Source organism: Silene latifolia, chromosome 3 (assembly GCF_048544455.1).
Source record: "Silene latifolia isolate original U9 population chromosome 3, ASM4854445v1, whole genome shotgun sequence".
Lineage (NCBI taxonomy): Eukaryota > Viridiplantae > Streptophyta > Magnoliopsida > Caryophyllales > Caryophyllaceae > Silene > Silene latifolia.
Window position 1 is genome coordinate 136433842 of NC_133528.1, and position 144179 is coordinate 136578020.

At 38.0% G+C, this 144179-nt stretch overlaps 4 protein-coding genes, 1 long non-coding RNA gene, 2 other non-coding genes and 1 pseudogene across 19 annotated transcripts; all 8 read right to left on the reverse strand.

Annotated features, from left to right (window-relative positions):
- Positions 1-1098: 1098 nt before the first annotated feature.
- Positions 1099-38154, reverse strand: LOC141648116 (putative disease resistance protein RGA3). Of its 9 annotated transcripts, none has more exons than XM_074456589.1 (5): positions 37834-38154; positions 37261-37390; positions 6598-6662; positions 5535-5644; positions 1099-4856 (listed from the first exon to the last, which is right to left on the reverse strand). In XM_074456589.1, exon 5 carries the CDS (start codon positions 4783-4785, stop codon positions 1381-1383), a length of 3405 nt encoding a protein of 1134 aa, XP_074312690.1. In that variant the 5' UTR covers positions 4786-4856; positions 5535-5644; positions 6598-6662; positions 37261-37390; positions 37834-38154; the 3' UTR covers positions 1099-1380. The 9 variants fall into 9 exon arrangements, with proteins under 9 accessions (XP_074312690.1, XP_074312688.1, XP_074312687.1 ...); XM_074456587.1 differs by having other exon boundaries at positions 6546-6662; XM_074456586.1 differs by having other exon boundaries at positions 5535-5661; positions 6546-6662.
- Positions 12083-12739, reverse strand: LOC141649760 (uncharacterized). Its single transcript, XM_074458441.1, has one exon. It carries the CDS (start codon positions 12737-12739, stop codon positions 12083-12085), a length of 657 nt encoding a protein of 218 aa, XP_074314542.1.
- Positions 21420-28085, reverse strand: LOC141648117 (putative disease resistance protein RGA1). 4 transcript variants are annotated; one of them, XM_074456596.1, is made up of 3 exons: positions 27719-28085; positions 25693-25802; positions 21420-24885 (listed from the first exon to the last, which is right to left on the reverse strand). In XM_074456596.1, exon 3 carries the CDS (start codon positions 24851-24853, stop codon positions 21524-21526), a length of 3330 nt encoding a protein of 1109 aa, XP_074312697.1. In that variant the 5' UTR covers positions 24854-24885; positions 25693-25802; positions 27719-28085; the 3' UTR covers positions 21420-21523. The 4 variants fall into 4 exon arrangements, with proteins under 4 accessions (XP_074312697.1, XP_074312695.1, XP_074312696.1 ...); XM_074456594.1 differs by having other exon boundaries at positions 21420-24924; XM_074456595.1 differs by having other exon boundaries at positions 21420-24924; positions 25693-25819.
- On the reverse strand, positions 32970-104953 carry LOC141648118 (disease resistance protein RGA2-like). 2 transcript variants are annotated; one of them, XM_074456599.1, is made up of 3 exons: positions 104858-104953; positions 100737-103258; positions 32970-33815 (listed from the first exon to the last, which is right to left on the reverse strand). In XM_074456599.1, exons 2-3 carry the CDS (start codon positions 103186-103188, stop codon positions 33508-33510), a joined length of 2760 nt encoding a protein of 919 aa, XP_074312700.1. In that variant the 5' UTR covers positions 103189-103258; positions 104858-104953; the 3' UTR covers positions 32970-33507. The 2 variants fall into 2 exon arrangements, with proteins under 2 accessions (XP_074312700.1, XP_074312699.1); XM_074456598.1 differs by lacking the exon at positions 104858-104953 and having other exon boundaries at positions 100737-103817.
- LOC141648119 (putative disease resistance protein RGA3) lies at positions 33814-35610 on the reverse strand (annotated as a pseudogene).
- Positions 44783-44889, reverse strand: LOC141650215 (small nucleolar RNA R71). Its single transcript, XR_012546262.1, has one exon. It is a non-coding gene; the product is annotated as a small nucleolar RNA R71 (small nucleolar RNA).
- On the reverse strand, positions 69843-69949 carry LOC141650336 (small nucleolar RNA R71). The gene has a single exon (XR_012546376.1). It is a non-coding gene; the product is annotated as a small nucleolar RNA R71 (small nucleolar RNA).
- Positions 104954-115062: 10109 nt separating the features above from the next.
- Positions 115063-116120, reverse strand: LOC141646319 (uncharacterized). Its single transcript, XR_012545505.1, has 3 exons — positions 115918-116120; positions 115753-115825; positions 115063-115264 (listed from the first exon to the last, which is right to left on the reverse strand). It is a non-coding gene; the product is annotated as an uncharacterized LOC141646319 (long non-coding RNA).
- Positions 116121-144179: the final 28059 nt, after the last annotated feature.

Sequence of the window (144179 nt, forward strand, 5' to 3'; positions counted from 1 at the left end):
TAAAAAAAGTTTAATCTACTTTTAACATCGTTAATAAAGGAAATATAAATTATTACTCGATCGAGATGAGAACTAGTGTCTATAGTTGATTAATTTGACGGATTAATTGATTAATTTTGTGAGGAAGAGAATTAGAGTGTGTTTAGAGAGTTTTTTGTTTTTTGTTTTTTGGGGAAGGGTAAGGTATGGAAAACAAATGACAAAAAGTCCGTGAATGAGTAAAGTGTGTACATGAATGAGCAACTACGAAAAAAAACTAACATATTTTTTTTTACGATAATTGTTGAATTATTGTATATATATCCGGTGTCCAAGGCATTTGAGAAAATACCACCTCAGCCATCCTATATTCCTATTTAGTCCGATCTGAAAAGGTAGTGAGTTACTTAGGCTTCTCTCGTATATCTCTACTAGATCAATAAACACAAGCATGTAGGCATGTAGGCATGTAGGCATGTATCCATTGTTTTATAAAGTCAAATTTTATATTTTGGATACATTTAACAATTCTAGATTACAATACATATAAAGTTAGTTTCTACATTTTGAAACTTGATTTCGAGTCATAATATACAAACTGGTTGTACAATGCTATCATACAAATCTAACCAAGCTTATCTACTTATATATAAACTTCATAATATTTTTGAGCCTTTATTGTATATAATAAAATGAGAATTTGTGTGATAACTCGCACTTCATAATATTTTTGAGCCTTTATTGTATGAATTGTATTTTTGATACGGTGTCAGGCGATGATGCAGTACACCACATAACTCCTGAAGTTAACATTCAGTGAGTTTTCTGCATCAAAATCGTGAATCGATTTCAACATATATAAACTTCCACGAACTGAAAGAATGGGAACTGCTTTCAGCATTTACCTGCACCATCGAGTCAGCAGGAACATTATAATGGGAGAAGACGGATCAAATCTCAAAAGATCAAGCTCAAAGAGCTCATTTTTCATCAATTTTACTGTAAGCTATTCAAACTGTCAAAATTGTTCCGAGTACACAACAGTTAAGAGCAATAATACATCCATACCTCGAGAAATTGGAGTAAGCCAAATTCATTCACCCAAACTGGAGATGGAAATGAGCAACAAATGTCATGAATCGATAATACTAATGCAGTAACTAGACTATACAACCAGTTATTTTACAAGTGATTATATACAACTTGAGTAGTAGTAAATAGTAGTAATTTGTTTCATGATATATTACAAAACTATCATTTTCTGTAACAAAGCTAACGAGGCATGCATCTGCCATTATTTCCTTGACTAAGGCCTTGTTTAAATTACAAAATAGAAGAGAAAGGGAGGGGAGGGGGGAAGGAAAAGGAAGGGAAGAGGAGGTGGAATGGAGAGCGAGACTGTTATTTGCTATCCAAACAAAAGATTTTAAATCCCCTTCTCTCCCTCCCTTTCCTTTCCCTCCAACTCGTAACTTCTAAATGAGGGATGTGGCATACATTGGGCCAGTCTTCGCCATCTGGTTGTCTGCATCTTCTCTCAAGGTTATCACAGTCAGTTATGTAAAGAGCTTGGAGAGCGGGCATGCGAGCGATTGCTTCAGGCAATGATTTTAGTTTGCTGCAACTTTGGATCCGTAGTGTTTGCAGAGATGTGAGGCAGTTGATCCATTCTGGCAGAGATTCCAAATTTTCGCAGTTGTCTATAGACATAGATTTAAGGGCTGTCGAGTATTGAAACTCCCCTGGCAGATTTACCAACTTCGGAACATAAGATAAGTCAAGCCATTCCAGTGACGTCATTGTTGCTTCTTCATTGTTTCCTAACTTCGTGTTATCACAAAACCAAATCGACAGGCTCTGAAGGCTCGTAAAGTACTTTGCAACTCCTGACAAACTCATTAGATTTGGGCAAAAAATTATTCGCAGTGATTTAATAGAAGAAACGAGCTCTACACATTTTTCCGCCGAAATCGATAAACTCTCCCCTTCAAAAGATTCGATAATCAGATGACTTATACCTCCGAGAGACTCTCCAAAAAGGCAATCAAGCATTCCAATGTCGTCTATTGTCACTCTGTCCAAGTATAACAAGGGGATACTAGAAGACAAGCTGGACGAGTGGGCTGCTGTGGGATATCCAGGATCTGCTGGAACCACTCTTTTATTCTCAAAGAAGGTCAGTGTTTCGTGACAATTACCAACATATAGACTACGTAGTTTTGGACAAGAAGGACAAGTTGCCAAGCTTGGACAATTTTGCAACAATAAGTCCCGTAGAGAGGGAAATGATGGGACGGCCATGGAAGAGGAGCCCTCTTCCCCAGTTACCCTATTTATCTCTTCTCTCCACCATCCCTTCAACTTTTGAAATCCACGTAGTGTAAGCTCCTCCAAGGATGGAAAGAATAGTAACTCACCATCTGAAGTGCCCGCGATTATGCTACCTTCAATAAACTCCACATTGGGCATATACTCGAGTATAAGATATTTGAGATGGGGAAGTTGACTCAGTGAAGGGAGAATTTCCAATCTTTCAAAAGACCCAAGTTGGATTTTAACAAGGTTTGGAAGTGAAGTAGTCAATGAGTGCACCCAAGTTGGTAATCTCAACCCATTGTACCACTCAATCTCAATTCCCTTGAGTTTATTATGAGGTTGGAGGCTTGCCAATAATGTCTCTGGAATACTCGCAGTTCCTAGTTCCTCAAAATGTATGCGCAACATCTTTAGCTGCAACGCCCTTGTCAACTCTACGTCCTGATAGTTCGCCACATCAGAACTAGAATCACTCGGAAATTTGATTGTAAGATCACCTCTCAGGTTCACAAGAGCTTTGAAATCTCTTAGCTTATTACCTTGTTTGGAAGTTTCGTTTTCCACTACAAATGTAGATAATGTACGAAGACATGTCAACCTATCCATACCTTTTGGCATTCCGTGATCAGATAAGCGTGGAAAGAGCAGGTGCCTCAGATTAACAAGTTTTTTCATATTCCGAGGAAGCTTTCTTATTAGCGTATTACTTAAATTTAGCACTTGTAAGTTGTAAAGTTTGGTGATCGAGTTAGGGAGAACACTTAATTCCCAATTCTCTGATAGATCGAGATACCTTAAATGTAATAAGTTACCCACTTCATCAGGTAGAGTAGTTAAACCAGAGAAGGACAGGTCCAACACTCTCACTCTCTTTAAATGGAAACAGATTGGAGTCACATTTGACTTGATAAGATTCATCCGTTTATACCCATCACTTATGTGAAGAAATGTACGCAATTTATTCATCTCATTCCATTGACTACCACCCAAGAGTGTATATCCATCCCCCGTTAGTGAAAGATGACGATTTCTTCTATCAAACTCGCCTGCACGAGAATCCAACATAACTGTCTCCTTACCTGCAACTTCTTGTGCAAGATCATGTATCAAATCATGCATCTTACAACCATTGATTTCACCATACTCGTCAATTGTAACATCTTGTAAAAAACATCTGCTCAATAAAGTAGAAAAATACTCTTCACCTATGTCTTCTTCATTTCGACAATCATCTGATTGATCAAGACACCCATGTACCAACCACAACTTAATTAATATTTCTTTCTTTATCACATAGTCCTTCGGAAAAAGAGCACAATAACTAAAACAACTCTTTAAAGCAGAGCTAAGTTCATAATAACTAAACTTCAATATTGGTATTATGCCTTCCTCACCTTGTCCTAAGCTTGCTAAATTAGCAGTTCGTAATGATAACCATTTACTTTCGTCCTGGTCATATAACATACTACCTACTACCCTTAAGGCCAAAGGGACATTAGCGCATTTCTTCAAAATCTCCTTGCTAATGTCAAACAGATGATCATCATTATTTATAGGTTCTTGCTCTTTTCTAAAAGCAAATTTCTTAAACAAGTCCCAAGAATCATCTTCTGAGAGACCTTTTAACTCATACATGAGATGGTCTTCTAAGACTCTTGCCACCTTTCTTGAGCGACTAGTTATCAAAACTTTGCTTCCTTCTCTACCTACGTCCAAAAAAACTTTCAATTTATCCCATTCATCACGGTTTTCACTCCAGACATCGTCTAAAACAAGCAAGTATTTTTTCCCCTCAGTTGATTTTCGAAATTCTTTCTGTAACTCTTCTATTTGAAACTCATTCTTTCCAAGCATCTGACGAAATATGTTCTCCACGCTAAAATCCTCAGATACACAAACCCAAGACCTATATTCAAATGTCTCTTCAATTCTACAATCGTTATACACAAGTTGGGCAAGTGCGGTTTTCCCCAACCCTCCCATCCCAATAACAGACACAAAAGGAACATTACCACCAACACCATTCATAGAATCTGAATCTCCAAGTAACATAGCAACAACAGATTCTTTATCAGACTCTCTACCAATTATATAATTATCACTTGTATGAGAAAAGGTTGCATCTCTTCTCTTAAGAGGTACATGAACATCACTTAACCCAAATTGTTGATGATCTTTGGCAATTTTATCCAACTTATTCGTAAGTTTTTTAATCTCACACGACATATTAAATGCATAATTAGACGGAGAGAAGAACCGGCAAACCTTTTTTAATACGTTACCACCATTCTTCATTTTCTCCCTTTGTACCACCGTGTTAAACTCATCTAGCAAATCGTCGACATCATAGACAGCTTCCTTGAGCCTGTCAATATAATTCCGACCTTCATCGGAGAGCTCCTGATGCTTAGACTCCGCATTAAGAAGAACCGATTTGATAGTAGAGACGGTGACTGCAAGCTCATCAAGTTCAGACTCATAACCGAGCATCGACCATACTTCCTTGAGTTCCTTACTCTGGACAGCAGCGTACAGCTTCTCAACAACCTTGAGCAATATTCCTGTTACCATTTTTATTGTTTTAGTGTATGAATAATGTTCAAGATATAAAGTAATGATGTTTTGTCACATACATATATAGCTCTTCAATTATGACATTAGTGGCTGGAGTTAGATAGGCCCTCTGTATTTTATTAAAGGTATGCAAATTCTAGAAGGGTCCCTCATCCAAATAGTATGACTTTTCTCAAGAGGCTTGAGGACCTCAGGTCCCTCGTCCAAAATGGTAGAGAGGATGACTGGGTCAAGAATGTTGTGCTCCATCTTTGGTCATTGTCTCGTACTTCCTATTCTTTTTATACGTATCATAAATTCTAGAAGGGTTGTAAAATACAAATGCAGGGGATCTAAGCTTACAACTTAATGCCGAGGCATCTCAGTCTAGACATAATCATGACTCATGAGACTTGATGAATTGAGTTTTTTTTTTTCCTTCTTGTGTCGCTCTGCTTCCTCAGTGAGGAGCAATCATTATTTACAGCCTTGGTCCATATTTGTTTTAAATTTGAAGTTGGTAAATAAAAATATAATGAAGAGTTGGGAAAATCCATTGTTGATGTTAGGAGACGAGAAATCGAATCTCAAAAGATCGAGTTTAAAGAGCTCATCTTTACCAACTTTATTGAAAGCTATTCAAACAGTTGAAATTGTATACAGCAATTAAGAGCAAAAATACACACCTTGGGAAATTGGAGTAGGCCAAGTTCATTGAGATAGGAGATGGCTCAAGAGCACCCTCAACTCGGACGATTAACTAAACAAATGTCATCTTCGCCGACACCATTAGATCCTGCAATGGCATGTTGTCTACAAACTCCATCATCCACTCAGTACAATGAAAGACAAACTAGCTTCTTAATCATGACACGGATATATAGATTCTTGGCAAATGACTAAATGAGTATCTATGATCTATCTATTCAGAACGCTGAGATAAAGGCTCTTTCATGTTTGCCACTGGAAGAGTACGACATAAGATGGACCTTGTTGCGACTTCTCTTTCACGACTAGTTCACTAATGGTTCCTCCCATAACAGAAGTCAACTACAGTACATGATACTCAATCTTTGAACCCAAAACCATACATACAGCAATGTAGCAAATTATTACCTAAAACCCAGAAAATTAAACCAAAATCAACCACGAAAAAAACCCATTAAATAAAAAATAAAGAAGAAACCTTGAAGAGAAGCAGCCAGTGATGTTTTACTGATTTATATTCAGAAGTCAACATTTTAGTTGTTATAATAAATTCATTATGAACTATGAAGTAGTCTATATTGGCTACTTTATTCAAACTATGTACACTCTTACAGTTTTACAACAAACGGGAAGCAATTGAGGAGAGCTTAGGCTTTAAACTGTACAGAAACAATGTAGTCATACCGTAAATGACATTATCTGACAAGTTCAAGTCTCTTGCTTCTACAAGACTCACTCCGAAGTCCCAAGGTGCCATCATCACTAGTTAAATATCATCTACAATAGACATCTTTGAAGATAAACACAATCATTTTCTGACTTGAGCTGTAGCAAAACAGACTGTTGAGCTACGCGTCCATGTTTTATAAGTTCCTGAGTATAAATACCTTAAGCAACTACCAGCACATATGGCAACAGTTCCCTATTTCTTTTGAAATCACGAAAATCAAGCCATAGAAGAAAGAAGAATTAAAAGTTTGAAAGATAACCTGAGGTAAAGTAAAACTGTCGCAGGTCTTAAATTTGCAAACACATCAAGACCTGATCGCAGCTGAAGCAAACCGGTCTCTGGCTTTAGTTTCTTTTCAAGTTTATCCCATTTACACCTAGACTCCACCGAATCCACGTTAGAATGCTACAATTAAACACAAAAGATTGCAAAACTAAACAATTGTCCCCCGAAGCTAAAGTCGATGATTCAGAAACTATCTCATTTTTATCAACTAATTCATCTGTTCATAAGAAATACTTGAAGAACAAAAAATGTCGGCTTTTGTGTTAATTGTCAAGCTAATTCGCAATCTGAAGCTTAATGTATTTTCTAGTTCTTCGCCAAAAGATTGGCAAAAAAAAAAATGACAATCATTGCAAGTAAGTTTCTACAAAACCCACCAAAATTGTAATCTTTAACCCAATTCAACACTACCCAAAACCACAAACAAAATGTAGCAAATTATGATGAGCTAAACTCACAAAATTAAACCAAAATTAATCACAAAAAAAAAAACCCCCCATTTAATCAAATTAAAAGAAAAGACCTTCAAGAGAAGCAGCGAGATGAAGAACATCTATAGCAATAGAGATAATTTCAGGACCAATGCCATCTCCAGGAAGAAGAGTGATGTTGTAGCTTCTTTTTGAGGGAGTCGCAGCAGCTGAACACCTCACTGTTGTAAACTTGTAACAATTGTATTATTAATATTAGAATTACAAGTAGGGAATAAATTAGAGCAAGGTAGTAGATTAGTTTGAGATTTTAATGGGGTGATTAAGTTTAGTTGAGCCGCCATTTTTGTACCAGAGAATACAAGAGGTGAAGAGAATGCTATGGGAGTATGGTACTAAAGGGAGAGAAAACCTCAATCTATCTAAGTAAAAAACAAGGAAAATGTGCAACTTGTCGGATACCAATTCAAATATCAGTCGTACTCGTTAGAAGTTTGGGTGAACAATTGAAAATCTTTAAGGTCGTGGAGAGGATAAAGGTCTTAGAGCCGAATTGCTTATGCTTTGTTAGGATGTTTTTGTGTTTGATTTTCCAGTTTTGTCGCTCTCTTTTGGGACTCTACTCGCTAGAGGTCTCTGGGTTCATCCCGTTTTCTATAAAAAAAAAATCAATTAGTCTCCAATAAGATGAGAAAAATGTCACTATTGTTAAAGATTACGATTGAGAGTGAAATATTGAGAGTGAAAGTTGTGTTATTTCTCATTCATCGAGTACGGTATTTATACAACGTAATACGGTGTGTATACATTAAATGCACCAAAGACATTTGTCATATTTACTATAGTAAATGTAGACTTATAGGAGGACGGTGGGGTAAATCTCGGAGGTGAGATTTTCACCTTGACTTTGTGTTTACAACACTCCCCATTGGAAATTTCACCTTATAATTACTTGGATTGTACTATATGCTTTGAAGGGTACTACCTCATTAAAAACCTTGTCAGTAAAAACTCAATGGGATAAAACCTGACTAAGGGAAAAAGAGTGTAGTGCATATAGTACTCCCCCTGAATTTAACACATATCCTTGAGCCGTCTCATTCCGATCTTGCGAACTAGTTCTTGGAATTGCTTTGATGGTAGTGACTTTGTGAACAAGTCTGCAAGGTTCTCGTTTGACTTGACTTGTTGGATGTCAATTGTCCCTTGTTCTTGAAGATCATGTGTGAAGAAGAATTTTGGAGCTATATGCTTAGTTCTATCTCCTTTGATATAGCCTTCCTTTACTTGAGCGATACACGCAGTATTATCCTCGTATATTATTGTCGGATGATCACTTGTCTTGATATCGCATTCCTTTTCAATGTATTGTATCATGGATCTCAACCATACACATTCTCTCGAAGCTTCGTACAATGCAATTAATTCTGCATGATTTGATGATGTGGCAGTTAAAGTTTGCTTTGTTGACTTCCAGGATATGGGTGTACCGCCATATGTAAATACATATCCTGTTTGAGATTTTGCCTTTTGTGGGTCTGACAAGTATCCAAAGATTCGCATATCCAATCAACGTAGCATCTTTCTTTCTAGGATAAAATAATCCTAAATCTTGGGTTCCTTGAAGGTACCTTAACAAGTGTTTAACTTCATTCCAATGTCTTTTAGTTGGTGATGCACTAAACCTTGCTAGTAAGTTAACCGAAAATGCTATATCCACGGTCGAGTATTATTTGCGGATACATTAATGCACCTATTGCACTGAGATATGATACTTCTGGCCCTAGGATATCTTCGTTGTCTTCTCTTGACCGGAATTCATCATTTTCAACACTAAGAGAGCGAACAACCATTGGAGAACTAAGTGGATGTGATCTAGCCATTCCAAATCTTTGTATGACTCTTTGGGTGTAATTTTCTTGGTGAATAAGAACTCATTCTTAAGATGCTCGATTTGTAGTCCAAGGCAGAATTTTGTTCGTCCGAGATCTTTCATCTCGAATTCTTTCATTAGATATTTTGTCGTGACTTCAAGCTCGGCTGGAGTTCCAATGATGTTTAAATCATCGATATACACCGCAATGATTGTGAATCCATTACATGTTTTCCTAATAAAAACGCATGAACTAATGGGATCATTTTTGTAACCTTCTTTCAAAAGATATTCTTTCAGACGATTATACCACATTCGCCCTGACTGCTTTAATCCATATAAAGACTTTTGCAGTTTGATACAAAACATCTCCCGAGGTAGTTTAGAGTTGTAATCGTTGGGCATTTTCACTCCATCTGGGATTTTCATGTATATATCAGTGTCAAGTGACCCATATAAATATGCAGTCACGACATCCATAAGGCGCATGTATAATCCCTTTGATACTGCAAGACCAGTTAGGAATCTTAGAGTTGTTGCATCAACTACAGGAGAATATGTTTCATCATAATCAACTCCTGGCATTTGCGAGAAGCCTTGTGCAACAAGTCTTGCTTTATATCTTACAATTTCATTTTTCTCATTTCGTTTCCTGATGAAGACCCATTTATGCCCTACCGGTTTTACATTCTTTGGCGTTTGTATTATCGGGCCAAAAACTTCTCTTTTCTCAAAAGACTTCAATTCTGCTTTCATTGCTTCCTCCCATTTTGGCCAGTCGTGTCTTTGACGACACTCGTTAACAGATTTTGGCTCAATATCATTTTTGTCTGTCATGATTTCTGTTGCGATGAATCATACAAATATTTCGTCGATATTGACTTCTACTCGGTTATATTCAATTCCCGTATGAACATAATTCATTGAGATTTCATGGCTGTCATCGTTTACATTTTCCAAAGTTTCCTCTCTCGGTAACTCTAGTAATGTTTGTTCTTCACTATCTTTATCACATGATATTTCCTTTTGTTTCTTAGATTTTCTAGGTTTGAGATCCTTTGAGCCCGGTGGTCTCCCACGTTTCCTACGTGCCATAGATTGTTCTGCTATTGACTTGTCAGAGCTTTCTATAGGAATGTCAATTCTGGCAGGCGCATTTGCTGCTGGAATATGAGACTTTGTGACCCCCTTTGAGTTTGTAAATGCATCAGGTAATTGATTAGCAACACTTTGCAAATGAATTATATTTTGTACTTCTTGTTTACAAGAACCATTTCTTGGATCAGGGTATAATAATGAATCTGCATTCCATGTAATTTCTTTTGGTCGTTGGTCCACTTTCCTTTCTCCCCCTAAGACTGGGAATGTATGTTCGTCGAAATGACAATCGGCAAATCGTGCCGTGAATAAATATCCAGTCATAGGTTCAAGGTATTTAATAATACTTGGAGAAACGAATCCAACATATATACCCAGTCTTCGCTGTGGACCCATTTTAGTCCTTTGGGGTGGAGCAATTGGTACAAAAACAGAGCAACCAAATGTTCTTAAATGCGATATATTTGGTGGTTGTCCCGTTACTAGTTGTAAAGGGGAAAATTTATGATATGCAGTAGGCCTTAACCGGGTTACGGTTTCTACATGTAGAATAGCATATCCCCACGCTGATGTTGGTAATTTTGATTTCATTAGTAGCGGCCTAGCTGTTTGCTGCAATCTTTTTATCATTGCCTCGGCCAGTCCATTTTGTGTATGAACGTGTGCTACTGGGTGTTCAACATCAATGCCAATCGACATACAATACTCATTAAATGCTTGAGAAGTAAACTCCCCCGCATTATCCAGACGGATTTTCTTAATATTTTGATCTGGAAATTGCGTTCTTAGTCTGATTATTTGAGCAAGTAATTTCGCGAGAGCAAAATTCCTTGTGGAAAGAAGAGTTACATATGACCATCTCGTAGATGCGTCAATTAGTACCATAAAATATCGAAATGGTCCACATTGTGGATTAATTGGGCCACATATATCACCTTGAATCCTTTCAAGGAATCCGGGTGATTCATTCTTAATTTTGCTTGTCGATGGTCTTGTAATAAATTTTCCCAGTGAACATGCACTGCAAGGAAAATCACTAGATTTTATTACCCTGACATTCTTTAAAGGGTCTCCCAGTGAACTTTCAATTATTTTTGTCATCATGACAGGTCCTGGATGATCTAACCTATCATGCCACAAAGTGAATGTGGTCTTATCATTTATTTTTGTTGATGACATCATGCTAGTTATAATGGGATTTATATGTGTATAATATAAACCAGAAGAGTATGATGACATCTTCTCAGATATGCATTTCTTGCCCGATTTTATTATCGTTAGGCATAAGTATTCTTTAGAATTTTCTGTCATGGTTTCAATATGATAACCATTTTGTCGCATATCTTTGAAACTGATCAGGTTTCGTTGCGACTTGCTCGAATATAGCGCTTTATATATTGTTATGCTTGTTCCCATTGGGAGTACGATGATAGCCTTTCCACAACCTTCAATTATTTCAGCGTTGCCGCATATAGTATTCAAATATGCTTTAATTGGCATTAATTCAGTGAAATATTTCTGTTGTTTCGAGATAGTATGAGTTGTGCCGCTATCTATTAAGCATGCTTCTGCATCGTTTGTCATATCTAAAACATTAAAACAAAGACTATTAATATTGTTTAGTAATTATATTTAGAATGTAATGAAAATAAAAACTAGTATAATACATTTATTTGGGATAAAAAATAAAAGTAAAGTAAACATGCATGCATAGTAAGGTATAAAATAAGGGTAACATATTCTCTACATAGTAGATGTCATATTGAATCCACTACTCCCGACGCCATCATCCAGAAAGTAGTTTGCTGTTTCGATCATATCTGATTCAAGCATGTCAGTCTAAACCATGTTTGATTTAGGCATATTGGTTTTTAATGGTATGGCATCAGTAATAAAATGTGCCTCAGACCTTTTATTCTTTTGCCTGATGGATGCCTGGTAGAGGTCGACAAAGTGTTTTGGCGTGCGACACGCGCGAGCCCAGTGTCCTCCTAGACCACACTTATTACAAGTAGTTCTAGGTTTTTCAATATTTTCGGGATAAGCATTCCGCTTTCCGTAATGTGGTTTTTTAAACGTATTTTGACCTCTACTTAGGCCAGAACCACGTCATCTACCGCGTCCTTGCTTATTGATCCAGCGTCCACGCCCACTTCTAGCAACAAAATTTGCCTCAGGTATTGCAATAGATCCACTTGGCCTCAAATTGTCGTTTTTTAACAAAACATTGTCATTTTGTTCAGCGACTAAAAGTATTGCAATAAGGTCAGTGAATTTTTCAATTTTGGTTTGCCTTATTTGTCTTTGAAAATCAATATTGTGTTTGCCCATAGTTGAGAATGTTTTCTCGATTTTAGTAAAGTCGCTAACTTCATGACCACAATACTCCAATTGTGAGGCAATGCGAAATAGGGTCGAATTATATTCGTTTACCGAAGTAAAATCTTGGAAACGTAAGTTTTCCCATTCATGGCGAAGTTTAGGGAGTAGGACATATGGTTGATGTCCAAATCTTTCTTCAAGGCGAGCCCATAATTCAGAAGGGTCTCTTATTCGCAAATACTCATTTTTTAGCCCTTCATCCATATGATGCCGTATAAATATATGAGCCTGTTGTTTTTCTTGGTAGGTACCAAAATTACCTACCTCAACAGTATGTTCGAGGCCCTTGGCTCCCAAATGGGCTATGACATCGTCTTTCCATAGTAGGAATTTCTGCCCAGATAGATCAAGAATATCGAAGTCTCTTTTGGCAATGTGAGACATTTTTCTATGTAACGTAAAAAAAAGTGTTAGAAAACAAGAATAGTTATGTTCAAGTTTTCTACCTTAATTAATTCAACATTATTAACTTATTGCGGTTAGTGGTCTCGTTATTCATTTATTATAATTCAAATTGGTCATAGTTTAGGATTATTTAAAGGAAGATAATACAGCTTAATCAAAAGATTAAGCTAAATATGCATAAAACTTACTTATTATTCATAATATGAGCTAAAAACATAGCGAAAAAGGCAACTAATACAATTATTATTATCATTAACCAACTAAGCCGGGTTTCTAACTCACGAAGATTTTTCTTAATAGAGCGCATGAGCTCGTCTTCGGGTGTTTTATCCTTATTATTATCCATATTTTTTCGTGATTTTGGATAAGGAAAGAAGATTTGGGATAAGGGAAGAAGTAAGTAAAATAATAGAGTTTATGAAGATTTTATAGGGGTTAAAAATACTGTAGCGTCGGTGGTAATAGTGATAATATTAAAGGAAAAAAAATATTAAACTTAAAGAAAATGTTTACGATTATCAATGAGATATTCAAATATATATATGATAATAAATAAATCTTTCATAATAAAATGAAAAACAAGATGTAATACATATGGAAGGATATTAGGCTCTTAATGCATACTACATATGATATTAATACTATCTTAGACATGCAATTACAACTTCTATTTTCAAATTATTATACTTATATTATACTTATTATACCCAACAAACTTATTTATTATCCCACCTAACTATGACTTTTGCTACTATACTTCTACTGACAATTTTTTTTCTCTTCCTCATATCAAGCATTATTGCACCTACATTTTTCCAAGTCTCTCGTTGTTCTTTGAGAGACAAAAAAAAAAAATGCTTCATTCCAAATGCTTAATTAAATAAAAACCTTCATAAAAAAAAATAAAAAAAAATATTTTACTACTATGGCTAACGATTTTGAAAACTTTCAGACGATTGACATGGTGGTCGTTATCTGACGTTTCTCTGCCGATGTTGCGGGCCTAGGTGGCCCTAAGAGGCCGTCAGCTGGGGTAGATGGTTCAGTAATAATATTAGTATTGGGGCGTTTGTCGCGGATGGAGTCGGTTGATTCGGTTGACTCTGAGGACACTTGTCCGTCTCTTGGTCTCTTCAAGCGAGACGGTCCCGCTATATTTTCGGGAAAAAATTGGCGGGTTTTGTGACACTTTTTCGTTTGTCTCTCTACTTGACTATTGAGGTTGGTTCGGATCGGTTTTGATAAGTGTTGATTAAGTGGGGCAACAACCGATGGTTCACTCGGTTGTGGTTGTGGTTGTGGTTGTGGTTGCGGTTGCGGTTGCGGGCAAACAACAGGGATATTTATAGGTAAGTCATTAGTAGGTTCGGTGATGAAATATATGTTAGAATTTGATACATAACTTAAAATAGTGGTGATCCCATGACATTGGTGATCCATGTTAAAAATATTATTTAGTAATAAAAAAAATTTCTAAGAGCTAAATTATTACGAGTATTTTGAAAATGATACCTTGCGAATTCGGAGCAAGCTCGTGCTGATAACGTGTTAAAGATTACGATTGAGAGTGAAATATTGAGAGTGAAAGTTGTGTTATTTCTCATTCATCGAGTACGGTATTTATACAACGTAATACGGTGTATGCATTAAATGCACCAAAGACATTTGCCATATTTACTATAGTAAATGTAGACGTATAGGAGGACGGTGAAGTAAATCCCGGAGGTGAGATTTTCACCTTGACTTTGTGTTTACAACAACTATTTTATAGTAATAAAAAAATAACTATGTACATAATTAAAAAGTTATACTGTAACTAAAGGGGTGATTTCCGTACATAATGTTGTGAGGTAAAATAATTCTCAGTATATGGTTACTTGAAAAATAATTCCCACCATATAGTTAAGCTAGGTTTGGATAACCCGATGTAAAAGGATTGTAAAGAACATTATACTTGGATTTTCTAGAGGTATTGTCTTGTAAGAAAGTTATTCCCTACATATTGCTACTTTTATTTTTATTTTATTTTTAATTTTAAGAAGACATATTTAGGTATATATATTATAATTATTTGACATATAATATTATATAGTAATAAAATTTAAATTATAATTATGATAAAAGAATTTAAAATATTTTATTTTTTATTTGAGTATATTAATATTAGTTTAAAAATAACTTTTTAATAGATTTATTTTGTGTGCTCGTAATATATCTTTTCATCATTTTCTTTTTGCAATAGTTAGCTTTTTTTTTCTTTAATACAATAAGGCAATATTTTTGATTTTTTATACTTAACACTTGATGTATGACTTATTGCAAAAAAAAAAAAAAAAAAAAAAAAAAAAAAAGATGAATCATAACTCAGACTTGTACTAGCTTCGATATTAAATTTTAATCCGACCATTTTGAACACACATATAAATAAAGCTAAGAAAAAAGTGCGAGTATAATTTTAAGTAATATTAATACACATAAAAAAATACATTTTAATTTTTTTTTTTATCATAATTGTAATTAGAAATTAAAGTAACAATATGTAGGGAATAATTTTGTTTATAAGACAATACTTAAGGAAATTTCAATTTTATTGTTCTTTCCATTCCTTTGCTTTGGATTATCCAATCCTACCTCAGCTATATGGTGGAAATTATGTTTCAAGTAGCCATATGATGAGAATTAATTTGTCTCATAGCATTATGCAAGGAGATCACCCAAACTAAAGTGTCCTTCTAACAATAAACGAATGAGAACTTTTTATTAGAAAATGCTCACATTTCGTCTTAATTTTAGACAGATACCAGTCCACCGTTGAATTTGTGTTATCGTCATTGTACTAACTTGTACACCATAATCTTTTGAGCCTTTATAGTAATGGATTGTGTTTTTGAGACAGTGTCGGACAATGATGAAGTAGACCACATAACTCTTCAAGTTAAGATTCAGTGAGCCTTCTTCATCTAAATCGCGAATCGGTTTCAACGTATATAAACTTACACGAACTGAAGGAATTGGGAACTGTTGTTATTCAGCATTTAACTGCACCACCGAGTCAGGGAGCACGTTATTTTGGGAGAAGACGGATCAATTCTCAAACTGTCTAAATTGTTCGAGTACACAACAGTTAGGAGCAATAATACATGTTGTATTTTGAATACAAATTGTACAACCAACAAGGCACAAATCATAACGGAAATGAAACGATACAAAAGACAGCTTATAATGCCCAATCGAATCGTGCTAAACGCACTTTCCTTAGAGTATTTCGACCCTATAGCCTTTGGGTTGCACGAAATCTCTGTAGGATAAGACGATTCCTTTGTCTTAAGGCAAGAACAAAGAATAAATAAACCATAAGAGTTTTTGTTTTACTTTATTTTTGTCAAAACCAGAAAATGCAATTAATCATGTCCGTCCGTTTTTACACCTTCTGTATTTATATCAATCCATGAAGTATGTTCACACATGTTTGACAAAGTGGATAAACATGTTCCTTTTGGTATTGTAAACCAATGAGAACAAAGTACAACTGCCAATGTCTGACAATTATTTCCCACGCGAAACCATATAACCCCGATAGGGGTTAGCATCCCCGATCGGGGACGCAGCCAATTTACTTATTCTTATTTTTGGTTTCTCGAATTTCGCTAAGTATTTGATATTAATATCCCCGAGTATATAACCCCAATAGGGGATGCCATATACCTCGTATATACTTACCGAACATGATAAACTTATTTATCATTACCTTATCCATTACATACATGAACTCGATATACGATTATATGAGCATACACTCCGTATTCCCGACTCACATTATATCCATTACGAGCTCAAAACCGATTTTGACATAAGAAACCCGAATGCACTTAAATGCCTTGTGATCAATATCACCAACATTCCTCCCCCATTTAAGTGTATCCCTTGTTTCCAATTAAAACAACAAAGCAACAAATCTATGCATAAATGAAAGTGTCCCAAGGATTGAACTTCCACATTAGTACATTACACATTCCAAATATTCGAGAATTAAGGTGTCCCACGGATTGAACCTTTCAACTCATATTGAATACATGAAGATAATATACACATAGACTCAAACAAACTCTCAAAGTTACAAACTTGACACTATTGACCGCCTTGTGTCCATATCCTTTCATGAGAGTATAGGAGGCCAAGTCCAAGCCTCTTGAAGCGGCTACACTTCACGCTCACATAGGTGAATCTTTCATCGTGCACCCGCAAAATGCACTTTATCAAAGATTACATTAAGAAGTCTTATAACTTCAACCTCTTGTCATGCAGGTCATGCACATACCTTTCGGGATTATAATACATGTGCTTCAATCTTTCATAATAAGCCTTCCACATTGAACTTAGCCTCTAAAATTTGTTAGAGGGAAGTTGGGTATCTCATCACAAAGATCTAGATGGACTTTAAACCTATCCCGATATCCGACTTGTTAACCAAGTCCCTAGTAGATCCTTTACGCAAAATGATCCACTAGATATAAGATCTTATAAAACAACCAAGATCACTTTATTTATGATAGTAAATAAATCCGTGTTCTTATAATAATCCGGTGTCGCGATCACCGTAAACACATGACCAAAAACTTAGTCAAATCACCATCACTACCATAAACACAAGTGACATTGGCCACAAATTTAAAATAAACTCGTAGATCACTTTACCTAGCCACTTAGCCTCTTTATCAGGAAGCTATAGCTAATTGATACTACAAAATGCAACTCCAATGTCAATTAAAACACGTATAGCAAATTCGCTCCTTAGAAGCCCATAAACCAATGGTACCTCCCCAAGCAAGAATACATTACCGTCGAAAAAAAGAACCATCTACATTGGCAATTCAATTTGCATATACTACTCCTTCTAAACCAAAGGAAAATACCGACATAGGACAAACCATAATCCATGGCTTTCTTACATACTTTCACACTTTCACACTGCCAAAGATGAGTACTAATTTAACTAGTATACCACTCAACTTTAAACCGCATAAATAATCAAGCACTTGTGAAAATCCCCGAGTCATGACACCACTTTCACCATTAGATAAAAGCATCATACTCGACCCATAAGAGTATTAACCGGAGATTACTAATTATACTCTCACCCTTTATCCTAATACCAAGGATCATATTTCCGTCCCCATGTCCTTCATAGAAGAACATGATAACAAAACCACCTTTACAAGGCAAAATCATCTTTGGTTTACCAAAGATCAACTTGTCATTTACCATGCAACGAATAACAATTCCATAACCAGACTTGTCAATAGTTGTCACATTCAATGCTATTGATTTACCTCTTACATGGCTAAATCGCCATGACTCCATAATCTCACCATGGTTATCACAAACCATCATTTTCGAGATTATTATATGGTAAAATCAATTACATCAGCAACCTTGCTTTAAATGCTTTACCCAAGACATTAACATGTTGAACAATCATTACAAAACAGTTAGCACACTAACAATATTACTAAATAACTGATCAAATATCCATTGATCAAAACATCATTACCCATAAATATTCTATTACAAGTTCCTCTGAAATTAGTATACAATGTGAGACAACTTGAATATTCATGACACTACAAGAGTGAGTTTTTAACTTCTCTTAGAACAAACCAAGCTACCCGAGGAACCAAATACCGGCCCTCAATACCGCTCTAAAACAATCAATACACCAATAGTTGATTTGTATCAAGCTACATATGTGTACCCATATGTTACCGCTCAATATCCATAATTCAGTTTATTATATTCAAGAGACAAAATACAGTCATTCTCACTCAATAGCTCATTTTCACACATTATATAACACGATATAATAAAAACTTATGAAATCAATACTAGCATAATTACTAGAAAACAAGCAACAAGCATAGTGAAAACACTACAAAAAATCATATGAATAAATTATCAATCATCAAATATAAAATGTTACTCAGCTAAAACATAGCCAAAACACATGATAACTCATAATCAAATTTAACATGATTATTAAAATATTTGATGATCAAACAACATTAATAAACCATTAATTATTCTAATATTCATGTGAGCATAAAGTTATTGCAGATTAAAAACACAACAAGAACCATGATCAGATTTAAACCAATTGATCAAACAAACATATACAACATGACATACACTATTCATGTTCAAAAATCAACTTTTATCAAAGTTTGAAACTAATACCCATCTCATTGAACATTCCCTAAAATTACAAGGACCACAACAATGAGATGAAAATGGACATAATATATGTCCCTTTGCATGGGTGATTCTCCTACTTCTCCTTTTACCAACCTAGGGTGTCCCAAATAACCATGAACCGGAACTTGACACCATCCAAAATCAATGCACTTGCTAATGAACCACACAAACCGTATTATACCGCTTCATTTTGCATTACCGTGTATCTTACCAAGGAGAATTCATTAGAAACAATTCACACCCACCTTGTACATTCAATAGTACACCACTATTGTTATTGTACAATCATAATTCATAAAATTGATAATACTCAACTATTGTACCATCACTTGAATAACAAAAGAAACAAGAGATTACCTCTTAATCATGTCATATAATAATAGACATAAGAAGACAACCACTTAATATTACACCATATTAAGATTTAAATCACTTATTAAATATGTTCAATGTCGAAAATAAAATCTAATGACCCAAGATATAAATATTCATACAAGACCATACTAGCAATCTAGCATGTTAAAAGAGTATATAGTCATGTTATAAAATAACAATAACGACTATTATGATCATACCATAACAAGTATCATAATCATCCATTTATGACCAATGGACAATTAACAAGACTGCAAAACATAGAATATGGATCTTAAAACCAAAAATCCACAAACAAATAGTATAACCACTACTATTAACAATGTCATTATTATAAAATTAAAATATCTAAAATTATAAATATCATTTTACATGCAAGACACCATACCAACATGGTAAATTCGTGCATATTATTCACTAAAATAACCTTTTGTGTACCAAATACCATGGTTAATCAAAAGAAAACCACACTGACATAACTATGCATAGACATGGACAACATCTTTAGCATATACGAAACACAATCAGATCAATTAGTTTAATTGATCATCAAAACAATTGTCAATGAACAACAAACACAGTCAACATGATATATATATTACATTATATCAATCAAAACTTGACACTTATGTTCATCTGACAAAACTTGTCCAACAAACATCATGACAAAACTTTGTCCAACAAACACTTATGTTCATCTGACAAAGCATATATCATCGTTAATCAAAAATCACATAGTAATTTGAGAAGATAAATTCCATGGTGGACATGGCGCTGATCAAAACGGATAGTAAAACAACTGAATATCGCACCATATACAAGATTAACATGACATAAAGAAAACCGCCATCATGATGCATAATTAATTCTAATGGAGCAATTGAACATTTTCCAAGAAATATCATTTTCAGAAGATATTAATTACAACCACATCATTGTCACATACTTGACCGTAAGCAATATCAAATACGGAGTAAAATATAGATAAAAACAAGTTCTTTTACTTACCTGTCATGGTATCCACATTATTGATCTCGCAAATACATATATGTAAATTACGCAAAACTGTCAACCGTTTCGCTCCACAAACCCATGTGTATAATCAAAGAATATGCCGTCTTCAAAGCGTATCAAAATCCAGATTTGGACACCGTCTCAAGTACCGTTACGATCATTATCATGAAACGAGAATACTCTAAGAATGTTGTATTTTGAATACAAATTGTATAACCAACAAGGCACAAATCATAACGGAAATGAAACGATACAAAAGACAGCTTATAATGCCCAATCGAATCGTGCTAAACGCACTTTCCTTAGAGTATTTCGACCCTATAGCCTTTGGGTTGCACGAAATCTCTGTAGGATAAGACGATTCCTTTGTCTTAAGGCAAGAACAAAGAATAAATAAACCATAAGAGTTTTTGTTTTACTTTATTTTTGTCAAAACCAGAAAATGCAATTAATCATGTCCGTCCGTTTTTACACCTTCTGTATTTATATCAATCCATGAAGTATGTTCACACATGTTTGACAAAGTGGATAAACATGTTCCTTTTGGTATTGTAAACCAATGAGAACAAAGTACAACTGCCAATGTCTGACAATTATTTCCCACGCGAAACCATATAACCCCGATAGGGGTTAGCATCCCCGATCGGGGACGCAGCCAATTTACTTATTCTTATTTTTGGTTTCTCGAATTTCGCTAAGTATTTGATATTAATATCCCCGAGTATATAACCCCAATAGGGGATGCCATATACCTCGTATATACTTACCGAACATGATAAACTTATTTATCATTACCTTATCCATTACATACATGAACTCGATATACGATTATATGAGCATACACTCCGTATTCCCGACTCACATTATATCCATTACGAGCTCAAAACCGATTTTGACATAAGAAACCCGAATGCACTTAAATGCCTTGTGATCAATATCACCAACAATACAGAAGCACCTCGAAAAATTGGAGTAGGCCAAGTTCACCCAGATAGGAGGTGGAGATGAGCAAACTCCCAACTGAACAAATGTCATGTATCGATAATACTAGTGTAGACATAGAGCATCAAACAATGCTAACAATTTTAATAATACAAAGCTAATGAGGCATACATCTGCCATTATTTACTTACTAAAATATAAACGAGGGATGTGGCGTACATTGGGCCAGTCTTCGCCATCTGGTTGTCTGCATCTTCTCTTAAGGTTATCACAGTCACTTATGTAAAGAGCTTGCAGAGCGGGCATGCGGGAGATTGCTTCAGGCAATGATTTCAGTTTGTGGCACCTGTGGATCACTAGTGTTTGCAGAGACGTGAGGCAGTTGATCCATTCTGGCAGAGATTCCAAGTTTTCGCAGTAGTTTATCCACATACATTGAAGGGTAGTCAAATACTGAAACTCTACTGGCAGATTTACCAACTTGGGAAGAGAGCATAATAGAAGCGATTTCAATGTCGTCATTGTTGCTTCTTCATTGTTTTCCAACTCCAAGTTTTTACAACCCAAAATGTACAAGTTCTGAAGGCTAGTAAAGTGCTTTGCAACTCCTGACAAACTCATTAGATTTGGGCACTCGCTTATTTGCAGCGATTCAATAGAAGAAGTGGGCTCTACACATTTTTCCATAAAAGTCGATAAACTCTCCCCCTCAAAATATTGAATATGAATAACTCCCAGAGACTCACCAAATAAGCTATCAAGCATTCCAATGTCCTTCATTGTCACTCTTGCCAAGTATAACAAGGGGAAACTAGAAGACAAGCTGGATGAGTCGCCTGTTGTGGGATGACCTGAAAGTGCTTTGTTCTCAAAGGTGGTCAGTGTTCTGTGACATTTATACAAATCTAGATCAAATAGTTTTGGACAAGAAGGAAAAGTTGCCAAGCTTGGACAATCTATCAAAATCAACTCAAGCAAAGACGGAAATGATGGGACTGCCATGGAAGAGGAACCCACTTCCCCTGTCACCCTACTTATCTCTTCTTTCCACCATCCCTTCAACTTTGGAAATCCAATCAGTGTAAGCTTCTCCAAAGATGGAAAGAATATTAATTCATCATGTGAAGGACCCGCGATTACGCTACCCTCCATAAACTCCACATTGAGCATATACTCGAGTACAAGACATTTGAGATGGCGAAGTTGACTCATTGAAGGGAGAATTTCCAATCTATCAAAAGACATAAGTTGGATTTCAACAAGGTTTGGAAGTGAAGTCGTCAATGACTGCACCCAAGTGGGTAATCTCAGCTCATTGTACCTCGTAATTGTAATTCCCTTGAGTTTATTATGAGGTTGGAGGCTTCCCAATAATGTCTCTGGAATACTCGTACTTCCTTGCCCCTCAGAATGTATGCACAACTTCTTTAGCTGCAATGCCCTTATCAACTCTACGTCCCGGTAGTTTGCCACATCACAACTAGAATGACTCTGAAATATGATTGCAAGTTCACCTCTAAGGTTCACAAGGGCTTTGAGATCTCTTAGCTTGCATATATTAACTTGTTTAGAAGTTTCGTTTTCCACTGTAAATGTATTTAATGTACGAAGACATGTCAAACTATCCATACCTTTTGGCATCCCGAGACCATATGGAAGGAGGAGGTGCCTGAGATTAACAAGTTTTTTCATATTCCAAGGAAGCTTTCTTGCGCTCGTATTATTTAAATTTAGCACTTGTAAGTTGTATAGTTTGGTGATTGAGTTAGGCAGAATACTTAATTTGCTATTCACGGAAAGATCAAGATACCGTAAATGTGATAGGTTACCCACTTCATCTGGCAAAGTAATTAAATCAGAGTAGGACAAGTCCAACACCCTCAATCTCTTAAAATGGGAACAAATTGCAGTCACATCTGACTTGATAGGATTCAGAACACCCCAATCAGTGAAGTGAAGAAATGTACGCAATTTCTTCATCTCACTCCATCGGCAACCACCAAAGTGTGTAAATCCATCGCGCATCAGTGAAAGATGACGACATCTCCTATCTAATTTGGCTGCACGAGAATCCAACATAGCTGTCTCGTGACCGGCAACTTCTTGCGCAAGATCATGGATCAAATCATGCATCTTGCAACATATGATTTCACCATACTCGTCCATTATAACATCTTGTAAAAAACATCTGTTCACTAAAGTACAAAAATACTCTTCACCTATGTCTTCTTCATTTCGACAATCATCTGGTTGATCAAGACACCCATGTACCAACCACAACCTAATTAATTTTTCTTTCTCTATCACATGGTCCTTGGGAAAAAGAGCACAATAGCTAAAACAACTCTTTAAAGCAGAGCTAAGTTCATAATAACTAAACTTCAATATTGGTATTATGCCTTCTTCACCTTGTCCTATGTTTGCTAAATTAGCAGTTTCTAATGATAACCATTTACTTTCGTCCTGCTCATATAACATACTACCTACTACCCTTAAGGCTAGAGGGACATTAGCGCATTTCTTGAAAATTTCCTTGCTAATGTCAAAGAGATGATCGTCATTATTCATAGGTTCTTGCCCTTTTCTAAATGCAAATTTCTTAAACAAGTCCCAAGAATCATCCTCTGAGAGGCCCTTTAACTCATACATTAGATGGTCTTCTAAGACTCTCGCCACTTTTCTTGAGCGACTAGTTACCAAAATTCTGCTTCCTTTCCTACCTAGGTCCAAAAAAACTTTTAATTTATCCCATTCATCACGGTTTTCACTCCATACATCATCTAAAACAAGCAAGTATTTTTTCCCCTCAATTAATTTTCGAAAATCTCTTTGTAACTCTTCTATTTGAGACCCATTCTTTCCAAGCATCTGACGAAATATGTTCTCCAAGCTAAAATCCTCAGATACACAAACCCAAGACCTATATTCAAATGTCTCTTCAATTCTACAATCGTTATACACAAATTGAGCAAGTGCGGTTTTCCCCAACCCTCCAACCCCAATAATAGAGACAAAAGAAATATCACAACCAACATCATTCATAGAATCCGAATCTCCAAGTAACATAGTAACAATAGATTCTTTATCAGACTCTCTACCAATTATATAGTTATCACTTGTATAAGAAAAGGTTGCATTTCTTCTCTTAAGAGGTACATGAACATCACTTAATCCAAATTGTCCATGATCTTTGGCAATTTTATCCAACTTGTTCATAAGCTTTTTAATCTCACGCGACATATTAAATGCAACAAGGAAGTAATTAGACTGAGAGAAGAACTGACGAACCTTTTTGAATACCTTACCACCTTTCTTCATTTTCTCTCGTTGTACCACTGTGTTGAACTCATCGAGCAAATCGTCGACATCATAGACAGCTTCCTTGAGCCTGTCAATATAATTGCGACCTTCATTGGAGAGCTCTTGATGCTTAGACTCTGCATCAAGAAGAACCGATTTGATAGTAGAGACGGTGACAGCAAGCTCATCAAGTTTAGACTCATACCCAAGCATCGACCATACTTCCGTGAGTTCCTCACTGTGGACTGCAGCATACAACTTCTCAACAACCTTTAGTACTATTCCTGTTGCCATTTTTATTGTTTTTTAAGTGTACGAATAATATTCAAGATCTAAAGTAATGATGTTTTTTATAAGCAATTATGTTTTGTCACATACATATCTCGCTCTTCAATTATTGATAGGGAATATGACATTATCTTTCCTGTTAGATAGGCCCTCTGTAGTTTATTAGAGGTATGCAAATTCCCATGGGAAATAGTATGTCTTTTCTCAAGAGGCTTAGGACCTCAGGAGTCAGGTCCCTCGTCCAAAATAGTAGAGAGGATGACCGAGCCAAGAATGTTGTACTCCATCTTTGGTCGTTGTCTCGTACTTCCTATTAGGTACGCCCATTCTTTTTATACGTATCATAAATTCTAGAATGGCTGTACAATACAAATGCAGGGGATCTAAACTTACGACTTAATAATGCCGAAGCATCTCAGTCTAGACATTGTCATGAGACTTGGTCCATATTTGTTTTACAGCCTTGGTCCATATTTTCTTCTTCTTCTGTGGCACTCTACTTCCTCGGTGAGAGGGAGCAAGTATTTTTTACAGCCTTGGTCCATATTTGTTTTATATTTGAAGTTGGTAAATATAAATAAGATATAGTGAAGAGTTGGGAAAATTCATTGTTGATGATAGGTTAGATGGAACAGTATTTTAGGAGACGACAAATCGAACCTCAAAAGATCAAAGCTGAAAGAGATCATCTTTTATCAACTTCATTGAAAACTATTCAAACACTTTAAATTGAAAACAGCAATTATAAGAGCAACAATACGCACCTTGGGAAATAGAAGTAGGCCAAGTTCACTGAGATAGGAGATGGCTCAAGAGCACCCTCAACTCGGACGATTAATTGAACAAATGTCATCTTCGCTGACACCATTAGATCCTGCAATCGCATGTTGTCTACAAACTCCATCATCCACTCAGTACAAGGACAGAAAAACTAGCTTCTTAGTCTACAAACATGACACGGATATATAGATTCTTGGCGAATGAGTAAATGAGTATCTATCTATTCAGAACGCTGAAATAAACGCTCTTTCATGTTTGCCACTTGCCAGTGGAAGAGTGCGACATAAGATGGACCTTGTTGCGACTAATGGTTTCTCCCATAACAGAAGTTAACTACAGTACAAACAGCTAAATGTTGGTATTCTAGCCATCATCTCTAAATACAGAGAAATACCTTACACCAGTTGCATGGTAAAATACTCCCTCCGTCCTGGTCAATTGTTGTTCTTTGGTTTTGGCACAAAGACCAAGGAAAGAGGAATGGGCTAATTACTAAATGACAAATTACTAAATGACAAGTGAAACAAATTGAGTGTGAATGATCAAATTGTTCATCAAATTCATTCTTAAAAGTAAGGGATATTCTACATGGTACCCTTCAATTTTTCGACTTTCTACATGGTACCCCTACACTTTTTAAAACATACATGGTACTAGACCTGGCAAAACGGGTCACTCGGGTCGGGTACGGGTCGGGTCAATTTGGGTCGGGTCATTTCGGATCTGCCACATATTTCGGGTCGGGTTGGGTCGGATCGGGTCACTTTCGGGTTTTGGTCAATTTGGGTGACCTGTTGTCGGGTCATTTCGGGTCGGGTCATTTTCGGTTACAGGTCATTTTGGGTCGGGTTGCTTTTGAGTTAATGGCTAAGCACTTAAGTTAATACTATTTTGATTAAGAAATGCTATTTTGCAAATTTAACTATTTATTAGGGATTATTGTAACCAATGAAACTTTATTTTGATATATATAATATTAATATGAGTTAGTACTAGTCGTTTCGGGTCATTTTGGGTCACTTCAAGTCATTTAGGATCAGGTCAGTTATGAGTCGGGTCTTTTCGGATTGGGTCACCTCGGGTCGGGTCAACATTGGGTTAGACAATGTTCGGGTCGGGTCAATTCCGGTTTCGGGTCAAGCAAGTTCGGGTCATTTTCGGGTCTCGGGTCAGCCTTTTCGGGTCGGGTCATTCGGGTCTGACCCATTTTGCCAGGTCTACATGGTACCCCTAATTTTTGTCATTATCATTAAGTGTATCCCTAAACTTAATTTTCCGTCAATTAAACTTAGTTTTAGGCGTTAAGTGATTATTTAGACGCGTAACCAAGCTTGTCTTTTATCATTCCCATGACATAAGGACTCCATTAGGCTCAATATTCATCTTTAGACGTGATAATTTGGTAGGGAATCAATAAATTTTCTGTCAAATTTGTTTTAGCCCATATATATCAATAAATATTAGGATCGAGATAGATATTGAGCATAATAGAGTCCTTATATCATGGGATAATAAATGACATGCTTGATTACGCATCCAAGTCATCACTTAACGCCTAAAACTGAGTTTAATTGACGAAGAACAAAGAGTGATAATGACAACAATTAGGGTATCATGTATGTTTTAAAAAGTATAGGGGTACCATGTAGAAAGTCGAAAAATTAAGGGATACCATGTAGAATATCCCTAAAAGTAAAATAGACACCTCAATATGGAAAAGGACAACAAATGACCGGGACAGAGAGAGTACCAGTCAAAACCCGTTTCGCAAAATACACACACTTAAGAATACAAATAACAGAAGGGAATATTGTTACCCTACAGGCCACAGTTTAATCTTTAATTACACACACCTCGTGTAATGAACATGATACTCAAATATTTGAACCCAATTCCACAAAACCCAAAACAATACATACACAAATGTAGCAAATTATTAGCTAAAACCCCCAAAATTAAACCAAAATCAACCACGAAAAAAACCCATTAAATAAAAAATAAAGAAGAAACCTTGAAGAGAAGCAGCAAGATGAAGAACATCTTTAGCAATAGAGATGATTTCAGGACCAATGCCATCTCCAGAAAGAAGAGTGATGTTGTAGCTTCTTTTTGTAGGGGTTGCAGCAGCTGAACAGAACACCTCACTGTTGTGAATTTTGATCGATTTGTCACAATTGTATTACTAATATTAGCATTACAAGTAGGGAATAAATTAGAGCAAGGCAGTAGATTAGTTTGAGATTTTAATGGGGTGATTAAGTTTAGTTGAGCCGCCATTTTTGTACCAGAGAATACAAGAGGTGAAGAAAAAACCTCAATTTGATGCCAAACACTGTTTTCTTTTTTCTTCAATTTTTTTTACCGGGCAAAGCTTTTTTTTTTTTTTTTTTTTTTTTTTTTACCGGGCAAAGCTACTACAGTGAGTACTGACTACAGACTACTCTATCCGTCCCGTTAATAATTTATAGAGTAAATTATCAATCCCGTGCTTAGGCTATGTTTGCAAGTGTTTGGCAAGTAGCTTATTTGTCCAAAAAAGCTACCTAAAATAAAATGCTACCTAAAGTAGCATTTGGGATTTCAGGTACCTGATTCTAATTTATATTCCCTTTTTGCCCCTTCAATCTATAATATTAAATAGTTATTATATCCTTTTTCGTCATTTCATCCAAATAAGCTACCTTTTCAGTTAATTTGCCAAACACTTTTTTCATATAATCAGTTACCTTATCAGTTCTTAATTTTCAGCTATCTTATCAGCTACCTTTTCAGGTTTCAGTTAGCTTTTCAGTTTTCAGGTACCTTTTCAGGTTTTAGTTATATTTTCAGCTAGTTTTACCAAACAGAGCCTTAATCCACTTTTTTACATTTACTCTCACATTAATTTTTTTAATATTTTACACCCAAAATAATTGATCAGTTTACATTTTGCACCCAATATCTAATTCAGGCCATATTTCCGTCAATTTTCAATTTTTTTCGGCAAAACAATAATTTCATGACTATTTTACCCTTTCCTCTTCTATTATTAAGCATAGTTATTTGCTCTTGTTTCTCCTCATTCATTCATTCCCTCTTCTCTCTTATTTTCCCCAACTTAATTTGAAGAACTCGTCCTCAAGGTAAGTGTATCCCCATTGTTTGTGAAATCATTTCCTACAAAATATCTACAACAAAGGAGAAATTTTAAGATGGAAAAGCTAATTTAAAGCACATATATGCAAAACCCAGAAATTAAAAACGGAGAAATTAAGGTTAACAAATTTAACCAAATTTAATGGCTAGCAGAAATTGAAACCCATAAATTAGGATCATCAAAATTAACCTAACTCAATGGCTACCAATTATAAACACGACATTACCAAAGTAGTAGAAATCAACAATAAACTACAAACAAATTAGAAAGAAGAAATAGAAGGACAACTTACATAAATTACTAAAGTGATAGTGGGGATGGATCAACAATATCTCAATGATTAAGATATTAAGACGAAAATTTGGGAGAATTTTTAGGGGGGAATTTTTTGGATAAATTAGGTTAAACAAGTGAAAAGAGGGGAAGTAAATGAAGAATCAAATGCCAAACGAGACTTATAATCGCAGGGGCAAATTCGTTATTTCATAAAAAAATTCACCTGAAGATGCCATTGGGTGCAAACTATAACCTGGACTATTAATTTTGGTGTAATTTAAAAAAAAAAAAATTGATGTGAGAGTAAATGTAGAAAAGTGGATTAAGCGTGAGTGTAATTGATAATTTACTCTATTAAAAATGATTTGTGATGTTTCTCATATAGGGTAGTGATACAACATTAGTGAGTTAGAATAAAGGTCAAAGTACCGTTGTTTGATAGTGATATAGTTAATGAGAAGTTAAACAAAATAAGTAAGAAAGTTAGGGGTACAATGTAAAATATAAAAAAAGAAGGGGTATAACATAGAAAACCGAAAAACTCAGGGCCTGAGGGGTACAACATAAAATCTTCCTTTGTTTATGGTGTGCCCTTGTCTCTCTAATTTTTTTTTTCTACGGGGTTTCTATATTTTTTCCAAATTATACACGGTATCATTAAACTTCATTAGTTGGCCCTATTCTTTTTGGCTGATTGGAGTTGAACTAACTGAATAAAATTGATCTGAACTGAATGAAGCTGAAGTAAGAGTTAATTTGTGAAAAGATGATCTAAACTAATAATCTTTTCATAAGCAATTATCTTTTGATAGGGAATATGACATTAGTGGCTGGAGTTAGATAGTATCTCTCAGACTTCCCATTAGGTATGTTGTACGCCCATTCTTTTTATACGTATCATGAATTCTGGAAGGGTTGTACAATACAAATGCAGGGGATCTAAAGTTACGACTTAATGCCGAAGCATGTCAGTCAAGACATTGCCATGAGACTTGATGAATTGAGTTTTTTTTCTTCTTTGGTGTCACTCTACTTAGTTTTATACAAATATTGATAACAAAAATCATGCATTTACAACATTTTAATACAACAACATTTAGTAATTAATAAAAATTCACAAAACTCATTAGATTAGTGAACGTCCTTAATCATAGTTGTATAAAAAAAGCAACAATTTCCACAATATTTTCGATACATATATTAAAAAAAAAGCTCCAAATTTTAAATCAGGAAATAGTTTTATAGAAATTTAAAAATCATCAGATCTATGAAATTACTATTAGAACATAATAAAAAAATATAATAATTTAAAATTAAGTAGATCTATGATACTCCGTATTAAATAATAACTCACTAATACTTTTTTAGAATTTTATAGAAAATTAAAAATAATCATCAAGTCAATGATATTTACTTAAAATTTTATAGAAAATTAAAAATATTCGAACTAAACGAATAAAAATGAGAAAAGTAATTTAAGAAATGTAAAAATAATTTAACAAGTAAAAAATAATTAAACACGAATGGTGATAATTATGATGTATGCGAGTAAAAAGTGAAAGAAATTGGACCTCTAAAAAGCTATCAATCAATCGAGTCATCTTTGATGAAGATCTAACTAAGAAACCAAGCTAGAATCGTGAGAGGCAGAAATGTTGCTTGGGATGGTGATGAAGATTGAAGATTTAGAGTGAGTTAAACGGTGATAAGAGGATAATAAAAGAGAGGAGAGGATAATTTGAGTTCATTATTAATGAAATAAGACGAGGAAATGTGGCGGCGGTATTGTTGTCAACTGGAAAACTAAGATATGAAAAAGTGTGGTGAGAAGGGAGGGAGGTCAGACGAGACGTGTTATAAAATGGAGGGTAGGATTTGTTGATGGCTTATTTAATTTATATGGGAAAATGGGTAATGTTGTTAATTGTGTTATCTTATAGGTCGGGTGCTTGCATATTTTGTCTTATCGAATTATGAAACTAATGTTTGCTCGGCCCAATGGCCATATATTGATCATTCATGAAAATTCGATAATGTAAGTTATGTAACCTAATTCATATTATGACGATATATTTTGATTATATAATCCCATATCTGTTTGTTATTTCGTTCTTCTAATATATATTAGTACTAAAATTTCACCACATGACATTGACGCTTAAATGTGTGTGTATTATACTTTGAAATATATGTTTTAAATTACTAAAATTAGACGTTTATAATACGATATACTTTTAACTACATGTACAAATAATTGTCCTCCATTATTCGATCTCAATAATCGTATGCTTTCTAACATAACTTGTATGGAATAAATGGTAGTGATTAATAACTTAAATTATATGTTGATTTTTCAATTGTAGTCTTTTTATATTGTAACAACATTGAACATTTAATCACTTTGATTTATATACTCCTGTATCAAATGATAGCGCAAGTTATTATAAACCGTGCATTTTTTTTGCACGGGTTTAAAATTATTTAAGATTAGTGGACTCGTTTTACTATCACCGCATTACAAATTTAATCACACTCATTTATATGCTTCTTTATATAATGATAGCAATTGGTATTACAACCCGTGTATTTTTTTGCACGGGTTTAAAACTAGTAGTTTAAGGAAAGACAAGGATAAAGACAAGGACTGAATATTTACTAAATATTTACGTAATATTTCTAACAATTACAAAGTTGCCAAGCTTGGATACATTTAGCAATTTTAGATTACAGTACATATATAAAGTTAGTTTCTATATTTTGAGACTTGATTTCGAGTCATTGGCAAGATAACAATACATATCTAGTCTAGTAAAAAATGAGGAAAATGTGCACCGCAAAAATGTCGTATACCAATTCAAATATCAGTTAGGCCCTGTTCTTTTGGACTGAAATTGTCTGAACTGAACTGAACTGAACTGAACTGAACTTAATGGAGCTGAGCTGAACTGAACTGAACTGATCTGAACTGAAATGAAATAATAATAAAAAAATTATATTATAAATAATAATAATAATAATAATAATAATTATTATTATAATTATAATTATAATAAAAATAATACCAATAATAATAATAATAAATATTATTATAATATTATTCATTAAAAATAATAATATATTAATATAATCTAATAATAATAATAATCTAATAAGATATATAAAAAATAAAATATTAATATAATAATAAATATAGTAATAATAATAATAATAATATATTAGTAATATAAATGATAACATTATTAATAATAATATAATATATTAATAATAATAACTAAAAAATAAATAATAATAATATAATAATAATAGGTCTAATATAATAACTTATTAACATAATAATATTAAAAATAATAATAATAATAATAAATATGTGATTAATAATACTAATAATAATGAGTATATTAATAAAATAATAAATATAAAATAATAACTTATTAATATAATAATATTAAATATAATAATAATAATAAATATGTTATGAATAATATTAATAATAATGAATATATTAATAAAATAATAAATATAATAATAATAATGATAATAATAATAATAATGATGATAATAATAATAAATATATTAAATATAAATATAATAATATAAACAATACGAATTATTTATTAATAAATATAATAGTAATATAATAAATATAAAAATAATAATATAATAATGATAATAATAATAATAATAATAATAATAACAATAATAAATATATTAATATAATAATAATAATAATGATATCAATAAGAATAATAATAGTAATGTTGAAATAAACTAATATGAACTGAACTGATCTGAACTGAATTGAGCTGAACTGAATGGAGCTGAACTGAACTGAACTTATTAAAACTGAAATTAAGTCCAAAAGAACAGGGCCTTAGTCTTTCATAAGATGAGAAAAATGTCGCCATTTTACAATAAAAAATAGAATCAATTAATCCTTACACCCTTATAAAACCACATTTTCTAAACTTACACCCTTATAATTTTTTTTAATATTTTACACCCTTATAAAACACTTCTGATCAAATCTTGCCTCCTTCCAGTGTAAAACATGCTGAATCCTCTTCTCTTCCTCTCTTTCCTTCCCCACCAAATGCTTTCATCAAAATCTGTAACATGTAAACGAGGGATGTGGGATACATTGGGCCAGTCTTCGCCATCTGGTTCTCTGCATCTTCTCTGAAGGTTATCACTGTCACTTATGTAAAGAGATTGCAGAGCGGGCATGCGGGCGATTGCTGCAGGCAATGATTTCAGTTTGTGGCACTTCTGGATGCTTAGTGTTTGTAGAGATGTGAGGTTGTTGATCCATTCTGGCAGAGATTTCAAGTTTTCGCAGTAGTTTATCCCCATACATTTAAGTCAAGCCATTCCAGTGACGTCATTGTTGCTAATAGAAAGACCCTGAAGGCTCGTAAAGTGCTTTGCAACTCCTGACAAACTCATTAGATTTAGGCAATTTAATAGAAGAAACGGGCTCTACACATTTTTCCGCCCAAGTCGATAAACTCTCCCCTTCAAAAGATTGAATAGCCAGATAAGGAATACCTCCGAGAGACTCTCCAAAAAGGCAATCAAGCATTCCAATGCCGTCTATTGTCACTCTGTCCAAGTATAACAAGGGGATACTAGAAGACAAGCTGGATGAGTTGTAAAGTTTGGTGATCGAGTTAGGGAGAACACTTAATTCCCAATTCTCTGATAGATCGAGATACCTTAAATGTAATAAGTTACCCACTTCATCAGGTAGAGTAGTTAAGCCAGAGAAGGACAAGTCCAACACTCTCGCTCTCTTTAAATGGAAACAGATTGCAGTCACATTTATACCCATGAGTTAAGTGAAGAAATGTACGCAATTTCTTCATCTCACTCCATCGGCAACCACCAAAGAGTGTAAATCCATCGCGCATCAGTGAAAGATGACGACATCTCCTATCTAATTTGGCTGCACGAGAATCCAACATAGCTGTCTCGTGACCGGCAACTTCTTGCGCAAGATCATGGATCAAATCATGCATCTTGCAACATATGATTTCACCATACTCGTCCATTATAACATCTTGTAAAAAACATCTGTTCACTAAAGTACAAAAATACTCTTCACCTATGTCTTCTTCATTTCGACAATCATGTGGTTGATCACGACACCCATGTACCAACCACAACCTAATTAATTTTTCTTTCTCTATCACATGGTCCTTGGGAAAAAGAGCACAATAGCTAAAACAACTCTTTAAAGCAGAGCTAAGTTCATAATAACTAAACTTCAATATTGGTATTATGCCTTCCTCACCTTGTCCAATGTTTGCTAACTTAACAGTTTGCAATGACAACCATTTACTTTCGTCCTGGTCATATAACATACTACCTACTACCCTTAAGGCCAGAGGGACATTAGCGCATTTCTTCAAAATCTTTTTGCTAATATCAAACAGATGATCATCATTATTCATAGGTTCTTGGCCTTTTCTAAATGCAAATTTCTTAAACAAGTCACAAGAATCATCTTCTGAGAGACCATTTAACTCATACATGAGCTCGTCTTCTAAGACTCTTGCCACCTTTCTTGAGCGACTAGTTACCAAAATTCTGCTTCCTTTCCTACCTAGGTCCAAAAAAACCTTTAATTTATCCCATTCATCACGGTTTTCACTCCATACATCATCTAAAAGACTAAAACAAGCAAGTATTTTTTTCCCTCAATTAATTTTCGAAAATCTCTTTGTAACTCCTCTATTTGAGACCCATTCTTTCCAAGCATCTGACGAAATATGTTCTCTAAGCTAAATTCCTCAGATACACAAACCCAAGACCTATATTCAAATGTCTCTTCAATTCTACAATCGTTATACACAAGTTGGGCAAGTGCGGTTTTCCCCAACCCTCCCATCCCAATAACAGACACAAAAGAAACATTACCACCAACACCATTCATAGAATCAGAATCTCCAAGTAACATAGAAACAATAGATTCTTTATCAGACTCTCTACCAATTATATAACTATCAGTTATATAAGAAAAGGTTGCATCTCTTCTCTTAAGAGGTACATGAACATCACTTAACCCAAATTGTCGATGATCTTTGGCAATTTTATCCAACTTGCTCATAAGCGTTTTAATCTCACGTGACATATTAAATGCAACAAGAAAGTAATTAGACTGAGAGAAGAACCGGCGAACCTTTTTGAATACCTTACCACCATTCTTCATTTTCTCCCTTTGTACCACCGTGTTAAACTCATCGAGCAAATCGTCAACATCATAGACAGCTTCCTTGAGCCTGTCAATATAATTGCGACCTTCATTGGAGAGCTCTTGATGCTTAGACTCCGCATCAAGAAGAACCGATTTGATAGTAGAGACCGTGACTGCAAGCTCATCTAGATCGGACTCATACCCGAGTATCGACCATACTTCCTTGAGTTCCTCACTGTGGACAGCAGCGTACAGCTTCTCAACAACCTTGAGCACTATTCCTGTTGCCATTTTTATTGTTTAAGTGTATGAATAATATTCAAGATCTAAAGTAATGATGTTCTTTTATAAGCCCTCTGTATTTTATTAAAGGATGACATTAGTGGCTGGAGTTATCTTTTGTTACATACATATCTAGCTCATCAATTATTGATAGGTCCTCTGTTTTTTATTAAAGGATGACTTTTCTCAAGAGGCTTAGGACCTCAGGAGTCAGGTCGCTCGTCCAAAATGGTAGAGAGGATGACCGGGTCAAGAATGTCGTGCTCTATCTTTGGTCGTTGTCTCGTACTTCCTATTAGGCACGCCCATTCTTTTTATACGTATCATAAATTCTAGACAGTCATGAGACTTCATGAATGGAGTTGGGAAATTGGAGTAGGCCAAGTTCACTGAGATAGGAGATGGCTCATGAGCACCCTCAACTCGGATGATTAACTGAACAAATGTCATCTTCGCTGACACCATTAGATCCATCGATGGCATGTTGTCTACAAACTCCATCATCCACTCAGTACAATGAAAGACAAACTAGCTTCTTAATCTAAAAAAAGACAGGAGAAAGAGAGAAACATGGCACGGATATACAGATTCTTGGCAAATGACTAAATGAGTATCTATCTATTCAGAACGATGAGATAAAGGCTCTTTCATGTTTGCCAGTGGAAGAGTACGACATAAGATGGACCTTGTTGCGACTTCTCTTTCACGACTAGTTCACTAATGGTTTCTCCCATAACAGAAGTTAACTACAGTAGAAACAGCAAAATGTTGGTACTCTAGCCATCATCTCTAAATACACTGAAATACCCTACACCAGTTCTATTGTAATGTACATGATACTCAAATCTTTGAACCCAAAACCATACATACAGCAATGTAACAAATTATTAGCTAAAACCCAGAAAATTGAACCAAAATCAACCACGAAAAAAACCCATTAAATAAAAAATAAAGAAGAAACCTTGAAGAGAAGCAGCCAGTGATGTTTTACTGATTTATATTCAGAAGTCAACATTTTAGTTGTTATAATAAATTCACTATGAAGTATGAAGTATTCTATATTGGCTACTTTATTCAAACTATGTACACTCTTACAGTTTTACAACAAACAGGAAGCAATTGAGGAGAGCTTAGGCTTTAAACTGTACAGAAACAATGTCGTCATACCGTAAATGACATTATCTGAGAAGTTCAAGTTTCTTATGACCTATAAGCAAGTCTCTTGCCATCATCACTAGTTAAATAAGGTGTACTACTCAATATCATCTACAATAGGCATCTTTGAAGATAAACACAATCATTTTCTGACTTAAGCTGTAGCAAAACAGACTCTTGAGCTACACGTCCATGTTTTATAAGTTCCTGAGTATCAATACCTTAAGCATATGGCAACAGTTCCCTATTTCTTTCTAAATCACGAAAATCAGGTCACAGAAGAAAGAAGAATCAAAAGTCTGAAAGATAACCTTAGGTAAAACTGTCGCAGGTCTTAAATTTGCAAACACATGAAGACCTGATCACAGATGAAGCAAACCGGTCTCTGGCTTTAGTTTCTTCTCAAGTTTATCCCATTTATATCTACACTCCACTGAATCCATGTTAGAATGCTACAATTAAACACAAAAGATTGCAAAACTAAACAATTAACCAGGCAACGGGGTTTACCCTCCTATTGCTCCTAAAAGAATGGCGTCTGATTGCTTTGCCACTGAGAGGGTCTCTTCTGGCAAAGGCACTCCCGCAAGATCAATAGCAGAGCCACCAACCGGCATCTCCTGATACTTAACCTCGATCCCTAGCTACGTCAAAACAAAATACTCACTCATATGAGTGGATTTTACAAGAAATTTTCATCAAAGATGCAAACCACCAAGGCACCAATTGTTCCCCGAAGCTAAAGTCGATGATTCAGAAACTATCTCATTTTTATCAACTAATTCATCTGTTCATAAGTAATACTTGAAGAACAAAAAATGTCGGCTTTTGTGTTAATTGTCAAGCTAATTCGCAATCTGAAGCTTAATGTATTTTCGAGTTCTTCACCGAAAGATTGGCAAAAAAATGACAATCATTGCAAGTAAGTTTCCACAAAACCCACCAAAATTGTAATCTTTAACCCAATTCAACACTACCCAAAACCACAAACAAAATGTAGCAAATTATGATGAGCTAAACTCACAAAATTAAACCAAAATTAACCACCAAAAAACCCCATTAAATAAAATTAAAAGAAAAGACCTTCAAGAGAAACAGCGAGATGAAGAACATCTTTAGCAATAGAGATAATTTCAGGACCAATGCCATCTCCAGGAAGAAAAGTGATGTTGTAGCTTCTTTTTGTGGGAGTCGCAGCAGCTGAACACGTCACTGTTGTAAACTTTGATCGATTTGTAACAATTGTATTATTAATATTAGAATTACAAGTAGGGAATAAATTAGAGCAAGGTAGTACATTAGTTTGAGATTTTAATGGGGTGATTAAGTTTAGTTGAGCCGCCATTTTTGTACTAGAGAATACAAGAGGTGAAGAGAAAACCTCAATTTGATGCCAAACATTGTTTTTTTATCTTCAATTTTTTAACCGGGGAAAGCAACTATTGAGTGACCTGGTAAAATGGGTAAACGGGTTGGGTTCGGGTCGGGTCGGGTCAGTTTGGGTCTCTCATGTTATCAGATTATTTTGGGTTTTGGGTGTTTTCGGGTTATTTTCGGTCAAAGTTGAGACAATGTTGTTAGGATCGGGATCTTACTTTGGATCGATGATGTTACTAGGATCGAATCGATATGATCGGATCGTAGCATCGTGAGACCCTACATATTAACTAAAATACTTAATTATGTCATCAAATTACATTAAAATCTCATGTGTAAATCTCAAAACACTATAATTTTATCTTGTGTCCACAAATTATTTCAGTTTATAGTAATTTTCTATCTTAAAGTTTTACTAACCGAAAAAATGGAAACGTTACTTATGTAAAATCGAGTCGTATAATCGTAGGATCAGGTTACGATTCTACGTTAGAAAATTTTGAAAAAAGTTGAATCGTAGGACCCTATAAAATTAAGATCCTACCTAGGATTGGGACCGGTCATCTCTTTTTGGATCGTAGAATCGTAAGATCATATGATCCGGATCGGGAGTTTAGCAGTTCAGGTCAATTTCGGGTCTCGGGTCAATCGGGTCGGGTTGGTTTGCCAGGTCTATTGAGTAGTGACTACTCCATCTTACATGTGCTTTATTTACTCCTCACAAAATAAATAACCTTTTAGTGGCATAGATGAAGTATTTTTTATTTTAGGGATATTGTATTTCGAGTTTTTCTATTTTCTATGTTATACCTATAAATTTTCGAAATTTTATGGTGTATGCTTGAGCTTTATATATTTAGTCTATATCATGACCTTATTTATTGTATTTGCCAAGTTAATTTCCTAATTGACCTATTAATTCATTTATTTACTCGATAACTGTAGATACCTCATTTCTAAACCTCCCGCAAACCACCCGGTGATGATTGGGCCGCATGTTTGGCACGCGGAACGATTTGTGACAGTTTATAAGTTTATCGTTAAGTGATCGCTCAAACACTTGTGTCTACCTCTTAATCCTCATCTAGGTGTCATTACGGTCGTTTTGGCAGTAATTAGAGTACATTTGGAGTCCGGGCCTAAAACCGTCTTCATTTTCTGATAACCATTAAAATGCCGAGTCGGAATGTTCTGGAATATTCCGGATGTTTCTATTCCATATTTTACAATCTTTTAATCTTTGGTAAACAATTTCCCGTAATATTCACACAAAATATTCAGGAAAACCAAATTATTCCGTTATTCCTTAATCTAAACGCGGAAATCTTTCTTCCGCAGGAGGAAACCACTTGGGAAAGGACGCAGCAGGTGCTGCGCCTCTTCTAAGAGACGCAGTGCCTGCTGGGCCTCTTCCCAAGTCCTTTTCTGCGTATTTTTCGTATCTTTTCATATCTTTTCGAGATTCACTTCCAAAGTCTCTCCGAAAACCCTACTTCCTCCGTGTGATTAGTATAAATAGAGACCTTCGGTCTCACATATTTCTCACGCGAGTGTCCGCCTTCTCTTCTCCTTTTGCATTCTAGACCACGTTCTTACTTTTTGGCGCCTACGTGCTTGAACTTTCGACCACGTAAGCTCGGATCTTTCTGAGTACCAGCCTCGTTTTGCATGACCGACCAATTTGACCAACTCCACAATAATCAACTTTAAATCAATCTTATTCGTTTTCCTCTTACGAGGGCACTTTCGTCTACATTCGAGTCGAGTATCACTAAACGTTAACTTAGTTCATCTCGTTTCGTCAAACATGTAAGTCTGAGGGTGTAAATCTCTCTTTTATTTATTGTTCTTTATTATTGTAATCATATTGTAAGGTTTATGTCGAAAATATAATTAAAACCGATTTCTAAAACCTTGTTTAAATCCTTTTTTTACGGATTATCAGAAGATAGACGTCGAGAAGGGACGCAGCAACTGTTGCGCCTCCTGGAAAGGACGCAGCACTAGCTGCGCCTCTTCCTGGGGTTGCCGCCGTTCCTGCTTCTATTCTTCTTCCTTCGTCTTTTGTTAATTTGTTTGTTTTTCTTTTGTTTTCAATTGTTCGTTGTTTCTTTGACATAATAAGTTAAGCATAATAATCTGACATATTATTAATCATCATTAATATTTATTCATCATTAAATTCCCGACTTAAATCCCTTATAACCAATATTTGCGGGTTTTCGTCATTAAAATCAAATTCGGGTTTTAGAGGTTCGATTTACCCATATTGAGTCTCTGGAATTCGTCTTTGATATATTCCCACCTGTTTATTATCATATTCGTCATTAATCCATCATATTTAACCTAGTTAGTTCATTAATTTGTTTAATTAATCCTCATTAATCTTGTAATTAATTAGTTATAATCCGTTTTATCCATGTTTATTGCTTTCATGACCATTAATCATATGTAAATAACCTGCTAGTCACTTCCATCCGAGTAAATAATGTTAATCGATCATTAAAATCACCAACGAATATTACCAACTCGCAATTCCGGCTCACACAAATTAACCGAGTTAAGGAATGAGCAGCGATCGCTAGCTGCGCCTCTTCCAAAGACGACGCTCTCTGCTGCGCTACTGCTTCTGGTTGATTTTGTCTACGAACTCCGTGTTACTTTGACCTAGTTTATTAGTTACGTATTTAATTAACTATTAATCGTATTATCACCTCTATTTCTGTTCGTTAATTTATTTATTTATTCTTTCTCAAATTATCCGTTTTAAATGTATTTTGACACGAATCATTTAATCCATTGTAATTATTGTAATTTTTATTATTGTATTATTATTTATTGTATCACTTGTATGCCTTCACATGTAATCAATCCTAAATCCCGACTTTGACATTAATTGTATGATAAATTAATTGTTCACCGACTTAGTTAATTCTCACATGCTAGGATTAATCTAATGGATGTTGCATTGCATGCATATAAATTGACAATATATCAAGTATAGACAATTTCCCTAATCATTAGTAGAGGCCGCTATCGAGGTGGGCGGGAATAGGTGTTCGATCAAAAGAGCTTCCTAATACGTACCCTCACCCCTTACTCCAGATCTATGTGAACATCCGTGTTCATTGGCATCCATGAGAGTCATTCTAAACATAGAATGCTAAGGGTAACGAGTTCCTGGTGTCTATGTCATTACTTTGTGTCTTGACATGACACGAGGTATTCGAACGGTTTCCAATTTTCCACAATAAATTGGTTGCGACTCCACAAATGCAAACGCTTGTTCCCAAGCGCCCTTGTGGCCCATGTGATAAGTAGCATTTTAGTCGTATTTTACCCTGCATTTATACCTAATTCCGACTCGATTTTGTGTTCTTAAATGTTTAAAAAGATCATTTATTTACTAATTTATAATAATTAGTCGTATTAGTTATATTTAGTAGTTAGTTGGTTTTACATGATATTAATAAAGCTATAACTTCGTTGTTTATAAATTTCTAGGTGAGGCGGAATATCAAAGCTAAGCTAGACGAAAGGGAGTTTAAGTCAAAGCAAGGCGAGACGGAATTTGAGACAAAATAAACTATGGCGTGAATGAAGTCAGTCGTTGACTTTGTCAAAGTCAACCTTCCACCTTAAAATCCACTTCATCAAAAGTATCCCCTGGTTTCTTCGTTGCCATCTGCTACCTCTTATCTCCTTCATTCATTTCAATCCCCATTAATGCATCACCATCATCACCAATCCCGTACTCCATCAGCTACCCGACTCCGTTTCCGCATCAAAATTCCACTGCCACCATCACCTTCACTCCCGTCACCTTCACCATCATCATTCAACCATCATCACCCTTCCCCTGCCTCCATCACCATAACACCACGATCACCATCAATTCCCTCCATTCACCCGCACCTGCAACAATAACATCACCAACAACCTGTGCATTCATTTTCATCCGCTGCATTTTCACTCCTCCTCATTCCATCTTCACCATCCATCACAATTAACAACCCCAACCCCAATGACATCATTTCACCATAACCAAATAACCGCCATTAACATACCTCCATTAATCCACCGGAATCAACCACCATCAACAACAAGCAGCAACAGCAACTCCATCATCTCCAAAGCATAATTGTATTCAAAGTCGAAATCGAAACCGGGTCAATTTGAAGTCAATATCGCTCCATCGGTGCCCGGCAGCCGACTCCCCTACCGGCAGAACACACCAATTTGTTCTCTTTTTGTGAAGGCCTCGCCACCGCAAGATAGGCACCAAGCAGCGGCCACGGCGGCACAACGCACCAAATCACGATTTCGCATCAATCTTTGTCTATTCTACCGGTGCCCGGCAGCGTAAATGATGATGACCGCTTAACGCACACCAAGTCAATTTCTGCTCTTGCTTCATTGCCCTCGCTACCGGCGTAAAGCCCGGCCGCCGGTGGACCCGTGAGAACACCCTTTTGGTGATTTTGAGTCCCATTTTTCCCCTTCCCCTTTTTGGTCTTTTCCCTTTTGTTTGTTTCAGTGAGATGTGTCGAAATTTTGGGGGTGGATGAGTTTTGTTATTATTATTATTACTATCATTATTATTAGTAATTAGTAATTAGTAACATTATTAATTAATAAATTAGTATATAAAGACACTCATTACATTACACATTACTACCTTAGAATTTAGAAATTAGATTAGAAAATTAGACTAGTTCATCTTTCTCTCAAATATTCTAGAACCCTAAATTAATTTTCCTCTTACCCAAGTTGTAATCTTTACTCAATAATCAATACAATTGTTCTCTTGTTTATCCAAGTTCTTCTCTTTTCATTAGTTTACAATTAGTAATTTTGGGTTGTATTTGGGGAATTGAAGAATCCTTTCATTCTTTCAATCCAAGTTTCCACCTTTTGCAATTAAGTGGTATAATTTCTCCTCCTTATTTCATTTGTTTACATTTTGTTTTTCTCTTAATTCTTGTTTAGTGGTTCATGTTAGAATACTACTTCTTGTTGTTTAATTGATGCTAATCTATCTCTTGTTCATCTTTTCTTTGTTTTCCCTTGTTGTTGCTCTCAAAGATTGAATCTTTGAGTTGCTTATGTTAAAGTTTGTGTCTTTTTGCATTAATCTCTTTCCATCTTAGATTAATTTGTCTTTCCTCATAATTTTGTTGATTAATTGCATGATTAGTAGTAGAATTTATTCTCCCACCATGTTTATGCTTAAAGACTCCATCTTTATTGTTTCTATTGCTCTTAGCACCATGATTAGTGAGTAGTCTTCTACTAGGACTCGGTTTGACCCGACATGAGTAACTTCACTAATTGAATCTCATAAAGGCTAATTATTTGGGAAATTGGCGAGGGTAGTTTAGAGTAATGACATGGTTTATGGATTTATTTCGGGTAGTGTCGACTTGTGACCCTTGTCCACCAACGAGAGTTGGTTAGGTTGTAAATTGGATACCCGGAATTTGATCTTGTCACCAACTAAGGTTGAGACCGAAAGGGAGAACCGAGGGAGGGTGCCTCTAGACTAGCGTTTGAAATCGACCCTTGAGAGAGGGAGTGGGATGACCCGGAATACGATGAGTACTTAATGACCTTGACCAAGTTCTTGACCTCCTTGGAAATGTGCACGTTTTTTGGGTTGTTGGGTGTTGAGTTAAGGATTCCGACCTTCGAACCCGAGAGGGGGGTTGGTGGGTAGTTCTAGTGTCCTACTTCGAACCCGAGAGGGGGGTCTTAGGCGAATTAGAGCCATCTCCTCCTTGCTCATTTACCAAAATGATTAGCCTAGGGAATCAATATGTGGAATTATGAATTGTTGTAGGAGAACCGAGTTCTAGGCCTTTTAATCATTTGAATTACAACTTGTCCTTCTTTCTTGCTCATTTACCTTTGTTTTGTTAAGTTTGCATTTCATTTTGTTTTAGGTAGCATTAGTATAACAACCTCATCTTTTACTGTCGACTTAGCTAAGCATAAGAATTTAAACAATTAGTAATCACCCTTGCTCCTTGTGGTTCGACCTCGACTACCCTACTACATTAGTTGAGTAAATTGTTTGATTGGGGGAGTGCGACAAAACCTCACTATCAAAATGGCGCCGTTGTCGGGGAGCATTGGCTTGATATTAATTGTCTCGTTCTAGTTTAGACTAAGTTATTCTCACTTTTGCACACCTTGGTGTGCCATCTATCTTTCTAATCTATTCACTTGAGTGTGTAGTGGTTTTTAAGAATTCGTTTGAAAATCCGGAAAGTACAACAATGGGTGAACCGGTTCCGATTAGGGACTACATGGCCCCAAAGCATATTGTGAATTCTAGTCTAGTGTTCAAAGGCCTAGGATTTAAGCCAAAAATTTTGAAATTAAGAATGCTTTGCTTAACCTAGTGCAAGATAACCAATTTTGGGGAGGTCCCTTGGAGAATCCTAATGACCATCTCAATGATTTTCTTGACAATTGTGACATGTATAAGATGAATGGGGTATCCGATGATGCGGTCCGTCTAAGGTTGTTCCCTAGATAACTAAGGGGACCGGCTAAGGATTGGCTAAATAATTGTGATCCTGACTCTTTCAAGACTTGGGATGAGCTCTCCTCGGCCTTCTTGAAAAAATACTTTCCTCCTTCAAGAACGGCTAAGGTAAAGAGTGAGTTGCAAGGGTTCACTCAAGAGGAAGATGAGACTTTGTATGAGGCTTGGGAGAGGTACAAGAGACTCCAACGGTTATGCCCTCACCATGGCATTTCCGAGCCCGAGTTGATCAATAATTTCTACAAAGGTTTGACACAAGACCTAAGGCTATTTCTTGATTCGGGTTCGGGTAAGGGAGCCTTAGATATCTTGGGTCACAAGGCGGCAAATGAGTTGATTGAAGAGATGGCCTCAAGTACAATGGATTGGAATGATGAAATACAAACAAGAAAGGGTAAGGGTAAAGACTCTAATACGGTGCTCAATGTGGAAGTGAAGAGTATGCTAGAGGACCTCACTCAACAAGTAGCATTATTGAACTCCAACAAGCCCTCTAACTCCAACATGAGGCAAGTGTTATCTTGTGAACTTTGTGGTGATGAAGGACATACCCCAATTAATTGTCCTTTGATCCAAAATTTTCAAGTCCAACAAAATCAAAAACCATCTTGGGAGCAAGCCTTTGAGCAATTGGTGATTGCCAACCAAAAATCCGGTTCCAAACTTGACAACCACATTGCTTTTAAAAGTTGTATTAATGATGAGATTAGAGCTTCTCAAAAGGTCACGGAAACTCATGTTGCTCAAATTTCAAAACAATTGAGTCAAATGGCTCAAAATCCGGGCAAGTTTCCGGGTAACACGGTGAAGCCCAAGCAAATGAATGCGGTATTATTGAGGAGTGGAAGGCAATTGGAGGAGGTTGTGAAGACTCCAAGGTGGAAAAGGAAGAGGGTTTCTAGTGGATCAATGAAAGAGCAACCGATTGAAGTTGAAGTTGAAATGGAAAAATCAAAAGAAGTAGAAATGGTAGACCCACCAAAGGAAGATGAGCCGGTTCCATCAAAAGTCAAAGAACCTACTCCACCTCTAAGGGAGTATGTTGAACCAATTCCCTTTCCACAAAGGCTTGCAAGGCCAAGACTTGAGAAAAAATACGAGAAGTTCATTGAAATTTTGAAAGGTATGAATGTCACCATACCATTTCTTGACATGATCACCGAAATCCCTAACTATGAAAAGTTTCTAAAGGAACTTGTGACTATGAAGAGAAAGAGTGAAGGGATACAATCCGTTAACCTCTCTAGGGAGTGTAGTGCAATCCTCACTAGCAAACTTCCTAGAAAACTTGAAGACCCGGGAAGCTTTTCTATTCCTTGTTCTATCCAAGGGGTGAAGATAAAGAGAGCTTTGTGTGACTTGGGAGCTAGTGTTACCTTAATGCCTCTTTCCTTGTTTAAGAAGCTACACTTGGAAGATTTGAAGCCTTCAAAGATCTCCCTACAACTAGCCGATCGTTCGGTTAAGTATCCCTTGGGTGTAATTGAAGATGTTCCTTTGAAGGTTGGAAAACTTGTGATCCCATGCGACTTTTTTTGTCATGGACATGCCCGAAGATAGCCATGTGCCAATCATTTTGGGTAGGCCTTGCTTGGCCACGGGAGGTGCTATGATAGATGTTAAGAGTGGAAAACTCTCACTCCAAGTAGGTAATGAGAAGATTGAGTTTGAACTCAACAATTCCATGAAGTCTCCTCCTATGGGCAACTCTTGTTGTAGGGTGGATATGGTGCAAGATAAATTGGATGAACCTAATTTAGAGCCTTCATTTTTGGACCCATTGGAAGCTTGCTCAACAAATGAAAAGGGAAATGAAGGTGATCTTATGTTGAGAGTTGATGTGAAAGAAGTTTTGGGTGAATATGATTCAAGAAAAGATGAATTTAAAGACCAAATTGATGATGAGATTGAATTATATTTGAGCTCTCCGGATTCTTTTGGTCTAAGATCTCTTGAAGGTACACCTTGGTTGGAGAACTCTTCAAGTGATTAAGAAGCTCAAATTTATGTATTGGAGGCGGCTCTCAATGGAAATGGTTCGGTTGTAAAGGAGAGTCAAGGAAATTGGGATATGAATAATAGCATTATGAACCTCAATGTTGAGAAATTGACTCCTCCACCTCTTATTCCTTACCATTCTCCTTTCTTTGATGACAATGAGGAAATTTCCTCATTCGATGAGATTTATGAGATGCCGATCCCTTCACATCCTAGCTACTTCTTCAAGAAGAAGGGTCCAAACCATCAAAAGGACCCAAGAAATTATGCAAAGAAGAGTAAAAGGAAGAATGGCAAGAAGTGTTGAAGAAGAGGTCGGGTGAGGATTACTATGGCATGGCACTACTTGTGTCTAGTTGAAGGTTTTGATAGAGCATTTGACCGTCTACTCCGTGCCTTAAGTGACATGGATCATGCTACTTGGAGTTTCAAACAACAAAATTTTGCATGAGAGGTTTGGTGGAGTCCCTTAAGAACCACCATATTGTTAGTATTCTTTTCCCTTGCTTTATTTATGTTTTGTTTGCATTTGCATTTAGTTTACTTAACCGAATAGGAGTTAACCTAAATTAGCTCTCTTTGCACTCATGTAGTGTAGTTTGCATTGTCCTTTCAATTTAGCATATAGAATAGTTCATGCATTACATTCATTAACCAAAAACCACTAAAAATTTGAAAAATTCAAAAAATTCAAAAACATGTATTTCATTTCCAAATTTCCTCCACACATTTATTTCCATTTGAAATATGTAAATAAATAAGTGTGGGGAGGAAATTCCATCATTTAAAAATACCAAAAACATGTTATTTATTTTCAAATATTCAAAAAAATTAAAAACATATTCTTACATTTTGGAAAATTCAAAAATCAACAAAAATATGTTATTTATTTTTTCTTATTCTCTCCCTATACTTTGTTCCATTGAGGATAATGTAAATTTCAAGTGTGGGGAGGGAAATATCCACTTTGTGCATATTGTTTATATTTGTATATATAGTTGTTAATTTGAGAAAATTACAAAAATCCCTAAAAAAATCCCTAAAAAATTGAAAAATTTCAAAAATTTCAAAAAAATTGCATTGTTTATATTATATATATTGCATTTGTTCTAACCAATTTGATTGACAACACATGCAAGCATCAGAGAAGACGCTTTGTAAAATTCTTCCAATTCTTTCTCCTTTACCCTTCCTTTTCCTTTTGTATATATAAGCATGGAGGAGGACGAGATATGTGATGTGGGTGTTCCCTTTGGGAACAGTTTTGGATATGGTTGTGTTGTTGGTATGTTGTTAGAACTAGAACTTGTGAGCATTTATTAGATTAGACATGTATATATGTGTTCACTTTTGCATTCACGTAGCTTGTTCATATGTGTAGTTTGCATCCATACACGTTGCATTTCGTTTGTAAAAATTTGCATAAGGAGTCTAAATGTGGAGGGCTTATGTTGTCAATGATGATAATTTGTCTTGCCCGTGTCATTTCCCTCTTGATAGTTCGTGCCTTTTGATGACACATGTTAGGGTATTTGCTTGTAAAAACCCGGAAGTTTAGCTTAACGCCCAAGTTGCGACCGCCTTGTGACACCGTGTTAGACCCGAGACTTGACTTAGGACCGACATAGCTACTCAAATGTGAGGATAGAGCCTCTTTATGGCCGGTCCATCAAACCGATCCCGTTAGGTATTTGTGAGTAGTTCTCCTTGCGTGGTCTGTCATGTCAAAAGGCATAAGTATGGTGCTCATTCCTTACCGTAGAAGTGTCGGTGTGCATATTGAGACATATTTGTTCAAATAAAGTAACCTCACAATAGCCAAATAAGCTTTTGTTATGCCCTTGAGTCAATTGTTTCCTTTTGTTAACCCATTTTGAGCCTAAACCATATCGTTTCTATTGCCAACAAAACAACTACAACCCATAAACAACTCACCTTGGTTGAGTAGTTCGTCATTGTGGTTCTTTTGTGGAGTATACTTGGGTTGAATTTTTGACTCATCTTGAGGTGTATGATCTTAATGCCACATGAGTGAAATGCAACTTTGGCTACTTTTGTCTAATAAGAGGTGAACAAGTCGTGAAAAATGCAAGAAAAAAAATCAAATAGAAAAGAAAAAAAAAATGAAGAAGAAGAAAAAAAAACAAATAGAAAAAGAGAAAAATGAAATGGAAAACAAAAAGAAAAGAATGTATATTTTGTGTCAAATAAAGGGTTGGTAATTTGCAAATTGAGTTTGTTTTGAAGAAGTATTGAATAATTTTTGAAAATGACAATCTTGTCATATTTTGTGAAGGAATTCATTTGCATTGGTTGAGTTTAGCGGATTGGCTAGATGTGGCGACTACTCGATCTTTAGCCTCACATTTCCTAAAAATGGTGCTTGCACCAACCCCTTTTCACTGAACCCAAGCCCCATTACAACCCGGTTGTCTCTCTTGCATGTGCATCATTTGACATTTATGATACCCGTCGTTGTGAGTACCAAAAATACGATTTATAATTTCCTATTAAAACTAACCTAGGCTAGTGGTAACAAGGTCGAACCACAAGGAGGCGAATGTAATCTATAGCTGTCTATTTCTAGTCTAAGGTAACGATTGTGGGGGTTTGAGTTGATTTGGTCTAAACTAATGGCAATAAAACACAATAAACTAAAAAGACCGATTAAACAGATAAAGAAGGGGTACTAGGATGGTCGGCTTGTTATAGTTTCGGCGGCAGCATACTAAGTCGGTCTGAATCAAACACATGTGAGGCGGGAAAACAAGAGGTCCTCTCGGTCCACTCTTAACAAATAGCATCTTTCGATCTCGCTATAAGTCCCTAATATCACTAATACTGACTCTCGTCCTGAAAAGTGACTAACGTTCTAAACTCTACCTATCTTTCGATCTCAGCATAGTTTAGTCATTTTAATTGTTGGTCTGACAACTGTCCCTATCTTTCGATCTAATGGGTCAGTCATAAATTAAGCATCTAACTGGTCGCATGCATTCGATTCGTTAAATACAACATTAAAATCAATAAAACGAAAGGTAACCTCACGTGGTCAGTCGATCGACCAGGTATGGCAGTCGATCGACTGACACGCGATTTCAGTCCAAATTATTATACGCCGCCTACGCTATAATTCCCCTACATCCTAGCACAATTAATTTAGCTACTCATGCTAAGGGTGATAACAACAATAAAACTAGTAAAATAAACAGGAGAATTCATGCTTAAAGTAGTAAAACAAACAATTAACATAAACGATGAAACGGTTTCGGGATTCTAACTAGCAATTCTCTCCTGCGAATGATAATAAAGCGAACTAAATTAAGAGCAGAAGAATACCGAGATTACAGAGCAAGAATCAGGAACCAAACGAAGATAAATTGTATAAAACTCCGAACCCTAATTATTGAATAAAGAACTGAATGTTACTGTGTAAAATTTAGATGAATTTCGGATCCCTAAAACTGGTGTTCTATGTTACGTTATATAGCAAACATACGTAACACTTATTATCAAAACCTAAACTCAATGGGCTTGCGCTTCCTCGGTCTTTTAATTCTCGTCTGGGATAGCAGCTTGGTTGATCGACTAAGCATAACAGTCGATCGACTGCTCCTCAGTGTACAGTAGCTTCTGGAACCCGCAGGTTGGTCGATCGACTGAGGGTAGTGGTCGATCGACTGCTTGAGCTGATACTTGGCTTCTATAATCTCGTGGATTTGTCTTTTGGGCCTTGAAATGCGCACCAAGCTCGTTCCTTAAGTGAATTCTTCACGTCAAATGCAATGCAGGATAGTCGGGGACGGATTTAGCTCAGTTTCCGTTGAATTCTTCACATTTCTGCAATAAAGTACAAAAACACGAAAGTAGACGGAAATGGGGGAAATGGTAGCTTAAACTACACAAATGAGCTCTGAAATGCGTGTAAAATGAGGTGTAAAACATCATATAAAAGACACGCATCAAACTTCCCCAAACCAAACCCTTGCTTATCCCCAAGCAAGAACAAGACTCGATCTAATGACCTAATGGAACGAGTTCAATCTCAGAGCGAAATGCAAAATGTAAAGCCTAAACCATTTTAATGCAGTAACCAACAATAAATTAGTAATGTGAATCATGCAAATGAATTATGAAGTCATTAAAAACTGCTGAACCGTCAACTATAGAGACTTATCAAATTAGACTCTCACGGGTCGCTCGTATCACTCATAAGCACAGGTGAATATATAAGAGGATAGAAATAATTCATTTTCTAAAGACTCTCACCTAACTACGACCTATAAGAACATGCCTGCAATCTAATATGAAAGAAATCTCTATGACCGTACATATGCATTCCAACCAACAAAAGACCATGACACATGCCAAGGTATATATATGGAAATGTGAGGTATGGGTAAGAAGAGGCAAAATATTTATGGAAAAGTGGAGGTACAGGTGATCAAGCTAGTACCAAAACGGAACCATATGGCAACATCCAACTTCTTGCTCATAATCAACAGAAACGGTACTATAGCAAGCACAAAACTCACAAGCTCCAAAATAGAGGTAATCAACTAACTCCCCATAAGATATAAATGCAACATGGGAGCAAAAATCGCCAAAAGATAAAGGATTGAATTATGCGAATTGATTTCTTTTCTTCTCGGACCTCCAGTCGATCGACCAAAGATGGCAGTCGATCGACTGCATGGACAGTACAGAACTCTTTTTCTTGTCCTTCTTTTTCGAAACATTTTTTTTTCTCTTTTTTTCTTTCTTTTTCTTTTCGTTTCTTTCTTTCCTTTTTCATTTTCCAATCATCATCTCAACAGAGCATATGCCACCAAAAACGAGTAGCAATCCCAAAAACTAAACTAGTAGCTTGACAAAGGCAGGCTAAATGTAGGATGTAGTAAATAGGACAAAAAGGATATTTTTGGCAGTGTGGAGCTTATGGGTAAAATGAGAAAGGGAAACCTCTACCACATGTGTCAACAAACCACTGACCGAATGCATACAGGTATTAAGCAGATTAAGTTCATATTTATGCAAATTTATGTAACATGTCTCATAAGGAGTACTACTCACATTCCTAGATAAACTGGTCATGAATGACACCAGTTATAAGCTCTAAACCTTAGAAAATATGATGTAGTTTGCCAAAAATCTAAGTCAAGTCTAAAGTTCAACAAATAATTTAACGAAAACTCGTAGATTATGCAAATGATTCTACTAATAACATGTTAATTAGCAAGGCTTAGGCGAAAACAGTTGCAAATGCAAAATCATCATGGAAATACTACCGTTCCGACTCGACCTAAATGCTAAAATAAATGTGCATTTTATGGAAATTTTTGAACTTTTTTCAATTTTTTTTGGAATTTTTGGGATCTATAAAGAGATAAACAACAATGCAAAACAAAATGTAAACGTGAATGCAAGCAAATGAAATGCGACGCAAAACCCTTCCCCAAACCAAATCGCACAATGTCCCCATTGTGCAAAATCATGTAATGAAGAAAAATGGAAAACGGAATTTGCCGAGAAAATTAAGTAAATAAGACATGAAGAAGACTTGGGAACTCACAAGACTTTAAGCGCGACAGAAAAGGAAACCTCCCAAACCCAGCGTGAGCTAGGAGGTTTCAAAGTGAGTGATGCTACCAAGAAGTACCGAAAGACAGAAAATACCACGCATAAGACTGAGAAAAACAATTTTGATGCGGTAAATATGTGCACAAATGAGAAATTTAGAAGAAATAAATAATTTGACGGAAGAGAAAGTGGAGTAGAAAACTCCCTCGAGTCCGCAAATCGACCAAACACAGCAGGGGAGAGGTCGTGAACAAGTACAAGCAGATCCAGGGCGTCGATCGACCATAGCGGCAGTCGATCGACAGATGAACAGAACAGAGGCTCTGTAAGTCGTGCCTCGTCGATCGACCATAAGGGCAGTCGATCGACTCAGAAAGTACTGCTGTAAATTTCTAATTTCTTCGTATTTGCTCAATAACTTGAGCTATTGAGGTCTAAAAACCTGCAAGTGCACAATAATACGCGCCCAAAATTGCGTAAAACCCAAACAAAGTCTAAAGTATTTAAAAATCCTAAGCAAAATAATAAAATGCGAAGTCTCGCCACACAAAAGCAATAAAAAAAATAGTTCGAAAGCAATAAAATGAAAGTTTTTTTGATAAAAGAAATCGATCAACTAATAGTTGATCAAGAACGGCCACGTTATGGCCCACTTTGTCGGCTTCTGACTACTGGTGGTAGCCTCAACGGTGCTCATTTTCTCAGTTGCACCCTTCTTAGCTTCAACATTCGCAGAACTCGACGGATCAACTTCTTCGTCATCTCCCCAATCAAGGACCTCCTCTAGCTCATCAAAGTCCAAGTCGGACTCCTTTACTTTGACCGGCTCATCCTCAAGCTCCTCATCAGTGCCATAGCTCAGGCATCCAAGACCGCCTCTCAAAACAATTTGCTCCTTCACAGCTGGAGCGACCTGCAGCTCTTCCTTCCCCAAACCAGCTCCTGCAATGTCTAAAACAACAGAATTTTCCTCCTTTTTGCTCCCAGCCTGGGGCGGAGGTGTTAACACAGGAGTAGTAATAGAGACAGGCAATTCAGGAAGCACAAAGTACGATTTCTTTTCAGAAACCGTATTACAGGTGACATGCCACATTGGGGATTTCTTTTTAGCTGTTTGGGCGAAGACAATAGAATGCTTCCCCACTTTGAAGGTCAAAGTTCCAGAGCCTACGTCAATAACTGCACCAGCAGTGTGCAGAAATGGTCTACCTAGAATGATAGGTATATGGGCATCCTCAGGCATGTCTAGGACAACAAAGTCAACAGGGAATAAAAACTTCCCTATTTGGACAGGAATGTCCTCTAGGACTCCGATAGGCTCGACCGCAGATCGGTCAGCCATCTGAACAGTCATATCAGTCACTGCAAACCTAGTCAATTTTAGCTTCCTAGCTAGACTCAAGGGCATGACGCTAATACTAGCCCCTAAGTCACATAATGCCTTCTCAATTGAGAAGGTACCTATATTACAAGGAACAGAAAAACTGCCTGGGTCAGTTAGTTTGTGGGGTGCAGTGTGAGTCAAATAAGAGCATGACTCCTCAGTGAGTGCTACAGTGTGCACTGTTTCAAGTGACTTTTTCTTTGACAATAATTGTTTCATTAATTTAGTATAGGCAGGCACTTGATTTACTAACTCGAGGAAAGGAACTTGTACATTCAAACTACGAATAACCTTTTCAAATTTATTGAAAGATACATGTTCCTTTGTCGGCACTAGTCTCTCTGGATATGGGGCTGTAAGAAGTAACTTAGCCCGTTCCTCTAATTCTCGCGTGCCGGCATCCGTGGACTTAGGCTGGAAGTCCATCACCTTCTCTTTGTTGAAGCTTGACCCCTCTTCAGACCGTCTCAAATGGGAACCATTGATTGACATAGGGTCGTACTTCGGAACCGGGACTGACCCATCAGCACTCGGGTCTTGCCCCATTACTTTCGGAGTTGTCGTACCCCGAAATAAGCGGTCTCTCAAATTATTGGCCATTGAAGGACGAAATTCCTCAATATCAGCAGTGGCCTCAGTCGATCGACCACCTTGCTCAGTCGATCGACTGAGGTGAACAGTTCCAGAAGCTCCTGTAATGCGCACATCAGTCAATCGACCGGGTACATCAGTCGATCGACTGATATACCTGGTAGACGCCTTTTTCCTGTTATTATTCGTTGAAGCTTTCTTTTGACTCGGTTCCGCTTCAACTTTTTCAAGGGCGTCCTCTACCATGGCAGGCCCCTCAAGGGTAGACCCACTCCTCAATGTAATGGCATTTAGGGTCTCCTTTTGATCAGTTTGAGTCGGTAAGTGTCCCGGAGCTCGAGTGGTGCTCTTACTAGCCAGTTGAGCAATTTGGCTCTCTAGTAGCTTCATCCCGGCCTTTCTAGCTTGGGACTCTTTCAGCAACAGGTTCTTAAACTCAGCAAATTCAGAATTCTGTGTTTGTTGCTGCTGCGGCACATAGGGAGGTTTCTGATATTGTTGTTGCTTATGATGAGGAGGCACATAAGCTTGCTGCTGCTGCTGCTGTGGAGGTGGAGTCGGATTCTGGACATTCTGGCTACTCCACCTCAAGTTTGGGTGGATATTCGGCTCATAGTACTTGTTTGTCTGCCTATAATGTTGAAAGGCAGCACAAGACTCGAAGGGACTAGGGCAATTCTCTGAGACGTGTCCCTCAGCTCCACACCTTTTGCAGACGAAAGGACCGTCTGACACAGCATTTATATGATAAATGCCTCCTTTTGAAGCTCCTCCCAGTTCATACTTGTCAAACCTCGCAGTGAGAGCTTCAAGTGCAGCCACAGAAGAAGATTCAGCGGCTCTCCTTTGGTTCCCCCGGGAATTCCCATATTCAGCTTTGTGGGTGGCTAAGTCATCAATGATCTTCCACCCCTTGGTCTCCCCCATATTCTCAGCAAATCGGCCATTGGCTGCAGCATCCAAAATGGCCCTCTGATCGTCATACAGTCCATTATAGAACTGATTGCACAAGCTCCATTTTTCGAAACCATGGTGCGGAATGGTTCACACCAATTTCTTAAAACGGACCCATGCCTCGTGGAAGTTCTCATCAGGTCCTTGTTTAAAGCTCGTTATCTGAGCTCTAATAGCATTCGTCTTTGAAGCAGAAAAGTACTTCTTGTAGAATGCTAGTGCCAAGGAATTCCAGTCGGTGATCCCGTGAGCAGCTCGATCCAAGTCTCTATACCATTCCCTTGCAGCATCACAAAGGGAGAAAATAAACATGGTCTCTTTGACCTGGTCTGGGGTCACGCCGGCTGGTGGGGATATGGAGCAGCAGTAATCAATAAAAATCTCCATATGCTAAGCTGCATCCTCATTTGCAGCTCCTCCGAACTGGTTCTTCTCAACCAAACTGAGATAAGAAGGCTTTGGTTCGAATTTTCTGGCTTCCCCAGGTAATGCGAACCCTTTGTAAAGGTTCTCAGCCGTCGGTTCAGAATGACTAGCTATACTCGCTTCTTCAGCCATAACTGGAAAATCTGGTGATGTGACGGTTTCAGATGAAGAAGTGGATACAGGAGAAGAATGTGGATCCTCCTCAAATAGCTCGTTCTCGAAGTAGTTTGACAGAGTACTCAGCTCTTCCTCTGTCGGCAATACCCTTTGTGATCGTCTCAACTCACGTAAATATTTCTCTATCTCAGGGTTTAAGGGTACTAGTTCACCACCCTGTGACCTGCGCATAAGAAGAAACTACAAAAAGAATATTAGAAAAGTTTAAGGAACGGATGTTCCTTAAACTAAGAAAGACTAAAAATAAAGACAACTAAAAATTAGAACAATTGCCTCCCCGACAACGGCGACAAAATTTGATACCCGTCGTTGTGAGTACCAAAAATAAGATTTATAATTTCCTATTAAAACTAACCTAGGCTAGTGGTAACAGGGTCGAACCACAAGGAGGCGAATGTAATCTATAGCTGTCTATTTCTAGTCTAAGGTAACGATTGTGGGGGTTTGAGTTGATTTGGTCTAAACTAATGGCAATAAAAGACAATAAACTAAAAAGACGGATTAAACAGATAAAGAAGGGGTACTAGGATGGTCGGCTTGTTATAGTTTCGGCGGCAGCATACTAAGTCGGTCTGAATCAAACACATGTGAGGCGGGAAAACAAGAGGTCCTCTCGGTCCACTCTTAACAAATAGCATCTTTCGATCTCGCTATAAGTCCCTAATATCACTAGTACTGACTCTCGTCCTGAAAAGTGACTAACGTTCTAAACTCTATCTATCTTTCGATCTCAGCATAGTTTAGTCATTTTAATTGTTGGTCTGACAACTGTCCCTATCTTTCGATCTAATGGGTCAGTCATAAATTAAGCATCTAACTGGTCGCATGCATTCGATTCGTTAAATACAACATTAAAATCAATTAAAACGAAAGGTAACCTCACGTGGTCAGTCGATCGACCAGGTATGGCAGTCGATCGACTGACACGCGATTTCAGTCCAAATTATTCTACGCCGCCTACGCTATAATTCCCCTACATCCTAGCACAATTAATTTAGCTACTCATGCTAAGGGTGATAACAGCAATAAAACTAGTAAAATAAACAGGAGAATTCATGCTTAAAGTAGTAAAGCAAACAATTAACATAAACGATGAAACGGTTTCGGGAATATAACTAGCAATTCTCTCCTACGAATGATAATAAAGCGAACTAAATTAAGAGCAGAAGAATAACGAGATTGCAGAGCAAGAATCAGGAACCAAACGAAGATAAATTGTATAAAACTCCGAACCCTAATTATTGAATAAAGAACTGAATGTTACTGTGTAAAACTTAGATGAATTTCGGATCCCTAAAACCGGTGTTCTATGTTAAGTTATATAGCAAACATACGTAACACTTATTATCAAAACCTAAACTCAATGGGCTTGCGCTTCCTCGGTATTTTAATTCTCGTCTGGGATAGCAGCTTGGTCGATCGACTAAGCATGGCAGTCGATCGACTGCTTCTCAGTGTACAGTAGCTTCTGGAACCCGCAGGTTGGTCGATCGACTGAGGGTAGTGTTCGATCGACTGCTTGAGCTGATACTTGGCTTCTATAATCTCGTGGATTTGTCTTTTGGGCCTTGAAATGCGCACCAAGCTCGTTCCCTAAGTGAATTCTTCACGTCAAATACAATGCAGGATAGTCGGGGACGGATTTAGCTCAGTTTCCGTTGAATTCTTCACATTTCTGCAATAAAGTACAAAAACACGAAAGTAGACGGAAATGGGGGAAATGGTAGCTTAAACTACACAAATGAGCTCTGAAATGCGTGTAAAATGAGGTGTAAAACATCATATAAAAGACACGCATCAATTTCTATTGCGGATATTGGATATAGTACCATATTAGATTGCGGGCATGCTTCGCAAGTCGAGTTAGGAGAGTGATTTTGGCTACTTTTGTCACAAAAATCACCCCGTTCTTTCATTTGTGTGACTAGTAAAACCCGTGAGAGTCGTTCTTTGGTCTCCTTTTGGTCAAGGGTTTGATATTAGGTCGAATCTTGCGTGTATCGTGTCAATCTTGGGAGTATAGCGAAGTACTTCCTCTTTCCCGCCTAGAATTTGTTTCTTAGGCACCCCGTGTTGTCTATTTTTGTTACTTGAGCTAGAATTAGGGATTTGATACCTTGGTAAGACCCGGAGACGACATCTTCCACTAATGACTCTCTTTGTTCGGTTTTTGAAAACAAAACGGCCGCTTAGATGAGGAAAGCGGTTTGATTTTTTGTGATGCATCATATATGTTAACTTGTGCTTAATTGAATGATTGCATCAAAATTTTCCGCAAGCCCCCACTTGCCTTGCAAATGAGCACATACCTCATTGTGTTTTGGTGTGAGTTGAAGGGACGGAGAAGGCCCGTTAGTTGCCTCTCATCGGATATTATTAGTTTAGCTAGTCTTTTATATTAAGGGTCGCGGTTTAGTATAAATGAGCTTACTCGAGGACGAGTAAGGGTTAAGTGTGGGGAGATTTGATAAATAGCATTTTAGTCGTATTTTACCCTGCATTTATACCTAATTTCGACTCGATTTTGTGTTCTTAAATGTTTAAAAAGCTCATTTATTTACTAATTTATAATAATTAGTCGTATTAGTTATATTTAGTAGTTAGTTGGTTTTACATGATATTAATAAAGCTATAACTTCGTTGTTTATAAATTTCTAGGTGAGGCGGAATATCAAAGCTAAGCTAGACGGAAGGGAGTCTAAGTAAAGCAAGGCGAGACGGAATTTGAGACAAAATAAACTATGGCGTGAATGAAGTCAGTCGTTGACTTTGTCAAAGTCAACCTTCCACCTTAAAATCCACTTCATCAAAAGTATCCCCTGGTTTCTTCGTTGCCATCTGCTACCTCTTATCTCCTTCATTCATTTCAATCCCCATTAATGCATCACCATCATCACTAATCCCGTACTCCATCAGCTACCCGACTCCGTTTCCGCATCAAAATTCCACTGCCACCATCACCTTCACTCCCGTCACCTTCACCATCATCATTCAACCATCATCACCCTTCCCCTGCCTCCATCACCATAACACCACGATCACCATCAATTCCCTCCATTCACCCGCACCTGCAACAATAACATCACCAACAACCTGTGCATTCATTTTCATCCGCTGCATTTTCACTCCTCCTCATTCCATCTTCACCATCCATCACAATTAACAACCCCAACCCCAACGACATCATTTCACCATAACCAAATCACCGCCATTAACATACCTCCATTAATCCACCGGAATCAACCACCATCAACAACAAGCAGCAACAGCAACTCCATCATCTCCAAAGCATAATTGTATTCAAAGTCGAAATCGAAACCGGGTCAATTTGAAGTCAATACTGCTCCATGCCGGTGCCCCGGCATCCGACTCCCCTACCGGTAGGAACACACCAATTTGTTCTCTTTTTGTGAAGGCCTCGCTACCGGCATAGGCACCGGCAGCCGGCCAGCCGGCACAACGCACCAAATCAACAGTTTCGCATTAATCTTTGTCTATTCTACCGGTGCCCCGGCAGCCGACAGACCGGCTTAACGCACACCAAGTCAATTTCTGCTCTTGCTTCATTGCCCTCGCTACCGGCGTAAAGCCCGGCCGCCGGTGGACCGGCAGAACACCCTTTTGGTGATTTTGAGTCCCATTTTTCCCCTTCCCCTTTTTGGTCTTTTCCCTTTTGTTTGTTTCAGTGAGATGTGTCGAAATTTTGGGGGTGGATGAGTTTTGTTATTATTATTATTACTATCATTATTATTAGTAATTAGTAATTAGTAACATTATTAATTAATAAATTAGTATATAAAGACACTCATTACATTACACATTACTACCTTAGAATTTAGAAATTAGATTAGAAAATTAGACTAGTTCATCTTTCTCTCAAATATTCTAGAACCCTAAATTAATTTTCCTCTTACCCAAGTTGTAATCTTTACTCAATAATCAATACAATTGTTCTCTTGTTTATCCAAGTTCTTCTCTTTTCATTAGTTTACAATTAGTAATTTTGGGTTGTATTTGGGGAATTGAAGAATCCTTTCATTCTTTCAATCCAAGTTTCCACCTTTTGCAATTAAGTGGTATAATTTCTCTTCCTTATTTCATTTGTTTACATTTTGTTTTTCTCTTAATTCTTGTTTAGTGGTTCATGTTAGAATACTACTTCTTGTTGTTTAATTGATGCTAATCTATCTCTTGTTCATCTTTTCTTTGTTTTCCCTTGTTGTTGCTCTCAAAGATTGAATCTTTGAGTTGCTTATGTTAAAGTTTGTGTCTTTTTGCATTAATCTCTTTCCATCTTAGATTAATTTGTCTTTCCTCATAATTTTGTTGATTAATTGCATGATTAGTAGTAGAATTTATTTTCCCACCATGTTTATGCTTAAAGACTCCATCTTTATTGTTTCTATTGCTCTTAGCACCATGATTAGTGAGTAGTCTTCTACTAGGACTCGGTTTGACCCGACATGAGTAACTTCACTAATTGAATCTCATAAAGGCTAATTATTTGGGGAAATTGGCGAGGGTAGTTTAGAGGAATGACATGGTTTATGGATTTATTTCGGGTAGTGTCGACTTGTGACCCTTGTCCACCAACGAGAGTTGGTTAGGTTGTAAATTGGATACCCGGAATTTGATCTTGTCACCAACCAAGGTTGAGACCGAAAGGGAGAACCGAGGGAGGGTGCCTCTAGACTAGCGTTTGAAATCGACCCTTGAGAGAGGGAGTGGGATGACCCGGAATACGATGAGTACTTAATGACCTTGACCAAGTTCTTGACCTCCTTGGAAATGTGCACGTTTTTGGGGTTGTTGGGTGTTGAGTTAGGGATTCCGACCTTCGAACCCGAGAGGGGGGTTGGTGGGTAGTTCTAGTGTCCTACTTCGAACCCGAGAGGGGGGTCTTAGGCGAATTAGAGCCATCTCCTCCTTGCTCATTTACCCAAATGATTAGCCTAGGGAATCAATATGTGGAATTATGAATTGTTGTAGGAGAACCGAGTTCTAGGCCTTTTAATCATTTGAATTACAACTTGTCCTTCTTTCTTGCTCATTTACCTTTGTTTTGTTAAGTTTGCATTTCATTTTGTTTTAGGTAGCATTAGTATAACAACCTCATCTTTTACTGTCGACTTAGCTAAGCATAAGAATTTAAACAATTAGTAATCACCCTTGCTCCTTGTGGTTCGACCTCGACTACCCTACTACATTAGTTGAGTAAATTGTTTGATTGGGGGAGTGCGACAAAACCTCACTATCAAAATGGCGCCGTTGTCGGGGAGCATTGGCTTGATATTAATTGTCTCGTTCTAGTTTAGACTAAGTTATTGTCACTTTTGCACACCTTGGTGTGCCATCTATCTTTCTAATCTATTCACTTGAGTGTGTAGTGGTTTTTAAGAATTCGCTTGCAAATCCGGAAAGTACAACAATGGGTGAACCGGTTCCGATTAGGGACCACATGGCCCCAAAGCATATTGTGAATTCTAGTCTAGTGTTCAAAGGCCTAGGATTTAAGCCAAAAATTTTGAAATTAAGAATGCTTTGCTTAACCTAGTGCAAGATAACCAATTTTGGGGAGGTCCCTTGGAGAATCCTAATGACCATCTCAATGATTTTCTTGACAATTGTGACATGTATAAGATGAATGGGGTATCCGATGATGCGTTCCGTCTAAGGTTGTTGTAATACTCCGTATTTATATGTCTTGGGGTACTCTATCGAGTAGCCCTTACTCTGTCGAGTAAGGGTAAGTTGCGAAATAAAATAGTTTCTGACCTGTTGGGTACTCGATCGAGTAGCTGGGGTACTCGATCGAGTAAGGGGGTACTCGATCGAGTACCTTGGGTACTCGATCGAGTGTCCGGTTTTACGGGGAGTTTTCTCGGGTTTTGTTAATTATGCGATTAAGGTATTTAAACATGATCGTCATTGTTTTAAATCACTTTTACAAAACCTAAAACCCTGTTTAAGAAAGAAAGCAGCCACTTCATCTTCCTAATCGCATTCTTTGCAATTCCCGGAGTTCAGACGGTCAGTTCTTGTCGTAAATCGTATCGTTGAGTTCCTTGCGTCAAGGGTAAGCTTTTAACATAATTTTTATAATGCTTTGTTAAGATTGGTTAAACCCTAATTTAGGGATTGGGGGTTTTGTGTGTAGTATGTGATGTGTAGTCTCTATGTGTTATGTGATAGGAGGAGGATTCGTAGAAGAGGCGTTTTGATACTTTGTAGATACCGTCGCTTGTTGTGCTTTCCGGGTAGGATTTCCTACTCGTATTAGTCCCATAATGGGATATTGGTGATGTCTTTGTAGTTAGTGGTTTGATATGATGATTGTACTGTGTTTGTGGTTGTGATTGCTGTTGACGGTTCTCGAGATGCGTTCTCGGCTGAGTGGGGTCACTTGCGGGAGTGACTTCACGCCCTAGTTTCGCCCTTCGTGGAACCCGCCACGGAAGGGGATGTGCACATTAATGGGACAGGGTTATCGCTCGGTATGATGAGCGGGGCTTAGGTGGGAACGGCTGCGGTCCCCCAGCGGTGGTCCGGTGGACGATCGATATTGAGATGATGGGAGTTGGTGTGTGTGTGTGTGTGTGTGTGACGGTTCAGCTGTCTGTTTATCTTATTATTGTTATCTATATTGATTGTGTGATTAGATCGACCCGGTGTTGTTTTGTAAACTGCGGTGATCCATTCGGGGATGGTGAGCAGATATTGAGCGAGTATTGAGATGAAATCTTGGGATATTTGGGATGCCACGACATGACGATAGGAGTCTTCCGCTGTAGCCTTAGTTTATTTACCTTTCAGTTAGACAGTCATTTGAGAATAATGTATCGCACTTTTAGTTGGTTTCATGGATTGTAACTATTCGTTAAACTATTTATAATAAATGTTGTTTCTTTATTGTTGTTTGATTATCATTGCCTCGGGTAACCGAGATGGTAATGTCTTCATACCTGAGTGGTTCTGGTAAGGCACTTGGAGTATGGGGGTGTTACAAATGGTATCAGAGCGACGATCCTGTAACCTGTAACCAATGAACTTAATGAACATAGGGAGTCAATTAAAATGAACCCGGGGTAAAAGTTGTAGGAGCTAGTGCAAAGGCTTGGGAGACGTCCTAAAGTCGCGGGGGTCGCCCTACAACTTTGAACCGGTCACATGGGGGAAGTGTTTATTGAGTTGTATGTGTGTTTGGTTAACTTGTTTACAAATTTGATGGAATGTGTTGATTGTTGGATGTTCGAAGTTGGAAGTTGAGAAGGTGAAAGAAAAGTGATGATATATAGAAACTGTTGATGAAATGATAGCATGTTGAATGTTTTACAACGTGGCAATTAATAGCATGATCGTTATGATATAATATGTGATTTATAAAGTTTAACATGTTAGCATATGACGTAACATGCGGGTAGCTTTTACGAATTAGTGTTACTCGATCGAGTGAGACTGACTCGATCGGGTGGGTTTTGGCGAGTTTGAGTCGAATCGAGTTTTGGGGCACTCGATCGAGTAACTAGGGGTACTCGATCGAGTAGGGGTCACTCGATCGAGTAGCCTAGATACTCGATCGAGTAGGTAAGAGATCGGAAGGTCTGTTTGGTTTCGGAGTTTGGGTACTCGATCGAGTACGTGGGGCACTCGATCGAGTAGCCCGTTACTCGATCGAGTGGGTTTGGGAACTCGATCGAGTAGGTTCTAGGGGTCGCGTCTTCGTGTTTTGAAGTTTAGTACGTATGTTCATATCTACCCCTTTTCTTATATATGTATAGTTTCAAGATGCCGCCCAAGAGAAGCGCTTTGTACGCGCGAGAGCCGAGCTTATGACCGTGGATGACATCGTTAAGATGTTAGAGCACCAGGATGCTCTTACTGAGACCCTGAAGAGAGTGAATGAGGACAAGGATAAGAGTAAGGAGAAGGAGGTTGATCATTCAAAAATCAGCCTCTACATTGCGAGGTTTAACCCGAAGGAATACAAGGGGGTTGGGGAACCTAACCTTCTTGATAGTTGGCTGAGAGAGATGGAGAACATCTTAGACTTGGTTCATTGTCCTGATGAGATGAGAGTGGAACAGCTGCGTTCTACCCGAGGGAGGCAAAGCAGGCAAGTGGTGGGATTGGTAAAGGTGAGTGCTAAGGAGATATACACCAACCAAGGCTTACCCGCTATACCTTGGGAGGAGTTTCGTAGGAAATTTGTGAGGAAGGAGTTCGTACGGAGCATGTAAGGAGTAAGTTGAGGGAAGAGTTTGATAAGTTTAAGATGACCGCTGAGATGTCGGTAGTCGAGTACTACAGACAGTTCAATGAGAAGTCCAGGTATGCTGAGGATATGGGTTTGAGTGAGGAGAACCTGGCATTGAGGTTTGAAAGAGGGTTAACTACCACGATTATGGATAAGTTACCCGTGGGGATCCTTACCGATGTTAAGGAAGCTTATGAGAGGGCTGGAAGAGCTGAGAGGTTGGTGGAGATGGCTCAGGAGAGGTCAGGTGGTGAGAAGAGGAAGTCTGAGAGCGAGGGTGGTCGCCAATCGAATCACAAGAAAGGCAACCACAATCAGTCTAGGGGATTTTCTGCTGGGTCTGGGTTTAGTGCTGGGGCTTCCTTTGGGCGTGGCCGTGGGAGTGTGAGTAATAGTTGGGGAGTGACTGCTTTGGTTGTGGTGGCGTAGGCCACAAGAGACATGAGTGCACGAGTGCACCGGGATCTTTCGAGAGACTCGCTGAGCTTCGCGAGCAATGACCGGCGGGATCATGGCCAAACCGGGAAGTCGAGTTACAGAGTGGAGGCAACCGCAACGGCGGTAATTCTTATCGAAGACACCGACGAACAACAACAACAATCAAGGGTCGGGTGCTAAGCCGACCGCGTCGGTCCCAAGATCTTGTCCGGGAGGTGGGCGAAGACCGATGGCAAGTTGTTTATGATGGAGAAGAAGGCGGTGAGGAGGATGCGCACGTTATCACCGGTACCTTCCTTGTTAACGGTATTCCTACGTTTGTTTTGTTTGATTCGGGGGCTTCTCGGTCGTTTGTGTCTTGAGTCATGTTGAGCATTTGGGTTTGAGAGTATATGAGTCCGTTAGTGAGCAAGTTTTCATACCTTCGGGTGAGTCCGTATCGTGTGGGAGGTTGTTTAGGGATGTATCTTTGATAGTTGGGCAAGTTGATTTCCATGTAGACTTGCTAGAGTTTCCTTTTAATGGTTTTGAGATGATAGTTGGGATGGATTGGTTAGGAAAGTATAAAGCTAAGATAGACTGTCATCAAAAGAAAGTATCCTTACGAGGTCCAAAGGGTGTTAGTGTGTCTTATCGTGGGTTTCTAGTCAAACCCAAAGTTAAGTTGATTAAATTGTCACCTTGAAGTCTTATCGAGGAAGGGATGTCCGTTGATCTTGTGTCATATGAGAGATGACCGGATAGAGAGCCCGACAGTTGATGAGATACCAGTGGTGGGAGAGTTTGCAGATGTTTTTCCAGAGGAGATTCCGGGGTTGCCACCGAAGAGGGAGATAGATTTCACCGTAGAGTTGAAGCCAGGGACGGGGCCAATCTCTAAGGCACCGTACCGTATGGGTCCTAAGGAGATGGAGGAGCTTAGGAAGCAGTTGGATGATTTGATAGAGAAGGGATACATTAGACCAAGTGTATCGCATGGGGAGCACCAGTTCTTTTCGTAAAGAAGAAAGATGGGAGTTTGAGGCTATGCATAGATTACAGGGAGCTGAACCGTGTGACGATAAAGAACAAGTATCCTTTGCCAAGGATAGATGACCTGTTTGATCGGTGAGCGGTGCAATGAGTCTTTTATAAGATTGATTTGAGGTCGGGGTACCATCAGGTGAAGATTAGAGAGGTGGACATACCAAAGAAAGCTTTCACGTCGAGGTATGGTCACTATGAGTATGTGGTGATGCCGTTTGGGTTGTCTAATGCGCCGGCAGTGTTTATGGATTTGATGAATAGAATCTTCAGACAGTTCTTGGACCAGTTTGTAGTAGTGTTTATCGATGATATCTTAGTCTACTCTAAGACTAAGGAGGAGCATGAGGAGCATCTGAGGATCGTGTTACAGACTTTGAGGGATCATGAGTTGTATGCTAAGCTGTCCAAGTGTGAGTTCTGGTTAGAGAAAGTTGTTTTTCTGGGGCATGTAATCTCTAAAGATGGGGTAGTGTGGATCCGGCGAAGATTGAGGGCGGTGACAAAGTGGGAAGCAAGAAGAATGTTGTTGAGGTTAGGAGTTTCTTGGGTTTAGCTGGATACTACAGACGGTTCGTGAAAGATTTCTCCAAGATAGATAGACCGATGACAGCGTTGATGAGGAAAGAGAACAGGTTTCGTTGGGATGAGATTTGTGAGACGGCGTTCCAAACATTAAAGGAGCGTTTGACCACAGCTCCTGTCCTCGCATTGCCTGAAGGGAGCGAGAATTTTGAGGTTTATACGGATGCCTCGAAGAATGGGTTGGGATGTGTGTTGATGCAGAATGGTAAAGTGATTGCCTATGCTTCTAGGCAATTGAAGCCTTATGAGGAGAACTACCCTACCCATGATCTGGAGTTGGGTGCAGTGGTGTTTGCTCTCAAGATTTGGAGACATTACCTTTATGGAGCAATCTTTAAGGTATTTTCTGATCACAAGAGTCTTAAGTACATCTTCACGCAGAAGGAGTTGAACATGAGACAGAGGAGGTGGATGGAGTTGATTGGCGACTACGACATGGAAATCATCTACCATAAAGGGAAGGCCAACGTTGTAGCTGATGCTTTGAGTAGGAAGAGTGTACATTCCTTGTGTACAACTCTATCTTTGATGAGGCTGAGGAATGAGGTAGCGAGCTTTGGGATACATATGATGCAGAAAGGAGATGCCATGGGCGATATGACAGTACAGCTTGAGTTTTATGATGATATTCGGGATAAACAGGCTTTGGATCCTAAGATAGTGGAGTGGAGAGCTGGAGTAGAGAAAGGGACAAAGTGTCCGGTTTTCTATTCATAGAGATGGTAGTTTGAGGTTTGATGGTAGGTGGTGTGTTCCTAATGATGAGGAGTTGAAAAATACGATCATGATGAAGCGCATTGCACACTATACTCGGTTCATCCGGTGGAGACAAGCTATACAAGGATTTGAAGAAAACGTTTTGGTGGCCTGGGATGAAGAAAGAGACGGTGAGTTTGTGTCCCGTTGTTTGACATGCCAAAGAGTTAAAGGGGAACAGAGAAGACCACAAGGTAAGATTCAGTCTTTAGAGGTGCCTGAGTGGAAGTGGGAATCCATTTCCATGGATTTCATTGTGGGTTTGCCTAAGAGTCAACAAGGTAACAACATGATTTGGGTGATAGTGGATCGTCTGACCAAGTCAGCTCACTTTGTTCCAATGAAAGATACATGGACTAAGGCACAACTGGCTATGGCCTATCGAAAGAACATGCTTAAGTTACATGGAGTCCCTAAGGACATAGTGTCTGACAGAGATGCGAGGTTTATATCGAGGTTGTGGAAGGAGTTGCAGGAATCGTTGGGAACAACTTTGAAGATGAGTACAGCATTTCATCCTGCGACAGACGGGCAGACTGAGAGAACAATCAAGACTCTTGAGGATATGTTGCGAGCTTGTGTGATGGATTTTGGTGGTAGCTGGGAGCAGAGGTTGGACTTGATAGAGTTTTCTTACAACAACAGCTATCACACCAGTATTGGTATGGTACCGTTTGAGGCTTTGTATGGGAGGAGATGTAGGAGTCCAATCTGTTGGGACGATAGTGCTGAGGCAGTGGTTTTAGGACCAGATATGGTGCATGAGATGGTGGAACAGATTAAGATGATCAGGGAACGGATGAGAGCAGCCCAGGATCGACAAAAGAGTTATGCAGATCTACATCGTCGGGACATAGAGTTTCAAGTTGGGGACAAGGTTCTTCTGAAAGTGTCTCCGATGCGTGGAGTTATGAGATTTGGGAAGAAAGGCAAGTTAAGTCAGAAGTTTATAGGGCCTTATGAGATCTTAGAGCGAGTTGGGGAAGTTGCTTATCGTTTGGCTTTACCAGCTGCGTTGGAGAGACTGCATAATGTGTTTCATGTATCGCAGCTGCGAAAGTATGTGAGTGACCCGTCACATGTGTTGGAGGCAGAGAGCTTAGAGCTAGATGAGTCTTTATCATATCTGGAGGTGCCTAAGCAGATTCTAGACCGAAAGGTTAGGAAGACTAGGAGTGGTGAGACAGTTTTGCTTAAGATCCTCTGGTCTAATCACGAGACTGAGGAAGCTACATGGGAGGCAGAGGATATCATGAAAGAGCGTTACCCTTTCCTTTTTGATCAGGTATGTATGGTTACGGGGACGTAACCTTGTTTCTTTTAGGGGGGTAGGAGATGATCGCGAGCAGTTTTAAGAGTTTTATACACCTTTTATAGGGAGTGTCGGTATGTTTGTCGGGATGAGTTGGGTTAGTATCATGTTTTATGTTATGTTAAAATTTTGTTTGGCTTTTGAGTCGGGAATGTTGTGGGAGTACCTTTGTTTGGTAGTGGTTTGAACTTCGGGGACGAAGTTCCTTTTAAGGAGGGAAGACTGTAATACTCCGTATTTATATGTCTTGGGGTACTCTATCGAGTAGCCCTTACTCTGTCGAGTAAGGGTAAGTTGCGAAATAAAATAGTTTCGACTGTTGGGTACTCGATCGAGTAGTGGGGTACTCGATCGAGTAAGGGGGTACTCGATCGAGTACCTTGGGTACTCGATCGAGTGTCCGGTTTTACGGGGAGTTTTCTCGGGTTTTGTTAATTATGCGATTAAGGTATTTAAACATGATCGTCATTGTTTTAAATCACTTTTACAAAACCTAAAACCCTGTTTAAGAAAGAAAGCAGCCACTTCATCTTCCTAATCGCATTCTTAGCAATTCCTGAGTTCGACGGTCGGTTCTTGTCGTAATTCGTATCGTTGAGTTCCTTGCGTCAAGGGTAAGCTTTTAACATAATTTTTATAATGCTTTGTTAAGATTGGTTAAACCCTAATTTAGGGATTGGGGGTTTTGTGTGTAGTATGTGATGTGTAGTCTCTATGTGTTATGTGATAGGAGGAGGATTCGTAGAAGAGGCGTTTTGATACAGCTGTAGATACCGTCTGCTTGTTGTGCTTTCCAGGTAGGATTTCCTACTCAGTATTAGTCCCATAATGGGATATTGGTGATGTCTTTGTAGTTAGTGGTTTGATATGATGATTGTCTTGTGTTTGTGGTTGTGATTCTTTGTTGACGGTTCTCGAGATGCGTTCTCGGCTGAGTGGGGTCACTTGCGGGAGTGACTTCACGCCCTAGTTTCGCCCTTCGTGGAACCCGCCCCGGAAGGGGATGTGCACATTAATGGGACAGGGTTATCGCTCGGTATGATGAGCGGGGCTTAGGTGGGAACGGCTGCGGTCCCCCACTGGCAGGGCTGGTCCAGTGGACAGTCAGTATTGAGATGATGGGAGTTGGTGTGTGTGTGTGTGTGTGTGTGTGACAGTTCAACTGTCTGTTTATCTTATTATTGTTATCTATATTGATTGTGTGATTAGTACTGACCCCGGTGTTGTTTTGTAAACCTACGGTGATCCATTCGGGGATGGTGAGCAGATATTGAGCAGGTATTGAGATGAGTACTGGGATAGCTGGGATGCCACGACATGACGATAGGAGTCTTCCGCTGTAGCCTTAGTTTATTTACCTTTAAGTTAGACAGTCATTTGAGAATAATGTATCGCACTTTTAGTTGGTTTCATGGATTGTAACTATTCGTTAAACTATTTATAATAAATGTTGTTTCTTTATTGTTGTTTGATTATCATTGCCTCGGGTAACCGAGATGGTAATGTCTTCATACCTGAGTGGTTCTGGTAAGGCACTTGGAGTATGGGGGTGTTACAGTTGTTCCCTAGATAACTAAGGGGACCGGCTAAGGATTGGCTAAAGAATTGTGATCCCGACTCTTTCAAGACTTGGGATGAGCTCTCCTCGGCCTTCTTGAAAAAATACTTTCCTCCTTCAAGAACGGCTAAGGTAAAGAGTGAGTTGCAAGGATTCACTCAAGAGGAAGATGAGACTTTGTACGAGGCTTGGGAGAGGTACAAGAGACTCCAACGGTTATGCCCTCACCATGGCATTTCCGAGCCCGAGTTGATCAATAATTTCTACAAAGGTTTGACACAAGACCTAAGGCTATTTCTTGATTCGGGTTCGGGTAAGGGAGCCTTAGATATCTTGGGTCACAAGGCGGCAAATGAGTTGATTGAAGAGATGGCCTCAAGTACAATGGATTGGAATGATGAAATACAAACAAGAAAGGGTAAGGGTAAAGACTCTAATACGGTGCTCAATGTGGAAGTGAAGAGTATGCTAGAGGACCTCACTCAACAAGTAGCATTATTGAACTCCAACAAGCCCTCTAACTCCAACATGAGGCAAGTGTTATCTTGTGAACTTTGTGGTGATGAAGGACATACCCCAATTAATTGTCCTTTGATCCAAAATTTTCAAGTCCAACAAAATCAAAAACCATCTTGGGAGCAAGCCTTTGAGCAATTGGTGATTGCCAACCAAAAATCCGGTTCCAAACTTGACAACCACATTGCTTCTAAAAGTTGTATTAATGATGAGATTAGAGCTTCTCAAAAGGTCACGGAAACTCATGTTGCTCAAATTTAAAAACAATTGAGTCAAATGGCTCAAAATCCGGGCAAGTTTCCGGGTAACACGGTGAAGCCCAAGCAAATGAATGCGGTATTATTGAGGAGTGGAAGGCAATTGGAGGAGGTTGTGAAGACTCCAAGGTGGAAAAGGAAGAGGGTTTCTAGTGGATCAATGAAAGAGCAACCGATTGAAGTTGAAGTTGAAATGGAAAAATCAAAAGAAGTAGAAATGGTAGACCCACCAAAGGAAGATGAGCCGGTTCCATCAAAAGTCAAAGAACCTACTCCACCTCTAAGGGAGTATGTTGAACCAATTCCCTTTCCACAAAGGCTTGCAAGGCCAAGACTTGGGAAAAAATACGAGAAGTTCATTGAAATTTTGAAAGGTATGAATGTCACCATACCATTTCTTGACATGATCACCGAAATCCCTAACTATGGAAAGTTTCTAAAGGAACTTGTGACTATGAAGAGAAAGAGTGAAGGGATACAATCCGTTAACCTCTCTAGGGAGTGTAGTGCAATCCTCACTAGCAAACTTCCTAGAAAACTTGAAGACCCGGGAAGCTTTTCTATTCCTTGTTCTATCCAAGGGGTGAAGATAAAGAGAGCTTTGTGTGACTTGGGAGCTAGTGTTAGCTTAATGCCTCTTTCCTTGTTTAAGAAGCTACACTTGGAAGATTTGAAGCCTTCAAAGATCTCCCTACAACTAGCCGATCGTTCGGTTAAGTATCCCTTGGGTGTAATTGAAGATGTTCCTTTGAAGGTTGGAAAACTTGTGATCCCATGCGACTTTTTTGTCATGGACATGCCCGAAGATAGCCATGTGCCAATCATTTTGGGTAGGCCTTGCTTGGCCACGGGAGGTGCTATGATAGATGTTAAGAGTGGAAAACTCTCACTCCAAGTAGGTAATGAGAAGATTGAGTTTGAACTCAACAATTCCATGAAGTCTCCTCCTATGGGCAACTCTTGTTGTAGGGTGGATATGGTGCAAGATAAATTGGATGAACCTAATTTAGAGCCTTCATTTTTGGACCCATTGGAAGCTTGCTCAACAAATGAAAAGGGAAATGAAGGTGATCTTATGTTGAGAGTTGATGTGAAAGAAGTTTTGGGTGAATATGATTCAAGAAAAGATGAATTTAAAGACCAAATTGATGATGAGATTGAATTATATTTGAGCTCTCCGGATTCTTTTGGTCTAAGCTCTCTTGAAGGTACACCTTGGTTGGAGAACTCTTCAAGTGATTAGGAAGCTCAAATTTATGTATTGGAGGCGGCTCTCAATGGAAATGGTTCGGTTGTAAAGGAGAGTCAAGGAAATTGGGATATGAATAATAGCATTATGAACCTCAATGTTGAGAAATTGACTCCTCCACCTCTTATTCCTTACCATTCTCCTTTCTTTGATGACAATGAGGAAATTTCCTCATTCGATGAGATTTATGAGATGCCGATCCCTTCACATCCTAGCTACTTCTTCAAGAAGAAGGGTCCAAACCATCAAAAGGACCCAAGAAATTATGCAAAGAAGAGTAAAAGGAAGAATGGCAAGAAGTGTTGAAGAAAAGGTCGGGTGAGGATTACTATGGCATGGCACTACTTGTGTCTAGTTGAAGGTTTTGATAGAGCATTTGACCGTCTACTTCGTGCCTTAAGTGACATGGATCATGCTACTTGGAGTTTCAAACAACAAAATTTTGCATGAGAGGTTTGGTGGAGTCCCTTAAGAACCACCATATTGTTAGTATTCTTTTCCCTTGCTTTATTTATGTTTTGTTTGCATTTGCATTTAGTTTACTTAACCGAATAGGAGTTAACCTAAATTAGCTCTCTTTGCACTCATGTAGTGTAGTTTGCATTGTCTTTTCAATTTAGCATATAGAATAGTTCATGCATTACATTCATTAACCAAAAACCACTAAAAATTTGAAAAATTCAAAAAATTCAAAAACATGTATTTCATTTCCAAATTTCCTCCACACATTTATTTCCATTTGAAATATGTAAATAAATAAGTGTGGGGAGGAAATTCCATCATTTAAAAATACCAAAAACATGTTATTTATTTTCAAATATTCAAAAAAATTAAAAACATATTCTTACATTTTGGAAAATTCAAAAATCAACAAAAATATGTTATTTATTTTTTCTTATTCTCTCCCTATACTTTGTTCCATTGAGGACAATGTAAATTTCAAGTGTGGGGAGGGAAATATCCACTTTGTGCATATTGTTTATATTTGTATATATAGTTGTTAATTTGAGAAAATTACAAAAATCCCTAAAAAAATCCCTAAAAAATTGAAAAATTTCAAAAATTTCAAAAAAATTGCATTGTTTATATTATATATATTGCATTTGTTCTAACCAATTTGATTGACAACACATGCAAGCATCAGAGAAGACGCTTGGTAAAATTCTTCCAATTCTTTCTCCTTTACCCTTCCTTTTCCTTTTGTATATATAAGCATGGAGGAGGACGAGATATGTGATGTGGGTGTTCCCTTTGGGAACAGTTTTGGATATGGTTGTGTTGTTGGTATGTTGTTAGAACTAGAACTTGTGAGCATTTATTAGATTAGACATGTATATATGTGTTCACTTTTGCATTCACGTAGTTTGTTCATATGTGTAGTTTGCATCCATACACGTTGCATTTCGTTTGTAAAAATTTGCATAAGGAGTCTAAATGTGGAGGGCTTATGTTGTCAATGATGATAATTTGTCTTGCCCGTGTCATTTCCCTCTTGATAGTTCGTGCCTTTTGATGACACATGTTAGGGTATTTGCTTGTAAAAACCCGGAAGTTTAGCTTAACACCCAAGTTGCGACCGCCTTGTGACACCGTGTTAGACCCTAGACTTGACTTAAGACCGACATAGCTACTCAAATGTGAGGATACAGCCTCTTTATGGCCGGTCCATCAAACCGATCCCGTTAGGTATTTGTGAGTAGTTCTCCTTGCGTGGTCTGTCATGTCAAAAGGCATAAGTATGGTGCTCATTCCTTACCGTAGAAGTGTCGGTGTGCATATTGAGACATATTTGTTCAAATAAAGTAACCTCACAATAGCCAAATAAGCTTTTGTTATGCCCTTGAGTCAATTGTTTCCTTTTGTTAACCCATTTTGAGCCTAAACCATATCGTTTCTATTGCCAACAAAACAACTACAACCCATAAACAACTCACCTTGGTTGAGTAGTTCGTCATTGTGGTTCTTTTGTGGAGTATACTTGGGTTGAATTTTTGACTCATCTTGAGGTGTATGATCTTAATGCCACATGAGTGAAATGCAACTTTGGCTACTTTTGTCTAATAAGAGGTGAACAAGTCGTGAAAAATGCAAGAAAGAAAATCAAATAGAAAAGAAAAAAAAAATGAAGAAGAAGAAAAAAAAACAAATAGAAAAAGAGAAAAATGAAATGGAAAACAAAAAGAAAAGAATGTATATTTTGTGTCAAATAAAGGGTTGGTAATTTGCAAATTGAGTTTGTTTTGAAGAAGTATTGAATAATTTTTGAAAATGACAATCTTGTCATATTTTGTGAAGGAATTCATTTGCATTGGTTGAGTTTAGCGGATTGGCTAGATGTGGCGACTACTCGATCTTTAGCCTCACATTTCCTAAAATGGTGCTTGCACCAACCCCTTTTCACTGAACCCAAGCCCCATTACAACCCGGTTGTCTCTCTTGCATGTGCATTATTTGACATTTATGATACCCGTCGTTGTGAGTACCAAAAATAAGATTTATAATTTCCTATTAAAACTAACCTAGGCTAGTGGTAACAGGGTCGAACCACAAGGAGGCGAATGTAATCTATAGCTGTCTATTTCTAGTCTAAGGTAACGATTGTGGGGGTTTGAGTTGATTTGGTATAAACTAATGGCAATAAAACACAATAAACTAAAAAGACCGATTAAACAGATAAAGAAGGGGTACTAGGATGGTCGGCTTGTTATAGTTTCGGCGGCAACATACTAAGTCGGTCTGAATCAAACACATGTGAGGCGGGAAAACAAGAGGTCCTCTCGGTCCACTCTTAACAAATAGCATCTTTCGATCTCGCTATAAGTCCCTAATATCACTAATACTGACTCTGGTCCTGAAAAGTGACTAACGTTCTAAACTCTACCTATCTTTCGATCTCAGCATAGTTTAGTCATTTTAATTGTTGGTCTGACAACTGTCCCTATCTTTTGATCTAATGGGTCAGTCATAAATTAAGCATCTAACTGGTCGCATGCATTCGATTCGTTAAATACAACATTAAAATCAATTAAAACGAATGGTAACCTCACGTGGTCAGTCGATCGACCAGGTATGGCAGTCGATCGTCTGACACGCGATTTCAGTCCAAATTATTATACGCCGCCTACGCTATAATTCCCCTACATCCTAGCACAATTAATTTAGCTACTCATGCTAAGGGTGATAACAGCAATAAAACTAGTAAAATAAACAGGAGAATTCATGCTTAAAGTAGTAAAACAAACAATTAACATAAACGATGAAACAGTTTCGGGAATCTAACTAGCAATTCTCTCCTGCGAATGATAATAAAGCGAACTAAATTAAGAGCAGAAGAATACCGAGATTGCAGAGCAAGAATCAGGAACCAAACGAAGATAAATTGTATAAAACTCCGAACCCTAATTATTGAATAAAGAACTGAATGTTACTGTGTAAAATTTAGATGAATTTCGGATCCCTAAAACTGGTGTTCTATGTTACGTTATATAGCAAACATACGTAACACTTATTATCAAAACCTAAACTCAATGGGCTTGTGCTTCCTCGGTCTTTTAATTCTCGTCTGGGATAGCAGCTTGGTCAATCGACTAAGCATAGCAGTCGATCGACTGCTCCTCAGTGTACAGTAGCTTCTGGAACCCGCAGGTTGGTCGATCGACTGAGGGTAGTGGTCGATCGACTGCTTGAGCTGATACTTGGCTTCTATAATCTCGTGGATTTGTCTTTTGGGCCTTGAAATGCGCACCAAGCTCGTTCCTTAAGTGAATTCTTCACGTCAAATGCAATGCAGGATAGTCGGGGACGGATTTAGCTCAGTTTCCGTTGAATTCTTCACATTTCTGCAATAAAGTACAAAAACACGAAAGTAGACGGAAATGGGGGAAATGGTAGCTTAAACTACACAAATGAGCTCTGAAATGCGTGTAAAATGAGGTGTAAAACATCATATAAAAGACACGCATCAAACTTCCCCAAACCAAACCCTTGCTTATCCCCAAGCAAGAACAAGACTCGATCTAATGACCTAATGGAACGAGTTCAATCTCAGAGCGAAATGCAAAATGTAAAGCCTAAACCATTTTAATGCAGTAACCAACAATAAATTAGTAATGTGAATCATGCAAATGAATTATGAAGTCATTAAAAACTGCTGAACCGTCAACTATAGAGACTTATCAAATTAGACTCTCACGGGTCGCTCGTATCACTCATAAGCACAGGTGAATATATAAGAGGATAGAAATAATTCATTTTCTAAAGACTCTCACCTAACTACGACCTATAAGAACATGCCTGCAATCTAATATGAAAGAAATCTCTATGACCGTACATATGCATTCCAACCAACAAAAGACCATGACACATGCCAAGGTATATATATGGAAATGTGAGGTATGGGTAAGAAGAGGCAAAATATTTATGGAAAAGTGGAGGTACAGGTGATCAAGCTAGTACCAAAACGGAACCATATGGCAACATCCAACTTCTTGCTCATAATCAACAGAAACGGTACTATAGCAAGCACAAAACTCACAAGCTCCAAAATAGAGGTAATCAACTAACTCCCCATAAGATATAAATGCAACATGGGAGCAAAAATCGCCAAAAGATAAAGGATTGAATTATGCGAATTGATTTCTTTTCTTCTCGGACCTCCAGTCGATCGACCAAAGATGGCAGTCGATCGACTGCATGGACAGTACAGAACTCTTTTTTCTTGTCCTTCTTTTTCGAAACATTTTTTCTCTTTTTTTCTTTCTTTTTCTTTTCGTTTCTTTCTTTCCTTTTTCATTTTCCAATCATCATCTCAACAGAGCATATGCCACCAAAAACGAGTAGCAATCCCAAAAACTAAACTAGTAGCTTGACAAAGGCAGGCTAAATGTAGGATGTAGTAAATAGGACAAAAAGGATATTTTTGGCAGTGTGGAGCTTATGGGTAAAATGAGAAAGGGAAACCTCTACCACATGTGTCAACAAACCACTGACCGAATGCATACAGGTATTAAGCAGATTAAGTTCATATTTATGCAAATTTATGTAACATGTCTCATAAGGAGTACTACTCACATTCCTAGATAAACTGGTCATGAATGACACCAGTTATAAGCTCTAAACCTTAGAAAATATGATGTAGTTTGCCAAAAATCTAAGTCAAGTCTAAAGTTCAACAAATAATTTAACGAAAACTCGTAGATTATGCAAATGATTCTACTAATAACATGTTAATTAGCAAGGCTTAGGCGAAAACAGTTGCAAATGCAAAATCATCATGGAAATACTACCGTTCCGACTCGACCTAAATGCTAAAATAAATGTGCATTTTATGGAAATTTTTGAACTTTTTTCAAAAATTTTTGGAATTTTTTGGATATATAAAGAGATAAACAACAATGCAAAACAAAATGTAAACGTGAATGCAAGCAAATGAAATGCGACGCAAAACCCTTCCCCAAACCAAATCGCACAATGTCCCCATTGTGCAAAATCATGTAATGAAGAAAAATGGAAAACGGGAATTTGCCAGAAAATTAAGTAAATAAGACATGAAGAAGACTTGGGAACTCACAAGACTTTAAGCGCAGCAAAAGGAAACCTCCCCAAACCAGCGTGAGCTAGGAGGTTTCAGTAGTCAGCAGTGCTACCAAGAAGTACCTGAAAGACAGAAAATACCACGCATAAGACTGAGAAAAACAATTTTGATGCGGTAAATATGTGCACAAATGAGAAATTTAGAAGAAATAAATAATTTGACGGAAGAGAAAGTGGAGTAGAAAACTCCCTCGAGTCCGCAAATCGACCAAACACAGCAGGGGAGAGGTCGTGAACAAGTACAGCAGTCCAGGGCAGTCGATCGACCATAGCAGGCAGTCGATCGACCAGATGAACAGGAACAGAGGCTCCTGTAAGTCGTGCCTCAGTCGATCGACCATAAGGGCCAGTCGATCGACTGAAAGTACTGCTGTAAATTTCTAATTTCTTCGTATTTGCTCAATAACTTGAGCTATTGAGGTCTAAAAACCTGCAAGTGCACAATAATACGCGCCCAAAATTGCGTAAAACCCAAACAAAGTCTAAAGTATTTAAAAATCCTAAGCAAAATAATAAAATGCGAAGTCTCGCCACACAAAAGCAATAAAAAAAATAGTTCGAAAGCAATAAAATGAAAGTTTTTTTGATAAAAGAAATCGATCAACTAATAGTTGATCAAGAACGGCCACGTTATGGCCCACTTTGTCGGCTTCTGACTACTGGTGGTAGCCTCAACGGTGCTCATTTTCTCAGTTGCACCCTTCTTAGCTTCAACATTCGCAGAACTCGACGGATCAACTTCTTCGTCATCTCCCCAATCAAGGACCTCCTCTAGCTCATCAAAGTCCAAGTCGGACTCCTTTACTTTGACCGGCTCATCCTCAAGCTCCTCATCAGTGCCATAGCTCAGGCATCCAAGACCGCCTCTCAAAACAATTTGCTCCTTCACAGCTGGAGCGACCTGCAGCTCTTCCTTCCCCAAACCAGCTCCTGCAATGTCTAAAACAACAGAATTTTCCTCCTTTTTGCTCCCAGCCTGGGGCGGACGTGTTAACACAGGAGTAGTAATAGAGACAGGCAATTCAGGAAGCACAAAGTACGATTTCTTTTCAGAAACCGTATTACAGGTGACATGCCACATTGGGGATTTCTTTTTAGCTGTTTGGGCGAAGACAATAGAATGCTTCCCCACTTTGAAGGTCAAAGTTCCAGAGCCTACGTCAATAACTGCACCAGCAATGTGCAGAAATGGTCTACCTAGAATGATAGGTATATGGGCATCCTCAGGCATGTCTAGGACAACAAAGTCAACAGGGAAGAAAAACTTCCCTATTTGGACAGGAATGTCCTCTAGGACTCCGATAGGCTCGACCGCAGATCGGTCAGCCATCTGAACAGTCATATCAGTCACTGCAAACCTAGTCAATTTTAGCTTCCTAGCTAGACTCAAGGGCATGACGCTAATACTAGCCCCTAAGTCACATAATGCCTTCTCAATTGAGAAGGTACCTATATTATAAGGAACAGAAAAACTGCCTGGGTCAGCTAGTTTGTGGGGTGCAGTGTGAGTCAAATAGGAGCATGACTCCTCAGTGAGTGCTACAGTGTGCACTGTTTCAAGTGACTTTTTCTTTGACAATAATTGTTTCATGAATTTAGTATAGGCAGGCACTTGATTTACTAACTCGAGGAAAGAAACTTGTACATTCAAACTACGAATAACCTTTTCAAATTTATTGAAAGATACATGTTCCTTTGTCGGCACTAGTCTCTCTGGATATGGGGCTGTAAGAAGTAACTTAGCCCGTTCCTCTAATTCTCGCGTGCCGACATCCGTGGACTTAGGCTGGAAGTCCATCACCTTCTCTTTGTTGAAGCTTGACCCCTCTTCAGACCGTCTCAAATGGGAACCATTGATTACTTAATGACCTTGAGAGAGGGAGTGGGATGGCCCGGAATACGATGAGTACTTAATGACCTTGACCAAGTTCTTGACCTCCTTGGAAATGTGCACGTTTTTGGGGTTGTTGGGTGTTGAGTTAGGGATTCCGACCTTCGAACCCGAGAGGGGGGTTGGTGGGTAGTTCTAGTGTCCTACTTCGAACCTGAGAGGGGGGTCTTAGGCGAATTAGAGTCATCTCCTCCTTGCCCGTTTACCCAAACGATTAGCCTAGGGAATCAATATGTGAAATTATGAATTGTTGTAGGAGAACCGAGTTCTAGGCCTTTTAATCATTTGAATTACAACTTGTCCTTCTTTCTTGCTCATTTACCTTTGTTTTGTTAAGTTTGCATTTCATTTTGTTTTAGGTAGCATTAGTATAACAACCTCATCTTTTATTGTCCACTTAGCTAAGCATAAGAATTTAAACAATTAGTAATCACCCTTGCTCCTTGTGGTTCGACCTCGACTACCCTACTACATTAGTTGAGTAAATTGTTTGATTGGGGGAGTGCGACAAAACCTCACTATTACCATGTCCACAGTTTGGCGACTCCGCTGGGGATAATACACTTAAGTGTAGCCAAAAGGGTAAAACATCAACAAGGTTAGGGAATAGTTTGTACAAGACAATTGTCGGTTTTCATAACTCGGTCTTCCTAGATCGTTTATTCGGCCTTCCTAGGCCCAACCCAACCCATTTGACCAATCGTACCGTCTAAACGGTCCTAATTCTTATTTGGGCCCAAGGATAGATAGCGATTGACGTCATCCATACCATGGTACTTACTCTTGTTTGTATCAAAGACTTTCACTACTTGAGGAAATGGACTAGGAATCGGCCTTACTCTTGTTTGGTACGAGCCTCTCCACAGACTTCGAGTTTGATTGTTCGGTATGGAAACCCACCCTTTAAACCAAAACCCTTTTAAATGCACTCAGCATCCCGTTATAATGCTTGTATACTGTTTGTACCATACGTGATCACCATTTCTAAACAAAACCATGACGATTTTTGTGAAAATCAAAACCTCTTTCAAAATGTAAAATTTTCGAAATAGGCCAATATTAGCGCAAAACAAGTCGAAACTCTGTCCAACTGTCAAGTCAAAATTCGGGCCTCAAAGCCCATTTCAAAACCTCACCTCGAGTCCACTCCTACAACTACACTAAAGTTGACTAGGACCAACATTTTTCAAACTTTGTCATTTTCTCCAAACTCACTTGACACAAGTGGCACACTCCCACTTCACGAGTCAAAACATTTCTTTTCGAGTAAGTGTGCTAGAGTGGTCGATCGTGTTTTGATTCGTCGTCGATCTCTTATTCAGTTTCCAAGATGCCTGAGACAAGCGACGTGAACTTCAACCAACTCCAGAATGGTAATGATCAAATCCTAGCCGCGTTAGCTCATCTCCAAGTTACTCAAGACCATGTGTATGATCGCCTTGACACCATTGAGGGCCGAATATATGCCGTGGAAACGAGGATGCCTTCTCGAGAAAGTGAGATCGCTGATGACTTCGTGAGCGACTTCGGGGACGAAAACCCACCCAAGGGTATGACTGCAGCTGAGAAACGACTCCAATACTTAGAGGAGCAATTGATGTATCTCAAAGGGGATGACATTTATAGAGAGAACAATCGCAAATATGAGGCTGTGAATTCCAAGTTGCCAACCAACTTCAACATGACGGATATCCCGAAATTCAAGGGGCATGAAAACCCTTTGAACCATATCCGTGCCTTTAAGGATTACATGTCTATCAAAGGCATTAAACCCGAGATGTTCTTAAGGATCTTTCCTTCATCTCTTGACACCATCCCAAGACAATGGTTTTATTCGCTAGAACATAAGAAAATCGCTACTTGGGACGATGCCGCAATCGAGTTTGCTAAACAATATGCGGATAATGCTGAAATCCAAGTCAACATGCGCACTTTAGAGGTTCTTACCCAAAATGACAAAGAAGGTTTTACCGATTTCCTAAGTCGGTAGAGGAAGACTAGCACTCAACTTGTTGAACGTCCGGATGAGGCTACACTTGTGGAGAAGTTCGTGGACAACCTAAAGCCCATCTACACAAATCATTTGAGGTATCAAAACATCAAGACTTTCAAAGATTTGACCGTATTAGGGACAAGGATCGAAGATGACATTCGTAAAGGGCTCTTGTCCAAAACGATAGGTCGTGGATATCAAGGCTCAACAAGTCGTTCTTACGGCTCTACTAGTAAGACTGATAAAGTTAACCTCCTCGAGCCATCTAAGAAAAGTACCCCTCCAAGGAAATTCACAAATCTAGGGGACACGTATTCCAACGCTCTGAAAAGATTGATGAAACTCGGGAAACTTCAACCCATAGGCCCTACACCGAACCAGAAAAGAAATCCAAGTTCTGGGATGAGAATTCGTACTGCGAATACCATAGAGGTAAGGGACATGATACAGAGAAATGCTATAAATTGAAAAATGTACTTCAAGATATGATTGAAGACGGTCGCCTACTAATACCACCTGGAGGTAAGCCTAACAACACTCGGAATCCTCTTGGAGTTCCGATGATCACAAGTGAAGAACCTACCATAGATTGTTCACATCTCATTTCTCCAGTCGAAAATAAAGTTCATGCAATAGAAAATGAAGGGAATTACTCCACCATTTCTCCAACCATCACTGATTTCATCGCATGGGCAAAAAGTGTGGATAGGCAAGTCTTGGAACTAGAGAGTGCAGTGGCAACCCTACGCAGTCCCAACGCCACACCTGAAGAACGTGCACCACTAGTTTTCTCTCAAAACACTACAATGCAAGAAGTAGTAGCCATGGTTGATGAACTAGTCGACCAAATTATCCAATTAGAAGCTGAAATAATGAGAATGAGGGAACTTGTCACTATCAATGGAATATGGGCCGAGGATGATGAAGATGTGTATCTCACTGAACACAACTTAGTCAAAGTCAGTGAGAAAATAGTCCAGAATTGTGAAGATCAAGATGCAGATCACCTCACTCGTTCAGGGCGCCCATACCAAAACACTTCTCAAAATGGTCCCATAGCAAACGGTCCAACCAATGTAGTCACACCAAATGATAATGAAGAAGGCTCTACCGACCATCTACTAAAGCAACTACAAAAGACAAAGGCTGATCTTTCAGTTTGGCAAGTAGTGGCAAGCTCATTCCTACATCGCCAAGCCTTACTGCAAGCTTTGGCCAAACTAAATGTGGCGCATAACTCCACACCCGACGACGTGGTCAACTTGGTCTTCCAAGAATCACCAAAGCTAAGTAATCCTATTACTTTCTCGGATGAGGATTTGCCACCCTTCGGTGCTAGTCATACCTTGGCTCTTTATATCACCGTCATTTGCTTAAAGAAGAATGTGCCAATGACCTTGGTAGATGATAGCTCCGCAGTCAATGTCATACCCTTGAAAACGGCATACAAATTGGGCATGAAAGAATCAAATTGGACCCCTACCAATCAAGGTGTTCGCGCATATGATGGTACACGGCGAAAGGTGTTGGGACTTGTCAACCTAACCATAGCCACACGGCCGATTGAGCGAAAGGTCAATTTCAAAAAAATGGACATTGAGGCATCCTTCAACATACTTCTGGGAAGACCCTGGATTCACGCTTCCAAATCGATAACATCCACACTCCACCAGAAAATCAAAATCCCACTAAATGGTAGGGTGGTGACGATCACTTCGTCGCCCATCAAGGCAATCATCGAAAAGAAATCAAGCAATCAAGTCCTTACAGATCCAGTACATGAACTTGGGGGCTTCCATATCATAAACGTCATAGAGAGTGAATTGGCACCATTATACTTCAATCCCTACTCTAACCTAGTGGTCAACCACATACTCAAAATCCAGGGATACTTCCCGGAAATGCATTTGAATCGTATCCGAAGAAACACCCTTGCACCCTACAAAGAGGGTAATTCACAAAGAATACCCCTTGGATTAGGATACAAACCCACCAAAGAGGAAGCTCTCGAGATGCTCGCTCAATTTCAAAACCGCAAGAACGTGGGAATCCAAATGCGACCCTATCTCCCTACCCTAAATGGATATTTTGTTAGGGAAGGAAATGAAGAACTCTTTCATGGATTTCCCGAGCCTTGGCATTATCTCGAAAGGAAGCTAGCCGGAATCGAGATCTTTCACGATTGCTACTTCATTCCTCCAGAAACGGTTCCTACCGTCAAGACTCGTAAAGCACCTTGCCTAGACGAACAAGCCGTAAGTCTACTATTTGGGGAAGATCGATTCGTTAAAGCCGCGCAGGATAAGATCATTACCATGATACTTCAAGACAATCACTTCAGCCCTACCGCGTTAATCACAGAAATCAACACCAATCAACAAAAAGGATGGAGAAAATCAATCAAGTGGACAAACAATCAAGGAAGACTCTTCAAGCTCACTACTGGAGAAGGAGAGATGTTCAAAGGAGAACCAGAAGACGATAAATTCGAGTCAGAGTCGGAGTCAGAGTTGGGGTCTAGAGAAGTTCCTAGAGAGTCTCCTCCTGTCGTCATTCCCACTCCCCTCGTTTCTCCTAGCCTAGTATCGAATAACAACGGTAGTTCGGGAAATGTCCCAACCGCTGTCCCTTTACCGCCACTGACCACAGATCAGATGGCTTCTTTGTTTCAAATTTTCTCAAATCTTAATATGAATAAATCAGGTTCTGCTTACTCTTTGTGTTATCTTGAATGCAATTCTGTTTACGATGATAATGAGAATGATCCAGACCCTGACTCAATCGAAATACCTCCCTACATAGCCAAAGAAATACTGCAAGAGGGGGAAGGGGGGACCAATGATAGAAAATACTGAACCCATCAACGTAGGAACTGAACTAGAACCCCAAGAACTTAGAATAGGGACAACTCTGAGCCCCACCGAAAGGGCCGATTTCATAGACCTCCTACACGAGTTCAAAGACGTTTTTGCTTGGTCCTACAAAGATATGCCAGGGATCGACAGGGACATTGCAGAGCATAAAATTCCAATCAAACCAAGTTTCAAACCCGTGAAACAGAAGCTTCGTCGAATGAGGACAGAAGGGCTCTCAAGATCAAAGAAGAAGTCGATAAACAATTCAAAGCCGGATTCATCAAAGTTTCCGAGTACTCAGACTGGGTAGCTAACATAGTACCCGTACCCAAAAAGGATGGGAGAATCCGTGTTTGTGTTGACTTTAGAGACTTAAACAAAGCAAGCCCTAAGGATGACTTTCCTCTACCACATATCGACATATTAGTGGATAATACGGCGGATCACGCATTACTATCCTTCATGGATGGGTACGCAGGATATAACCAGATTAAGATGGCCTTAGAGGACATGCATAAGACCGCCTTTGTCACTCAATGGGGAACCTACTGCTACACAGTTATGCCGTTTGGGTTAATAAACGCCGGAGCTACATACCAACGCACCGCAACTCTGCTCTTACATGACATGATGCATAAAGAAGTTGAGGTATACGTAGATGACAAGATTGTCAAGTCCAAGGAAAGAGGGGGACATATTGCGAACCTTCGCAAATTCTTCTCAAGGCTACGGAAGTACAACATGAGGCTCAATCCTCAGAAATGTGCATTCAGAGTGACATCTGGCAAACTCCTGGGATACGTAGTCAGCCAACGAGGTATAGAAATAGACCCTTCTAAAATCAAAGCTTTAATCGAAATGCCGCAACCTCAAACAGAGAAGGAAGTTAGGGGATTCCTAGGCAAGGTACAATACATCAGTCGATTCATATCGAAACTCACCATGATCTGCGAACCCATATTCAAGAAGTTAAAGAAAACAAATCACACCATGTGGGATGATGGCTGTCAGAAGGCTTTCGACCGAATCAAGGAAATACTAGCCAAACCACCAGTGCTCATGCCACCCCAACGAGATCAACCTCTTGGTTTATATCTCACGGTAACTGAAACGGCCATGGGCGCCATGCTAGCTCAAACCATAGGAAAAGAAGAAAGAGCCATCTACTACCTTAGTAAGAAGTTCTTGGAGTACGAGTACAAATACACACCGCTCGAGAAGATATGCCTCGCTCCTATGTGGGTAACGAAGAAGCTGCGCCACTACATGTTTAGCTACTCCGTCAAAATATTCTCCAAAATGGATCCTGTCAAATACCTCTTCGAGAAACCCGTTCTCAATGGACGTCTAGCGAGATGGACTTTGATGCTTTCTGAGTTCGATCTCAAATATGTGCCTTTGAAAGTCATAAAAGGGCGCGCCGTTGCCGAATTCTTCGCAGAAAATCCCATCAATAATACGCAAACGATAAACACCTGGTCATTTCCGGATGAGGATATACTCCAAGCAGATGTAGACTCCTGGGAACTCTATTTTGATGGAGCATCGAACTTAAGAGGATTTGGAATAGGAGTGTTGCTCATTTCTCCTGAAGGCGAGCATACACCAATCTTTGTCAAACTCGACTTCGAGGTGACAAATAACGCTGCAGAATACGAAGCCTGTCTCATTGGATTGCAAGCGGCAGTAAGTTTAGGCATCAAGAATCTTCGAGTACATGAGGATTCCTCTTTGATAATCAATCAAGTTACGAGATCATGGGAAATCCGGAGCAAAAGCTTGACACCTTATCAAGCCAGGATAGACCAAGTAGCCCAATTCTTAGATCAAGTAACCTACTTACATCTACCTCGAGAAGAAAATCAATTTGCGGATGCTCTTGCAAAACTCGCATCTTTGATTAATATGCCGGATAGCATGGTAGAAATGCCTTTATGCATCAAACGACGATAAGAGCCAGCTTATGTGCATCAAATCACCGATAAAGAGGAAATTACAGAGGAACCTTGGTTCCAAGAAATCCTAAACTTCAAACTCAACGACACCTATCCACCAGAGATGGGCAAAAGGGGGCAACGCGCTATCCGCTTGCTAGCTTCCTAATACGTCCTCATGCAAGGAGAGCTATACAAAAGAACACCTCTTGGTGTCATCCTACGCTGTCTTGATCATTCACAGGCACGGAAAGTGATGGAAGAAGTTCATGATGGAGAATGTGGCCCTCACATGAGTGGACCCATGATGGCAAAGAAAATCACGCGTTTAGGATATTACTGGACCACGATGGAATCTGATTGCATAAAATACGTGAGACACTGCCATAATTGTCAGATCTTTGGGAATGTGCAATATGTCCCTCCCTCATTGCTTTACACCATGACATCTCCCTGGCCATTTTCTGCTTGGGGAATCGACATCATCGATAAAATCACTCCAGCCGGAACAGGAGGTCACTGTTTCATCCTAGTAGCAATAGATTATTTCACCAAGTGGGTAGAAGCGGCTTCCTACACCAGTCTTACAGCCAAGAACGTGGCAAAGTTCACAAATCAATATCATCTGTCGATATGGTTGCCCACATGAGATCATCAGTGACAATGGGTAACATTTCCAAGCTGAGACTGAACAATTGCTAGCCAAGTACAAAATTAAGCATCACCACTCCTCGCCATATAGACCACAAAACAATGGCGTGGTAGAGGCAGCAAACAAAAACGTTGTCACAATTCTCAAGAAAATGATTGACAACTATAGAGATTGGCCAAGCAAGATACCCTTTGCTCTATGGGGATACCGCACATCCGTTAGGATACCCACTGGGGCCACTCCTTTCTATTTGACCTACGGCATGGAAGCCATACAACCAGTCGAGCTAGAAATACCATCCTTGCATATTTTACTCGAAAGTCAAATACCCGAAGCCGATTGGAAAACGGATAGATATGAAGAACTCATCCTCCTGGATGAACGAAGGTTACGTGCATTACATAATGTGCAAACATACCAGGCGCGTATCAAACGAGCCTTCAACAAAAGGGTTAAACCAAGGAACATCAAAGAAGGAGACTTGGTCCTCAAATTAATTAGGGCTCTTTTACCTGTCGATCCACGAGGAAAATTCAAACCCAATTGGGCCGGGCCATTCCTAGTCAAGTCCATACTTCCAGGGGGTGCGGTTAGGATCACAGGCCTAGACGGGAACGAATTTGCCAACCCAACAAACCTTGACCAATTAAAACGTTACTATGCCTAGAATAAGAGCGAAAAACGCGCCTCGCGTGACCTCACGTGTCGCTCTTGTGGCACGAAATAAACGGCCCCTGGCCAAGCTGAATCAAGCTAATGTCATCTTGCTCTTGCATTTTGACAATTTGTCATTCTCATATCATCAAATAAACTAAATTGCATTTTCGGAGTAAGTAAAGCACATGCTTATTTTCTAAAGTTCATTACAAGCTCTTGCTTAGAACAATTATTCTTTTACATTTACTCGAACTACGCGCAAGGGTTTGATTTCATTTTAATGAATACGTAGGCAATCCTTCACGAGATACAACCCACTTAATCATTTTAAATGTAAATAGAAGGACATTTGCAAATGCATTTGAAATTCGACAAGAATAATGAAAAGAAAATCACAACGGTTTCATAACCAATCAACCTCTTTTATTTCATACGTTACATAATAAAATCGTAATAAATAGGCTAGGATTCTAAAAACTCCACCTTCTTATTGTAATAATAATAATAATAATAATAATAATAATAATAATAATAATAATAATAATAATAATAATAATAATAATAATAATAATAATAATAATAATAATAATAATAATAATAATAATAATAATAATAATAATAATAATAATAATAAATAATAATGAAAGATTTAGGCTACTCTTCCATTTTCCCTTTGCCTTTGTCATTCTTATCATACTTTTTGTCACGACCTCGAGCCGGACGCTCTTGCGCCACTTCCGACCTAATCACCAATGGTCTCTCTCGTGGTCTTGCTTTGCCATTCTTGTCAACCACCATCTCGACGGCAGGAGAAGTCTTCGGTTTTTTCGACGGATGAACAACTCGAAACCCGGCTTCTTCCTCTCCCTCAGTCAGATGCTTCTCCTTCTCCTTTTCCACCTCGCGAACCTTGTAGTCAACAGGTTCACGCTTCCTCAGTCTCTCGCGCTCCTCCGGAGTAGCATCTTTCCTCCACCGCATATAGGAATCTGACACCCATAGAGCACTGACAGAAGAATTCAAGAACCAAAAATTCCTCTGAGCCCATTTGATGGCCCATTCTCTTCGACTCTCGGTAGTAAGCGCCACGGCAGTCTGCGGAACAGTGTCAAGCTTTGGGATCCTCTGCTTCAATCCAACCTGCCTCATCAACCTCTCCGGAAAGATGCATACCATAAACTCCAAACCGGGAATGCAAACAGATCGGGTAGGATCCAGGGAAGATACTCCAGTGACAGATTTGAGGTGCCACCAGGGTACGATCCATCTAATTAAGGGGCCATCTTCGCTTTTCAATTTGTTTTCCCAGTAATTGCACACTCGAGTGAAGTCCACCATGTAAAGCCTGGTCCTCATTGCAATCGAACGAGCATGATAGGCAGGAACATTAGCTGGGGGCTCGATCAATCGAAGACGCTCCATAAGCCAGACCTACGAAAAGCGGGTATCAAAAAACAAAAACGAAAAAAAAAAAAACAAAAAAAAAAACAAAAACGAAAAAAAAAACAAAAAAGAGAAAAAGTTTCTTTTACCTGCAAAATAATGGGACTTCCCAAGTAAGGTAGGTCGCGATTGGCTTTTCTGTTATCTAAGCCCAATAGGATCTCTCCTAAATACAGACAAGTTGGGCTCCTGCGCAGCTCCATTTGTTCAATCAGGCTCAAAAGACGAGGGTCACCCCTCATGTCCTCATCAACATGCCCTTGAAGGACATATACATACAACAGGTAAAATCCGAATGCCCTTCGCCTTGCAACATAAGAGACAGTAAGATCAGTCCTATTGATGAAGTGATCGATGAAATCCAACATTCGCACTCCTTTAGAAGTCACAAGACGGTCAACATCAACTCTGGCCAATCCAAGCAAGTCTCTAAACTTATTCTTATACCCTTGAGAAGTGGAGGGAATAACAGGCAAATGTTCCGGATCCCAACCACCAATCACAGCAATATCCTCGGGAAATGGGCAAATGTCTCCTTCAGGAAAGGCAAATACGTGATAATTAGGGTCCCAATAGTCAAGACAAGCATCTAGAAACGGTTTGACTACCTTGATCAACTTCAAGCTCAAAAGTGCTCCAAAATTATAAGCACCCATGTCACGCTTCTCCACATTAGAGAACTCATTTGTCCATTCTTTTAGACGAATCTCAAGAGTATTCATGATGTAGACTTATTTTGGGAGTTTTGTGTAATAAGACGAAGAAAGACGGAAGAAGTATGCGAATAAACCTCGCTCGACGTCTCTATTTATACTAAAAGTTGTTTCCTAAAATCCGTCAGAACGGACACACTGGGGAACAGGCGCAGCAGGTGCTGCGCCTCTTCGAAGGGACGCAGCTCTTGCTGCGCCTCTTCCTCAGCACTTTTCCTGTGATTTTCCGCGTTGGATCTTTCCTAAATTCCTCAACGAATAATTTCCTATTCATACGGGTTATTATTTTGGTAAACGCGTCGGGTTGCCATATTTCGTGTTTCCTAATTTCGCGGGCACGTATCTCGAGACGATATCGACATTTTTGTCATTTTAGCACACTTGAACATTTCTTTTTAATTTTCTTTTTTAGGGAATCATTTCACCAATTTAATTTAATTTATTCATTTTTCTACTTTTTTGTATTTAATTTAATTATATCCTTTTATCGAACTTTACATTTCTCTTTTACTTTCTTTCCTTTTGGGGGAATCATTTCACTCACCATTTCAAACTTATATGTTTTTTATTTTTTATTTTTTTTAGGGGGTAACCCTCCCTACCGTCCGGTCATTTCCGACCAAATTTTTGCATTTTCATTTTGTGCACTTTCGAGTCATTGTTTTGCGCTGATTTAGGCCATGTGTACAAATATATGTTCTATGAGATTTCTGTGTAAATTTCGGCAGCATGACGGCGTAAACCGTCATCTACCAAACCTGTTCAAAACTAATCTGCAGGTACAAACAAAACAACTCAGCAGCAAAGGCACGCAGGCTATCATATATAACCAAAAAGGGATATGTACACCAAACTGGGGGCTCGAGCCCCAAAACAAGTTCCAAATGTCCAAAATGTATAAATGTACATAAATACAGCCAAAAAACAAGAAACGACAAGAAAGCTACTGCTGGTCGCCGTCTAGCTCAACAACTCACGCCTCGAGAGCAACAACCTCGGCGTCACGGACCTCGAGCTCCCTCAACAGGCGAGTTGTCTCCTCCTAGGACTGGGCAAGCATAAAGGAAGATTAGAAAACTCAAAAATGAAGTAAACGGAAGGTTCATACGTGACGTCCTCGGCCACCAGCAAGTGCCTCGACGGCAGTAGCCCGCAGCCGGTTGACTACCCTCCACAAAGCCACGAATCGGGATGGCGCGATCTGCATTTCAAAAGGAAAATGTTTAGCAATTGAGCAAACTCAAGCAAATGTGTTCTTACACGAAAACTATACAAGCAAGAAGGCTCACCCTCCGAATCAGATGCTGTCAATCGTCCAAGCTAGCATCCCTCACCGCCACGTCAAAGTCACGTAGCTCGGAGATCGTCGTCAACCCCGTCGTGTCGGTGTACTCAAGGGTATCGGGGTACTCTGGGGGCTCGATGCCCGCCGCCTCGACCTCCTGCAAAGTCAAATGGTTTCCGTTAACCGATGATCTTTCATCACAGGCTCAAAAAAAATAAAAAGGATAAAGCACTTACCACAACCGGCCAGTACGCCAACCTCCCGTAGAGGAACGCTGAGTAGTCCTCACTAGGAAGAAGGAGGGCGTCGCCACCAACGCCAGCCAAGTCAGCCTCTCTCTCAGCCTCGGAAGGCTCCCTAAACATCGTCCGAGGAGGATCGATGGGAACCGTCAAGACGTCTCGAGAGCACTGTCGAGTCAGGCGCTCGCCAAAGTATCACACAGGACCCATCAACGTCCTTAGCAGCAGCCGGCTCGAGCTCCTAGGTCGAAGGACCTCAGCCACGAAAGGAGGAGCACCAGCATACTCCTCCCAAGGCCTAGGCACCCACTAGAAAAGCAAACAAAAGGTCATTCTTATGATCAGCTCTAAAAATAGGAGAAAGAAACACAAACAAATGTAAGGTGAAATACTCACGCCGTCCAGCTGAAGAGCGTTCACCTCCCGTCGAAAAACGTCGTGGAAGGAACGCCGACTCCTCGTGCGGCACATTACCCAATACCTCACAACGGGATATGCCTTCTCCACCGGCTCCGTCCTCTTGGGCGCGAGGCCCGGAAAGTAGGAGTACACCCACACCTGTAAAACAGGATAATCAACGACGATCCTTCGTGATTTGGTAAGAAAAGGGAATAATCTTTCATGTGATGAAGTGAAGGTTCATACCTACAACAGTAGTCCCGGGCCGACAACAGCAGGAGAAGTCCCCTTCTCCATCAACTCCGGACGAACCATGGCCCTCATGAAGCGGACGAAGACCGCAAAACCAGCAGTGACCCAGTCCCAACGGCCTAGGGAGCTCAGGTCAGAAAGAAAGGGAAGAAGCTTCGTGGAAAGCGTCTCTCTCTTGTCCCCGAGATAAATCGAAGACAAGAACCAACGGAGCCACAAGCGGACTCTCTGCTCTGCAGTGCAGGGAGGAGGAGCCGTCTCCCTCCCCTCGATCACCACCAACGCCGGGGTCTTCCCCGCGAAGTACTCTCGAACGTAAGAACTATGCACCAAGCCAGATACCGCAGCCGCCTTCGGCGCCAGGTTCCAGCCAATCAGCCTCATAGCCTCCGCCGAGTCAACCCTCATGGCTGTCTCCGGCCACTCCACCATCTCAATCCCACACGGCAGACCAGAAATCATGCCTTAGTCCTCCAACGTGACCCCCACCTCACCGAAAAGCATGTGAAACGTGGAGGTCGTGTCCCAAAACCGATCCAAGAAAGCTCGGACGAGACTGGGGTTAGCCCGAAGCTTCTTCCTCGCAATATCCCTCCAAGCCTGCACCAAGGCGCCGAACGCTCCCCGCTCGATCATGGCTCGCTTCTCAGCCGACAGCCTCTCGTAGCACCCCATCATCGTCGTGTAGCCCGAGAACGACCTGATATTCCCGGCCTCCTATTTTAGATTTAAAACAAAATCTATCTTTAGCTCAGATGAAGAAGAAAAGGAGCGACAAACAGAAATGAAAGAAGATGAATGAAGAGTGATGAATTCTATTTACCAAGCTCTTAACCGTCCTGTAGGATAGGTGACCCTCCGCCGCCCAAAGCAGGTGCCTACTGTCCCAGGTCTTAGCCCACGCAGGTGCTCCCCTCAGCTGGCGACCACCTCGTCCAATGTTGGATCGTCTTGGAGCCTCCTCCTCCTCAGCAACCTCCTCCTCCCGGACCTCGTCCTCAGCAGCCATCACCGCAGCGGTGAAAGCCTCCTCCAACGCCTCCTCAAGCACCTGAGAAGGGTCAACAGCAGTATCCACGTCCATGGGGTCCCTCCCAGACATAGAAGCCTTGTCACCTGCAGAATTAAAATAAATTTAGGCCGCGCCAAGTGACGACAAGCCTTGATTAGGGATTTCTGAGTTTTCGGAGCTCCGAAATCGCTCTTTTCTCGCCATCTTTGGCAATTTTCCCACAAACCCGTCCACTCTTGTGGTAATTTGGTTCAAGTAAAGCCTAAGTTGAAGCCTAGTCATGGGTTCGAGTCGGAATTTCGGCAGCATTTCGTTATAACGGCGATTATGCCCTAGAAAAGTGTTCTGAAAAAGCCGTCACAAACCAAAATTCCGAGATGGTAGGAAGTTTACCCATCACACGAGGATTCCAAATATCAAGCTTTGTCACGAATGGGAAATCCTAAGGCTATTTTCGAAGCGATTTACGGTTTAGCTGTGAAACCGTCACAATTTCACTCGAATGCTCAAAACTCAACGAAAATTCGAAACAAATACATGGTTATGATCCTTATACTACCAATTAGTCATTTACAAAGTCAATTTCGCAAGACAAAATCATTTGGGGGAAAAGCCCCAAATTTTCGACTAATTAGGGTCGAAAACCCTAATTTTGTCGATCCCATTTGATCAAATACGGAAGATAAATGCAAGATTGATACACATACCTCGATTAGTCATGGCAAATGCAAGATTTTGGATCAAATTTTGACGGAAATGGTTGGAATTTGAGAGAGTAATTGAGGAATTATGTTTCGAACAAATGAAGTAAACCCTCTGTTTCATCGGGTTTTTACGCAGAAAAGACACACCCGGGAATAGACGCAGCAGGTGCTGCGCCTCTTCTAAGGGACGCAGCTCTTGCTGCGCCTCTTCCTCAGCTTCCCTTCATACGAATTTTCAAAAATTCGTTATGAGTTCGTTATTTTGTGGGCCCATCTTTGGTGCGCCTCTTCCTCGATGCTATATCGCATATTTGGTCCGTTTGACGCCCGGATCCACATCTTCCAAGCCAATATCGAATTATCGCCTTTTTATCCAAGACCTAGCTTGTCACAACGAGCGTTCCTTCTTTGACAGGTGTTTCGACACGCCTTTATTCTGTTCCCCCATCGAGAGTACACGGATAGACATTCCCTCTCGAGACATGGAGATCAGTTCCCAATTATGTTCCCCCAGCGAGAGTACACGGATAGACATTCCCTCTCGAGACATGGAGATCAGTTCCCGATTATGTTCCCCCAGCGAGAGTTCAAGACCGACAGTCACTCCCTCTCGAGACATGGAGATCAACATCGACCCCAAGTCCTTCCGAAGTTTGTTTGAAGCTGAACACAAGCAGATTTCTCCCAGCAGTTCCAGACTGTGTCCTGCTATCTTCTCCCAATATCGCGTTTTGTTTCCCCTGGAGTTTCAAAGAATTTCAGGTATGGTCTCTTCTTATGGCTGGCAAGCCTCCTTACGTAATCTACTGGACTTTAAACGACCCTCCCCGATAGTCGACAGACTCTAAAATATTCCCGACGATAGGTCCTTGGCTCAGATCCCTTAAGCCGCCTCGCGTCGCCATAGTCGTCAGGTTGTAATCTTTGATTGACCTGATGGCTATACTTTGACTTTCGCCTTGTCCAAGCCTCAGTCAAAGTGGGGGCTCTGTAGATACCTCATTTCTGCACCTCCCGCAAAACCACCCGGTGACGATTGGGCCGCATGTTTGGCACGCGGAACGATTTGTGACAGTTCGTAAGTTTATCGTTAAGTGATCGCTCAAACACTTGTGTATACCTCTTAATCGTCATCTAGGTGTCATTACGGTCGTTTTGGCAGTAATTAGAGTACATTTGGAGTCCGGGCCTAAAACCGTCTTCATTTTATGATAACCATTAAAATGCCGAGTCGGAATGTTCTGGAATATTCCGGATGTTTCTATTCCATATTTTACAATCTTTTAATCTTTGGTAAACAATTTCCCGTAATATTCACACAAAATATTAAGGAAAACCAAATTATTCTGTTATTCCATAATCTAAACGCGGAAATCTTTCTTCCGCAGGAGGAAACCACTTGGGAAAGGACGCAGCAAGTGCTGCGCCTCTTCCAAGAGACGCAGTGTCTGCTGCGCCTCTTCCCAAGTCCTTCTCTGCGTATTTTTCGTATCTTTTCATATCTTTTCGAGATTCACTTCCAAAGTCTCTTCGAAAACCCTACTTCCTCCGTGTGATTAGTATAAATAGAGACCTTCGGTCTCACATATTTCTCACGCGAGTGTCCGCCCTTCTCTTCTCCCTTTGCATTCTAGACCACGTTCTTACTTTTTGGCGCCTACGTGCTTGAACTTTCGACCACGTAAGCTCGGATCTTTCTGAGTACCAGCCTCGTTTTGTATGACCGACCAATTTGACCAACTCCACAATAATCAACTTTAAATCAATCTTATTCGTTTTCCTCTTACGAGGGCACTTTCATCTACATTCGAGTCGAGCATCACTAAACGTTAACTTAGTTCATCTCGTTTCGTCAAACATGTAAGTCTGAGGGTGTAAATCTCTCTTTTATTTATTGTTCTTTATTATTGTAATCATATTGTAAGGTTTATGTCGAAAATACAATTAAAACCGATTTCTAAAACCTTGTTTAAATCCTTTTTTTACGGATTATCAGAAGACAGACGTCGAGAAGGGACGCAGCAACTGTTGCGCCTCTTGGAAAGGACACAGCACTAGCTGCGCCTCTTCCTGGGGTTGCCGCCGTTCCTGCTTCTCTTCTTCTTCCTTCGTCTTTTGTTAATTTGTTTGTTTTTCTTTTGTTTTCAATTGTTCGTTGTTTCTTTGACATAATAACTTAAGCATAATAATCTGACATATTATTAATCATCATTAATATTTATTCATCATTAAATTCCCGATTTAAATCCCTTATAACCAATATTTGCGGGTTTTCGTCATTAAAATCAAATCCGGGTTTTAGAGGTTCGATTTACCCATATTGAGTCTCTGGAATTATTCGTCTTTGATATATTCCCACCTGTTTATTATCATATTCGTCATTAATCCATCATATTTAACCTAGTTAGTTCATTAATTTGTTTAATTAATCCTCATTAATCTTGTAATTAATTAGTTATAATCCGTTTTATCCATGTTTATTGCTTTCATGACCATTAATCATATGTAAATAACCTGCTAATCACTTCCATCCGAGTAAATAGTGTTAATCAATTATTAAAATCACCAACGAATATTAACAACTCGCAATTCCGGCTTCATAGCCAGAACTGAGCCAAGGAACAGACGCAGCGACTGCTGCGCCTCTTCCAAAGGACGCAGCTCTGCTGCGCCTGTTCCTGGTTGATTTCTGTCTCTGAACTCCCGTGTTGCTTTGACCTAGTTTATTAGTTACGTATTTAATTAACTATTAATCGTATTATCACCCCTATTTCTGTTCGTTAATTTATTTATTTATTCTTTCTCAAATTATCCGTTTTAAAGTATTTTCGACATGAATCATTTAATCCATTGTAATTATTGTAATTTTTATTATTGTATTATTATTTATTGTATCACTTGTATGCCTTCACATGTAATCAATCCTAAATCCCGACTTTGACATTAATTGTATGATAAATTAATTGTTCACCGACTTAGTTAATTCTCACATGCTAGGATTAATCTAATGGATGTTGCATTGCATGCATACAAATTGACAATATATCAAGTATAGACAATTTCCCTAATCATTAGTAGAGGCCGCTATCGAGGCGGAAGGGATTAGGTGTTCGATCAAAAGAGCTTCCTAATACGTACCCTCACCCCTTACTCCAGATCTCTGTGAACATCCGTGTTCATTGGCATCCATGAGAGTCATTCTAGACATAGAATGCTAAGGGTAACGAGTTCCTGGTGTCTATGTCATTACTTTGTGTCTTGACATGACACGAGGTATTCAAACGGTTTCCAATTTTCCACAATAAATTGGTGGCGACTCCACAAATGCAAACGCTTGTTCCCAAGCGCCCCCGTGGCCCATGTCCACAATAACCTACTCATTTACTTATTAGTTCGCCGAATTACCCCCTTAATCCATCAATAGTATACGACTCTAACTAAAAATTCATCAAAATCTCCATTATCGTGTCATGAATCATAACCAGGGGCGGACGCATAAATTTCTAACAAGGTGGGCACCCAAAAAAAAAAATCTGATAAATAATATTTGCATTTTTTCCCCTTAAACTAAATGTTGTATAAAGTAAAAATGAAAAAAATAATTGTTCCAGGATAATTTTGCAAAAGTCCGTATGTGAAAAAGAGTAAAATCCGTATGTGAAAAAAGTAATTCCGTATTAAAAATGATAAGTACTGTTGTAAATAAAAAGTTTAGGGGTACAGTGTAAAATATAAAAAAAGAAAGGGTAATTAAACATAGAAAACCGAAAAAGTCAGGGGTACAACATATAATTTTCCTTTGTTTATGGTGCACCCTTGTCTCTCTAATTTTTTTACTTTTATTTTCTACGGGTTCCTATATTTTTTTCCAAATTATACACGGTACCATTAAACTTCATTAGTTGGTCCTGTTCTTTTTGGCTGATTGAAGTTGAACTAAATTGAATAAAGTTGAACTGAACTGAATGGAGCTGAAGTAAGATTTAGGCCCTGTTCTTTTGGACTGAAATTATCTGAATTGAATGGAGCTGAACTGAACTGAACTTAATTGAGATAAACTGGATTTAATAGAGCTGAACTGAATTGATTTGAACTGAACTGAAATAATAATAATAAAAAAAAATTATAGTTAATAATAATAATAATTCTAATACCAATAATAATAATAATAATAATAATAATAAATATTATAATAATATTATTCATTAAGAATAATATATTAATATAATATAATAATACTTCCTCCATACCAATCCAAAGGTAGCATTGACCAAAATGGCACTATTTATGGTGGTAGTGAATCTTCGATATTATTCTTAATCTATAAGACAAAATATAGTCATGTGAGATCTTGTTTGATTTATCGTCATGAATGCTATAAGAATATCAATTTTTTTATAATTTTTAATAATGTGTAACTAAAGATATTCACGTTACAAAACGTATCTCGACAAGTGAAAAAGTCAATGTTACCTTTGGATTTGTATGGATGGAGTAATAATCTAATAAGATATATAAAAAATAAATTAGTAATATAACAATAAATATAGTAATAATATAATGATATATTAGTAATATAAATGATACCATTATGAATAATAATATAATATAATAATAATAATAACTAAAAAATAAAAAATAATATAATAATAATAATTGGTCTAATATAATAACTTATTAATATAATAATATTAAATATAATAATAATAAATATGTGATTAATAATATTAATAATAATGAATATATTAATAAAATAATAAATATAAAGTAATAACTTAATAATATAATAATATTAAATATAATAATAATAATAATAATAAATATGTTATGAGTAATATTAATAATGATGAATATATTAATAAAATAATAAATATAATATAATAATAAATATAAATATAATAAATTTATTAAATATAAATATAATAATATAAACAATACGAATTAATTATTAATAAATATAATAGTAATGTAATAAAAATAAAAATAATAATATAATAATAATAGTAATAACAATAGTAAATAAATTAATATAATAATAATAATAATGATATCAATAAGACTATAAAATAAGAATAATAATAATAATAATGTTGAAGTAAACTAATATGAACGAATCGAATGAATCGAATCAATCGAATCGAATGGAGCGAATCGAATCGAATCGAACTTATTAGAATCGAAATTAAGGCCTGTTCTTTTGATTTGAAATTATCGAATCAACTTAATGGAGTGAATCAACTTAATGGAGTCGAATGAACTTAATAGAGTGAATCAATAGAATCGAATCGAATCAAAACACAAATAAAATAATAATAATAATAATAATAACAATAACAATAACAATAATAATAATAATAACAATAAATAGTATAATAACAATAATACCAATAATAATAATAATAAATATTATAATAATATTATTCATTATTATTATTATTATTAATATAATAATATAATATAATAATATAATAATTAATATAAAAAATAAAATAGTAATATAATAATAAATATAGTAATAATAATATATTAGTAATATAAATGATAGTATTATTAGTAATATTATAATATATTAAATTTTATAATATGTTAATAATAATAACTAAAAAACAAATATGATAAGTATAATATAAATATTATAAATACTAATAATTAATATAAATAATAATAATAATAATAATAATAGTAGATGTAATATAATAATTTATTAATATAATAAATAAGATCACAACTCCGCCATCCTATATTCCTATCGTACCTACTAAATAAATAAACACCTGCATGCAGCCATGTATCAATTGTTTTATAGTGTCAAATTTTTACATTTTGGGTACATTTAACAATTCTAGATTACAGTACATATAAAGTTAGTTTCTATATTTCGAGACTTGATTTCGAGTCGTTTGCAAGATAACATTACAAATCTATCTAAGGCCTCGTTTGGTTGCCCCTTCTAAATCATGGGAGTTGTAAAATCCCATGAATTAGAAAATTGCAACTTGTTTGGTTGCTCATTTTTTGCCATGATGTAGGAATTCTATTTTCCAAGGAGTTTCAAACTCCTCCTCCATAATGGAGGAGTTGGATTACCCAGCCCCCCCTAAGTAATTGCAAACTCCTGTGTAATTGAACTCCTACATCAACAACCAAACGGATTTAGCTAATTCACGTGAATTTAATGTGGGAACTTAAATCCCATGAATTCGATATTTCGGTGAAATTGTATTACAACGGGGCAATAAGTAAAAAACAAGGAAAATGTGCAACTTGTCGGATACCAATTCAAATATCAGTCGTACTCGTTAGAAGTTTGGGTGAATAATTGGAAATCTTTAAGGTCGTGGAGAGGACAAAGGTCTTAGAGCCGAATTGCTTATGCTTTGTTAGGATGTTTTTGTGTTTGATTTTCTAGTTTTGTCGCTCTCTTTTGGGACTCTACTCGCTGTAGGTCTCTGGGTTCATCCCGTTTTCTATCAAAAAAATATCAATTTAGTCTCCAATAAGATGAAAAAAATGTCACTATTTTATAGTAATAAAAAATAACTATGTACATAATTAAAAAGTTAAACTGTAACTAAAGTGTCCTTCTAACAATAAACGAATGAGAACTTTTTTTAGAAAATGCTCACATTTGGTCTTAATTTTAGACGGATACCACCGTTTGAAATGAGAATTTGTGTTATCGTCATTGTACTAACTTGTACACCATAATCTTTTGAGCCTTTATAGTAATGGATTGTGTTTTTGAGACAGTGTCGGACAATGATGCAGTAGACCACATAACTCTTCAAGTTAAGATTCAGTGAGCCTTCTTCATCTAAATCGCGAATCGGTTTCAACGTATATAAACTTACACGAACTGAAGGAATTGGGAACTGTTGTTATTCAGCATTTAACTGCACCACCGAGTCAGGGAGCACGTTATTTTGGGACAAGACGGATCAATTCTCAACCTGTCTAAATTGTTCGAGTACACAACAGTTAGGAGCAATAATACAGAAGCACCTCGAAGAATTGGAGTAGGCCAAGTTCACCCAGATAGGAGGTGGAGATGAGCAAACTCCCAACTGAACAAATGTCATGTATCGATAATACTAGTGTAGACATAGAGCATCAAACAATGCTAACAATTTTAATAATACAAAGCTACCGAGGCATACATCTGCCATTATTTATTTACTTACTAAAATATAAACGAGGGATGTGGCGTACATTGGGCCAGTCTTCGCCATCTGGTTGTCTGCATCTTCTCTTAAGGTTATCACAGTCACTTATGTAAAGAGCTTGCAGAGCGTTCATGTGGACACAAAGGGTGTGTCGATACAAATGACCTATCGAACGGATTTGGGTGCGCCTGGTTAAGGGGGCGAGTCCAAGAACCAAACAAGGTCAGTGTTTGCGGACATTGACACAAAAATAGAGAATACAGTTTTGGACAAGAAGGAAAAGTTGCCAAGCTTGAACAACAATTCAATTTCAACGCAGTTAGAGAGGGAAATGACGGGACCGCCATGGAAGAAGAACCGTCTTCCCCTGTTACCCTACTTATCTCTTCTCTCCACCATCCCTTCAACTTTGGAATTCCCCACAGTTTAAGATGCTCCAAGGATGGAAAGAATAGTAACTCATCATCTGAAGGACCCACGATTATGCTACCCTCCATAAACTCCACATTGGGCATACCCTCGAGTTCAAGATTCCTGAGGTGGCGAAGTTGACTCAGTGAAGGGAGAATTTCCAACTTATTAAAATTGGTAAGTCGGATTTCGACAAGGTTTGGAAGTGAAGTCGTGAGTGAGTGCACCCAAGTGGGTAATCTCAACCCATTGTACCGCTGAATTTCAATTACCTTGAGTTTGTTATGAGGTTGGAGGCTTGCCAAAAATGTTTCTGGAATACTCGTAGTTCCTCGCTGTGTAAATTGTATGCACAAATTCTTAAGCTGCAATGCCCTTATCAACTCTACGTTCTGGTAGTATGCCATCTCACAAACGGAATTACTTAAAAAACTGATTGTAAGCTTACCACTTAGATTGACGAGGGCTTTGAGATCTCTTAGCTTACATACATTACCTTGTTTGGAAGTTTCGTTTCCAACTATAAATGTAGTTAATGTACGAAGACATGTCAAACTATCCATACCTTCTGGCATCCCATGAAAGATGCTTTGACAGAGAAGGTGCCTGAGATTAATAAGTTTTTTCATATTCCAAGGAAGCTGTCTTACATTTGTATCGTCAATATTCAGCACTTGTAAGTTGTATAGTTTGGTGATCGAGTTAGGGAGAACACTTAATTTGCTATTCACAGAAAGATCAAGATACCTTAAATGTGATAGGTTACCCACTTCGTCTGGTAAAGTAGTTAAATCAGAGCAGGACAGGTCCAACACTCTCACTCTCTTAAAATAGAAACAAATTGCAGTCACATTTGACTTGATAGGATTCGGAACACCCCAACCAATGAAGTGAAGAAAAGTACGCAGTTTCTTCATCTCACTCCATCGACTACCACCGACGAGTGTACAACCATCGGACATTAGTGAAAGATGACGATTTCTCCTATCTAATTTGTCTGCACGAGAATCCAACATAATTGTCTCGTTACCGGCAACTTCTTGCGCAAGATCATGGATCAAATCATGCATCTTACAATCTTTAATTTCACCATACTCATCCATTGTAACATCTTGTAAAAAACATCTGCTCAATAAAGTACAAAAATACTCTTCACCTATGTCTTCTTCATTTCGACAATCATGTGGTTGATCACGACACCCATGTACCAACCACAACCTAATTAATTTTTCTTTCTCTATCACATGGTCCTTGGGAAAAAGAGCACAATAGCTAAAACAAAATTTTAAAGCAGAGCTAAGTTCATAATAACTATACTTCAATATTGGTATTATGCCTTCCTCACCTTGTCCCAAGTTTGCTAAATTAGCAGTTCGTAATGATAACCATTTACTTTCGTCCTGGTCATATAACATACTACCAACTACCCTTAAGGCCAGCGGGACATTAGCACATTTCTTGAAAATCTCCTTGCTAATGTCAAACAGATGATCATCACTATTCACAGGTTCTTGCCCTTTTCTAAATGCAAATTTCTTAAACAAGTCCCAAGAATCATCCTCCGAGAGGCCTTTTAACTCATACATGAGATCGTCTTCTAAGACTCTTGCCACCTTTCTTGAGCGACTAGTTACCAAAACTTTGCTTCCCTCTCTACCTAGGTCCAAAAATACCTTCAATTTATCCCATTCATCACGGGTTTCACTCCAGACATCATCTAAAACAAGCAAGTATTTTTTTCCCTCAACTGATTTTCGAAATTTTCGCTGTAACTTTTCTATTTGAGACTCATTCTTTTCAAGCATCTGACGAAATATGTTCACCAAGCTAAAATCCTCAGATACACAAGCCCAAGACCTATATTCAAATGTCTCTTCAATTCTACAATCGTTATACACAAGTTGGGCAAGTGCGGTTTTCCCCAACCCTCCCATCCCAATAACAGACACAAAAGAAACATTACCACCAACACCATTCATAGAATCAGAATCTCCAAGCAACATAGCAACAATAGCTTCCTTCTCAGCCTCTCTACCAACAATGTAACTACCACTTGTATAAGAAAAAGTTGCATTTCTTTTTTTAAGAGGCGCATGAACATCGGTTAATCCAAATTGTCGATGATCTTTGGCAACTTTATCCAACTTGTTGGTAAGCTTTTCAATCTCACGCGACATATTAAATGCAACAAGGAAGTAATTAGACTGAGAGAAGAACTGGCGCACCTTTTTGAATACCTTACCACCTTCCTTCATTTTCTCCCTTTGTACTATAGTGTTAAACTCATCGAGTAAATCATCAACATCATAGACAGCATCTTTGAGCCTGTCGATATAAAGCCGACCTTCATTAGAGAGCTCTTGATGCTTAGACTGGGCATCAAGAAGAACTGATTTGATAGTAGAGATGGTGACCGCAAGCTCATCAAGTTGGGACTCATACCCGAGCATGGACCATACCTCTTTAAGTTCATTGCTGTGGACTACAGCGTATAGTTTTTCAACAACGTGGAGCACTATTCCAGTGGCCATTTTTGTTCTGTTTTTCAGTTTTAAGTAAGGGAGGAAATGTTGTGTGTATTAAGGATGTTTTTATGTTCATTCAACAACAATGTTTTTATAAGTAATTACCTTTTGTCACGTACAGGTCCACTGTCCTCAATCAAAATAGTTGAGAGGATGACCCACTCAAGAAAAGTCAAGAGTGTCATGATCATAATCAATGTATCGTTTTGGAGAGCAGAGCATATAATGTCAAATGGGCATGTCGGTAGTAGTCTAGATATACATCAAAACTAGGAAAATACTTGCGTCATCACCAAGGACGTCCTCCCTACACACAAAAGAGGAGGATCAAAAATGAGAATTAAATATTGTAAAATCCTCCTTTGGGTGTAGGGAGGGCGTCCTCTCTATTTATATTGTCCTATTTGGCCCTTTTATATACCGCAAAATTAAAGGTGAAATTTTCGCAGTATACCTATATAAACTATGTACTCTAATGGGAAGGGAATGACAAGATCACCAGAGTAGTAAGATACATAAAGGGAAGTATAGAAAAAGAAAAATCAATGTATTAGTTTTGATACAGGAAAAGAAAACACAAACTCAATGCGCGTGAATGAAAACTCAATACGCGTATGAGAATAGAGTTGAAAAGTAGGGTGTGAAACCTTAATAATATGGTCTTTACGCGGTGTCAATGGTATACTAATCAATGAAAACTCTATAGTGGAGAGTGTAGGCCAGGATGACTACAATTTCCTCTTGATTATTATATCCCTCGGTAGTCCCTTATAATCTAGCTTCCGGCCACCACAAGGATTATTTGCGCGGTGCCTAAGCAAACTTACTTAAAGAAGCTGTTAATCTTATCCCAAATTCTTTTCTCTCTTGATTTATTTCTTTTAATTTACGAATCCTACTTTCAACACGAGATTTGCGCTTAACATAAATCAGGAAGCTAAGTACAATATTTTAAGGGAAGACAAAGTGAATTTCAAATGATCAAGCTTGAAAGAGCTCATTTTTTTACCAATTTCATTCAGAGCTATTCCAACCGTTTAAATTGTACACAGCAATTAAGTGCAACATTTTCACCAGATGGGACACGGTTAATTCAAGGCGATGCAATTTCAATTTCGGGTCATCAGGAAACAGTATCATTTTATGTTTCGGTTCAGTCCAAATTTTGACTGATTTCACTAATTAATGTTAACTTTGAAGAAATCTAAACATTCACAAAAGTAATCAATCAAAGACCGGTTCAACGATCACAATCGAATTATGTGCATTTAAACAGTAAACACCTTGACTGACATAAAAGAAATCACGGAAAAGGACGGATAACAGATTAACAGACAGTAAACATAAAGATAGTAAAGCAATCTGGAGTAAACAAAAAGATTTTATATTACTGATTTACCGGTATTTGCGGAGAGGATGATCCGGCCAACAACGTCACGCTACCATCTTTGGTGAATTTCTTTATGTAGCAATGTTTTACCGTTTCACCAAATTACTAGTTTTAAACCCGTGCAAATTGCACGGGTTTGCTATTTAGTTTGCTTTTTCAAATTTAGTTATTATAAGAAAACTGAAAAATTAAATCGTATTCAATATGGCTTTTTGCTGTTACGTATTCGATATGGTTTTTATATTAAAACTGCATCAAATGTACAAAACTCATATTATTAAAATCGGATATCGCTTCATATACTTATAAAGTTGTGGATATCGCTTCATATACTTATAAAGTTGTGAAAAAATCGTAGTGTATATTTTTGCTGAGCCCTACCATCTATAAGCTTATGAAAATATACGTTTTGGGTTCCATACGATAATCTGAACATAGGTTGATATACATCATCACCCAACAATAATTAATATAGTACAGAGTATTATTTTTCGGTTCAGTCATGTACTTCACAATTCACATATATGATGTAAGATGGTCGTATAAGTTCCTTGCAAAATTAAGTTAAGCCTTTTTTAAAGGCGACGGTATCCGTGTTATTATTAAAACGGGTTAAATTTTACCCCACAATACATATGATCATATGGACAAAAACTTTTACGTTTCCCTATGTATTTAATTGCACGGGTATGCTATTTCACTAATTGTTATTAAGAAAAGTATTAAAAAAAATATGATTAATATTAAAAAGCCTTCAAATATTTTAATCAATTTGATAAAGAGAAATGAGTTTTTCTAACATGTGCCCTTATAACACATGATAAGAAGCTAAGTAGGGAAAGATTTTCAACATTATTATATCACTAATTATGGTAAATATGAGTTTCAACTCTAATTTATCAAGATATATTCTCAACAAACTTTCCTTAATTAGCTTATTATCATGTACCCTAGGGGACATGTTAGACAATCCGGGAATGGTATACTAAGTCATACAACAAAATACATGAGGTCAATATAATAGTACTACTACTACTATTTCTACTAAGGTATGTAATAGAATTTCTAAATTGCATTTGACCCCATAATATAAAGAAAATGATCCTCTCCTGTTTCCTTTTGCCTATTTCTTCTCCCAAGAATTATTATATCATATATTCTACTTGTTATCATTTACCTTTTTCATTCTCAAGTAAATTTACAACTATTCCATAGAATGAGAGTTAATCCAAATTATTAAAAAAAAAAAGTAATAAACCTTCCCCACTTAGTTTTTTCTAGTAATTTTTATTGCAGCAAGTCTCTCTTGTGACGGACATATCCGTCACAGGTTTGCGACGGGTCAGGTAATACCCATGTGGTTAGATAAAATAAAACAGATTGGTACTTCCTAGACATTCTGCTTTTATCTTATCTACCCCACATTAGGGATGACAATGGATCGAATTGGATCGGGTTTTGTAAGATCCAAACCCAATCCACTTACTTATTGGATCACAGATCCATATCCATACCCGATCCATATCCAAAATTTCCAACTCCATACCCGATCCATTATACTTTTTTCAAATCCATACCCGCTCCAAATCCATACCCGATCCACCATATAATCCAAAACCCAATCCGAAACTTGATTTGACTATATTAAATATTAATTTTATATAACAAAAATGAATTTTCAAGTTTAATAAAGCCTAAATTTTCAAAAATATCCAATTGGATTGGGTTTGGATTTGGTTCGGGTTTTCCAATAGTGGATTTGGATATGGGTTTTTAAATAGTGGATCGGGGATGGGTTTATAAAGGGTGGGTATGGATCGAATTTTTTCCTTCGATTCGGGTTCGGTTCAGTTTGGGCTATAATTGTCATCCCTACCCCATATGGATAATACTTGATCCGTCGCAAACTTGCGGCGAATATACCCATCACAAATGAGAATTTATGTTTTTAGTGGACTTGGTTTTTATGTTGACGGAGCCCGTAAACCCACAGCTACGGAGTATATCATATGACCCAAAATACCACAACTAAGAAATCTACCTCATGTCATATACTCCGTATATAACCACTCTCATTAACCCTCACTCCTCAATACTATACTCAATTCCACCTCCGCCGTCATCTCATACAATTTACCATGTTCAATATCCACTCATTATTATATCTTGATTTACACTACTCTCCATCCCTCCCTCCCTCATTCTTTGTAGTTGCTTCTCTTAAATCTCCATACATTAAGATAAGATTAAGATTATATTAGTATTTCTGCTAAACCATTTTTTTCAAAGAAGGGAGTCTTTTTGTATCACTATTTTGTACGATTTCACTCTTCTTCTTTTTTCGATTTTGCAATTTATTTACGTTTTAAAATGTTTTGAATCTTTTTTTTTATAGATTATATATGTGCATATTCGTTCTTAAGATTTTCAAGTTTGTAGATCTAGTGAATAATTGTGATTGATAATGTCAAATGTTTTTTTATTTCCGTTTTTTTATTCGTTCTTTTTTATTTTCCATTTTATAAATCATTTTGGTGTTTTTCCTTATATTAGTAAGAGTTGTAAGGATCCATTTTTAAAATAATGTTCAAAAATAAAATATTTATCGTTTTGGGTCGGTTTTCAAAATATTTGTCAAAATGGTGTCCACGTAGGTTCGGGTTTTTGAAACCTAAAACACGGAGTAAACACGCCATTGGTAGTGGCGTGTTTAGTGTAAGTACAAAATTGAGGAGGAATAAACAGGAAGAGACACGCCATTGGTATTGGCGTGTCTTAGCATCATAAATTCTGAAACAAAACAACGCATTACTTCCACCTCAATTCAGTCGCCACTTTCAATTCAATCCCATACTTGTACCTCCAATCCTCCATTACTTTCCATCTCATGCCCTACAACACCAACCCACCATAACTCCCTCAATCACCGTTGATTAATCTCTCAACATCGTAAACCGCCATGAGCACACCATTAACAACTTAGCTTAACAATTAACTTCATCATACTCACTCACACAAACCAAATCTCTCTCCTCTCTTATTTTTAATCCCCCTAGCTGCAGTGACTACACATTAATATAGTTAAAGATAGATACCCGGACTGAGACAGAGGAGGAAGAACAACGCCGTCGCCGTCGTCAGTTTAATTTCGTTTTCGGTGATATCGGCCCGAAGGTAGTGCGAGTGGTATGTGTTCCGATCAGGCGTGGACCTTATGTTGTGAGGGTACGGTGGAGGGTGAGGTGGCGATTTGGTATGTCGGTGGGGCGGTGCGGTGGTCTGGTGTTTGGTTGTTGGATATGGTGATTAAGAACAAAATTTCTTTTCAAATTGCTTAATTATTTTCTGGGTTTTTAAAATTTGAGTGAAGAACTTAATATCTTGGTATAGGAATAAAGGATAGAAAGTATGCAAGAGTTGCAGCAACCAAGAATAAAGCAAAGAGAAAGGGGTAGAGAAAGAAACACGCCACTGCTAACGGCGTGTTCTTCTTTTAACAATTTTTTTTTTTTTTTTAAGTTTGGCAGTAAACACGCCATTCTAAACGGCGTGTCTATCCCGTGTTTGAGGTTCGGAATTTCCGAACCTACGTGGACACCATTTCGACAAATAGTTTTAAAACCAACCCAAAACGATAAATATTTTATTTTTGGGCATTATTTAAAAAAATCGTTCGAGTTGTAACTATTAAAAGCAATCCTTTATTAATATTTTTATTTCATACGGAGCACATACTGAGTATAAATATAAATGTTGAAATTGTGCATATTTAATTTTTAATATTCAGTATACTCCGTATTTAGTAGTGTAAATCAAGATGCACAATTCGTTGTGACAACAGTCATGAAATAAAATCGACAAATTAATTAATTGAAATAACACAAATTCAGAGAAAAGGAACAATCAAATTGTACAAAATTAATTTGTTTAAGCAACGTGGGCCCTAAAATTCAATGAGTAGATTATACAACCTGTTGTATGCAGTTGTATGATGTAGAATTGAATTTGTGTCAGATCTTAAAGGTTTGAGTTTTGTTTAAAAGAATCGAGCTATTTATCTTTGTAAAGTTTTTTGAACTCACACACTTAAACATAAAAAAAATAAACTGTTACAAAACTCAGAAAAATTACACATAAGCTCGGATTAATGTATAGGGTTGTACAATGCTCATTATACAACTGGTTGTATAGTAGTATTTGTGCCTAAAATTTAGCAAAGAAAAACCGTCGTTTGAATGGTTGACTTTAAACCACAGAGCGCCACGTAGGCTCTGTGGTTGTTCGTTTAATAGATAGGATTTGTTGCCGAGGTAATACTCTGGTTTTAAGGGGTAATAAAAGAGCATCCACATTCAAGAGGATGATTTTCTCCTCTTATTTTTTTTTCTTTTCTTTTCTAATTTGGACTCCTCACTTTTACCCATATTCCACTATCTTCATCCTCTCATTTTTTCTCTTCTTAAAAAAATTGCACATAAAAAAGGATCCTTTTATCATCCTCTCTTATGTGTTTTGTTACCAAAAAATAAAAAATAAATATATTATATGCAACATGGTAGATGATGGATGAGTAGTGTGCACAAGGGTCAATGTTGTATATCCTCTAAAAATAGAGGAAGTGTTCCTCTTCCTCCTTTTAAGAGGACATGTAACGTTAGTTCCACATTGAAGAGGACATCCTCTTAGATGAGAGAGAGTCCTAAGAGGATGGTTCATCCTCTTCAATGTGGATGCACTAACAAGAAAAGATAGCACGTGAGCAGCTCGAGCCAATCAAAACTCGGCTCGTGCTAGCTTGACTCGATGACTTAACGAGCCATGCCAAGTTAATATTGGCCCGACTTGAAAAGTTTGTGTGCGGCTCGAACATGTGTGATAATTAGTATTAGTGTCCAGCTCCGCTTCGGTTACCTTTATTTAGTATTAAAATTTATTTTCAATTAAATAAAACTATTTTAAAGTTGCATAATACATAAATTTATCATTAATATATTTTTTCTATGATATATATTAAAATTATGATAAAATAAAGGCAAATGTTACAAACAGCCCCGGGGCGTTGGTTAAGATAAAAAAAAAAGAAAAAGAAAATGATTAAAATATTAATAAAGATTAATAAATGAGATTTATTCCTCCTGGATATACGGCAACCATAATTATTCATCCTCAACCTCCAGACTTTGGTAAACGACTTCAAGGTTATCGCCAAATTGAGTATATAGCCCAACCACCAATTCCTCCTTCAATCTCCACCAATATTTCAAGGTCATCCCTACAACAACCGCCCTCCCTAATTACCATCACAACCCTCTTTTAACCCCATTCTCGGAAAGGGGTTCACCATCCCCTCCTAGGTGTCTATTGGTTCGGTATCCGGCTTCGACTGAGTCATCTGGAAAAGTGATTAGGTTTGATTTTCCAGTACCGCTCTCAATCGAACCTAATCCCTTTTAGGAAAATTATCGAATATGGAAGTAGGGAACTCGATTTTACTGGTGGTTTGATAATTATTGATCGGTGATTTGTGGTCTATGCGGCGATTAAAGGTAGCTTTCCGAGCTATTTTGGGTGCTCAAGGACGAGTGGCGGCGCAGAGGAAGGAGATATTGGTGGTCGTCAGAAAGTGGCGATAAAGGCGGTGAGATTTTGGTGGTGATAGGTGATGATTGGGGCGGAGGGTGGTGGTGCTGGTTGGGGTGGTTAGAGTCGTTTGGCAGTAGCATTTGTCGTGGGTTGGTTCATTCATATCATGCCTCAATAGAAGGGAAGGGAATCAATATTATTACAGTTCATTTTTGTCGTTTTGATGTAGTAATACCCACTATCAACAGCCCCGGGGGCGTTGATTATCAGGATCCTAAAATAAATTTTGAGACAAATTCACTACTCCCGTTATTAATATTTTACTTAAATCGATTGGTTATCATTAATACTATTACGTTCACTACTTTTTCGGTTACTGTTGTTTCTTTAACTACTCTTGCTATTTTTATGGTTAACCCGTTACTTTTTTCAAACTTATATATTTAAATAAATTAATATTTTCCCAAAATCGAATTGTTAGTTAATTTTTCATACTCTCACTCTTGTTTCTATTGTTACTCTCATTACATGTGTTGTGACGACTATTACTTTCACTTATCCTGCATTTATTATTGTTAATTTCACTATTCTCGTTGTTGCTAGTATGACTTTCACTACTCCTGTAAAACGCTTGCATGTCGTGGACAGAGGACAACGCATTCCTTGCTGCCATGCTTAGGCTGGGAACGTGAACTCATAAGGAGTTGGCGTTGCTGCTTCCTTACTGCTCGATAACGCATTCGAAGGAGAGCAACTAGGCTCATGACACCGGATAGCATTTGGTGCCCACATGTTTGAATTTAAGGGTAAAGAGCTCGCTTGTGCTGCTATTACTATTGCTTTTACTACTCATATGAGTGATTACTATCATATTAGTTGATTATCTAGTTGTATTCGAGTTATATATTTAAATAATTCTAAAATATTATTTAAGAGCAATCATTATTATTTACTAATTAAATTACAAATCTAATAAAATATGGAATATTATATTTTTGGAATTTGAAATTGATTTATTTACCTTTTAATAGTTTCAAAAATATATTATACTTATATTAGAAATTGTCTATGTTAAATAATTAACATCTTTATACTAATTAATACCATAAATGAAGCCTGTTTATTTTATGAAAACTCACAATATTCTGACATTCTCTAAATTTATATTTCAACCAAAACTATAGAAGATTTACATTGAAATCCCTTGTTCAGGTCTATCACGCAGCGCTGTCGATTTAAACCATATAGTATAATTAATTTGTATAACTTTATTTAATTACATAGAAGTCCCTTGATTTCTGTAATATATATAAAGTATTGATTGATTAATTAATCTAGTATATATATATATATATATATATATATATATATATATATATATATATATATATATATATATAGATTCGGGATCATGTGAGAACCATCAAGATAATGAGAACCTTGAGAACCTCTTTAAGGGCTAAGATTAACCATATTTTAAGAATAATTCAACCAGTCTCACCATCTATTTTAATAACATTATCACGCGTTTTGCTATTTTTCTTTTCGATCGACTTTCTATCTCCTCCATCATCACACCCTTTCTTATGCGATAACTTTTGTTCCTGATTCCTTCTTCATTGTCGAGGATTTCGAGCGCCATTACTATGATTTCTACCAAAATACTTCATAAATCCGACTTCAATTTTGCTTCCTTCTTTGTTCTCGCTGATTTCATTATCGATTTTTCTACACTCGAGCAGATTACAATTTAGGTAATTCCTTAATTCCCCCAATTTCTTTCTTATTCATCCGTTTTAATGATTTTATAATTTAAATTAGTTGATTAGGGTTGTATTTCTTTCTTATTCATCCGTTTTAATGATTTTATAATTTAAATTAGTTGATTAGGGTTGTATTCCTGTTTTTTTACTTCTTTCGATCACTTTCGTTCATTTCAATTGTTGTTCGATTCAAGTTACATGTATTTATCGCTATTTTTACCGCTTTTATCAAATGGAACAATATAAATGAGGCGAATCTGGTATTAGTGAAACTTGTAATCAGATGATTCTTGAGTAGAGTTGAACTTTCTAGTGATCTTGAATTGGTATCATTCTACTTTAATGAAGTTCATTAGAGGAAAAAAGTGGTCTAACCAAAAGATATTTGCTATCTGATACATCCATGTTGATTGGCAGGCAAATTAGAATGAATTTTATGCAATAAATATTCAAGTTGACAAGTATTTTTGTGCAAAGCTTTCAAGATATGGTTGTGTTCCCCTTCTCCTGAAGCCGATCTCTATAATGCTTCTACTCCTCGTTAGTGCTTATGCCATTGCTTTCTATGTGCATTAAAAAGTTGCTTTCTTAATTCGATCTTTCTAATGATGAGAAATGCATTATGTTAAGCAATAAGCAGTATCACATTGATTCAGAGGAACCAGAATTCTAGAAAGCTGCAAGAATACAAGAATGAGTTGTGTAGCAATTTAAATGCTTCCTAGAGATCAATTCATGTATCGAAAAGGCGATAGAATGCACAAGAAATAAGACCCGGGATTTCATTTCATTATTAGTTTCATAGCAAGAAAAATAATTTCAGCTCTTTTGGTTTTTTTGATTCAATTTCTACAATTGCATCCAGTTCATTCAGTCTTTAGTTTGACAACAGTAACAGTGTCTTAGCGCGGTTAACCTTTTGCTTATAGACTGTCTGTGAAACAGAGTAGTTTCTGGTGGTGTCTTGAATCCCATCACACCGTGGTCATGGTCATATAAGGAGTAGTTTTCAGAGTCGTAAATCAAACGGTAATGTACCCTCGGATTGTCGCAAGGCTCAGGATCAATTGTGTTGTGGGTGATATGCAGGTTATCAACCGGGTGGGAAGAGGCGACACTGCCCTTGACTCGTAAAATTCCCTTAAGGTATGGCTTCTGGCAATGTTTTATATTCACTGGTGTATTTTTGTCACCTATGAAAACTCTATTAATATATGAGATAAGGTATATTTTGTTTACATTTTAATGCTGCCGATTGTGCACTGTCCGAAATTTATGATTCTTCAAAGCTATATTTTGCTTGTTGGATAGAGTAGTTAAACTTCTCGTGAACGTAAGGGTACGAGTAAGGTTAGGGTAAATGTGGTTGATGTGCATAATTGTACCATTTGGCTGAAAACATACATACGTTGTTTCCTAATGACGTATAATAAAACCGTGTTTAAATCAATTAAATTGTGATTTGAGTTTCTTTCATGGATTTTTGGATGTGCTGTTTTATAGAGTAGTTATTTTAAGACATTTTATTTTCATGAAATAAGATTATATGTGTATGAAATAAAGTTCTATGTGCATGAAATAAGGTTCTGTGTGCATGAAATAAGTGTTAAATGGGCATGAAATAAAATTATATGTGCATGAAATAAGGTTCTATATGCATGAAATAAGGTTCTATGTGCATTAAAAAGTTCTTCAGTTGCATCAGTTGGTTATATTATGATACTAATTACTGTCGATTAAGGCCATTAATTTTATATGGGCATGAAATATGGTTCTATGTGTATGAAATAAGGTTCTATGTGCATGAAATAAGGTTCTATATGTGCATGAAATAAGTGTAAATGGGCATGAAATAAGGTTCTATGTGCATGAAATAAGATTCTATGTGCATTAAAAAGTTTTTCAGTTGCATCAGTTAGTTATATTATGATACTAATTACTGTTGATTAATGACGTAAGTTAATTTTATATCGGATGAAATAAGATTATATGTGAATGAAATAAGATTTTATGTGCATCAAATAAGGTTCTATGTACATGAAATAAAGGAAATGACTGTGGAGGAGATTTAATGTATTTACCGGTCTTTTATGTAACCACAAGGCATTTTGGTGTATCTATTACATATTTTACTAATATTTGAGAAACATTTTTGTGTACTTATGTCAGTTATTTCGTAATCGTATTTGTTTAGCGTATTTTAAAGGCTATTAACTCAATGGTAGAGCAATGTGCAAATTTTGCACAAAGGTATGGGTTCGAGTCCCATATGGCCAATTAAATCGTAAAATCTCGTGATAGAAACGTGTCATAAACTAATGATGCAAGCAATACAATACATTTATGATTTGTTTAGCGTATTTTAATGGCTATTAGCTCAATGGTAGAGCAATGTGCAAATTTTGCACAAAGGTATGGGTTCGAGTCCCATATAGCCAATTAAATCGTAAAATCTCGTGATAGAAACGTGTCATAAACTTATGATGCGAGCAATACAATAAAATTATGATTAAGGAAGCCATAATCATATTCGGGCAATGACGTGCAAACCATGAATAGACTCATGCGAGAAGCAACAAAGAGAATGATGAGCGAGTATAATAGCTTAATTAGCTTCGCAGTAATCGGAAGTTCAACAAGCATTTCAAAGACTAGCATATCTATCAAAACTATTATCATGCATGCCTTACTTAAAATAGGATTACCAATTACATATAATTTTTCAATCTTAAAGTAAAAGAAATAATGGTATTTCATAGCCAATATGGGAGTCGAACCCACATTTTGTGCATAGCACAATGCTCTACCATTTGAGCTAATTGGCTTTCGAATAAGTAAAATGTATATATTCATAATGTTTAAACGGTAATGACTATATCAAATAAATCCGTTCACCTCTATATAAAGGAACAAGTTTGAGAGAACTACTTTTGATTTTTTTCAATGGACCTTAGCAATTCTTATCACGGCTCTAGAGCGTCAAATAGAAGGTATAAGAGGACATGGAAAATATAACAAGTAACTTCATCACTATAACTTCTGCTTTTAGTCCTTCAGATAAGAGCATGCCCTACATTTGTATAAAAATCCATATAGTCAGACTGTCCACAATTTGTCGAAAATCAAAGGCTTAAGTATATATAATGTCGAGGGCTTTTGTTGAAGAAAGACAGGAAGTCCACTCCTTGAATACACTATTCTCTAAGGTTAGCATCAGCTTATGTCTTGCAACAATTTGAAATTCTGCACAAATAACTTTGTATCATAGGTTTGTGAGTTGATTTTCAGTTTCAAATGTTGACCACTTTGTGCAAAAAAGTCACCATCAATACATTCTTTCCCTTGAAATATCCCATTCTAGATTGGCCCCTTAACTTAAATCGGCATGAACATCCGCTACTTCATGGGAAAAAGAAGAGTCTAAAGTCTCCATTTCAAACATTACTGTAATAACTAGGCAAAAGACCTCGACATTCATAGACAACAAAAGCATGATTTGCCTAGCCCAATGCCACACCAAATTTGGAAACAACTTAACAAAACAAGTGTATGGCATACCTTATGTTGTAACAGCTCATATGCAGTCGAAATCTGAGGTATTAGTGACTCGAGCGCCTCATTTCCATACCTACTAATTATTATTAATTTGCATCAAATCAGTAACCTAAGCATGCTGCTTTATCTCTGTTATTAGAAGATATAAAAAATTCATGAAATCCTTACTTGGCAAACATAACCATCCAATGCTCTTGTTTCTCTAGAAATTCAAAAACTTCTTCCAGTTTTCTTAAATAGAAGTTTGATTTAAATATAAAACTGAATCGCCATGTGCAGAAAGAGTAATTCCTTTCGCTATGACTGAGTACCGGAATTAGTATAAGAAATTAGCATATTATAAATACGAAAAGCACAATCTATTCTGATTTCCGTTACTTTGTTATTGTGGTACCTTAAAAATGATAGTATACGACTATGTTATACAACAGCTAATCAACAATCCTTCAAAGTCATGTATGACGGCTATCCCACCCTAATCATTAAGCGCACAATTGAAGAGTCATCAAGAGTTAACCATTGCAGTGTAGAGCTTCAACTCAAAACTTGCAAGGTATAACCATAAGACCATAGTACATAAGCGCACAATTGACTAATTAACCACTGCAGTTTTAGAGCTTCAACTCAAAATTTGTATTCAATGGTACAATTCAACAACAGCAGTTATGTTTGATTTTGTAGGGCAATGAAGCTCAATTGCAGGAAGCCGGATTGCACACTTGTCGTTCAATTGAGCTACTATAAGCGACAATATCCAATTATCATCATATAAATTGATGAATATAAAACCTAATTTCGACTCATTAGACTAATTTAATCGATGAATCGAAAAACTGAAGACAAAAAATTACAAACCCTAACTTTAATCAGTTTCAAGTCTTTACCTCATTGAATCCCCAACGTCCATTGATGAAGAAAGCATAACGAGGTTGAATTCACAGAGCCTTGAATGCGATCGAATTGAGAGAAAGATTAGTTTCACGGACCTGCAAGATTGATGTTCTACCATAAAGGAAAAAAATTGTTCTGCGAGTTTCGATGAGAGAGAAAAAAAAAGACTAGAATTAAAAATGTTAAATGACGGAGGATTGGGGGAGTTTAAGGGTGTGGGAGCTAGTTGATTAATGTCAGCCCTTTATTTCTTTTCTATTTCCTTGAGATCTAATGGTTGTGATAGGTTCTCACGGTTCTCATTATATTAGTGGTTCTCACCGGATCTCGATCCTATATATATATATATATATATATATATATATATACAGTGAAGATCCGGTGAGTCCAGGGTTTTAAATGAGTCCGTCCTATTTTTATACACCGTCAGATCTAATTTTGTTGGACGCTCAAGATTACGCCACGTCAGGCTGAGTAGTCAGAACTAAAACCCTCACACCGCCTCTTTCTTTCTCTCTATCCAATCTCTTCCAGTAAAATCCCCAAAATCAATGGAGAAAAAAAATTACGAAGGATATTGTGAGGAAATTCACCATTGCGATTGTTCATATTCATCAGATTCCAATCCTGATTCCACTAATTACAATCCTTCCAATTCTTGATTCAAATCCATGTTTTATTGTCCCCTTTGACCATCAACAATTTGCACAATCGTCGGTGATGGTAAACGAACATATCCCCTCTTTCAAAATGTTTAATTTCCTTCATTTATTGTATTGGAGTAGTTACTGCATTTTGTTAATTCAAATTTTATATTGATATTGTCTTTGCTAGTTTAAGCATGATGAATTTAAAATATGGAGACATTTTAGTGGTGTTTATGATAAATGTCAAGCTGAGTCTTTGAATATGTATTCTGATAATATTTGAGAATTAATTCTTTATTGATTTCAATTTACATCATACGTTTTAGTTAACATTAGTTTGTCACAAATTTTGTGTTTATTCGCACAATTGATATAGTTCTTGATTAATTAAAGAATTTTGATGGATTTCTATACTTGATTTTAACAGTTACGTAAACTATATTGGTTTAGCTATTCACAAATTACTCAGAAGCCATAGTTCCAAAAATATTCTCTCTGAGCCTGCTCTCAGTAACTCGATGTTTGTTATTACAATTTTTCGGCTATTGTACCACTTATTTTTTATTGTAACGCATATAAGTTGTCATTATAATGTACATTTATGCTCATAATAACACATTTTTTTATTGTCCCTCCCATAATCGATATTAATGCTGTCATTGTAATAACATGAGTTGTTTGTAACACACAATTTTTGTTATTATAACACCCATTCAATGTAGTTGTAACATATATTAGTTGTTATGGTTGCTTGTTATTATAACGCATACTAGCGGTTATTCTAACGCATACTAGCTATTATTATAATTTGAAGTTGTTTGATCTTCCATAATTGTTTGTTATTGAGTACTTATTGCGTCATTCTAGAAGTAATATTTTCATGAGTGGAGGATTGGCCTATAGCCGAAACTCAAAAGTCGTTGGTTAGGCGGGTGGCTCGACCTTATGGCTTGCATTTGAACTAGCTTGTGAACTACAAATCGATATGTGCTCTTGTGCTAGTGATGCATTTTGGACCCTAGAAAAATGTTAATCTGTAAATCCTAGAAAAATGTTAGTTGTTTTGATTGTAGAAATGTTGTATACTAATTAGATATTTGATTAACTAGCTTGACGCGCTAACGTCTCTATCTTGTATTAATTCTAGTAAAAACAGAGTGACCCTACAGTTCAGGTATGTTGTACATTAGATTTGAGACGCGGAATTGTTGAAGCTCAAAGTAGCATGTTGTCACTTAACCATGGTTAGAGTGCTTAAATGTTGAGATCAACTAGCTAGCATACCTTGTTATGTTTTCAGGATTGGTTGAATCAGTAATAAGGCATTCATGTCCAAGCATGTTTTCTATGCCAATTTGTTGAATATGATTACTCGTTGTATTTATGTCTAGTTAGAATATTCATCCATGTTGTTCACTTCCAAGATCAGAATTATTTGAGCGAAACTCGTATGTTAATGTTCACGTAGAGCATTTACATTTATAACCGTTTTAAAAACCAATTAGCTCAAATGGTAGAGCATTGTGCAATGCACAAGATGTGGGTTCGACTCCCATATTGGTTATTAAATACTACTGTTACTCTAAAAATAAGAAAATGTTTGCAAATGACGACGACTCATTTGTGTCGTGTCTAGTTGTGCTTAATTTAAAAAAAAAAAATGTCTGAGAGGTTATAACAGGCTCACATGGCCGCCCCTAAACCTCTGATTGTTGTAGTGAATGATACTAGCTCATGGACATCATTGATGCCTTCACGAGTCTTATCATGACCTCCTTCTCCTCCTTATTTTTCCAAGATTGAATATGATTAGGACTTATTCATACTAAATCATACTGTAATGCTCATGTCATAACAAGTTTTAATCACGTGTTTCTTAAATTTATTAGGCTATATGGGACTCGAACCCATATCTTTGTGCAAAATTTGCACATTGCTCTCCCATTTGAGCTAATAGCCTTTAATATATGACAAATAGAGATTAATGAGGTGTACTTGAAGCTAAATGTCTTTAAAATACCTTTTATGGGTCCAAGCTGAATGCTAGCATTGTCTATAGCTTCACAAGAGGATAAACTGGTACTCAATCTTACGAGGATTACTATCCTACTTAATAAACATTGGCATCATTTTACCTATACAACAATAACTCCACGACTTTCATGACTATATTTTTTCCACTGTGTCGAACTCTATGTCCATCAAGATAATGAAAGAATCCCGAACTTGCATTGAAATGTAAAAGAAATCAATAAATTTGCTACCATCACTACCATGAATTAACTTTAAAAGATGACACACTTGTACCATTATTACAATAACACACTTATACAATTCAAGTAACATAACTATATCATTATAGTAACATACTTATAAAAACATTAGAGTAACACAATTGTTCTTTATAATAAGTTAATAACATAACTATACCATTATCATAACACACTTGTATCATTTAGAGTAACACAATTATTCCTTATAGCAACAAGCACCTATATCATTATGACATCTCACTTCGCACGCCCTAACAAACAACAATAATGTACCACGAGTTGCACCATGGTGCAAAGACAAACAAAGCACTCATCTATGTCACCTCTCTATTGCTACCCCCGACTTAGTTCCAAAGGAAACATCAAAATCCACCATCCATGATGACCTTTCCTTTCGCACCCCATGACAGTAAATGTCACCAACAAATTTCCTATAGTCTCTTTGAATATCGAGCTTCACCTCTACCCAACAAAAGAAAGACACATTTCCACCATTATTGTAATGACACACGTATACAATTACAAAGAACATAATTATCTTTGTTATAGTAACACGCCTATAACATTAAAGTAACACACTTACAACAACATAACTACACTATTATAGTAACACACCTATAATATTAGAGTAACACACCTATAGCATTACAGTAACACACTCACAACAACATAACTATACTATACAGTTATAGTAACAATCCTATGGCATTAGAGTAACACATCTTTAGCATTAGAGTAACACATCTATAGTTCATCTTCAATCGAAATGATATAAAAACCTGAATGAATGTCATCTTCAATCGAAACATGGCGCGATAGAGTAGAAGTAATTGTGGACATCAAAAACAGAGACCTAAAAAACGAATAACTAGTGATTAAAAGCTTGAATCGATGAAAAAACAACTAATATTCCAACGATTTAAAAAGAACAATTAAAAGCTAGATTCGATGAAAAGGAAATCTAAAGATGAATAACGATTGTAAAAAACGTGTAGAAAATACCTGAATCGAAATGAAAATTTACACTAGTTGAAAAGAATATTCGAATTGCAAATAACAAAATTCTGAAGAAAATTATGAGAAAACTTACCATAGCAATGAACGGTAGGAAGTCGAATTGAAAATTTGAGTAGTGCTTGAATGAAGAAAACGAAGAGAAGAATAAAAAATCTGCAATTGAAACTGCAACTAACAATAGATGCATTCAATTTTTTTTTTTAATAAATCTGCAGTTGAATCTTGATGAATAACAAATCAAGAGTAAATCGTAATTTAGGGTTACGGATTTGTTCATAAAAGATAGCGACAAACCTCATCCAACACCAGCAACAACTTGATCTGTTGTGAGAATCAAATAATTTCCGAGATTTGTATCGCCATAGAAATCGTCGTTCGAAGTTTTCCTTCACAAATTTGTTTTTATATGAGAGAGAAAAAGTAGACAGAGAAAAATAAGAGAATATGAAATATGGATGAAAAAATGATTCTGAGAAGAACAAAGGGATTTTATATGACATAAGCAAATTACAAATCTACCCTTACTTTATGTGCATCAAATCTGAGCCATTGATGAAGTATGATCGGACGGCTTAGATTGGTAGGACGGATTCACCCTAAGAAGCTAGACTCTCATGATCCTAACTCTCTCTCTCTCTCTATATATATATATATATATATATATATATATATATATATATATATAGAGATTGGATTTGGTGATTTTGGTTCTTATGGTGAGTTGTGAGTTGGGGGAATCTCAGCCATTAGATTAAATTAGAGATAAGTGGCCAAGATTAATCTTAGTTGTCATATAAAAGCATTGTTATTTAGTTTATTTTCTCTTTTTTCTAGTGCTACTCTTTTTTTTTACTTTAATTTTTTTATCTCTTTTTTTTACGTCGTGTTATTATGCTTTTTTTTACAACTTTGATTTTTTTTTCACTTATGTTTTTCTCTAATTTTCTCATTATGTTACCTTTTTTCTTTTTCTTTTTGTACCAATTTTTTTTTTGTTTGAATTTTTTTTCACTCTTATTTTTTTTACCTCGTGTTACTATGCTGTTATTGTGCTTTTTTTTTACCTTGATTTTTTAACGACTTTGATTGATTTTTTTTCTCTTTTTTTTACCACATGTTATTGTCTTCGTTATTTTTATTATTCGTTATTGTGATGTTATTCTCATTGTTACTTTGATTTTTTTACGACTTTGATTTTTTTCTTTTTTTTACCACGTGTTATTGTCTTTGTTATTCTCCGTTATTCTCATTTATTGTGATGTTATTCCGGTGTCACTTTGATTTTTTTACTACTTTGATTTTTTACTCTTATTTTTACCGCATGTTATTGTGTTGTTATTCTGGTGTTATTGTGATGTTATTCTGGTGCCACTTTGCTTTTTTCTTTTTTTTACGACTTTGATTTTTTTTTTCCTTTTTTTACCACGTGTTATTGTGCTATTATTCTACTGTTATTCTGCTGTTATTGTGATGTTATTCCGGTGTCACTTTGATTTTTTACTCTTATTTTTACCGCATGTTATTGTGGTGTTATTCTGGTGTTATTGTGATGTTATTCTGGTGCCACTTTGCTTTTTTTTTTTACGACTTTGATTTTTTTTTCTTTTTTTACCACGTGTTATTGTGCTGTTATTCTACTGTTATTCTGCTGTTATTGTGATGTTATTCCGGTGTCACTTTGTTTTTTTTACCACGTGTTAGTGTTATTTTGGTGTTATTCTTATGTTATTGTGGTGTTACTCTGATATTATTGTACTGTTATTGTGGTGTTATTCTTCTGTTATTCTACCGCTTCTCTATTTTTCTCATTATCCTAATGTACCCCATTGTTATTCTGTGTTACTCTTATGTTATTCAATATTACCTACTCTTGTTTCAAAAAGGAGTCAAAACGAAGTTAAATGAAAGTATAACGATTTTGAATCAAATGAAAAGGGCTAATCAAGTTGACCAATGACTTTGTCAAAATGGAGTTGCTGACTTCGTCTGCCACCTCCAATTCCCACCTTGGATTAAATATGGCAAGTTTCAACCTATCAACCAAGCTGCCCTTTTTTCGCCATTGCCATTTCAGCCACCGTATTGCTCCTTCTCCTCTCTTATTCACCAATCACCATGGTTAATCAGATTTCAATTCCGCATTAAGCAACCATCAAAACAATACAAAACTCCATGACAACCCACCATTTCCGTCACCTACTCCCTCCAATTTAATGACAAAAAGTCAAATGGTAGCACTTTTGTTGTTCAAAATGAAGACGAGTAACGAAGCAGTAATTAATTAATTAAAATTAAAATTACCAACAATTAGGACAAATCTCACCAAACAACACACCTTTACCTTTAAAGCACCTCCCACCATAAGATTAATCCTTCCTTAAAAAGTCAAAACACATCACACACCAAACATACAACAAACTAATCACACAAATTTCCCACCTCCATCAAAATGTGTACCGTAGACAAAGAATGGAAGGCAAATAAAGTAAATATTCAAACTGATCATAGCACTATATAAATATAAATGTTAAATAGTAGCAGTCACATAAGGGTTCCTTTAACTCCACATTCAAAGTTTCAAACTGATCATAGCACAATAAAAATTACGTAGTAAAAGCCTCTTTTATGAAGGTACTCGCTCTCTGTAAGAATGTCCATGATGGCAGCAACAAGTCAAACCATTGGGAATTTCAGATTGTATAAGAGGCTGATAGCGACAATGGGTAACCTCTTGTGACATAATTGCATAAATAAAAGCAGCCTTTTTGGATTATAAATCAGGTGCTTTGATGCAAAAGTACGGGGATTGTTTCTGTCAAAAAACTCAAACTACCTCAGCCCTTTTATGTAAGCCAACTAATATTGTTATATCAAACTGAGAAACTAATCGCCCTCCCGATGCCGACAATTGCCTATTTTCAGAGGTAGTGAAACTATTGCAACATCATAATTATCATCATAAGTAGAATCGCAAGGACAGAAAAGTTAAACCTCTTGCTCAATTTGATGAGGCCGCTAAAACTTCTGTGTTATACGGATTATCTATTTTCAGAGGTAGCGAAATCGATGACGAGTGAGTACAGCGCTTCTCAGTTCACGGCTGTGGTTCCGGAGGCGGTGATGGTTGTGATTTCGGCGGCGACAGTTATGGTGGCGTAAGAATGAGGGATGAGAGATGATGATTCTGGAAGGGATAAAGAGGAGATTGTGAGTAGTCGGTGTTTTTATGTTTGCTGTACTGTATTTGTTTTCTTAATCAATCACAGCCATCCATTTTCCCTTATTTCAATGGTCCAGATTTCCAAACTCACAACTCACCATAAGAACCAAACTCACGAGATCCCGCCTCTATATATATATAAAAGAGTTTTTTCGAGCGATCTGAAAGCGTCCACATCATTAAAAATCAATTTAGGAAAGTATAATTTTTGATGTAAAAAATAAAGTGGAAAATCTTTTAATTATTATAATATGTATATTTCCTAAATTATATTCAAGTGATATTTCCAATTTTTATATCAAACTTTTACATTTCATTTGGCAAAAAAATATCGTTAAAAAAATTATGAAAATAATATAATTAGCTTTGTGTTAAAAAAATGCTATCATTAGAGTATAAATTTCATATTATTTGCACATGTTAAAGATGGTGTACTTCTTAATACGTAAAATTGTATAATTTTTAGTATGATTTGTCCCACATTGGAAAATAAGTAGGTGTGGTGATTATACTACATATAAATAGTAGAATTGTCCCACATCGAAAGATTAGTATAAGGTGATGTGATCCTATGATTATAAATAGGATGCATATTTGGAACTTATGTATCCACCAAAATTTGTTGAGTCTCATAAATATTGTTTTAAAGAGCTCTTAAAATTTTCTACCGTTATCTACGATATGATATAAAAATAAAGTGGAAATCGTTGGGAATTACTCGGGAAAGAGTTAAGAATATGAACAAGAAAATCAAAAAATAACTAAAGGTTGAACAAGAAAATCAAAAAATAAAAGGTTTTACTAATGGTAGTCTCCTGACACAATACAAAACTAAAGATTTTACTAATAATTGTCTTGTGAATGCAGTAATAGAGCTTTAATGAGTCGTTATATGTACGATGTAGAGATCCATATCTAATGATCGAGACTAAGTGGTTTTTACCTTCAAAGAAAAATAATATGTATACAATAGTGGTTTTTTAAGAAAAGACATGTATTTCTTGGTATGTTATATCTTTCACATTGAAAAATAATGTAGGCATTATGAACATACTACGTCTAAATAATTAAATTATGTATCTCACATTGGAATAATAGTATACGGTAGGGTGATTCTATAAATATAAATAGGAGGCATCCTTGAAACTTAGGTATTAATCCAAAATTTTTTTGATATAAAAGATATAGACTTTTTAGTATGTTATATGTCTCACATTGAAAATTAATGTAGGTGTTGTGAATATATTATGTATAAATAATAGAAATGTCCCATATATATACATTTTCTATATTATATTAAAGTGATGTTTATTATTTTGATATAAAAACTTTATATTTCATTTGAAAAAAAATATCGTATGAAAATTATATAATTAGATTGTGACAAAAAAATGCTATCATTAGAGTGTATATTGTATTGTATTGTATTATATTTTCTCATTATTAAATCGGGTTGATATCAAAGTAGGTACAAAAAAAATGGTGTACTTAGTAGTTAGTATGTTATTTGTCCTACATTGAAAAGTAACGTAAGTGTGGTGAATATACTATGTATAAATATTAAAATTGTCCCAAATCGGAAGATTACCGTAAGGCATGGTGATCTTATGATTATAAATAGAAGTCATAACCCAAAATCTTTTGATTCCCTTAAGTATTGTCAGAGATAACTCTTAAAAGAGTTTATATTACTGTTTCTACAATAATGATTTCTAACCTAAGTTAATGTTTGGAAAATCTTTTAGTTATTATAATATATACTATGTATTTCTTATTTTATATTCAAGTGATGTTTCTAATTTTCATATAAAAACTTTTAAATTTCATTTGACAAAATAATGTTGGTAAGAAAATTATGAAAATAATATTATTAGATTCATGGTAAGAAATGCTATCATTAGAGTATATATAGATTTCATATAATTTGCACGTATTAAAGATGGTGTATTTCATAGTATGTTATATCTCCCACATTGAAAAATAATATAGGTGTGATAAATATACTACATATAAAAAATAGAATTTTCCCACATCAAAATATAGCATAAGGTGGGTGAATCTATGAGCATCCTTGGAACTTAGGCATCAAACCAAAATCTTTTGAGTCGCTTAAGTATTGTCTTGGAGAGCTCTTAAAAGTTTATATCATTATATTTTCTACCTATAGAATTTATATGTCCCATATTGAAAAATAATGTAGGTGTGGTAAATCCGTAAATATACAATGTTTAAATAATATAATTAGAATTGTGTTAAAAAATATTATATCATTAGAGTATAGGTTCTTATCATTTGCACATATTTTAATTATGATAAAAAAAATAGAAAACAAACGTCAATGGTAGCATGTGTAATCTATCAAAGTTCAAGGTTACCATGAGAAATTTCCAATATTATAATGATATAGTTAATTAAATTTGCATTTAAAAGAGAGATATCCGTACCAATAAAACAATAAAGGGGGTATTATTTTTTAATTGTTATTTTATTGCCACGCCATCAAACTTAACGTCCATTTAACAGCCTTTACATTAGAGGGTACCATGGGCAAAAAAATGGAACCTCAAGGGTACCATGGGCAGATTTTTAAAAGTAGGGGTAACATAGAAAATCTAACAAAACTAAGGAGTACTACGGGAAATTTCCGTATCTCAATTATTTTAATTTTTTTTTTGAAGAAAAACAACGTACAAATATTAGTGGAGAGTACTTGATCATATTATTAAATTTAAATATAACTATTAGATATAATGAGTAGCAATTGTTTGTATTCGGTATTCGAGATCTGGTTGGATGTCGAATTAAGTGAAAAAAAGATGGTGTAATTCTGAGTATGTTATTTGTCTCACATTGAAAAATAATGCAGGTTTGATAAATATATATTACGTATAAATATTAGAATTGACCCACATCAGAAAAAAAATCCAAATTTTGTGAATATATTACTTATAAATAGTAGAATTGTTCCACATCGAAAGATTAATATAAGGTAGGGTGATTATATAATTATAAATAAGAGTTAACCCACGTATATATTAATCTTTTTTTTTGAAAGAGATATTTTAATAATATGTAAATAAATCATTAGACATATAATGTAAACATTAAACGCTTATAACGTTTTTTTTTTGCATTATAAATAAGTTAATTACCTCGTTGCAACGCACGGGTATTCAAACTAGTAAGATAATAGTTTGCACTTATTTTATAAAAAATATTTGTCACGATTATATCTTTGTATAATAATACAAAATGTTTTCATTGAATTAGAACTATTGGTTCAATGATTTAGAGTTCGATATATTACTTTGTGGTCTAAAGTTCGAATCTTACCATCAATAATTTGCTTTAAAAGGCCTATAACACCATTGAATGGGCCTCCGTGGATCAACTACTCTGAACTTTCCAGTTCAATTGTCCAATGATAACCAGTTTGATTAGTTAAATGTTCTTTGTGATATATATGTACAGTATTATATGCACTATTAAGATGCAAAAGTCGCATTTTGTGGTGATTAATGAACCGATAACAAGTTGATAATTGTAATTGACATGCAAAATAAAGAAAGTTGTATTAAAAATGCATTTTAGGGGTGACTATGTGTATGTAGATGTCAAAGTAGATGACAATTGACAATAACAAATGTTTGTTAATCAATGTTTTCAATGACCTGTTTGATGAGGCAAAAAAATATCAATGACATAAGACATTGTTGTATTTGTTGTGAAATAAAGAAATGAGAGAATTATAGAGAGTCATTAGAGGGAAAATTAGGGAGACAGAATTGTATTCTTATTGCATTATGAGGGGTATATATACACATACAATGAGGGTAGAGTTTCCATAAGATAATATATTATAGAATATTCTAACATATGGACATCCATATAATATTATACTATAATATTTCATAACACTCCTCCTTGGATGTCCATCACTGAAGAAGATGTCTCGTTAAAAACCTTCCTAGGAAAACCCTGTGGGAAAAACAATAGTGAAGGAAAAGAGTACACTAATCTTCAAACACGCATAACATGCTGCCTCGTTAAAACCTTTTCATGGAAAACCCAGTGGGACAAAACCATGGCTAAGGAAAAAGAGTGCAACGCGTTGAAGTAGCTTGATAAATCTTGAAATGTGTGGACAGCGGGCCGCCCACGGGGACGCTTGGGTTGGAAAAGAGAAACAAGCGTTTGCATTTTGTATGGAGTCGCCACCAATTTTTATGGGAAATTGGAACCGTTCGAATACCTCGTATCATGTCAAGACACAAAGTAGTGACATGAACACTAAGCAATCGTTACCCTTAGCATTCTATGTCTAGAATGACTCTCGTGGATGCCAATGAACACGGGTGTTCACGGAGATCTGGAGTAAGGGGTGAGGGTACGTATTAGGAAGCTCTTTTGATCGAACACCTAATCCCGCCCGCCTCGATAGCGGCCTCTACTAATGATTAGGGAAGTTATTCGTACTCGATATATCGTCGGCTATATGCATGCAATGCAACATCCAAGTTTTAATCCTAACATGTGAAGATTAGACTAAGTCGGTTAACAATTAATTTAACATGCAATTGGGTCGAAGTGGGATTTAATGCTCATTTACATGTGAAAACATACAAATGATAAAAGAAATACAATAAATAAATTACAATAATGAAAATTACATTAATTACAACGGATTAGGCGATTTATGTCGAAAATACCTTTAAAACGGATAATTTGAGAAAAAGAAAAAAAGAAAGAAAGAAAGAATCAAATAAATTAACGAACAGGAATTAAGGCGATAATACGATTAATAGCTAATTATACGTAAACTAATTAAACTAAGTCAAGGCAAAAACAGGGTTCAGAGACGAACTCGGCCAGAACAAAGCAAAGCAGAGAGTCGCGCGTCCTTTGGAATAGGCGCAGCAGACGCTGCGTCTGTTCCTTGGCTCAGTTCTGGCTATGAAGCCGTAATTGCAAGCCGTTAATGTTAATTGGTGATTTAATGATCAATTGGTATTATTTACTCGGATAGAAGTGATTAATAGGTTATTTACATATGAACGATGGTCATAAAGCAATAAAACATGGATGAGACTAATTAAAACGAATTAACATAAGATGGAATAATGATGAAGTGAAAAATATTAATGAATGAACAAATTAATTCAATTAACTAGGTTAAATACGATGGATTAACGACGAATATGCGATGGATAAATGACGAATAACAGATGAAAACTATATCAAAGGCGAACTCCAGAAACCCAATATGGACGAATTGAATCTCTACAACCCGGAATTGAATTTAATGACGAAAACCCGCAAATATTGGATTATTTGGGATTTAAGTCGGATTTAATGATGATTAAACATGTTAATGATGATGATTATAATATACATGTGAATTATATGCTATGATGATGAAGAATTAACAAACAAACGAAACAAACAAAAGAATTTTGGAACGAATAACAGAGGACGAACGAAGAAGAAAGGAAGCAGGAACTGCGGCAGCCTCATGAAGAGCGCGCAGCAGAATCGCGCTCCTTCGAAGAGAGCGCGGCGATTGTTGCGTCCTTTCTCGACGGTTATCACTCGGAAACCGTAAAAAGAGTTTTAAAGCATGGTTTTAGAAATCGGTTTTAATGGTATTTTCGACGTAAATCTTACAATTGTGATACAATAAATAAATACAATAAATAAAAGAAGGATTATACACCCTCAGACTTACATGTTGACGAAACGAGAAGGACGAAGATATCGATTAGTGATGCTCGACGCGAATGCAAAGAGAGTGCCCTCGTAAGAGGAAAACGATTAAAACAAATTGATTAATTAAGTTGATTATGGTGGAGTTGGTCAAATTGGTCGGTCATGCAAACGGGGAGGCTGGTACTCAGAAGGATCCGAGCTTACGTGGTCGAATGTTCAAGCACGTAGACGCCAAAAGTAAGAACAAAGTCTAGAATGCAAAGGGAGAAGAGAAGGGCGGACACTCGCGTGAGAAATATGAGGAGCGAAGGCTCCTATTTATACTAATCACGTGGAGGAATTAGGGTTTCGGAGACTCTTTGGAAGTGAATCTCGGAAAGATATGAAAAAAATACGAGAAATACGCAGAAAAGGGCCTGGGAAGAGGCGCAGCAGCCACTGCGTCTCTTGGAAGAGGCGCAACACCTGCTGCGTCTGTTCCCAAGGGGTTTCCTCCTGCAGAAGAAAGATCTCCGTGTTTGAGTTATGGTAGAACGGAAATAATTCGACTTTCCTTAATATCTTATGTGAATATTACGGGAAATTGTTTACTAAAAGATAAAATTTATGAAATATGGAAAAGAAATATCCGGAACATTCCAGAACATTCTGACTCGGGATTTAACGGTTATCAGAAAATGGAGACGGTTTTAGGCCCGGACTCCGAATGTACTCTAATTACTGTCAAAACGACCGTATTGGGACGTAGATGACAACTAAGAGGTAGACATTAATATTTGAGCAATCACTTGACGATAATCTTACGAACGGTCACAAATCGTTCCGCGTGTCAAACATGCGGCCCAATCATCACCGGGTGGTTTGCGGGAGGTGCAGAAATGAGGTATCTACAGAGCCCCCACTTTGACTGAGGCTTGGACAAGGCGAAAGTCAAAGTATAGCCATCAGGTCAATCGAAGATTACAACCTGACGACTATGGCGACGCAAGGCGCTCAAGGGGTCCGAGCCAAGGACTGTCGTCGGAACATTTTAGAGTCTGTCGACTATCGGGGAGGGTCGTTCAAAGTCCATTAGACTACGTAAGGAGGCTCGCCAGCCATAAGAAGAGACCATACCTGAGACTTCTTCTCGAGATGCTTCCGGAGTTGCGTAGGAGCTAAGGGTAAGCGTAGGAGCTAAGGGTAAGACCTAAAGGATATATAAGGATTGGTGCTAGGGTGTGAGACCCTAAAGGAAAGCATCGATGGGAAGGAGACCTAAAGTAAGTTCAACTTAAGGGGTAACTAAAGCTTGGGTATAGGAACTCTATTGGCTTGGAAACTTCTGGAGAACGACTCCTTTGTCGAACTCCGCGGGGAAACACGAAATATTGTGAGTAGCAGGACACAGGCGGGAACTGTTGAGAGAAAAATTGCTTGGGTAGTCTTCGAGAAATAATTGCGAGTAGCAGGACACAGGCGGGAACTGCTGAGGGGAAATCTGCTTAGGTAGATGTCAATCCTCATGTCTTGAGAGGGACAGTACGTCCGCTTACTCTCGCTGGAGACATGATTGGGAATTATTCTTCTTGTCATGAGAGGGAAAGTATATCCGCTTACTCTCACTGGAGACATAATGAAGGTGTGTCGAATTCTGTGAAGGAATAAATGTTCGGTGCGACAAACAAAAGGTCTTGGAAGGAATAAATAACGTGCGACAGTCTGCTGCTGGCTTGGGAATGCGGGCCTGAACGAAAGAAAATCGTCAAACGGACCAAAAGAATAAAAAAAAAACATCGGGGAAGAGGCGCACCAAAGATGGGCCCACAAATAACGAACTCATAACGAATTTTTGAAAATCCGTATGGAGGGAACAAAAGGAAAAGGCGCAGCAAGAGCTGCGTCTCTTGGAAGAGGCGCAGCGCCTGCTGCGTCTATTCCCCAAATTGGTTTTCCTGCGTAAAAACGCGAAAATCAGGAGGTTTATATTCATTTGCTCGAAACATAAATCACTCATTTCTCTCTCAAATCTTCACCATTTCCGCCAAGGTTTGATCTAAAAGCTTGCATTAATCATGACTAATCGAGGTAAGTGTCTCAATCTTGCATTAATCGTCTATATTTGTCCAATTTTGAGCCGAAAAACCTAGGGTTTATGACCCATTTGATCGAAAATTTGGGGCTTTTCCCCCAAACGCATTTGCCTTATCAAATTGACATTAGAAATGGATAGTAGGTAATATTAGGAGCATAACCATGCATTTGTCTTGAATTTCCATCGGGTTTTGAGCCTTCGAGTGAAATTTGAGACGGTTTTACAGCTAAACCGTAAATCGCTTCGAAAATAGCCTTAGGATTGCCCATTTACGATGAAACTTGATATCTGAGATCCTTGAATGATGGGTAAAATTTCTACCGTCTCGGAATTTTGGTTGGTGACGACTTTTTCAAGACACTTTTCTAGGGCATAATCGCCATTACAACGAAATGCTGCCGAAATTTCGACTCGAACCTGGAACTAGGCTTCAATTTAGACTTGACTTAACCCAAATTACCACATGAGTGATTGGGGTGGTGGGAATATGGCCAAAGATGGCAAGAAAAGAGCGGTTTCAGGGCTTTGAAGGCTCGTAAATCCCTTAACCAAGGCTTGTCGTCATGTGACGCGGCCTAAATTTGCTTTAATGTTGCAGGTGATGAGGCTTCTACTTCTGGGCGAGCTCCCATGCAGATCGACGCTGCTACTGTCGAGGAGGCTTTAGAGCAGGTCTTCACCGCTGCGGTGATGGCTGCTGGGGACGAGGCTCACGAGGAGGAGGCCGTCGAGGAGGAGGAGGCCCCGAGACGGGCCAACGTCGGACGAGGAGGTCGTCGGTGAGAGGGCTCCGCGTGGCCGAGACTTGGGAGAGCAGGCACCTGGTGTGGGCTGCAGAGGGTCACCTGTCCTACAGGACGGTGAAGAGTTTGGTAAATAGGAATTCACTACTCAATACTCATCCCTTTTTCATTCTTTTGTTCAAATTTCTTTCAAATTTCATTCAAAACTAAAGATAGCTTTGTTTCAAATCACAATAGGAGGCCGGGAACATCAGGTCGTTCTCGGGCTACACGACAGCGATGGAGCACTACGAGCGGCTGTCGGCGGAGGAGAGGGCCATGATCGAGCGGGGAGCGTTCGGTCCTTTGGTGCAGGTCTGGAGGGACATCACGAAGAGGAAGTTGCGGGCTAACCTTAGCCTAGTCCGCGCTTTCTTGGACCGATTCTGGGATACGACTTCCACGTTTCACATGCCTTTCGGTGAGGTGGGAGTCACTCTGGAGGACTACGACATGATTTCTGGTCTGCCGTGTGGGACCGAGGAGGTGGTGTGGCCGGAGACTGCCATGAGAGCGGACTCGGCCGAGGCGAGGAGATTGATCGGCTGGAACTTGTCGCCGAAGGTCACATTCTGATCGGGTTTGATACCCAGTTCTTATGTTCGAGACTACTTTGCGGGGAAGACCCCTACCGGGTGACGATCGACGGGAGGGAGATGGCTCCTCCTCCCCTGTCTGGTGAGCAGAGGGCCTGCCCGTGGCTCGGTGGTTTATGTCTTCGATTTACCTCGGAGACAAGGGCGAGAGGCTGTCGACGAAGCTTCTTCCCTTCCTTTCTGACCCGAGTTCCCTAGGGCGTTGGGACTGGGTCACTGCTGGTTTTGCGGTCCTCATCCGCTTCATGAGGGCCATGGTTCGCCCGGAGTTGATGGAGAAGGGGACTTCTCCTGGTGCTGTCGGACCTGGACTACTGTTGGAGGTATGAACCTTCCTTTAGACCAAAGTAAATTCTTTTCTTTATCCAATCGTGAAAGATCGTCATTGATTATTTTGTTTTACAGGCGTGGGTGTACTCCTACTTTCCGAGCCTCGCGCCCAAGAGGACGGAGCCGCTGGAGAGGGCATATCCCGTGGTGAGGGATTGGGTGATGTGCCGGACGAAGAGCAAGCGTTCCTCTCACAACGTCTACCGGCGGGACGTGAACGCTCTTCAGCTGAGCAGCGTGGGTATCTCACTTATATTCATTTGCTTCTTATATTTGCTTTTAATTGATCATAGGAATGATCCTTGTTTATCTTGTCACAGTGGGTGCCCAGACCTTGGGCGGAGTACGCTGGGGCGCCTCCTTTCGTGGTTGAGGTCCTTCGACCTAGGAGCCCGAGCCGACTGCTGTTGAGGACGTCGATGGGTCCTGTGTGGTACTTGGGTGAGCGCTTGACTCGTCAGTGCTCGCGAGACGTGTTGACGGTTCCCGTCGACCCTCCCAGGACGATGTTTAGGAAGCCTTCCGAGGCCGAGAGGGAGGCGGACTTGGCTGGTGCCAGTGGCGACGACCTTCTTCTCCTTGGCGAGGACTACTCGGCGTTCCTTTACGGGAGGTTGGCGTACTGGCCGGTAGTGGTGAGTATCTTTTATTCTTCCTCCTGATTTGATTTTGAGAAGTATGATGAAAGATCATCGATTAATGATAACCATTTGTCTTTGTAGGAGGTCGAGGCTGCGGGCATCGAGCCCCCAGAGTACCCCGAGACTCTCGAGTACACCGACGCGACCAGGTGGACGACGATCTCCGAGCTGCGTGACTTTGACGTAGCTGTGACGGATGCTGGCCTGGACGACTGGCAGCATCTGATTCGGAGGGTGAGCCTTTAAATTGTATTACCTTTGTGTAAGAACACATTTGATTGAGTTTGTTCAATTGTTGAGAATTTCTTTTTGAAAATGCAGGTTGCGCCGTCTCGGTTTGTGGCGTTGTGGAGGGTGGTCAACCGGCTGCGAGCTACTGCCGTCGAGGCACTTGTCGGCGGTCGAGGTCGTCAGGTATGAACCTTACGCCTATTTCATTTTTGATTTTTTTTTGATTTTTTGATTTTACTTGAAATCGATTGACATGAGCCAATTTATTGTTTATAGGGTGACCGCGAGCTGGAGCGAGAGTTGACCCAGTCTCGAGAGGAGACAGCTCGTTTGTTGAGGGAGCTCGAGGTTCGGGATGCCGAGATCGCCGTTCTCGTGGCAAGAGTTGCAGAGTTGGAGGACGCCCAACAGTAGTTTTGTGTAGCTTTTGTCGTACTTTGCACATTTGTACATTTGGGCATTGATTTTGAACATTTTTGGACTTTGTTTGGGGCTCGAGCCCCCAGTTTGTACATTTCCTCCGTTTGGTGTATATACGACGGCCTGAGTGCCTTTGCTGCTGGATGGTGTTGCTTGTATCTGCAGGTTAGTTTTGAACAGGTTTGGTAGATGACGGTTTACGCCGTCATGCTGCCGAAATTTACATAAAAAAACATGCAAAGCATACAGTTGTATATACATACGGCCTTAATTAGTGCAAAAATGAGAGACTCAAGAGAACGCGAAAATGCAAAAATTTTGTCAGAAATGACCGGACGGTAGGGAGGGTTACCCCCTAAAAAAAAGGAAAAAAGGAAATTTATAAGTTAGAAATATAGAAATGAAATATATACATGTTGAAATTTATAATGAAAGTTATTTCTTAAAAAACGAAAATGAAATTTATTAAAAATGAAAATGAAAACGTGCACATGTGGTAAATGGCGAAATGTCGATGTCGTTTCGAAATGCGTGCCCGCGAAATTAGGAAACTTGAAACATGGTAATCTTCCCGTATTTACCAAAATAATAACCCGTAGGAATAGGAAATTATTCGTCATGGATTTAGGAAAGATCCAACGCGGAAAATCACGGAAGTGAAGCTGAGGAAGAGGCGCTGCATGAGCTGCGTCCCTTTGAAGAGGCGCAGCAGGTGCTGCGCCTGTTCCCAAAGTGTTCTATTCTGACGGATTTTTGGAAACAACAATTAGTATAAATAGAAACGTCGACGAAGCTTTTATTCACACAAATCTTTCGTCTCTTCTTCGTCTAATTAAACAAAACTTCTTCAAAATAAGTTTTTCATCATGAATACTTTGGAGATCCGCTTGAAGGAATGGACCAACGAATTTTCAAATATGGAGAAGCACGATATGGGCTCTTATAACTTTGGGTCGTTGTTGAGTTTGAAACTCATCAAGGTTGTGAAACCGTTCTTGGATGCTTGCCTTGACTACTGGGACCCGAACTACCATGTTTTTGCGTTCCCTGGGGGTGATATTTGCCCCTTTCTTGAAGAAATTGCCGCTATTGGTGGATGGGACCCCGAACATTTGCCTGCCATTCCTTCTACTTCTCAAGGGTATAAGAGCAAATTTAGAGATTTGCTTGGATTGACTAGGCTTGAGGTGGACCGCCTAGTTACCTCAAAGGGTGTGAGAATGTTGGACTTCACAGATCGATTCATCAACAGGGCCGACCCCACCGTTTCTCATGTTGCTAGGCGGAGGGCATTTGGCTTTTGCTTGTTGCATGTGTATGTCTTCCACGGGCATGTTGATGAAGACTTGAGAGGTGATCCCCGTCTTCTGGGCCTTGTTGAGCAGATGGAGCTGCGCAGGAGCCCAGCTTGCGTATGCTTAGGAGAGATTATTTTGGGCTTGGATAATAGGAAATCCAACCGTGATCTGTCGTATTTGGGGAGTCCCGTCATTCTGCAGGTAAAAGACATCTTCTTTTTTCTTTTTTTTTCTTTTTTTTTCTTTTTTTTTACGCCGTCGTTTTTTTTTTTTTTTTTTTTTTTTGATGTCTAATACCCGTTTTCGGTAGGTTTGGCTTATGGAACGGCTCCGATTGATCGAGCCCCCAGTTCATGCGCTTTCCTATCATGCTCGTTCGATTGCGATGAGGACGAGGTTGTATAGGGTGGATTTCACCCGGGTCTGTGATTATTGGAAGAACAAGCTGAAAAGCGATGATGGCCCGTTGATTAGGTGGGTCGTACCGTGGTGGCACCTCAAGTCCGTCACTGGAGTGTCTTCTTTGGATCCCACTAGGTCCGTGCGCATTCCTGGATTGGAGTTTATGGTGTGCATCTTCCCGGAAAGGCTGATGAGACAAATTGGGCTGAAGCAGACGATCCCGAGCCTTGACACCGTCCCGCAGACTGCTATGGCACTTACTACAGAGAGCCGAAGAGAGTGGGCCATTAAATGGGCTCAAAGAAACATGTGGTTCTTGAATTTCTCTGCCAATGCTTTATGGGTGTCGGATTCTTATCTGAGATGGAGAAAGGCTACAACTCCGGAAGAGCGCGAGAAATTAAGGAAGCGCGAGCCTGTTGACTACAAAGTGCACGAGGGAGAGAAAGAGAAAGAGAAACATCTGACAGAGGGAGAAGAAGAAGCCGGATTTCAAGTTGCTCATCCTTCGAAGAAACCAAAGACTACTCCTGTCGCGGAAATGGTGATTGTCAAGAATGGAAAAGCTAGGCCTCGAGAAAGACCGTTGCTGATTAGGTCTGAAGTGGCGCAAGAGCGTCTGGCTCGAGGTCGTGACAAGAAGTATGACAAGAATGACAAGGGCAAGAGGAAGATGGAGGAATAGCCCGAGTCTCTTTATTTATTATTTGATTATTATTATTATTATTGTTGTAATAAAAAAAGGTGGGGTTTTTAGAATCCTAGCCTATTCTATTTTTATTATGTAGCGTACTATTATTATTTAGAAAATGAAATAAAAAAGGTTAAATGGTTATGAAACCGTTGTGATTTTCTATTTATTATTCTTGTCGAATTTCAAATGCAATGCAAATGTCCTTCTATTTACATTTTAGATATGATGGGTTGAATCCCGTGAAGGATTGCCTACGTATTCACTTAAAAAGCGAAATCAAACCCTTGCGCGTAGTTCGAGTAAATGTAAAAGAATAATTGTTCTAAGCAAGAGCTTGTAATGAACTTAGAAAAGATGCATGAGCTTTTGCTTACTCTGAAGGTGCGAATTTAGTTTATTTGATGATACGAGGATGACAAATTTGTCAAAATGCAAGAGCACAGTGACATTAGCTTATTTCAGCTTGGCCAGGGGCCGTTTATTTAGTGCCACAAGAGCGACACGTGGGGTTACGCGAGGCGTGTTTTCATTTCTATTCTAGGCATAGTATCGTCTCAATTGGTCAAGATTTGTTGGGTTTGAAAACTCATTCCCGTCTAGGTCTGTGATTCTAACCGCACCCCCTGGGAGTATGGATTTGACTAGAAATGGTCCGGCCCAATTAGGTTTGAATTTTCCACGTGGGTCAACAGGTAAGAGAGCTCTAACCGATTTGAGCACTAAGTCTCCTTCTTTGATGTTTCTTGGCCTAACCCTTTTGTTGAAAGCTCGTTTGATACGTTCTTGATATGTTTGGACGTTATGCAAGGCGCGTAGCCTACGCTCATCCAGGAGGATGAGTTCTTCATATCGATCCCTCTTCCAATCGGCTTCCGGGATTTGACTTTCGAGTAAAATACGCAAGGATGGTATTTCTAGCTCGACTGGTTGTACAGCTTCCATGCCGTAGGTCAAATAGAAAGGAGTAGCCCCGGTGGGCGTCCCCGACAGGATGTACGATACCCCCATAAAGCAAAGGGTATCTTGCTTGGCCAATCTCTATAGTTGTCAATCATTTTCTTGAGGATTGTGACAACATTCTTGTTTGCCGCCTCTACCGCGCCGTTAGTCTGTGGTCTATAGGGCGAAGAGTGGTGATGCTTAATCTTGTATTTGGCTAGCAATTGCTCGGTCTCAGCTTGGAAATGTGATCCGTTATCACTAATGATCTCATGTGGGCATCCATACCGACAGATGATGTTGTTTTGTATGAACTTTGCCACATTTTTAGCTGTAAGACCAGTGTAGGAAGCCGCTTCTACCCATTTGGTGAAATAGTCGATTGCTACTAGAATGAAATAGTGTCCTCCTGTTTTGGCTGGGGTTATCTTCCCGATTATGTCAATTCCCCATGCAGAAAATGGCCAAGGGGATGTCATCGTATAGAGCAATGAAGGAGGGACATGTTGTACATTCCCGAAGATTTGGCAGTTGTGGTAATGTCTTACGTATTTGATGCAATCGGATTCCATTGTGGTCCAATAATATCCCAAAAGTGTGATTTTCTTTGCCATCATGGGCCCACTCATGTGAGGACCGCATTCTCCGTCGTGGACTTCTTCCATCACCTTTCGTGCCTGTGAATGATCAAGGCAACGTAGGACTACACCAAGAGGTGTTCTTTTGTATAATTCTCCTTGCATGAGAACGTATTGGGAAGCTAGTAGGCGTATAGCACGTTGTCCCCTCTTATCCATATCCGGTGGATAGGTACCATTAAGCTTGAAATTCAGGATAACTTGGAACCATGGTCCCTGTGCGATTTCCTCTTCATCGGTGATTTGGTGGACATAAGCTGGTTCTGACCGTCGTTCGATGGATAAAGGCATTTCCATCATGTGATCTGGCATATTGATCAAAGATGCAAGTTTCGCAAGAGCGTCTGCAAATTGATTTTCTTCCCGAGGTAGGTGTAGGTAGGTTACGTGATCAAAGAATTGAGCGACTTGGTCTATTCTATCCTGATAAGGTGCGAGGCTTTCGATTCGGATTTTCCAAGATCCTGTAACTTGGTTGATGATCAGTGATGAATCCCCATGTACTCGGAGGTTTTTGATGCCTAAACTCACTGCCGCTTGTAGTCCAATGAGACAAGCTTCGTATTCTGCGGCATTGTTTGTCACCTCGAAGTCGAGTTTGACAGCAATTGGTGTATGCTCGCCTTCAGGAGAAATGAGCAACACTCCTATTCCAAATCCTCTTAAATTCGATGCTCCATCAAAGTATAGGTCCCAGGAGTCTACATCAATTTGGAGTATATCCTCGTCTGGAAATGACCAAGTATCTATTGTTTGTGCGTCATTGATGAGATTTTCAGCGAAAAATTCGGCGACGGCGCGACCTTTTATAACTTTCAGTGGCACGTATTTGAGGTCGAATTCTGAGAGCATCAGTGTCCATCTTGCTAGGCGTCCGTTGAGGACGGGTTTCTCGAAGAGGTATTTGACTGGATCCATTTTGGAGTATATTTTGACGGAGTAGCTAAGCATGCAATGGCGTAGCTTCTTCGTTGCCCACACAAGAGCGAGGAATGTCTTTTTGAGTTGTGAGTATTTGCACTCGTACTCCAGGAACTTCTTACTAAGATAGTAGATAGCCCTTTCTTCACTTCCTACAGTTTGAGCCAGCATGGCACCCATGGCGGTTTCAGTTACTGTGAGATATAAACCAAGAGGTTGATCTCGCTGTGGTGGCATGAGCACTGGTGGTTTAGCCAATATCTCCTTGATTCGGTCGAATGCCTTTTGACAATCGTCATCCCACATGGTGTGGTCCGTTTTCCTGAGTTTCTTGAAGATAGGCTCACAAATCATCGTAAGTTTCGATATGAATCGACTTATGTACTGCACTTTTCCCAGGAATCCTCTGACTTCTTTTTCTGTTTGAGGTTGTGGCATTTCGATCAGAGCTTTGATTTTGGAAGGATCTATTTCTATACCCCGTTGGCTAACAACGTAGCCCAGGAGTTTGCCAGATGTTACCCCGAATGTGCATTTCTGAGGATTGAGTCTCATGTTGTACTTTCGTAGTCTTGCGAAGAATTTGCGAAGGTTCGCAATATGTCCCTCTCTCTCCTTGGATTTAACAATCATGTCATCTACGTATACCTTAACTTCTTTGTGCATCATGTCATGTAGGAGCGTAGTTGCGGTGCGTTGATATGTAGCTCCGGCGTTGATTAATCCAAACGGCATTACCGTATAGCAATAGGTTCCCCATTGGGTGACGAATGCGGTCTTATGCATATCTTCCATGGCCATCTTGATTTGGTTATAACCCGCATACCCATCCATGAAGGATAGTAACGCGTGGTCAGCAGTATTGTCCACCAATATATCGATGTGAGGTAGAGGGAAGTCATCTTTTGGACTTGCTTTGTTTAAGTCCCTAAAGTCAACACAAACACGGATTCTCCCATCCTTTTTGGGTACGGGTACTATGTTAGCTACCCAGTCAGAATACTCGGAAACTTTGATGAACCCGGCTTTGAATTGCTTATCAACTTCTTCCTTAATCTTTAGAGCTCATACTATTCTCATTCGTCGAAGCTTTTGTTTTACAGGTTTGAAACCTGGCTTAATCGGAATTCTATGTTCGGCGATATCCCTGTTGATCGCTGGCATATCTTTTTAAGACCAAGCAAAAACGTCTTTGAATTCATTTAGGAGGTCTATGAAATCGGCCCTTTCGGTAGAGCTCAAGGTAGTCCCTATCCTAAGTTCTTGGGGTTCTAGTTCGGTTCCTACATTGATGGGTTCGGTGTCCTCTATTACTGGTCCCCCTTCCCCTTCCTGTAATATTTCTTTGGCTACGTAGGGAGGTATTTCGATTGAGTCTGGGTCTTGGTCATCCTCAGTATCATCATAAACAGAATTGCACTCAAGATAACACAAAGAGTAAGCAGAACCTGATTTATTCATATTAAAATTTGAGTAAAGTTGGAACAAAGAGGCCAACTGATCCATGGTCAGTGGCGGCAAAGGGACAGTGGTTGGGGCATTTCCCGAACTACTATGACTACTCGAGACTAAGCTAGGAGAAACGAAGGGAGTGGGGATGACGACAGGAGTAGACTTTCTAATGACTTCTCTAGACTCCGACTCTGACTCCGACTCCGACTCGAACTCATCGTCTTCTGGTTCTCCTTTGAACATCTCTCCTTTTCCAGTGGTGAGCTTAAAGAGTCTTCCTTGATTGTTGGTCCATTTGATAGATTTTCTCTATCCTTTCTGCTGTCTTGCGTCGGTTTCTGTGATTAACGCGGTGGGGTTGAAGCGATCGTCTTGAAGTATCATGGTAATGATCTCATCCTGCGCGGCCCTAACGAATCGATCTTCTCCAAACAATAGGCTAACAGCTTGTTCGTCTAAGCAAGGTGCTTGACGGGTTTTGACGGTAGGAACCGTTTCTGGAGGGATAAAATAGCAATCGTGAAAGATCTCGATTCCGGCTAGTTTCCTCTCGAGATAATGCCAGGGTTCGGGAAATCCGTGAAAGAGTTCTAGACTTCCTTCTTGAACAAAGTACCCATTTAAAGTAGGGAGATAGGGTCGCATTTGGATTCCTACGTGCTTGCGGTTCTGGACTTGGGCAAGCATTTCAAGAACCTCCTCTTTCGTGGGTTTGTACCCTAGTCCAAGTGGTATCCTTGTCGAGTTGCCTTCCTTGTATGGTGCGAAGGTATTCTTCCGAATTGGGTTCAAAGGCATTCCAGGGAAGTATCCCTGGGATTTGAGTATGTGGTTGACCACCAAGTTGGAGTAGGGATTATAGTATAAGGGCGCCAACTCACTTTCTATGACACTTACACTTTGGAAGCCCCCAAGTTCGTATACAGGATCTGCAAGGACTTGATTGTTCGATTGTTTTTCGATTATTGCCTTGATGGGTGACGAAGTGATCGTCACTACTTTGCCATTTAGTGGGATTTTGATCTTTTGATGAAGGGTGGATGTTATTGCTTTGGAAGCGTGAATCCAAGGCCTTCCCAAAAGTATGTTGAATGAAGCTTCAATGTCCACTATTTGGAAGTTAACCTTTCGTTCGATTGGCCCTGTGGCTATGGTTAGGTTAGCAAGTCCTACTACCTTTCGTCGTGTACCGTCATACGCACGCACACCTTGATTGGTAGGAGTCCAATCCGACTCTTTCATGCCTAGCTTATATGCCGTTTTGAGGGGTATGACGTTGACCGCGGAGCCATCATCCACCAAGGTCATTGGCACATTCTTCTTTAGACAAACGACAGTGATGTATAGAGCGAGGTTGTGACTAGCGCCAAAAGGTGGCAAATCTTCGTCTGAGAAAGTAATATGATTACTTAGTTTCGGTGATTCTTGGAAGACCAAGTTGACTACATCTTCAGGAGTGGAGTTATGTGCTACATTTAGCTTGGCCAAAGCTTGTAGTAAAGCTTGGCGATGTGGGAATGAGCTTGCTACTAATTGCCAGACTGAAAGATCAGCCTTTGTCTTCTGTAATTGCTTGAGCAAATGATCAGTGGAGTCATCTTCATTGTCATTTGGTATGATGACGTTGGTTGGACCATTTTGAGTAGTGCTTTGATATGGACGACCCGAACGAGTTAGGTGGTCCACATCTTGGTCTTCACCATTTTGGACTATTTCTTTGACTAGGGAGTTTTCAATGAGATACTCGTCCTCATCATCGTCGGCCCAAACTCCATTGATTGTAGCTAGTTCCCTCATTCTCATGCTGTCATCTTCTAGTCGTATGATTTGGTCGACCAGTTTATCAACCACGGTGACTATTTCTTGCATAGTGGCATTTTGAGAGAAGATTAGTGGCACATGCTCTTCGGGTGTTGCATTGGGATCACGTAGAGTTGTCACCACATTTTCTAATTCCAAAACTTGACTATCTACACTCCTTGCCCATGCGATGAAGTCGGAAATGGTAGGGGAGATAGTAGAGTAGAACCCTTCATTCTCGATTGCATGAATTTCATTTTCGATTGGAGAAATGAGGTGTGAGCAATCTAAGGTAGATTCATTACTTGTGATCACTAGAACTCCAAGAGGATTCTGAGTGTTGTTGGGTTTACCTCCCGGTGGTATTGGCAATCGACCATCTTCAATCATGTCTTGAAGCACGTTTTTCAACTTGTAGCATTTTTCCGTGTCATGCCCCTTGCCCCTATAGTATTCACAGTACGAATTCTCGTCCCAGAACTTGGACTTCCTTTCGGGTTCGGGAGTAGGCCCAATGGGTTGGAGTTTACCTTGCTTCATTAGCCTCTTTAGAGCATTGGAGTAAGTGTCCCCAAGGTTTGTGAATTTCCTTGGTGGGGTACTTTTCTTGGATGGCTCGAGAAGGTTAACTTCATCGGTCTTGCTAGTGGAGCCGTATGAACGACTTGTGGAACCTTGGTATCCTCGACCTACCGTTTTGGACAAGAGTCCTTTACGGATGTCATCTTCAATCCTTGTCCCTAGTATGGTTAAGTCCTTGAAAGTTTTGATGTTTTGGTATCTCAAATGATTGGCATAGATGGGTTTGAGATTATCCACAAACTTCTCCACAAGAGTAGCCTCATCCGGGCGTTCAACTAGTTGGGTGCTAGTCTTCCTCCACCTACTTAGGAAGTCGGTGAATCCTTCTTTGTCATTTTGGGTAAGAACCTCTAGAGTACGCATGTTTACTTGGATCTCGGTATTATCCGCATATTGTTTAGAGAACTCTATTGCGGCATCTTCCCAAGTAGCGACCTTCTTGTGATCTAAAGAGTAGAACCATTGTCTCGGGATGGTATCAAGAGATGAAGGAAAGATCCTTAAGAACATCTCGGGTTTGATGCCTTTGATAGACATGTAATCCTTGAAGGCACGGATGTGGTTCAAAGGGTTCTCATGCCCCTTGAACTTAGGGATATCCGTCATACTAAAGTTAGTTGGCAATTTAGAATTGACGGCCTCATACTTGCGATTGTTCTCCCTATAAATGTCATCACCCTTAAGGTACATCAATTGCTCTTCTAAGTATTGGAGTCTTTTCTCAGCTATAGTCATCCCCATGAGAGGATTTTCATCCTTGGATTCGTTGTCAGAGTCACGTAGTACTTCACTTTCATGAGGAGGCAACCTTCCCTCTACGGCATAGATACGGCCCTTGATGAGCTCAAGGCGGTCGTAGGTTTGTTCTTGGGTAGC

What these genes read in the sequence shown, in the direction of transcription:
- LOC141648116 (XM_074456585.1), bottom strand. Translation starts at nt 4,866, where the DNA reads ATGGTAACAGGAATATTGCTCAAGGTTGTTGAGAAGCTGTACGCTGCT.
- LOC141649760 (XM_074458441.1), bottom strand. Translation starts at nt 12,739, where the DNA reads ATGTCTCACATTGCCAAAAGAGACTTCGATATTCTTGATCTATCTGGG.
- LOC141648117 (XM_074456596.1), bottom strand. Translation starts at nt 24,853, where the DNA reads ATGCTTGGGTATGAGTCTAAACTTGATGAGCTTGCTGTCACCGTCTCT.
- LOC141648118 (XM_074456598.1), bottom strand. Translation starts at nt 103,464, where the DNA reads ATGGCCACTGGAATAGTGCTCCACGTTGTTGAAAAACTATACGCTGTA. An exon ending in GCAAACACTGACCTTGTTTG is followed by an intron (nt 33,816 to 100,736) that starts GTTCTTGGACTC and finishes TCGATCTATCAG; the next exon opens with AGAATTGGGAATTAAGTGTT.